At 41.3% G+C, this 144,179-nt stretch overlaps 1 protein-coding gene across 1 annotated transcript; it reads left to right on the plus strand.

Moving 5' to 3' along the window:
• Positions 1–5,828: 5,828 nt before the first annotated feature.
• Positions 5,829–97,533, plus strand: tafa5a (TAFA chemokine like family member 5a; the record flags this gene model as incomplete). Its single annotated transcript, XM_079294111.1, has 5 exons — positions 5,829–5,919; positions 42,072–42,221; positions 84,184–84,311; positions 91,370–91,583; positions 97,501–97,533. The coding sequence occupies 4 exons, from the start codon at positions 5,829–5,831 to the stop codon at positions 91,376–91,378; spliced, it is 378 nt and encodes a 125-aa protein (XP_079150237.1). The 3' UTR covers positions 91,379–91,583; positions 97,501–97,533.
• Between the last annotated feature and the right edge of the window lie 46,646 nt (positions 97,534–144,179).

Consider the following 144,179-nt stretch of genomic DNA (forward strand, 5'->3'; position numbering starts at 1 on the left):
TCAAGAGGATGAGTCCATCTCGTGTTTGTCAGCTCATGTATTGCATTTCCGATGACGAGACCTCATAAATGTTGTTGGGCTGGCCCGCAGCGGCCGGACTTTGGAAGTAGGAGGAGGACACAGAGAGTACGTGTGCCCAACCAGGTGTTTATTTCACCAACAAAAACAACACACAAATACATGGCATAACTTTTCCAGGGCCCACGGGCAGCATGTGGTCCTGGCAGCGACCGACCAGATGTAATCATGGCAGCCTTATATAGCCTGCCACTAACGAGGACCTCCACATCACTGCAAGATAGGCGACTCCGCCCCTCACTCTACCACACAATCCCCTAATCTACAACAATACATTCAAATAGATGCCTAACATTCTAAAAGGTCAAGTCTATCTGATCTCTATTGTGGTAAAACTTCACCATAGAGATCATCTCTAGCCCGAACAGAGGATTCAATTTTCCTACCACCCCTCTAGTGATTCCCACATGGTACATTCCCGGAACGATAAAATGGTGGGCTTGTACCCTGGGGACTCTTTTAGGATCAACACCCTGGAGAGGAAACACAGCAGAGTTAAGTAAGAACATGCATGTTATTTGACAGCACTATTCATATATTCAATCATTTAAGTTACAGATAAGCAAACTAATAATGTGTTTGTGTCTACAGGCCCGACCTTCAATAATTACTCCTGAGACTGTATCAGAACCTTACAATAAACATTCAACTCAGTGTGTGAGTCTCTTATTGTCTGGACAGTCCACAAATGTGTGCAATGGAGAGGGTCTTTGTCACAAATGTGCTCTGTGTGTGTGTGTACGCAGTTCATTACAAAACGTTGCTGAAGTCGACACTAAATCCACTGGAAAAAAAGCGAAGGATTTGTAAGCTTTTCAAAAGTCTTGATTGAAATGTATGAATATCTAATTAGAAAAAAAGAAATGTTCCCGTGGCTCCACAATCATATCAAACTCCGTAACAATTTGCTTTAAATTGTTGACGCATAGATTGTGGACATGGAAGGACTTTGTGAGTAAGGACCAACGACATGCAGCTGAACGCCACGGTTCTCACGCTGGTCACTCTCGGGACAAAAAGCCTTGATTGACACCTCCTTAATAATGTACATGTTCTTTCAACTTCTTAAACCTATTTTAAATTAGGTACAGTGCTCCCCAAAAATAGAATTAAGGTTAATAACAGTCATCTGTCATTTTTTTTTAGGCTATTAATAAGCCCTTCATATACATAAAAGAGCAATACATGACGCTGTGTATGTGATCTCTGTAGCGCAAATATTTCTATCTTAAGAGCCGCTCGTCACTTTGGATTATAATAATGTGTGAAATAAGACATTCACGGAAAACACACAAACAACTTTAACGATGTGGAAAATTAGCTGACGTTTTGCAAACATTTGCAAATATTTCCTAAATACAAAAGGCACGAACGTGACAGATGTCTAAGGTGACGTGTTTGTGATGGATTGTTTCCTGGCAGACACTTTGTTTCTGTCAGGTGATTGACAGCACGCAGAAAGAAACACAATGCCACTCAATTTAAGCACAAAGGAAGGACTGATTAAACAGCCTTGCCAAGCCAAATTGGTGCTTTGTGTTTACATGTGATGGATGACATCTCTCAGGTCATTTTTTTGCAGCTGTGGTGAAGCTGTGTTTGGCATTGAGACGCGTGACTGACCGCAGAAGGTTAAATCCTGAAGAAAGAGCCTATGTGTGCACATTATTCTGCAGATGATGTTTTTGTCTTTGTTATTGTTTTTTTGCTTAATATCAGGTAACTGCCATAGACACAGGCCAACAAATCTCGTTCCTGACACCTCGGGTGTCGCATTAAAAAAGACAAGCTCTTCAACTGGCTTACTTTTGTGTTGTAGCGGTAACTTGATGTTCCTATTATGGAGATTTTCAAGATGTTTAAAGCTGCTCGAGTCAATATTCTTACAGTAACAGTAGATCAAATGACAAAGTGTTATGGGGAAGGGATGCCTCAAAGTGATGAACCCACGGAGAATTATCACCCGACTCAGCAGTTTCCGTCAGGGCGTATCAGCGTCTTTGCTTTTTTGCAACCTGCAGCTTGAATGTTTTGCTTCGCTCTCTCCTTGTGCAGGTTATTACAATTTAGTGGCCCTAATATCAGCACAATGCAACACACTAAGGCACCATACAATACGTGATATTCACTAATCATATTAGAATATAAATATATACCGTGTATAAGTTTAGTTGCACAATAATACGGTGGGTCAGTTTTTTTTTTTATCTCTGCTTAAACTGTAAGAATCTTTGTGTTTGACACCCTGCTGGACACGAGCCGTATGTTCCAGCTCTTCCCTCTGATTAAGCCCTCCTTCAGATTTATCGGGCCATGGGAAATAATGGGAAACATAGCGAATGTAGAGGTTTTAGGCCATTACTCATGGCTTTTATTGGCATGGGCTCTGTCTGGCACACAGCCAGTGACCTGCACAGAGGACAAAGCAAGTATCACGCCGCTCCTGGCAAGGAAAAAGCAGTGGTGAGGGGGTGGCGTAGAGGAGGAGAAAGTGAGAGAGGAGACGTGGCAGCACTGTAGGTGGGTGGTGTGAGGATAGAGGGGTTAGGAACTGGTTTAATAATTTACAAAAATAAATAAATTCAAAAAAAAAGTTCCAGTGTTCCAAAACATCTCAAACCATTTTTTTTTCGTTATCCCCTTGTAATATAAAAAAGGGTTTCGGAAGAAATGCAAGCAACCATCTTACAGGGATTTATAATGGTGTCTAGACAGAACAGTTGGTCCCTACGACAGCAGTGCAGCAATGAGCCCACGTGCACTTTTAAAGCTACGATTCAGAGTTGAACGCGGGATGTAAAACACTAAAGTACAATTTAGTACAATTGAACCTGTCACATCATTTTACAAGTAACATAAAGGGTTTGATGGGCCTTCTTTAACGGCTGACAAAACATATTATTGAAGATGTTATTAGGCTGGATGATGGGAATAACATGGATCACACATTTTTTGTACTTTTTTCCATACTAGAGACTGTATGTAAGGTGCTAAAATGCAGCGTCAACGCAGAACTCCAGCAACATTCAGCCCCGTTTTCTCTCCACACTCGACTTCACAATCGTCCATGGGTGGACTGCTTGTGTGAGGTCGTTACGTGCCAAGTGAAGCGAAGGTTGATCCACAAATTTATACTTCATAAACAGGCCTAACTTAACAGAAACACCCTAATTACTGGCAGGTGTAGAAGCTGCAAAGCAGCATTCTTTTCATGTTGTAAATATTTCCACTGAGTTACAGAAATCGCTGTTGTCGCCTTAAAGTGGTGTGAAAAACAATTACGGTACAAACTTTGTACATATGGTTTGGGTGCTTTGGGACTATTTTACAGGTTCAGGTGCATCAGTCGATATGTCAGAAGAGCTTAAAGGTGGAAACCTTGTGAATCATTGTAATTGGTTCCACTGGCCAAACTGTATCATTCCTGTCTCGCTGTTTCCAACTGTTTCCTAATTAGGCTTCATGCACATGCACAGAGTAATATTTAGGTCGCTGCTCCTCCAGTGAATATTGAAGTATACATGCAGGCTCAGCAGATGATAATGTTAGATGTACACACACACACACACACGAGGTCAAGTCTCTGTTAATTGCTTTCCATGCAGTAAACGGATGGATCACAGCAATGGAGAGAGGAGGCAGGGAGGTGTCAGGAAAGAGATAAGAAAAAAAAGCCCTCTCCATCACACACACATGGTGGCATGCAAACAAACATAGACAGCCAAAGCGTGCACACAAAACACATACACAGTCTGGCACGCAACGGCAGCCAGCAGAGGCTGTTATCAGCTAATTAGTGCTCGTAGCTGCAGGGACAAACCTTATTGACACTGCAATGACAGTTTTTTTTCTTGTTTGAGTGGCACCGTCAGTCTTCAAAGCGTGCCGTTCTGATTCAATTATGAACACACAGGCGCCGGACAAAACTCACAAGTGGCACATGGAGGAAAACGCCGCTTTCACATGATGCTTAATCACTCGCGCGGCCGTATGGGTTATTGTGTGCAAACTGACCCGTCTCTTACTGACTGAATGAATATCCCATGTCATGTGAGACTTAACATAACAAGGAAACAATGGCTCCGTTAGGCACTCAGTTGGGGGGGGGGGGGGGGGGGGGATTACACAGGCTATTGTTTTGCCACTCAATATTGGTTCTCCTCCAGTGCTGTTGCTTTCACTTAGAATCAAGAGATATTTTTCTCAAACACAGATAACTGAGCAGAAGAGGCTTTCACAGAATTCGCAACGGCATCAATTCTTCACGTTTGTAATATGATGACATGTTAGGCTATGTGTAATAGGTTTGAGGGGGCGTTGAATATTCTTGGAAAATGAGCCTCAGGCTTGGCTACCCAAAGACGATTGTTTCAATAACCAGGAGGCCAAATGGAGGTGCAGCATTTCATCAGCACACTTTTCATTTTGTCTGCAACATTTAGGGATGAGGTGTTGGAAATCCACCTCAAAACAGACTTTTTATTGTAGATTTCTTGAAAGTTCAAGTTCATAAAATGGGATTTACACTTGCACATAAAGCACTCTCGCTAAGATTGACTTGATGATCACTTGCAGCCCGCTGTTGGCTCGCTTTTATTTATCAGTGGAACAATCCTTTCACAGCAGCACGATCTCGTGCTTTGTATCTGGAGGAGATTATTTGGGGGAGTTATGACGTAACCTGGAGCTAAACAGAGCTAAAAAAAACCCAGTGGATCTTTGTATGAGGAACACACACAGGGATAGAGGGAGGGGAAGAGATGGACCGGCATTCACGCCTGCAACTGTTTTGATCATCATAATCTGATGGGAGAACAAAACTAGAGAGAAAGAACCTGCGCAGCGAGGTCTTTGCTCAGGTTGATTTGATTTGCCTTCAAAGAAGAGTCAATTGGGGGATTGCCAAGCAGAGTATTTTGGAACAAAATGTTTTGAAGAGATATGACGCGCACATGAAGAAGAACAGGGATTATCCCGAAGACGCATACAACTGGAAGTTCTCGTGCGTAAATGGCAAGAGTTTCATTTGACTGAATCAAGGGGAAAAGAGAGAGGGGGGGGGGGACCGCGGCAGAGAGAGAGGGACACGGACGGAACAACGGAGCAATATAGTGGCGAACCGGGAGAGAGACAGCACGAGAGAGAGGGAGGGAAAGGGAGGGAATACGAGAGAGAGAGAGCGAGAGAGAGCGGCTGCAAGGCGACTTGGTTGACAGTGTTTGCCTCTGCCTCCCCAGCAGTGGGAGAGATGTTCGTAACATGCAGCGGAGAGCGGTGATCATCAACTGCGCGCCGCATCGCCGTGGACCGCCGTGCGCACTCGAAGACCGAGAAGCACCAAGGGGCGCAGCCCGCTCTGCCGAACCTGTCGTGCGCGAGGCGCCGTCGGAGCCGACGACCGATCATTGAAGAAACCGAAGGGGAAGAAGAAGGAGAAGTGGTGTGGGGGGGAAATGTCAGCCCGTCAGACCTCGATTGGAGGTTAATCGCCCTGGTGTTTGGAGCCACTCTGACGCACCGGCGCTGAATCAAGAGCGCATCTTTTTTGTTGTTGTTGTTGTTCTACGGAATCTCAGCCTTCTTTATCACATCCACACCGGACTATCAAGTGAGGATTTCGCATGAAAGGGACGAACCCCGAATTCCCTGGCCAACAGAATATGAGTCAGCGCGTGTCTGTGAGCTGAGGTGGAGTGTGTCTCTCCCGCTGCACGGCTGTCTCGGTCCGCCACAAACCTTCCTACGCCAGGATGCAGCTGCTCAGAGTTGCGTGGGCACTGACCGGAGCAGCGATCTGCTGCTTTCTCCTTCTCCTCATCCACTCCCGCCTGCTCAAAGAAGGTACTCACTCCGAACTCCAACCGAAATTGCATGTCACTTTTACACTGATCCAATGCGCCATCGCCTTCTAGTTTATATGAAGTTTTCCGCAACAGCAATTCCAATGCGGAGTGTGTCCGTGCGGCTCCGGTGCAATCGCAATAAAACGTCGGCTTTTTCTATTGGTCTCTGTCAAATAAAAATCAAATCCAAACAACACCGAACGCAGATTGATTTGCATGAGGCACATATGCTATCGGGATTTTCCTCACCGGCAATTTTCCTTATCAACAAGTCATCGGGCAGAGGATGATCGATTGATCAATTTTGATAAGTTGGAGAAATGAGTTCAAGCTGTGCAGGAGAAGAAGAAAAAAAACTATTACAAACACTGCTTGTATGGAATACTGATTTGCTGTAAACGTTTTCAATAGATGGCACTAGAGTCTAGCTTTAGGGCAACATTGAGGTCAAGCGCTTCTAATGTCGTTCCATGTACCTTCTATTGTGTTTTCTGTCCCGTTTATGTTGAAGTCGGCATAAATATCAATCATCATTCACACACACACACACACACACACACACACACACACACACACACACACACACACACACACACACACATCACAGCCAGGCTCGGGGCTTCACTGTCTGTCGCAATCGTGCCCATGCTGTATGTATGGATAACCACAGCCTGCGGACATGGCTGCATTGTGGCAAGTGGTTCCGCTGTTTTGGTGGGTGGGTGGGTGGGGGGGGGGGGGATTATTTGAGCTGCATTCACTGACATTCAGCTGAATGACTGACATGTGATTTATTGACTCTGACGATCACAACAAACCAAAATCCATCCTGATGCTTTGGTGTGCAACAAATCATGAATTCAACCAATCATTTTGCAGAGTAGATGTAGCATCATATACCTGCTGGGAGATCGTCACACTGCTCAAACTCCTTATGGAAGTCAAATGCTTTCACCCAGGGAACTGCTGTACTGTATGAACCTGGTAAAAAAAAAAAACCTGCACTTTAATATCCCCTTTGTACATGTATACCCGTGGGTGAATAGAGTGTGTTTGGCACTTAAGAACTGTCATGGGTTTTCTTTGTGCCGCGTTCCCAGAAGCATGGCTTGGAATGGCCTGCCATCCCCTCCGGCCCTGGGCAAATATTCAGGTCAAGCAGTGGCAAACACTCTCTCCTCACTGTGGTGAGTACTGCTGGGTAGGAGAATGTTCAGCCATACTGAAGGGGGGGGGGGGGGGAACCTTGTCTGTCAGCCAAAATGGGAGACAAGAGGGGAGTTCAGGATTTTCTGCTGGCACATGTCCTAAAGCCTTCCTTTGGAGTTTTAATTTACTCTGGCATGCTAGCCTTTTGCACAGAGGTCAAAAAGAGGATTGTGTGGCCAACTAACCAAAAAAAAAAAAGAAGTGCTGCTCATGGCTGTGTTAATGTGAGGGACTCTCATTAGATTCAGGCCATCAGCATTGTTGAGCTTGTTGACTGGCAAGGCAATATCTTTGACCTTGATTGCAGAGTTCTTGGTCCGTATCATGTTGTGCTTTTACGCTGAGCTGTTTTTTCCCCCCTAAGCCTGCATTTCCCCCCCGCTGTTCATATACTTGAGTCACAATAGCTGCTGGTCTTTCGGTGTGCGAGAAGATGCAATCAAAGTTCGTTATGGCTCATAAAGGTCCTTTTTTTTGGAAATCTACTAGAGAGAGATTGAGGGAGAGAGAGAGGCACAAAAGGGGGGGGGGGGGGTTTGAGAATATGCTCACTTCAGGCTACAAGAATGGCCAAGGTCAAAGCCAGCTGTGAGGGCTAATAATACGAACAGATAACATTCATTCAAAGACTGCATTAGCGACAATCTTTTGGGGATGAGAGTAATGAAAGGCATGCGCAAGGGGCCTTAAAGAGAACGGACCCCTTTAAATCCTCTCTTACACATTCCTTCATAAGAACACTGGGGTTATGCAACACAAAGCCTCTCCAATTGGAATCACATGTACAGAACAGAAGGGAGAGGAATGATGTATTTTTAGTCTCACCCTCTCATGCCACAGATTGATCGGCTGTATCTGTGTTTGCATGCCTGTGTGTTATTCTTGGTGGTGCAGATGTGTATGCAGGTGGTGTGTTACCCAAAGGTAGCCTGTAAACAGCGCCACATCCTTTTATTATTGTATTATACCAGTAAAAGTGGAAGTGCAAGCCAGCAACAGATGATGGGTGGCGATTTTGGCAAAGGGGGATGCTCCTGAAGAAACAATATATCACCCCCTCTGCCAGCCCGATAGATGGTAGATGCTCACCAAACGTTCTACTCTGCCCCTGATTGGCTCACCGTGATATACTTCTCGCGCTCATCATGCCTAAAACCTAACCACATTCGGTGGGTACATTCTAGCATCTACCCAGTTAGATAGCCGAACGCGCCAGCGGATGTATTTCTGGGAGTCGCACACCTCATTGTGTCAGCGCTCTTGGATAATGTGCCACGGGGAACTTGTGCAATGAGAAATGTGGATACGGAGAGGGTGGATTGGGAATGGAAAACATATTAAAACATTATGTATCGGGAATGTGGATGAATTTTGTGTCATGAATTTCTCAGACTGTCCACTTCAATAATTCAAGCAATGGAGCAAATCCCATTTTGCTCTTCATTGGCCGAGATATTTGTCACATGGCAATAGAGAGTCTTGACAGCTTCACGGAATCGTTTCTTGGTATGTGTGGAATTCTCTGCTGAATCCAGGGCAATCTTTTATTCGCACAGGATGAGGTAAAATAATGAAGTGTGTCCATTCCAAAAAAACAAGCTAACCATGAGTGACTCTTTGGCAAAGTTAGGACAAGCTGCTTCTTTCAAACGTCAGTATGTGAAAACCAGCATCAGGCAAGATTCAGAGATGTATTTCTTATGTAGTCAAAATATTAGAACCCTTTTCTCTCGATTATCTCCTTAAGTGCTGTAAATCATGAGGACATTTCAAGGCCCTCAGCTATAGAGCTATCAATTGAATCACTTTCAATGAATGATCTGTATCTGCTTCTTCACCGTGGGTTGAAGTAAGGCCAGTACCAATGGACATGTTGTGAGTAAAAAAAATTTGTTTCAGTAGCTTTCTGTTGGAAAATAAAGGCTTGAAAAGACACATTTTGATTTAAAGTGGATTTCAAATAAGCCTGCACTTTCAGACGTGGTATTATGAAGAGTCCCTGGTAAATCCTGCTACTGAACTACCTTTTTAACTGTACCCAATTTGCTAGTAGACACTATCGCTGTTTCACACTTCAAAGACAGGCACATTGCCTAAAACGTCTCTGTTGCAATGACGAGTCGAATTGGAGTACCGTTGCATATTTTCTTTTTATTCATTCTTAAAGGCTTGTGTCTGCACAGCCCGGTGGCCTCGTAACGTCCTCTGCCCCCCTGAACAGACCACCAGTCTGCCTGACGACTGCAGTGATTGTTCCACAGGTAGAACCGCATGCGGTGAGCCATAATGGGCCAAAGTGACAGAGATATGTGTGTTCATACACTGCGCCTGACATCAGGCGACCAAAAATCAGTTTCCTTTACCACAGACAGAAGGGTGGTCCGTGGGGGCGATCGTCTTTGAGAAGAAAAGATATGGATTAGAATAGAATCCTGTGGCGTGTGAGCTCTGCTCGGGGCAGCCGCAGGCAGATTTGGGTCAAGCAGCGGCAAACGCTTGGTGTCGTGCACGTACGTGGCCCGCGGAGAAAGGGAAGCCCCGTCACCTCTTTAGACAGAGTTTAGAAAGGAAGGCATGTCGTGTGTCTGCACTCCCTAGTAGCTGCTGTCTGTCATAGCGTCAGTGAGTTTTCCCGGAAAAACTGATATTCCTATTGTCCTTAGGTTGTGTAATTTCACAGAATGTTGTCAGATGGCTCTGTCCGGTGCAGCTCCTCAAGATGAGACCCCAATACCTCCCAGTGACCAGTCGTCTCTTCAAGCCTCCCTGTAGGACTGGGACGAGTTCCACAACTGCAAATTCATATAGTATGAGTTGCCAAACAGTCGATTGGTTATGTAAGATACGACCCAACTGTTGTTTAAACTAACAGTTGATATTGTTGTCCTCTTCATGCTGCACTGTGTTGTTTTCCTGTCTTTTTTTTTTTCTTACTGCAGAGATTTCGTTCCAACTATTCAATTCCATTGTGCCATCTGTGGAGGTTTCATTTTTCTGGCAGAATATTAATTGTGTCTGAAGCAGAATGCTGCGTACACATTGCGCACAGTTGTTAAAAGAATTTAGCCCCGAAGAACAGCTTTAGGCTCAAGTGACATAAAGATAATACGCATGTATTTAATGCCGCAGTAATGCTCCTTCAGCATACAGAAGCGATGTCACAATCACCGTGTTTCACGTGGCAAATCCTCAGCGATGTCGAATCCCTCGCAGCGATGGTACACACAGGTAAGCAGAGCGCTCCTCCGCGTGGTCATCGGCTGTAAACCGATTTGAATTGAGCACAATGGTATCTTTAATGGTCAGTATCAGCTGTTATCCATAAGGGCACTGCCCATTAGGGTAATGCACATTAATCAATTGCTAAATTGATTCATTACTTAAAGGGTTTGTCAATGAATTCACTTCGATGAATCAACCACGGTTGCAGCAGAAACCTGTGGTGTTTTTTTTCCAACCACACTCCAAACGACCCCCTCGGCTGAAAAGTGCCCCTGGACGCAGGCACGATTCATCTGTGTGTGTGTGTGTGTGTGTGAGTGAAATCTCCAATATTTACTCATTGCACTGTTTTCACAGTTCCTATTGATTGTGGGACAGTAAAAAGTGTACACTATTGCACCCAGTTTTCCTAAAGTCCTATTGATTGCGCTTTGGCAGTGCTGTGGGATAATAAAAAAAAAAGGCAGTAGTTGGAGTTTAATGGAAAGCTGGCTGTGAGGATCCTGTCTCCAGGTTCCAGTTTTCACTGGGGCGGGTGTCATTGGCCTTTTGGAAATAGTGATGTCAGAAAGACATCGACCTAACATACTTCATTCCTGCCCTCCCACCCATGAAGTGCCGTCTAAAACTCCCCGAGGCCCTACCAATCCACGCTTGAAGACGCAGAATTGAGCTACTCTGTAAAACCTTGAATCAGCAAGGACACTCGATGCTTCGCCTTTACATCCTCGGGCGCATTAACGTAATACAGATGCTGCTGATAAAATGTGTAACACGTGCGGTAAATGGTGGCACCAGACCAGCGAGCTGGCACAGATTGCTAGATCCTCCTGGATGAGGAAATGCGTTAAGAATTGAGTGATTTTAATAACTGCGGCTGTATCTTCAATTAAAGCCTTATGCATTAGCCAGGGAATGTGTTTTGGTCACTGCGATAGAGCTCTGGTCTATTAATTAGTCATGTACACATACATATACACAAGATTGGATGGAGGAGGAGGAATGTTTTGGCAGACGACACACACTGAGGAGTCGGACAAGAGAGGAGGGCCAGTAGTTTGAGATGTTCGAGACTTGCGAGACCATTTGTCTATCGCCTTGTCAGCTAGTGGGAGAAAGATCCTCTCAGATCAGCATTTTCCTCCTCTGGGCGGATTCCTCTGGGCCTATTCTTGCAACATTGGCAACATGTCCATCATGACCATCTCTCAACGAGATCGGCCCACGATGATCTAGCTTCATAGTGTATTCATCAAGCTCACAGAGTACTGATTTAAGGGATCTGAGCCTCTGTGCATTTTATTCATAAACTCACTCACCGTACTATTGATTCTGTGGCCCACTAGGGTGCTTGAGTGATACATCCACACATTCCCGAGGAAATGATGGGTGAGAAGTGTGCTTACCCTTCGGACGTTTCAATTTGTGATTTCCTGCTCTTGTCAAAGGTATAGGGAGAGGTCATCCCCACCGTTCGATCAATCGCTGTGTGTGTCAGTTCATCTGGCTGATCAATACCTACTTAAGAAGTTTGATCTTCTTTGTGCGTGAGCTCACAGTCATTTGAACGGATTTAGATGCAGGGACGTTTCTGCCTTGACAAAAGCTCGGCCCTGGGCATTGTGACGCAAATGTGGTACCTGCGATAACAGGCTTTGGTCATGCTTTATGGATCCGGTGCTTTCGGAGCATTTTTTTTCCATTTCCATCCGACAGAAATGTAGGTTTAATCTTACATTAGGTTGGCTATAGTGCATTAGCTTCTTGTGTCAAAGAGGCTGAATATTACCGATGCTATGCCTCTCCACCGAAACAAATTGCATGTTACTCTTTAGAAAACTAATGGAGGCTTTATCGATTCGAACAAGGCCAGCCACTTGCTTTGTTTCGGCTGTCAGATTGTGTCTAAAGCAATTTCATAAAGATCATTATTTTCTTTCTCAGGATGTCTTGCAGCGAAACAAGATCCCTCTTTGCTCGTCCCCGGCTTTTTGTACCGCTTTCAGCGGCAGCTCTTATGGCCCAATTGAAAATGAATTAGAATAGAATGACACATAATGAAAATCACTAGAAAACATTGGCACGTCACATCCCCTTAGCTCGTTGCACCCTTGAATAGATTGCTTGTGGGGTTCCAATTCCTAATCTCGTCCCGACGCAGTGAGAGAAAATGGGTTTAGCTCACTGTAAAAGACAAGCCATAACATTACGGGTCATAACGAGCGGTGCCACCCGTTTATCTTCTAATGCCATTACAGCGTGCAGAGGTGGAGAGGTGCTGACATGGATGTTAGTCATGCAACAAAGCGAGATAACCGGACGCGTTTGCTGCACTTATGGTGATCATCGTTGACAATAATTGACGTGGCTGGCGAGCATCACAGTGTCGGATTGTAATCCGACAGGTTGCTTGAATAACATTATTCAAATGATTGCATGTTTTATCTCGTCTACTCATTGGAACCTCCTCCTCCCCCTTTTGGTTTGTTATGAAGTTGTGAGGTATAGTTTGACAAGCAGAATCTGTGGCGCATGGAATTTAAAACACGGAACCTTTAATAGCCATTTTATTCCAGTTACATCATTGCTACATATCGTCTTATGCTTATGTTTACAGCTCTGTCGATACAACAGCGGGAGGGAGGGAGGGGGGCGGGGGGGGAACAGCCGGCGATTCTGCTTCATCATAATCATTACGGTCCATTCCACATGGGGGAGAGGAACTTCATTATTGTACCTGCAGGGACTGTTAGAAGCAAACTCATGAATACAGAAAGCTTTCTTCTGTAGGTGTTTCTTTACAATGCTGCCGCTAGGGGATTTTTAAAGCCACATTCGTCACTTAAAAGTAGCACAACTGTATAGAAACGGTGTACACAATAATTGACAAGTTATGCCAGATTCACTGCGACGGGTGCTAAGCAAGCTGTCTGTTTGAGGTTGAATAGAGTTACATATATTGGGGCATGTGGGTCACTGCATTTTCAAACCAGGTGTTTCATCATCTGCGAAGTAATGCAGTGAAGTGAGACTGTTTCTACATCTTGCATTGACTCTGCCGCACATTGTTTCCCGTTCATAACATTGACTTGGCGAGTCTTTTCTGCCCTTTCAGTGTGTTCCATATTTTAGAGGTTATTATCACCAAGAAATTCACAGTAAAAGGCATGAATCAGATGTACCCTTCGATAGTATTTCACCACGCAGTGTGAAACACACACAAAAAAGAAAGAATCACATTTTAATAATGATATGTATTCAGCAAATGAAATATGCCAGGCTTGCACATTTGCCTTGCTGAACAGACAATAAATTATACCTTCTGCACTGCCACATAAGCCCAAGGATAAGTTAACATGCGGAGCTGTTGCGACGTATACAAATACGTATGCGAAGACAACACACTCAAATATACACCGGAGCTTGACGGACTGTACGCACTGTCTGGTGTTTGCTTTTGTACATTGCAAAGCAAATTCCTGTAGCTCCTAGTTTGATTTGTCAAACAGATTACACGAGTGTGTGTAGGGGTGTGTGTGAAGTGTCAACATACATTCCGATCACACACTCTTGTTCATGAGAGTTAATAAATGCTGCGAACATGTGTAGATGTGCAGACGCAGGCACAGATACAAATGGATATACGGCCACAAAGGGTCACTGGTACACACACACACACACACACAGAGTGCGGTAGGTTCTTATGGGACTCTGGATTGGATGAAATGTTGCTGCAGAGGACACACACAGTCCACATCGGAGCACATGCCACAAAAATAACACACACACACACACACCGATGGTTTCACTGACGCAACCCTGTCAAAGATGGAGATGTGAGTGAATGGAAAAAGCATCTTCCACATGTCAGCGGCTTGATAACCTGACATGTAACAAGACCCACATCCACAACATGTTTTCATCGTCTTTCATTTGGTTGCCACACATTGACAGATACAGTACATTCCAGTTGTCCTCTGAGGACTTGACATAATTGCTTGGTCACACACACACACACACATATAATGCATATCAGGCAGAAGTAAAACCATGCAATGACATCTCACCCTTAATAGTGTCTGATAGGTAAACAGAGCACAGCCACCCACCTGCCTTTTGGCCCAGGTGGAACCACTTGAGCAAATTGCCTCCTTAATTGATGGACTTGAACTGGTTGCAGTGTGCTAGTTTGTGTGTGTGTGTGTGTGTGTGTGTGTGTGTGTGTGTGTGTGTGTGTGTGTGTGTGTGTGTGTGTGTGTGTGTTTACGCCGAGGCTTCTGCCGGTGCCTGTGGCTAGGGGAGCAGTAATAGTGGAAAGAGAAATCTGTCAGCTGGTAATGAAATAATTGGCACAAACGGTTACACATGCGGGCTCCCATGCGCGCGCACACACACACACACACACACACACACACAAGCACACAATTGCACTCTCTAATGCGGGTAAAATACACACACATGCATGGGCGCAGACCTTTCATATGTTTGCGCTCTCTTGTGTGCACCCCACACACACGCAGCTCCCACCATGAGTACAGATAACAGTGTGCTGAAGGCGCTTGATGCACCATTTGCTCTGGTTGTAGCTGCAAATGAACTAACCCAGTGGCTGAGTATGGACAGACTGTGATGAGACTAGGGAAAGGAGGAACAGAAACTGATCTATCTATTTAAATATATATATATATATATATATATATATATATATGTATGCTGACATGTAGAACAAGTAGCATATGCTTTTATACATAGTGGAAGGAGTAAAGAGGGCATGAGAGTAGAATGCTGACGGAGGAAGAGGCGAGAGAGAGCTAAACAGACAGAACGAGAGTCACAGGTTGTTGCCGATGGGTTGCTTCCTGAAATAAATTCTTTTTTTTGGGGGGAAGGGTTACCATGGCAACGCAGGTAACGTCAGACTGGGATCGCTTGTGCTAGTAACCTGCACCAGTGCTGAGAAAGAGAAGAGAGCATCCAAATAACATGTGTTCAGTTTCCATCCATGTAAGATTATGTTCAACTACACGTTTTTGGGATTATCCAGCGCTGTTCTTCATGAGAGGGATGAAGCACTGAGATTATCAGGAGCAGCAGTTTACAAAAATAAACAGTCCATGTGAACAATACTGCAATATAAGGAAACTCTTTTACAAATAAAAGTCCTGCGTTGAAAATGTCACTTGAGTAAAAGTACTGTTTCGCTATTATATATCATGATGCTTTAATGTATACTTTTATTTTACTGTTGTAGTTGATTAAGGTGGAGCTAATTTCTATTGTATAATGCATACTGTTACTGTTGCGTTTTAGGTAGTTTAACCTAAAATAGTGCATCGTATGTTTTGTCTATAAAAATGCATCGGTAAAGTAGCTGTACAAATACAATATTTCTCTCTGATGTGATGTCGTCATAGCACAACGTAGCATGAAATGCAATCTTTTAAATAAACTACAAGTGTCTCAGATGTGTACTCCGGAACAGTACTTGAGTCAGTGTACTTAGTTACATTCCACCACTGCAAAAACAAAGGAGTGTGCAGAGAAGTTTGATTGTTATTAATGTGTAGCTTTAATCACTTTGTGAATGCCTGTTTTTTGAATTGTCTGCAGATAACAACCCCTTAGAAATCCACAGAATTGAGGAGATCAAACAAAACAAAATATTTTATCTTTTTACAAACTTTTCTGTCAAATTTCAAAATAAAATATAAAATGTATATCAATATATAAGAAAATATAAAAGCAAAGAACAAAACTGTATTGTCTTGTATATATATTGTACATGTCAAACAATATATCCATTGTTCCTCAATCAGGGCTGTTGAATGTCCAGAGCTCCCATTAGGCGAAACGTCTTGCCTTTCTGGGGTCAAAGGTGCAACAGTTAATGATGCATTGGTCCTGGTGCCTGTCTGCTTTTCCATCAGTCGCTGCCTCATTATTTACCTAATCAGGAAAAAGTCAAGCCAAGTAACATGTAAATGTTCGATTTTTAGAATGCACTTGTGACATTGTGCGTCTTTAAAGTTGTCTTTTTTTTTATTAGTTTCGTCATTAATCTCTGGCAGTTTTGTCGTGATGCAGCAGTTTGAGTTTGGTGCCGGTCGCATTTTACTCAACGTCCTCAAAATAGCTCCATAATGGTGCTGCGCAAGTACATGTGTCTTGTAGTGTAGCCCTCTGGAACTGAGAGGAGATAGAGGAGAGGACACAGCGAGAGAGTGGTGTGTGTGTGTGTGGGTGTGTGTAATAAGTATGGTGGATGCAGATGTGTGGAAACTGCGCCAGTGAAAGCCTCCGTAGGGGGCTTTATACGGTTGTGTAATGTCTGTGGAGTTGTGTCTGTGTGCAGGCAGGTGTTCCTCCACGCTTCCTTGCATATATGTGTGCCTATATGCAGTTGTGTGTCATTACAGACTCCAGTAAATGTGAGCACTTCTAGTGTGTGTGTGTGTGTGTGTGTGTGTGTGTGTGTGTGTGTGTGTGTGTGTGTGTGTGTGTGTGTGTGTGTGTGTGTGTGTGTGTGTGTGTGTGTGTGTGTGTGTTGCGGGGGCTTAGAAGCCTGCAACACAGCCAGTCAATAATTAGCACAGACAGCAGGGGGAGGACGATGAGAGAAAACAAGAGGGGAAACAAGTAAGAAAAATAAAAAATAACAAGAGCAGCAAGTGTAGCTGAGCCCCCCCCCCCCCTCCTCCCTCCCCCCACCCCACACCAAATCCAGATAAGGATGTTTCCACTTTTATTCTGCTAACAGGGCTCTGCATCGGCTCTGACAGAGCCTGAATACCAATTACACTGCCCTGGCACCTCCTCCACTGGAGATAGAGACAGAAATAGGGGTTGTGGGAGCAAGACAGAGCGACTGTGGGGGGGGGGGGGGGGGGGGGGACAGAGTGAGAGATGGATTCAAGGAAAGAGGACGGAGTGAATTCTATAAACTATATAGAATAACGACAAGTGGGAGCAGGCGGGGAGGGGAGGGAAAGAGAAAACTGCATGAAAGGGACTTCATGTTTGGTGGGTGAGTAGAAAGGAAGAAACCTGGCGCTTAACTCTGTCAACACTCCATCTGTCCACAACCTTTCATTCTCTAAAGTGAGCATAACAAGGTCCCCCCTCGCCCAGGACCATTTTCTTTTACGTTTTTTCTTTCTTTTGCATCTTAAGGCGACGGCTGACCAGTGGTAATACGTCACCATAATAATAGCGGAGGCCTGATGATAGCTCTGGTGTTGAAGCCAATGAATAATTTATCATTCACGCCGCGCCGCAGTGAGTGCATAGTCTCCTTTAAAGCACATCGACTGTCTGTGCTCCAGCTCTAGCTCCTGGCTTTATTACGCACTCGAGCACAGACACATTTGAATGCAGGCACACACACACGTGTTAAAAGGAGAACTTCCTCTACTTGACATGTTTGCGTCTTCTTTTTCCTGCTTCCCCATTTGCTTCTCTCTTGTTCATGCGAAATGTTGTCGCTGTAGCGAGCAGCGCTGTTTCCTCTGTCGGCACCACACAGTGTGTGTTGCAAAAAAAGCTGATTGAGGGGATGAGAATTCAGGTTGTGACGAACTGTTAAAAAGAAGGAAAAGAAAATGGACGTGGATATGCTCAAGTCCTCCGAGACGAGCCGCAATGAAGGAGGCTGTGCACTCTTTAACTCGCAAAGCACAAACATTGTGTCACTATACTTGCTGTGATAAACGATGCCTTCCTGTATCCCTCTATCCTCTCCTGCTTCAGTCTCTCAATGGCAGCAGCAGTATTTCTTTTTTCTTTCTTTTATTTTTTCCAGGAGTCAATTTACCTTTGTGACTGGCACAAAGACTTTGTTAGCTTTGAAAAGGCAGCAACCGCGCCGAGCCATCGGGGCTCGCTTATCCAGTTATTGTGGAATGAGGTGTGTGTGTGTGTGTGTATGGGGCACATCGCTCTCTGCTGCTTTTGGAAATTATTGTCCTCCTGCCATGTATTTGACTGTGTTTTGTTGAATGAAATGATGTGTTTTTCTGCATTCAGCATGGTCGACATGGTGACTTAAATGTCGACATGTGGGATTAAGTTGTTCTGCTCAGCTAAATGATTGCCCCCATCACTCTGTACTCTTTTTATAGAGCCTAATGGAGTATATGGCGTCTATAGTTGCTGTAGAAACCGGCATGATGGCCGATTGGTTGTACGATATTCCTTGTACAATCATAATTCCTTTTGATTAATAGCACCATAACATATATTCACGATTTCATTTTCAGACAGGATCCTCATTTTCTTTTTAAAATAACAACCGTGCTAAATGATAAATGTCAGGATTTATCTCTCTAAGGGCTGTAGTTAGGACCACCTGAGTTTAGTCTGATCGTCCAAGGTTCTTAAATGGTCTTTTTTTGCTTCGGAAGGTACTAAACTGAATGAAATGACCTGGAAGAATTTAAGTGGCAGCCATGATAAGAGCTGGACTAATTCTTTAAATGCTATGGAAAGGTGCATCCATTTGAGCATATAGGTTAAACTGCACCATCCTTTATGAAAGGACAGGAGATGATGCTTACCCAAAATTCCTTGCGGCAGCAACATTTGAAGCGCCCAATCATTCAGCCGTCAATTACATTCCCTTGACAGAGACCTTAAGAACACCCTACTCAAGAGGGATTCTATTTTGGGCAACATTCCTTCATCTTTCTTTGATCTCATGACGTTTTCCATCGAGGTTAAGGAAAATTGGTTCGGAAAAGATATTTGGACCGGACCAGCCTGGACAACCCATAGATGGGGGGCCATTCCTAGGCAAGACCAGGGTGGGGCTGCAGCTACCATTGAGGCAACCAAAGTCACATGGCGTGTCAGCAGGTACTAGAGGCCTGAGCGCAGTACTGGCGGTTTTATAAGTCCGGAAACACTCGCTGCACCTTTTTGCTGTTGATCATTAAGCTCATGAGCGCATGGTGATAACTGACAGACATGAGATTTTAGAAAGACAATCCAACTTAACAAGGAAATGAAGTGAAAATGATGTCCTTTGTGTGTAATGGTGACGACTTTGAAACCATCGTGCTACAATGAAACACTTAAACGAATAAATAAGCATACGTTAATGTGTTGCTTACGTCAGGTCAGTCCCAACCACACGTCTATGAACTCGTCAATGTACGGAATGATAGCTAAGTAAGTACAATGAATTCACAGATGGTGCGAGTTTTAATGAGCTCTGTCAAATGTTTTGCAGTTTTTTGGTTTCCCTTTGGAGCATTAGCCACATGCGTAACCTTAATATTTAGCATGGGTGAAAGTGGATATCAAGGTAACAGCACATAATATTGCCAAAGCATCCTCTTCTTTTTAAAGTGACCCAACCTGCTCAGTTGTGACGCATTGCATGTATTCGTCAGTAACTGCAGGACTTTGGCTACCGGAAAATTACAACTGTACACAACAAAACCTTCCCTTTTAAAATGAAATTGTGTCCCGGAGGTTCCAGCATGGTGTCCATGCCAATCTGCACCATTTTTCCCCGCCGGGGAAATTCCAAACTGTTTCAGTATTTTCCTGTGTGTGTCTCTTCTTCTTCTTCCTCCTGGCTTTACTGCACCGGAGGCACCAGATTGCGATATCTCTGCAAACAGGGGGTGGGCAGTAAGGTGTGTTATCACTGTTGACACACTTTTAAAAGGGAGCCACACCTGCACAAATGACACACATAGAGGTACTGCAATGCACAGATACAAATAAATAAATACAAAGATTGTGACACTCCTCGGTGTATCTCAGGGGCAGAGGAGAAACAAACCACAGAGTCACACCCTGAAAATGACAGAAATACCATTTCATATTATATCCCGCTGACACTTCAGCTCTGTTTGCTTTGGTTTTGCTCAAATTGAATGTGTTCTTGACATATATATATATATATATATATATATATATATATATATATATATATATATATATATATATATATATATATATATGTTTGCTTCTGTTTCGCTGTGTGCAGTCTGTTCAGGTTATCTCCTCCTTTATCATTATCTTCTACACTAGCTCATAAATCTGTGTGCTGATGGCGCTTGCTCCAGCGTCCTAATGCATATTCATAACACCACCACCTAAATATTCATGAGCAAATGTCTGGCCAAACAGCCTCCCCTGCCAGAATAGTGAAATATAACACACAGTTTGCCTTTTTATGTGCTTGTTTTTCGCTGCTGTTTGTGGCAATGGGTGGGGAGTTTTTGGAGGAGATGATGTATTTGCATGTCTGAAGGAGAATTATGGGTGCGGACGTTTCCCTCCGACTATGCAGACGACTTCACCGAGGTAGTTCCCACTTGAAGCGCTTTTTCTTTTTTTTCTTCCAAAATTGTCCAGGGGCTGGTAGTTGAGGGTGAGAAATGAGCAGAGTAACAACTTTTGATAGGTATACTTTGCAGAGATGGCGCACATACATCATTGTTCCAACAATAAATGACATATAACCATGCAAATTAGTCCGTACAACTTTTCTTTTTTACAATCAAAACAAAACAGTAAACTTTATGTGTTTTCAATTGAAACGAAGTGCCGCTCTGATACCTTTCAGTTTTTATTGAACAGTGTTGTGTTGCTGTGAGTCAAATCTGCTCAGGAAATCGAACCTCTTTTTAAGGCTTTCTGTTACCACCCTTTCGTACTGTATGCACATTCCATATCGCATCTATTCTTGCAAAAACAATGCAATCAAATGTAACGTGAGTATTGACCCTGTGCTCTCTTATTCTCAGACAGTGGAAATTAGACGAAGGAGAACGCCACGTGTCAGAGATGTTATCGAATGAACAAAACACGACTAAGACGTGGGTGAAAGTGTTTCTTTTCTTTTGTTTCTTTTTAACTTGTATCTGTGCGCCTCGAACATGCGGAATAATGATCGGTGCAAGAGTTAGTGAGACAACTTAGAGCAATTCAAATTGACCTCCGGGTGTTGTAGTCCTGGAGACATCAAGAAATACAACACTATTGGTCATCCAACCTTCTAATTCGGCTCATCCTCTTGGGTACAACACAGAGGGCATCCATGGATATTGATAAATGAGTGCCTTTTAGCAAACCTGATGATTCAAGCTCAGCTAAACAACATGGCTGGGTTTATGAAATTGGGGTAACGGCTAAGTAACCCAATTATGTGTGCTGTGCAAAAAAAAAAAAAAAAAAACCGGCCTGGAGGGAATTCGTCTATTAATGGCCTCATCCCTACTGATGCTTAATATGCCGTGAGCTTTCTATTTCTTGCACTTTCATTTTACTTCAGCCTCCGACATCAAGCGTAATATATACTACACACTCATTTACCATTGTTTTCAATTCATTGGGCGTAATTACATCGCTGCAACAACTACTGTACGGTATCAATTAAGCTTTAATAAACAAGTGGCTGTAAATCCACAAGGAGTTCTGCCTGGAAAACTACATCGTCCTCGCAGCCTCATTGCAGGCTCGTGACACCACAGTGGGTGCAGTGCTGCAGTGTTGGCTGCTAAGGTGTGGGCACAGTAATCACTTCTCTCAGTAATATGTGGCGGGATGGAACACGATCCCTTTCTTACGTTATGTAACAAGCGTAAGAAAGTTATGTTCAGCAACATTACATACATCAACGTAAAACAACGTTCATAAAAACAACTTTATGTAACGCAACGTTGCGTAAAAAGCCTTTTCTTTTACGCAGCACACGGACATCAAACTCCTGGGGTGAAAGTCATGTGTTCTTTTTGTCTCATCCACCACAGTAGACGTTATTGCTTCTGATACTCGTTTTACATACATCTCAGACCACATACCACCTTCAATAAGGGTCGCTCGCTGTACTACGTAACTTGCTCTGATCAAATGCAAATGAGTCCGTGTTCACCGTATCCGTGGTTTGCCAAAACGTATGAGGCCAACATTTGTAATACCTGGTGACTGGGCTGAGAGTTTTCATATTCATGCGATGCACCTGTGCTCACATTAAATCTGACGTGTATCTACGAGTAGGATGTTGTTACATCACAACATAAATGCAATTTAGACAAGTGCGAGTATCCGGCAGTTAAAGCCTTGAACATGTATTTGCATATTCATCGGTTTCTTTGAAGCCTTTCCTTTCCATTATATTTCTTTATCAGCTCATATTGCGATAATCTCTAGAGAACCATCTGTGGGCTGGTAGGAGATCAGCAAATACTATAGCAGATACTGTGAATACTTTTAAGAACCAGCTCAAAACCCACCTTTTTAGGCTGGCGTTTGAGTAAAAACCCATGTCCTAGACCTGCTCTTAAAATATGTTTTACATTTTTATTTTATTTTTTATTATTTTATTTTTTTTATTAATTTTTATTATTTTATTTTTTTTATTTATTTTTTATTTTTTTCTCTGTGGATGTAATTTATTGACCCGAGGGTCAGATTGTGTTTTTTATGCTTTTAAATGTCTGCTCTGTTAAGCACTTGGTGATGTTATGTCTGTGAAAAGCGCTCTATGAATATCATTCATTCATTCATTCATTCATTCATTCATTCAAATGTACAGTAGTCATTGAGAGGATGAAATGTGACCTTCCTGTGAAAAACTTGCTTCACAGTCCCTCTCACCACTCGGCCCACATGGCTTCATTTTGTTTTTGCACCAAAAATGCAGCACTTCTTCCAGAATTAAGATATTGGATATTGTTGTGTCACTATGACAAAATACCTGACAGCTTGTCCCTTCGTCTGACATCCCAGCCCCCCCCCCCCCCCCCCCCCCAGCAGGCATCATACGGACTTAAATTATTCATCCGTGGAGCATTTTGAAATGGAGGGAAAAGCAGAGGAACACATGTCACTCTTCTTCTCTTTGGCATCTTTCAATAAGATGGCATTCCTGAGTACGGGTAATTCGGTTTCCAACAAGCCCAAATCTGTCGCAGTCACTGACACGCAGCTCTGAGGGAGCGTAGCATGCTCCAGTGTGTGTGTGTGTGTGTGTGTGTGTGTGTGTACATGAATGAAATCCACCCTGAACAATCGTCTGACACGAGATGAGCGATGCGCTTCACGCTCTGGGTAGTTGTCGCATCGTCAGTCAGTCAGCTGTCGGCGGCGTTATTTCCATTGATTAGGAAAAGGCCTTTTGTTCAGATGAGAGAATCGTCTCTGTTCAGCTCACCTGGAAGATAGGCGAGGTGGAGAGCAGAGGAGAAGTAAGGACTGATGAATCTGGTTGAATAACTTAGGTCATGGCCCAGACCCAGTTATTTCTTTACTGGTTTTCAGTCTCTCTTCTCTCTTCCCCTCTCACTTTGTCCCTTTCACCCTTTCTCTGCACAATCTCCCTTGTTTCCCCTTTGCTACACGTTTTTTTCCTTCCATCTCTCTCTCTGTCCATCATCTCTATTATTCTCCTCCTTTTTCTCTCAGCCACAGTGACATTCCACACATCGAAACACGAACAGCAAACTTTGAAGTCTGAAGGAAGTGACAGCTGCATGCTTTCTTCACTGTCCGGCCGGCTTTTCTTTGGCAGCCTAACTTCGCGCGACGGTAATTGGGTGAGCTAATAAGGCACGGCATAGAGTTGGGTTTTCTTGTAGTATGACTATTTTTCAGCATGAAGGCATCTGGTAATTCACTGTTCGCCAAAACCCCCCCTTAGTTAGTGTTCCTACGCCTGTGAAGCTTTCCATTCCCACATGTGCAGTTTACAATGATAACAGGCGGAAATCTATCACTCAAAATTCTCAGTAGCTTGATTCTAGAAGGCTAATCAAAAGCGAACTTCTCATTTCTAGCTAGTGATCGTAGAACGTCTAGAAAATCTATGAACACAAATGACTGTGGCTAAATTTGCCACAGCTAGCTAGCTAATTCCACTATTATTAGCTGTTGTGGAATATTTCTATGAAAAGTCGGGAGAAGAGTGTCAAAGTGTTATCAAATCAATGTCAAATGAAACAGAGTCTGGATGAACGATCAAGGTTGTAATAGTCAATTTATTTGCTTGCAAGCAAAGAGAACACTATCCCACAGACACATCACGTCATCTGCAGGAGGTGCTCTGAATAACACAGTCAGATGCATGTCTTGCAAGCAAAGAGAGCACAGTCTCACAGATACATCACCGTCATCTGCAGGAGGTGCTCTGAATAACACAGTCAGATGCATGTCTTGCAAGCAAAGAGAACACAGTCTCACAGATACATCGCCGTCATCTGTAAGAGGTGCTCTGACAACATAGTCAGATACATGGACCTTTATACTGCTTCCTTTGATTGGGTCACTGTGACCCAATCAAAGAGTTCAGTCACAAGAAATACAGAGTCTGAATAAGCCTGTTTTACCATCACACATCACATATACATACAGAGGGTCATGCTCTTCAGCTGATGCTGATCAGGAAGTACCGTAATCTAGACCTGTGTGTCGCCGTCTTTGAAGACAGAAACAATGCACAGGAAAACAGATAACAAGATAACAGATAACAAATAACAAGACACCTGGATGCAAAACTGATAGAATCATCTACTCAAATAGGTTTTGTGCCTGCACTTTTAAAGACTTACATTCTTCAATCCTAAAGCATAAGACGATGACATATTTTCCCATAACATTCCACTCTTTGATTACATAGTAATCACACAATATAGTAAAAATATGTTATAAGGACATTTCAATAACAACAGTAGTATTACCCAAAAGTATGATTTGAAAATACATCACTTGAAATATCTGAAGAAAAACAGTTCTTGTGAGATAAAAGATCCCATAAATGTAGCAGGCAATATAATTCAATTAACACAAAAGAATAAAAAGACAGAAATCTGTCTTTTAGACCTGCACATCAAAATCATCAAAGGAATCAGTGTCGCTGTCAAAGTCGTCCGCATAGTCAGTAATAGGAAACAGGTCAAGTTGTTGGTCGTTAGTTGCCACATGACAATACATAGTCAGCTGTTTGGTGAATAGCTGAGAGATCATGTTTCAAGTTTTTTTTTTTTTTCTTTTTTTTTTTGCGGTGCGTCTGGTACAGTTATGCGTCGTTGAGTTGTCATTGTCTGAGTCAAAAGTCGTGTTGTTGCGCTGGTCGTGGTTGCTCTTCATCTTTGTTGTGCGTTCTCCTTTTCTTGTGTTTGTTGGCATAAACACGTGTCGAGAGGGGCTCTTCATCTTTGTTTCTGCACATTACCAGGATCCTCTATATTGCTGAAGTCAGTGAATTGAGTCTGACTTGCTGCCAGTCAGACATGTCCTTCACACCAGTCCTGGGCTTGTACCATGTGGAAACATGTGGAAACATGTGGAATCCTCCCCCTTTACAAACTCAGATTGTGTGGGACACAGAGAAACAGACAGCAGCAGTACTTTTTTGTCCAACAGACTCTTATTATACCATTATATCATTTCCACTTCTCTAAATCATCTAAATTCTTCAATCTCATTCGAATACATATGTGGGTGTGAGTGGTGTTTGTCTAGTATCTAATGTGTGTATTAAATGTACAAGTTTGTCATCTAAAGAATCTAAAGTTAACTCACCCTCTGTGTTGTATTTGTGTGCACGTCGTTGGTCCAGCTCTGGTCTCACTCCGGTCCCTGCTGCACCCCCCTTTGATGGCTGATTGTCGAGCCCTCCCACCACTCCTTGTTCATGGAGCGTGAGCATCTGTTCCTCAATGTTCAAGCTGCCACATTTATGGCACACAAAGTCTTCAGTTGGTGTGTGTCAAAGTCTCAAAGTCTCTTTCAGCTTCCTCTCATGCCCTGATACATTATCAGTTGGGCATGCTTGCATCTGTGCTGACGAAACTTCTCTGTTGTCCGTTGTTGAACTGATCCTCATGTTCAGCATGCTGCATGTCACACAACTCTCTTGTGTGATGTTCTCCAGGCTTATGGATGGCGGAAAGCCTTCTGTAGATTTTGACGAGTCTCGTTCGTCTTCTTCATCCTCGACGTGTTGAGTGGTGGGTGTCGTTCAAGTTGTTTGTGGCTGGGGAGCATACAGCAGGAAGCGGAATCCCCAGATCAGGACCAAGGACTAAAAATCAACAAAACAAACAAAACAAAACAGCTGCCGAAAGTTCAGCAGTAAATGTTAGACGTTGTCTCATGCAGAGATACAATTCTTAGATCTCTGTGTTTCTGTGTGTGCGTGCCTCCGTGTGTGTGTGTGTGTGTGTCTGTGTGTCTGTGTGTGTGTGTGTGTGTGTGTCACCCCTGCATTCCTCTCTCTCTCTGCTCATATGCCTCTCTGTCTATTTTAAACAGTTACACCTATTTTCGTTTCCTCTTGGACATCAACTTATTTGTATCTGCTTCACCTTTTTATCTGCTCCAAGCACGTTTTGAGTTGATCAAATTTTAATCGTAGGCTAAAACTGCCTCTTTCAGGGAATCCCAATTTTGATCATTCTTTCAATTATTTGGCAGTGTGATTGTCCTTGTCCCACATTTATTTATTATCGGAGGTAAGACCTTGGCATCGGGCTGCTCAGACTCATTCTATGACTTTTATCATTCCCAAATGTTTCACTTTTATTTCTAAGTCTTTGACTCGGTCTTTCTTCGTACATTTAATCTGTTTCAATTTACCTTCTAAATCCCCTCTTAACATTTTGAGCTTCGCGGCGCTCAATCAGCCGTTTTCAGGAAAACCAAACTCCTTTAACCAGTACGTGAGGCATTCTAAACACCAGTTTCCATATTTCTGTCGCATCATATCAATTATTGGGCCCGAGGGCTCTGCGCTTTTACTACTTTTTCCACCCATCTTTCAGGCGTGGATACGTTAACGTTACCTTTACAGTACAGTCGTCACCATACAGCGTATGTTTATTCTCTCGAAGGAAAACTTTTTGCAAAAAACCTCGTTTGAAACTCACGTTATGTTGTGGAAAATCACGATTCTTATTTCAAACCTATTTGAAACTCACGTTATGTTGTGGAAAACCACGATTCTTATTTCAAATGTTATTTGAAGTTCACGTTAGTTATTTATCACGATCTTATTCTATCAGTATAGAATTCACGTATTGGCGCACGAATCTTATTCTATCAATTGCTTTAGTAGAATTCACGTATTTAGCGCATAACAACGGTCTTACAACAAACCTATATCTGTAGTCAAGCGATCTGTGTCTACGATCACCGTATAACACAATCCTGTCTTCTACGTAAAAGCGTGCAAATAGTGAGATGCCAGAAAATGAAAACAGGAGTTTACATGAACCACATTCGTAAAACGAAACCACGAACGTCAAAAACAATTGTTACCCAAATAATAAAAAAATAAAAAAATGACTACTTGACCATTCATCTGTGTCTGTTAAATCATATGACCTTAGTATAATTTTACCATTACTTTTACAATTGGAATTTTAACTTTCTTACCCGTTTGTAGAAATTAATTCTTTTTCGTTGGATTCGCGTGCCGTCAATCAGAAACTCCCTCAGGTCTGCCGGTTCTCTCTCTCTCGGCCAATGAGGTATAAGACAGGAACTTCAGTTTGTGGATTCCTGGGAGAGGCCTCTCCTCCGGTCAGTCCCTCTGGAGCTCTGACAGACAGACAGCGAATCCTGCCGACAACGCCAAATTGTTGTGGAATATTTCTATGAAAAGTCGGGAGAAGAGTGTCAAAGTGTTATCAAATCAATGTCAAATGAAACAGAGTCTGGATGAACGATCAAGGTTGTAATAGTCAATTTATTTGCTTGCAAGCAAAGAGAACACTGTCCCACAGACACATCACGTCATCTGCAGGAGGTGCTCTGAATAACACAGTCAGATGCATGTCTTGCAAGCAAAGAGAGCACAGTCTCACAGACACATCGCCGTCATCTGTTAGAGGTGCTCTGAATAACACAGTCAGATGCATGTCTTGCAAGCAAAGAGAACACAGTCTCACAGATACATCGCCGTCATCTGTAAGAGGTGCTCTGACAACATAGTCAGATACATGGACCTTTATACTGCTTCCTTTGATTGGGTCACTGTGACCCAATCAAAGAGTTCAGTCACAAGAAATACAGAGTCTGAATAAGCCTGTTTTACCATCACACATCACATATACATACAGAGGGTCATGCTCTTCAGCTGATGCTGATCAGGAAGTACCGTAATCTAGACCTGTGTGTCGCCGTCTTTGAAGACAGAAACAATGCACAGGAAAACAGATAACAAGATAACAGATAACAAATAACAAGACACCTGGATGCAAAACTGATAGAATCATCTACTCAAATAGGTTTTGTGCCTGCACTTTTAAAGACTTACATTCTTCAATCCTAAAGCATAAGACGATGACATATTTTCCCATAACATAGCTGCATTGGTTGGTTAAAAGCCCCGTCTTTGACTTTTTTTTTCCGGCTGACTTTTTAAAAACCAGAATCTTGTTAAATGTGCACTTGCATGAGACTGTGCTAAAAGACTGACACTGCATGTCCCAGGCAAAAAAAAGCAACCAGTTGTTGTATGAAGATCAAATCGCTGTATTTGGCGAACGCAGCTAAATGCCACCACAGGTAAAAGAAGTCACAACCACAAAGCCGGGTAAACAAGACGAGCTCTGTGTTTAAAGACGGGTCGGGTGGCTTGCCGACTTCACCGCCGACACCTCGCACTGAGGACAGTCATGCCCGCGGGGCGATTGGGTGCAAAAAGCACAACACCACAATGTGGATGCGGAAACAATTCATCGTGCAGCCCCAATACAGATGCAACATAGAATATTCAAAGCGTTTTGTTTTAAATAGCAGGCTCCTCTACATCTAATGCTTGCTATTAGCTTCATTGTTTATGAATGCAGGCCCACTGCTGGAATGGTTCACCTGAAAAGCAGCCAAGAGCCGAGACCCATCAGCAAGAGTGGAGGTTCTGATGGGTCCTCCTCTCGCTGTTTTCATCTCCAGTAGCCTGTCCCAAGTTGTGCTTACAGCCTCTTTCTCCCCCCCTGGGACACACAAATATAAACTTTGAACCCAGCGTGGCTGCCAATTCCCTGCACATAATGGCACATTCTGTCCATCACCGGGGCTGCTTTCGACGGGCATCTTGTGGGTTCTGGCAGCATTGCTACTTCTGTTTTTGTTTTTTGTTGAAGGTCAGTCACCTGATAGACTTCTTTTAAATGTGTTATGATGAACCTGTAGAATTTTCCAGTGTTTCCTCTGCTTGAACAAATGTGTTTTTTATTTTTCTTGGGGAAAAAAATGGGGGCCACTCTTCCATTCACTGTGTTATTGCACTATATCGTAGACCTCTGCTCCCCCTCTTTCTAAAACTGCAGTTCTATTAGAAATGCCTTTGCATCCACATTGCCTGCTGGAGCTGTTTTCATCTTTGTGGGAAAGAAGTACGCCGTTGCCTCCTCCATATATTGACTCTCTGCCTTTTAAATTCTTAAACGGATAACCGTTATCCCCTAACTCTGTCTGCTTGGGTCACCATCCTCAGCAGGCTGGGTTTTTACATACGGCCTTATATGCTCATTGAAAAGGCAATGCCACGGGAAATAGTCTTGGATACATTGACCTGACTATTTAAGCATTTGTGAACATTTGACAGGTACGTAATCTCAAGCTCAAATATACAAATAGAACTAAATAAAGCTCCAGCTGTTTTTTTCGCCGTCATCATCCGACCACAATGAATCAGGTTCAACAGTAAATGGAATCTGCAGATACAAAAAAAAAAAAGATGCCTTTTTTGTACTTGCTCCAAGGGCAGAATATGCGCCAAAACAGAATTTGCGCACCAGCTGTTTTGTTGATTTTAATTCGTTTTTTCAGGATCGTCGTGGTATAAAATCGACAGCTGTCTTGCAACAGCAATATTTAGAGGAAGTGACTGATCGGTGCAATTGTAACACACTTCTCCAACCTGCCTTATATCACCTCTAAAGTCGAAAGCAGAACCTGCCAGCGGGGCCGCACAGACACTTAAGTTCCAGGATGAAGAGTTCATTTCGAAACAATGAGATTTCAGGAGCGTGGCTACGGCAATAAGACGATCTCTAAATCCGATAAAAGATTGCCTTATTGCTGAAGATAACTGTAACTACAACTCAACCAAAACCACCCTCACTGATCTTATTATATGCAGTCTGCAATGTTCCCCTTTGGCATATAGAATAAAATGGATTGTGCTCTGCAGTTGACATTGACATGTACTGAAGCTACATCAGACCTTGAAGGAAAACCAAGGGCTTCATGACAGTTTGGTGTCTGTGTTCTTCCAGGTCAGGTGTAGTAAAGCAAGGCCTGTTGTTTATTTCTGGGGATATATTCCAGTTTGTTTGTGCAGAGGACAAACGGAAACATATGTAAAGAGAAGGAGACCAGAGATGGGGGGGGGGACACATGTTGACATAAAGACGGACAGATCAGAAGACAGATAGGACCGGGAGAGGCAGGCAGAAGCAGCGATGTGTGTGTGTGTGTGTGTGTGTGTGTGTGTGTGTGTGTGTCTTTATGCCCCAGCTGAGCCTCGGCAGAGCAGCAGCACAGAGGCCAAGTTAAATGGGGAGGGGAGATTAAAGGCAGTGCCGGGGCCTGTAGCCTCAGTATTCAATCACCGCTCTCCCACACACCTCAGCATGCATGCTGATCAAGCTGCAGTGAAAGGAGCCATGCACCCTGCCACCGCCATACACAAGTGCACAGACTTGTGCTGGCATGATATCAGATTTTTAACCGTGCAATTTAAGAGAGAATATCAGATTGCTGTCTTTAAGATCATGTTAATAATATGAACTATTCATCTTCAGCATTGTTTATAACACTCCTAGGTGTATGTGAACCTGCCCGGGTTGATGTCACCGTAGCTTCGCTCTTCACTGAAGTAGGATTTATGCTTCCCTGTCGAGGTTTTCCTGATGTAGATGCTTCTGGCGTAGCAACAGATTTATTGATAGTTCAGTGTAAGATTTTCACCTGTTGATTGCTGCAGCATCACAACGACAGCATGATGAATGTGTCATCGAGAGTCGAAGGTCTCCCTTGATTGGCAACCTATTACTTCCAATAGGAATAGGAACTGTCATCAATTAAGTTTGATTACAAAAACTAAAAATGCGGACAATCAATCGTTAAAAGAAGTCAACTTAAATTGTCTGACATTATTATTTAAGCGACAATTCTTCTTACTTCGTGCTCTCGCTGCTACAGTGACAGGGAACAAATATCTGTTGCATAATTACTTTGGTGGTCTGGTGATGTGGCGCATTGCTCATTGAAAGCGTTCTTTTCCAAGTTCTTGTTGAACCGTCGGCGATTGTTTGCATTTACAGCATTCGCACTCAAATTTGCACATTTAATCTAAACAACAGCTCGACAGACAACCATTAAACTGATGTTTTTGGCATGAAAGGTAATTGGCATGAACAGCTACAGGTGGATATTTTTCCAGTTATATTGCTGCAATTTTACTTGCAGCAGAGGTATTAATTAGTCCAGAAGAAGGCAATCCTCATTTTGATATTCTACAGTGTCTGCACACGCAGGCAAATACCTACTAAAAGAAGAAAAAGTGTTCCTGGGAAATGGTAGTAGAAGAAGAGAATTCACAGGAAATACTGGATCTCAATTTCAGGAATCAAACGTCATCTCTCTCTCTCTCACTGTCAGGTTGTGTCATGCATCAATTATATACCGAATGTAATTATGTCTACATAGTTTGTTTTTCACAGTAAGTGAAAATGTGCACTGGAAATCTCTTTGCAAGGTCACAAACGATGAATCTGTCGACCATGAAGGAAGAGAAAATGCAGAGCCTCTCTTCAAGTGTCTTGTCTCTCGGCTAACCACAATCTCTGGCAGCACGAGAAACCTTTCGGAGAAAACCTGAAACAGCTCAACCTGACCAGTCGCACAGTTATTGTGGACTCCATGTCTGCAGACCTCGTAGCCCCGAGCTGCAGTTCCATTTTTTTTGAAGAGTTGCACCTCAGCTCTGACGGTGCCTCCAGCAGAGCTACAGAGCCTCTGTGACACCAGGAACATAAGTCCATTCCTCTTTTTATTTGACTGTGACTTGTGAGGTTTGCTCTGTTTTCCTCTTGGCCATCACTGTAAGCTCTGCATTCTTCTTCACGTCACGTTTTACTCCGAATCCAACATTTCCCCACAACAATGAGTAAAACCTTTTTGAGGTTGGGATAAAGACTTTGCTTCACAAAAAAACAAAAAAGAAGCTTTGTACGACTGATATTTTGTTGGCAAAGAGCCTGAGAGGTTGTAAATTGCGAATGTCCCGCCCCCTGCTGTGTGTCTCTGTGAGTCTGAGAATAAATAGCAAGTTTTTGAGAAAAACAAAGCTCAAATGCAAAGAAAAAAACCGTAAAAGTGAAATGGCAACTACAGTTCAGCTAGTTATCTCCTACACATGCATGAAGGAATCTGTGCATAAGTTCACACACAACCATACACACACACTTGCAGTTGCTTCATTCTAGATTTGCACACAATACTGCAGGATACGGCCCTTATCAGGGGCCTACAACGCTGTTTGCCACACCTTGCCTCTGTCCCCCAAGGGTGCAGACGGGGAGAAATGATTAGGATTTCACGTGTTCACCCAGAGGTCTTTCGTCTGCGAAATCACAGCAACATTTAAGGGACTTCACCTTATCGTCATTGCCCTGTAGCATCCTCTGCGTGAGGGAAATGTGCTTAATTGCAGTGGCTGAAGAGTCACTGTACACATGTGTGTACGCACATATAAGCCCTTCGGTGAAACCAAGGGTTACCAGGGTCATTTGTTTTCCCTTCTCTGTCACCGTTATAATTGATGATCATTCATTGTTTCACGCCAAACACCCCGTATCATTGTTTTCATTCTTCTAAAACACTAACGCGGGGGAATAGAGGGCGTCTCATGGGAAAGCACCATTCTTTACCTCCTTTACACAAGGTCGCAGAAGGAAAAAGGGGCCATAACTTCATGATGAAAACCCTATTAAAACTACACAGAGACTCATTTGAATTTATTTGAATGAATCCATGCGGCTCAGACCCCTCTGTATTGTGAATGCAGTTGAATGAAAGCAAAGGCATCCTAGGTCCTTAGTGAGATGCTGAGGGCTCCCAGCTGGGGCTGATGTCATTGATTCATCTTTTGATTATCTTTGTAAGTAATCGATTGATTGCTTATACGAAGAAATCTTAAAAAGCAGCAAAAAGGTCATTTGCAAGCTCCTTAGAGCCCAGGGTTCTCAAACTGCTTGTTTTGTCCAAATAACAGTCCACGACTCTCATCTCTCATAATCCCTGTGTCTTACATCCACTGCTACCTAACGAAACTGACAAAAAATAGGTTGTATACAAATCAGAGTCTGAAGCCATCACTCTGTACAACTGTAGTCTACTTCGGCACAGCTTGGGTTGCGAACTTTCTCACTACCAGTGCTGGGCAAAAAAAGGAAACAAGAAAACATTTCAAGTGCGAAAGAGGGGCATGACTCACCAGATCTTCCTTTTCCATGCATATGTTTTTGCTGCAATTGACTGATTAAAGCGGTCCTTTGCCTTTTTGCACAGCCAGAGAGAAGTCCTTACATTAACATGTTTTGCTTTCCATTGTTTGCTGTAGCTGCACAGTTTCTTTCTTTTGTTGTTGCAGGTTTATACATATTTCCACATGCTAAACCAATCCGAATATTACGCAACTTTTTTTTGCAGGAATTGGTGCATTTGCTCAATACCTGCAACTGATGTGCATAGGGGGCCTGTAATTGGATGACAGTTGTCACTTGTTGCATGCTAAAATGTGCTAATTAGTATTTAACACACTGTAGCTAGTTGGTATTTGGCATGCACCACAAAGTAAAATCAAAACAGAAGCTCTGTGCCATCCGGTTGTGTTATGTGCTGACGTGCGTGCGTGTCAGGAAGGTGGACTGAGGTCTTCCTCGTGGTTATATTTGGCGTGTATATCCTGCATTTGTGCTGTCTATTCTTTTTTTAACTGCGTGTTTATGTTTTAGCGTGTGCATGTGTGTGATAGTGCTTCTCTGTGCTTGCCCAAGCATTTTAGGAAAAAAAAAAGGGGGCAGAAAAGGAAAATCAAATCACTTTTCAGAGCGGCTCCCCAAAGCAGAGCCGCAGACAAGCTTGCTTCACCCAAAATAGATCGTCCAGACCCCCAGTTCTCTCTCTCTCTCTCTCTCTCTCTCTCGCTCTCTCTCTCGCTCTCTCTCTCTCCCTCCTCATGATGAGACAGTGCTCCCAATGAGAATTTCTCTGATTCATGGCAGCATAGGCAGGGTATTAATATTTTCAAGGCTGTGCTTTGTGATGAGTTTCTGGTCACTCTATCAGCGTTGGTGGTTGGAAAACGAATGTCTACTTTAAGTCGAGGCAGTGTGAAGTTTCGTCCTTTCTAACGGCAATCTACTGCACGATTTAAGTCGGTGGAACATTATTTTTAGCGTTATTTTTCATTGAATCGTGATTTTTTTTTTGCCAGTGTAGGTATTGCCCTTGTTCAAATAGTATTGTGAGACGATCAATACCACTGTCGTACCTGCTCGTTTATTCAATATGAAGCCTGAACCATGCAGAAGCCGGTCTACCTAGCAGACTATTTCTTCCTGCTTAAAAGCACACAACTTGTTTTACAGTTTATGTTATGTATCCCTAAAACAAAATGAGTGAGGTCAAGAGTCGTTAGAAGGCAGATTTTGTAACCTTCAGACAGAACCAGGCTAGCTGTTCCCCCCTGTTTCCAGTCTGTGTGCTAGCTGGCTAAGCTACCTAGCTGCTGACTCGAGCTTAAACTTGAAAGAATAATACCACATTGACAATCTTCTCATCTAATTTGGAGTATTTCCCAGAATGATGGAACTGCCCCTTCAAAACTAAAAAAATGGATGTTGTAGGAAACACTAAGCAACTGTTCTCACTCATCATGATTCATCAAATGCAGCCTGTTCAGAATGTTTTCAAATCACTCTATTCATCCGGACTAATTAGGACGAATAGAAGACCTGAATCAAGGACATCTTCAAACTGTTTTTCAATCGCAGTCAAGGTCCAGTCCGTGTAAGTGGCCCCCTTCATTGTGTCTGGACCTCAATCAACTCCCGCTGCTCGTTTTTGGGAGATTTCATTCAGTCCCTACATCATCTGACCACTCTTTTACCTTAAACTGTAGTTGTGTCTGCTCTCCTCTCCGTTACACCGCATGCTGTTCAGCTGGCTCTTTCAGCCTCTGATTAGGGTTGTTTGAAGGATTCATTTAAAAACTAGCCTGTCAGGCCTCAGGGTAGAAGGATGACATCAAGGTTCTACTAATGCAGCGGTTGGATCCAAAATGCGATTTCAGACTCATAATCTTGGCGCCTGGACTCTCCTCTCTCATTCCGAACAGCTGTAGCGTGCTGGAGTGATATAGCATTTTAGTCTGGCAACGTCGAACATGTGCACACGTGCACACTCTGTCCTCTCCAGTAGAACAGATGTAATGCTGCTTTCCAGCTACATCTAGCTGCCATGTAGTGTTCTGGGTTAAGCGGAGAATATGTGGAAAATAACATCTTTGTTTGCAAGGCTTTAGCCATTACATACATCGTTTTTATGTTTCTAAAAAGGGTAGGCCTATGTCTTTAAGTTGGTATCCTTATAATTCATATTGCCTCACAGCCAAACACACACACGAGTCATTCAGCTCCACAGAGACACCACGACAACATTGTTTGCTTAATACACAAATCAATATGTTATGTTTCAGCATTTAATGTTCTTCACCTTACACTGCATATTTTCTGGTCCTGGCGGCGACATCACAGTGCTCTAAGCATAAGCAACGGTAAATGGACCAAATCTTGAAAATATTTGATTTAAAGTATTTGTAAAGTACGACTTGCGAGTATAGAATTCAGATGAAAATACCTGGATTTTCCTGGATTCATGTGTTCGTACAATGCAAGTTCATGGGAAAAAAGTATTTTTCGGCATCACGTGATGTGCCTGCAAATTGTTATCAATATGTTGTGTGTGGGGGGGGAGAAAGAGTGCTATCTTCCCCCTCAATGTTTGCTGAAGGAACAATTCGTCATTAATGGGATCAAATGTTTTTAGCATTTCAGTACTGTTAAGCTAATAACGGTTATCTCAAATTAAACCCTGTAGCTTCCTTTTGTATACTGAAAGACAAAAATGTATTTTCAGTCTAAATTTTTTGTTGACTAAAACCAAATGTCTAAAATGTTGTATTTTAATCAATAGACTGATCTGCAACGCACTCAAAACACTGTCTGGTATTTGAACTAGTATTTACTTTCACTTTAAGTACAATACATGTCATTTATTGCTTAGAACCCGCTGTGTGTTGATTTACCGTCAGCAATTATTTCCTTGCTATTTTTTGGATGTGAGCCCTCACACTTCATATGTATGCTGCTACAAGCATCACTGTAAAAATGAGGGTTTCATAAAAAGCCATTCGGCAGTGAGTTTCATGGCAGAATGCAGTTTGTGTCGAATTTAGAAGGACACTAAGAAATGATTTGGAAATAGCTGCTTTTCGTGCAGGACAGTATGCAATCCCAGTTTGACTACAGAACACTGCAGATTTCCAAAGGATAAAAAAACACCGAAAAAATACACCTACCCCCCCTACCAAGCCCAAACCACACATTTGATAAATATCCAAGCATTTAATTCAGCAGATTGAGTCTCTTCTGAAGCAGCCTTTAGTGGTATTGGGAAGTCTTGAGCAGCCAAAACAAGAATAATTTAAAAAAATGAATGAAAAAGTGCTCCTTAAACAACAAGCTCTCAACCTTTAAGGGTAAAAGATACGAAAGGAAAGAAGAAATGTCATATCTCTATCTGTGTTGTAGCTGTGCTGGACATTTGTCAAATGGCTGCATATATCAGAGCAATTGTAATGTGCTGAGGAGCGGGAGGAAGAATAATAAAGCACAGGAGCATGTCAATAACATTACGTTGTATTAAGCCATACGCTCTGCCACATGAATCCATCTTCTGCCGCAGTCAGAGCTTTCATTTCACTCTAGAGTGGCCACACATACATTTTAATCAGTCATTTGGCTGGCCAAGCTGTCAGCTGCTCGACAACAGAAGCTGATAAGGGTGATGATAAATCATAGCGCTACTGGTACTATTTGGGTATGTTTCTGCGAACACCTGCCGGTTTTTGATTTTTCCCACTATTCACGTGGGCTATTCCAGGAAACAGGATTATTGTTTCCTCTCTTTACAACCCAATTTCTTCACGAGATGACTGTGAAGAGATTGGTCCACATCTTCCATCTTTTGTGTAACATACTTTGCAATTTTTATTCCGTGCAAAAATACAGAAGTTCTTTTTTTTGGGGGCCAAATGCGTCTGCTGTCATGCTGTCTGGATACTGCTGCCTTGTTGGAGCTGTGACTCCTGAAATATTTTCTAACCCTTTCTGCAGATCCCTCTAGGCCAGGGATTCCCAAAGTGGGGTGCGCGCACCCCTGGGGGTGCGCGAGCTGCCTCTAGGGGGTGCGCGAGAGGAAAAGTGTAATGGCGGTCTGATGGTGTAATAATATTAAATATAAAAAAAAAATGTAATTTTAATTTTAAAACTGTCAGGTGGGACATCTGAAGCTATCAGTCGTAAAAGAGGAGAGGGACAGAGAGAGAGAGAGGAATCGGAGGCGAGGGGAACGGAGAGGTGCGTGGGGAGAGACCGGGAGAAGAAGTCGAACGGGAGTCAGAGGAAGATGAGACGGAGGAAGGAGGAAGGGATAGCACAGACAAATCGGGAGCACATCGGCCCATCGCGGAGTCAAGGTGAAAAAAGAGGAAACGAGAGTGAGCATCAGACTGGGAAAAAAAGAGGAAATATGATGAGTATCTGTGTCTGGGCTTCACTTGGATTGGCAACGCAGATTCCCCAAAGCCACAGTGCGTGGTGTGCAGTGAGGTTCTGGCTAACAGTCTGAAGCTCTTATTTACGTCGCCACCTGAACACCAAGCATGCCAGTGCAAGTCAAAAGCCCCTTACATTCTTTATATCGAAATTGGAGGAGTTACAAAACAGCCAAAACAACTGGAGTCTCATTCATGTGTTGGGTCTATAAATGACGCACTACGGGCTTCATATCTGGTTACAGAATAGCGAGAAAGGGGCTACCGCACACAATCGCCGAAGACGTGAGCTTGCCAGCTGCCAGAGAGATGGTGGAATGTATGATTGGGGGAGAAAGAAGCAAACAAGTTGGACATGATCCCGGTGTCCAACAACACTGTGTCGCGCCGCATCGATGCTTTGTCCGAAGACATCCTGGCTACATTAGTCGCTCATTAATTGTAAATGAAATGTGATCATCTGCCTCTGAGCCTGTGCGTGTGTCCTCGCATCCTGATTGCTCTTTAAAAGTGACGCCTTGTGTCACTGAAAGTTATTGAAACTTTGTTGCAGTGTTTCAGGGCGTTTTCACACCTTCAGTTCGTTTGCTTTGTTCCGATTCAGGGATTAATATGATACAATGTTGCAGTTGCTCCTTTGTTCGGTTTGTGTTCACACTGCAACATTTAACAGCGGACTAAATCTTGTAAACAAATGCCACGCGCGAGCAAACTGTTCTCTCATTGGTCCGATTCTTATGCGGCTATGAAGGCTTAAAAGGCTCTGTTGCTTCTTTTTTTTTTTTTTTTTTTTAAGGGGGGGGGGGGGTGCGCGAACCCGGTCGGGATGTAGAAGGGGGTGCGCGGCCTAAAAAGTTTGGGAACCGCTGCTCTAGGCCAACAGAAATAGGAATACTTTCTTGTGTTGTGGAGGTTCGGTTCAGTTCGTCTATTTTGCTTTGTTTAATGGCGGCAATGTACGTGGTATCCCTGGCAAGGTCGCTCTGAAGGGTGAGCCACGGGGACGCTTGGAGCAATTTGCTTTCGAAAAGAAGGAATCGACTCTCGCTTTATTGGGGGACTGAGCCCAGCATGTCCTCAAGTTCTCTCACATAATATTTGGTGAGACTGCAAAACACCTCGAATGCTTGCAGCTGAAACCAACTTGTTTAAAACTCTTAATTCTTTTCAGCGACTCTCTATGGATTTATTTCTCTCTCATCCCAAATACTCGATATTCACACCCTAAATATTGAGTATAAGAAGGGCACAATGCGTTCATCCTGTTTGGGGAACTTGAACTGAGAGTCAAAGTAGTTGAACAGTTTTAAATACAATTTGACAATTTAGATTTTAAGAATTGAGTTTCAACATTTGGAAGATGCAGTGATGTACAGCCGAGGTAGCATTAATAATACGCTAATTGTGGACGTCACCTGCTGAAATAATGAAATGCAACTTCCTCTCCTATGGACCTATGCACGCAATGCAGTGAGAGATGCAGCTGAAGTTTTTTTTATGAGGCATAGCACAAAATTAGAAAACATTTTCATCAGTCAGTGCAGCTGTATAAAAGACAACATACATTGCAAACAACGTGAAAATGAAATGAATTCAGTTGCTCTGCAGCTAGAGCTGTGCCAGTGTAAGCAAGGCCCCTGTTTGTTGTTCTTTCTTCACTCGATGGAGCTCATTAATTGCCAACATTTCATCAGAGAATCACAACGTCAAATCAGCTCAGTCTTTGAGCTTGTTGACTTCACACATGGTACCTCAGCGCCGCAGCCATCCGCGCGATTACACACGACAAATCCGAAAGAAAAGTCTTTTCAGCTTCTTGCAATGGAAGAGCTCCAAAGGAGAAGGAACTGACAAAGAGAGGAAGCAGGAAGAAGGGCAGCGAGGAGATGATCTGCAGAGATGGTGGGTGGGGCAGGATGCAGGAAGTAAACGCAGGCGCACATACACACGTGAACAGATTCGCATACGCACACGGGAGCTTACATGACAAGTCATTATCCGGCGTCAGCCAGAGAAGACGGAAGAGTTGCAAGAGGGAGTTGAGTGTGAAGGCATGAAGGAGAAAAGCGCAAGCAATGTAAAGGAAGAAAAGGGGGGGGGGGCGGAGGAAGAGGAGAGCAGTGGAAAAGGGGTGGTGAAGGTGGGGGATTTGGTCTTGAGCTCCCAAGTGGCAGATTGGATTTAGTAGCATGCGTTCCTGAGCAAAGGCATCACGTTATGACATCTTTCAGGACCCCACCCCCCCCCCAAACAGGATGGGCAGTTGGAGCAGGATATAGTACATTATGTGACTAGTTGCATTAAGTTTGTAAAAAAAGAGCGAGTTCTTATAAACATTCACCCCTTTCAAATGGGTACCTACTGTAAGCACACAGACTTCTTCTCCGTCAGTGGCCGTGGCCGCTGCAGTGTGCGGATGAATCCTGATAGATCCCCATTACCCCGGGTGTGACCCCTCACAGCTCAGTTCATTAAGCCAAACACCCGAGCGTTCGCGACTCAAGTCCAGATTTAATCACAACTTCCACCCTCTTGCCAATCACAATTAGATCCTGATAAGCCTCTCCAGGATGGCACCCGGGGGCCTCCACACACAGACAAAGGTTAATTTGCGAGCAGCAAGGGCCCGGCTAGAAGGCCGAAGGTCACCTGATTGAATACATGGAGCATGGTGTGTGTGTAAGATGGGGCAGCAATTACAAAGTTCATCAGTATTCATGTGTTTCATTCATGCCTAATGGGTTTGTTACCTTCAAAGAGGTGTGCTGAGAGGATGTGGCCCTTAATGAGAAATAGCTCGCGGGTAGTCTTTAGGTAGCTGAAATTAAAAAAAGCAATTTCCTCATTGTCTTTTAAAGTCCCTTCACACATGTAGTAACATCTGTGAGCTGCTCAATGCCTCTTTTGGCCTCTGAGCACTTCCACAGGAACTGGGTTACCCACTGGGTTAGGGATTGTGGGTTCATTAAACCCTGAAGAACCCCTCGTCTCTTCAGGTAATTTAACCACCGTCCCAAGACGGTGGTTAAATTATTAAGGAGATTAAATTCTGCCGCACTGAAGTCGGTGTGAACCATCAAAAGTTCAAAATACTATCCTTCTACTTTGTTATTGTCATCTTTAGTGGTGGTTAAAGATTCAATTCAAATAACAAGGAATCAAATGATTGTATTTTTGTTTAAACATGTGCTTTGATAGCAACAAAAAGATCTTGGCATTAGTCGTTTTAATGATGTATCATGAGCTGCTTAATGGTAGTGTAAGGAAGTTAAAGATAATTGCCTCCGTTATATCTATTCTGCACTGCTGTGAAAACGTATCGTTCAAACAACTGTATTCGCTCGATTTCCTTGGCAAAAAATAATTGCGATTACATCGGAACACATCATGATAGCGTTGTAATTTACCTTCGCCCATACATTTTTTTTGACCGTATAGCGCTTGAATTCTCATAATTAACTCAATGAATGAATACAAATGTCAATGGTTTTATCACAAAAGTGTAACTGACTCAAGATAATCAAGTGAATTTAGTGTGTAAATGTCACTTGTAGTTAAAATGGCATCCCTTCAGCAAAAGTGACATAGTCTTGCTTTAACAAGCATGCTGTGTTTATATGTTGAAAATAAGAATGAATGCTAAAGATGGTTGCAGAATACAACAATAGATAAAGTAGCTTACATCAACGTGTGCCAGAGAGCCCACATCTGGTAATGTTTCAGCTGTGCTGATCGAGCTTCAAAGGATTCAATGTGACAGAATACAAATTGAACAGAAGACGCAGTGTAGTTTATTTTGCCCTGTTTATGATTGCATCTCTCTGACCTCGCATCCTGTGGTGCAATGTCATTTCCAGGCCAGCTGGCAGCGGGGACATGTGAGATTGTGACGCTGGACAGGGACAGCAGCCAACCACGGCGGACCATCGCCAGGCAGACGGCCCGCTGCGCCTGTAAGAAGGGCCAGATCGCGGGAACTACAAGAGCCAGACCCGCCTGTGTGGACGGTAAGAGGAGGAGGGAGGGGCAGGGGGGATCCCGGATTAGGTGGCTCGCTTTAAGGGCCCACTGTCGTGAAAACTACTCAAACATGAGGATGTTTCCCCCCGAGGCATGTCTGACTTTTACATTGAATTATGTCGCTGTTGAAGCACATGAAGTAAGTTTCGTGTAAAATACGTTAACGGAATTGTTGCATCGAGTCATCAGGGCAGTTAGGGTTTGGCTGTTTTGTAAGAAGAGGCTTAAGGTGGATAGACCTACAATGTGGAGCAAAGTGGATCACAGGGCTGTCTTTGTGATGTTTGTAAAGCCTGCGACAAATCAATTTACACTTGAATCATTTTAAAAAAGTGGCTGGAGGGGGGGGGGGGGTTCCTGAATCCCTCACCAACAGATGGGCTCATATTTCATGGATTAGTCACACTATTTGTGTATTTTTCACTATTTTCTGACATTTTATAGACCAAACGATTTTGTTCTGATTATTTTCTTAATTAATTTGCAGATAATAAAGCCAAACTCGTAATGCAATTTAAATATGCAATGCAAATTTACACAAAGAAGCAATTTCATCATTCTCCTAATTGATCTTAATTACTTGTAGTTTCAAGTAGGTAAAGTAACACTTTTTTTGATATTGTTCCTTTGTGTCGAGTGGAAGGAAATAATTAATTGTATCCATGACTTCCGCACATATATCTAGTGAGTAAAAGGTGTTTCTTGAGCCTTTGAGTCATTTTTCTAGTCACCATTCTGCTCAAAGAATCTTCAGAAGGGGTTGAACGATGCTGCGACTTCCTACATTTCTTCATGTCATCTTCATTGCGGTCCCACTGCCTCTTCGCGGTGCTTGTCACCGAGTCTATCGCTCACAAGATGCAACCTCTATCTTTGGGTGGGAGGGGAGGTTATTTGCACAGGTGAAGGCAGAATAAACAGCTAAGATCGGCAGTGAACTGTACCTTTTGGATGTCTTGTTTTGCCTGTGGTTCAACTGTGCCTTCACAGTTGTTTTTCCGAGCTTCCCATCCTCAGTGCGCTGTTTGACTGGTTTTGCCTGCTGATCATATGAGGAGGAAGTCATTGTGAATGTGGACTTGTACCGTTTTGTGTGGCAGGCATAGATGAACACGACATTTGAGAGGTTTTCTCCAAATTCAATTTCTTCCTTTGGCCAAACTGCTTCACACCGAGATCCGTGCGCTCGGCCTTAGCCCTTTAAAGAACAATCTGATCTTGTAGACATGGCTCCATGCCCACCTGCACTGTGGAGTCCTTACAGTGAGTAAGTTGTATTAGTGCTGCATACATCCACAGTATCCGGATGATATCAGGAGGTATTTGTCACAACGTGGGCTCCATGGAGAACTGTGACATTTTGTGTGGGCTTGATACTCTTTTTTTCTGAAGAGAGCTTATTACTGTAGGCTTTAGCTACACAGGTGGACGGCAGTTGTTGACATTTGCAGTGCATTCAAGTACCACGACAAAAAAGAAAATATATAGAAATTGAATAAACTTGATAATTATAGCAGTATAGTCTCAATATATAGATGTACCATACAGAATAATGTGAACAACATATACTAGTACTGTCATGAACTTGGGGCAAGGTGAGGCGAGTTTATTTGTGCACATTTCATTATGAAAAGCTGTTCCAAGTGCTCGACATAACGCATTCAAAACACAGAACAAATGCAGCATCAAACATTAAAATGCAAATAAAACCATTTCCAAGAAATTGAAAAGATAAAACAGAGAAAAAGAGAACAGACAGGTTATAATGATAGTGTTCATTTGGACTCTGGGAAGAGTTAGCAGACCACCAGATGACCTGAGAGGCCAAGAGGGTTTAAATGGTAGGAGACGGAGAATGGTCCGATAATTTAGACTTTTTTTTTTTTTTTTTTAATGACTCAACTAAAAAACACAACCTTTTTATTGAACGTACATTTTTTCAAATCTGAGAAAATAAGGAACTCTAAATCTCATATTATGCAAGTTTATTTCACGAACAGTTGCTCACACAGTCATTTAAATGTATTTTATTTTGAAGTATCTGGCATAAGTGGCTTAGTGGTTGTTTGCACAGCTGCCTTCAGCAGGGAGGCACTTGAATTGAATTTCGACCTGTGTAGGGTCTGCTGGGTTTACCCGGAGTGTTCGTGATTACTCCCACAGCTCAAAGACATGCGAGTCGATTGGAGACTGTACAGTAGATCACTCACAGGATTAATTAATTAGCACAACTAATTGACACTGGGTGCGTGTGGGTGTAGTGGTGCATATATGCAATGCAGTTATACAGTGACTAACAACCTCTTTAAAAGGAGAATTTACAATATATTGTAAAAAATAATACATTTCATATCATGTCACAATCTGTCATGGAATTTGTGTCTTTTGTCTCAACTGCAAATGTGTACATGCATAGACACGACTGTGTTATTGCATATTTTATGTCAGATAGTCATTTCCTCCCTTATAGTCACATTGTTCCCATAAAAAAAAAAAAGACAGACCCTCACACTGTTATTGCTGCTCATATTACAATATCCCACAGCTTGATATTATTGCCATGCAAATCTGAAATGCTTGTTTCCACAAATGCAATCATATTTGTTTATTCAGACTCCAGCTCTGCTCACTTTGGGGGACATAATAAGGCCAGAGCCAGAGAGAAAGCTGACATAAAAGACCCCCAAACGCCACAAATGGGATTTCAATCAGTTTTAATCAGCTTGAGTCCTTGAAGGTATGGCTCTCTCTTGTTGTAATATGCCTTTGCCTTGGCCGACACGATCTGTGTCCTTCATGCTTCAGACTCTGCGTCCCGTGCATGCGGGATAATCGGCGGACTCACCTGGCTTCCAGGACAGTATGTGGTCATGAAAACAGAGAGAGAGACCTGTAGTGACATTGATCCTGAAGTAGTCCCCGTTTGTTGTCGTGCATTTCCCGTCTTCCCGTTGCCCTTTGTGTGTTTACTGCTTTGAGGAGGTAAACATGGGAGATAAGCTGTCTACATGATAAGCTTTCTGTAGCTGCGCTGTTTGATGCGCGTGTCCGTAAAGGAGAGTAGCTCGGAAAATAGACAAGAAAACCTTCACCCATCACATCTCTGTAGCATGAAATGCTGTCTTTTTCTGACCCTTTATTTGATTTATGTTTTTCTTTCTCTTTCACTCACACACACACTCATTTGTTTCTCTCTGTTTTAACTGTATGTCTTCGATGGCTTTACACATTTGAGACCTACATGTCAGCCTAGTGTTGCATAAGTACACCCTCTCATTTGAAATGTCATGCTCTTGGGCCTTTTTTTACCTCTGTGCTTGACTTTTAAGAGAGCTGATATTGATTCGTATTCGGAGGATAAGTGGCTACTAGAGAAACGGAGAGTAGCCTACTTCTGCTGGCTGCAGGGAAGAGGGACGGATCTGCAGAAGGGGATATCTCCAGAGACATGTAGGAGCTGGTTGAGGGCCAGTGGTGATAGCTCAGCGCGGAGCCCCCCCGCCTGAGGTGAAGGTGTTTGCGTTTGGTCTCCTTTTCCTGGGATGCTGACATTGATGAAAGCCTCAAAGGCGACCATTTTTTGAGGGGCTTAAGCCCATGGATAAAACATTTAAAAAAGAATGATACACGAACACACATTGGTGGAAGACGACTAAGGACATGAGAGTACTGGAGTCAAAGGGAGGCTTAAAGGCTTAAACGCATCCAGTGCTCCCTTCTCGCCCACCGGCAAAAGAGTTCATAAAAAACATCTGCTACTAAAATAAATTTGAGTCTGCAAATTGATTTTTAAACTTGAAATAACTGAACTTTTTGGCCACTTGGGGGCAGCGGAAACATGTGACATATAATCTTGTCAGCATACAGTTATTATTTACACATTCAGCAGTTAAGTAGCAACATTATCATTCATTTGAAGTCATGTTTCTGGCCACCTGGCTAATGTAATCCAATATTCACTCTCGATTAGCTCGATTTTTGGTCTCCACCAACTCCTGAGGGAAATATCTGGCTTTAAATGCACCACTATGTTCAGCCGCTTTAGTCCCGAAGCTCAGCAGGTAGTGCACAGCGGGGTTTTCTGGGAACTTTTTCAGCTTTTGAAAACGACGCTATCAGAGCAGAGTGAGTGAGCCAAAACAGTAAAACTGTTGGCTAGAAAACAAAAGCAATGAGCTGAGACACCCGACAGATTCAGAGTGTTATTTTCATAAATATCACCCTTTTCACATCGTTTTTACATTGTCATTTGACACATTGCTGTCATGAAAATAGCAATCATAGCAGCTTTCAATTAAAAAATTCTAACATTGTGGAAATAAAGGTTTTACCTGTTTTCAATGCGGTCTCAAGTGCAGTTCAATTTTTCATAATTCTTGAGCGGCAACCTACCTCAATTTTTCTCCTTCCACAGACTCCTATTTACAGCTTTTTATTTACAAATAATTGATGTTTAAATAAATACTTTAATATGTGTTACAGAGTAACTTTGTAAGCTTTTGTATGCAGGACTTTTGCTTGAAGTGGAGTATTTTTCACAGCAAGGTTTTGTTACTTTTACTTAAATCGAGCGGTACTTCTACCACCTCATGCTTACACATAACTCACATTGTCATATCTGTAAAGCTGCATTGCGAGCTATGAAAATGTCCCTCACCCTAGATGGACATCCCTGGGTAGCTTGCATGTGAGGAATTGTTCCAGTGGATCAGGCAGTGATAGAGACAACAGTATGCATCAGGCGCAGTCTCTGGGCGATTAGACACCAGAGCTCCAATCATACTGCATCAGCCCACTGGTTTGATTTGATCCAGGGAGGAGCGGAGGGGGCTGCGGTCCGTTGGTGAAACATGTCATGTCAGCTCCGGGCAGCCAGTTAGCAGGCAGATGCGGGGCCGCAGCCCAGAGGTGGGTTGCTTCTCCTTGGGTGTGCTGGTTTGGAGGCTGTAGCCTCTAAACTGGAGCGGGACACAAATCACATGGTGCTTTTTATATACAGGTCACACCCGAGGATACACAACCCCTGTTTGTTTTGCATCCTGTTTTTTTGTCATTCACACTGGCGCGATCCACAGAATACCATTTTTCCACTTGAGAAATCTCCAATTTATGTTTCAATATTGATTAAATATCCAACCTGAAATAATAATTATTTATTTCAGCTGCAGTTTGATTGCTTTTCTTGTGTTAGAAAACTTTAAACCTTTAGTGTACAACTTATTCTAGCTGAACTCTTTATTTGTTAAATTCTGCCCTCATCAAAAATAATTTAGCAGAATGTGGAATTGTGTCAACATTTGTTTTTGTTTTGGCATCAGTCTGTGTTTTTTCTACAGAGTGTAAAATCATCTGTCAGCATCCTGTCTCCTGTGATGTTGGGATATGATTTGAACAAATAACATGAATTGAAATAACTGCAGTTATCAGGTGATAGAGAAAGATAAGAAGAAATGAAAGATGATATGTGACATAGAAGGCAAAATAACTAAAAGGAAACCATTTTGGCTGCAAGTGACTGATTTTAGTGTCACTGTATATACTGAAGTATAAATGTTGTCTACGCCTGCAACAGCTCAGATCTGATGGGACACTGCGACACTAAACATGATGGTATAGGTTCAAAATAAAAGAAATTCTAAAGGGAAGAACTCTTTTTTTCATATTTCCTTTGTGAATTAGGTCAGAGAATAAAGTGTCGGAGTGAGATGAAGAAAAGTGTAGCCGTACTTCAAGGCAGTGCTTTTTAAAGATTACATTACATTTTTTTTTCTTTTTCTTTTTCTTTTTCAGTTGATGTTACACTGAACACAAAATGCGACAAAACATCGTTAATGACAAAAAACAAAAACAAACAAACAAATAGACATAAAAGTGAAAACAAAGGGAAAAGAAAAGTAAGAAAAAATAAAATAAAATAGAGGGGAGTCACCATTCATTCTTAACAGACATTGATCTCATCTTTTCAGATCACCTGATAACACTACTCATCTTTAAACAGTCCATTTTCTCCAGCATTGTTCATGGGTCCCTGCTTTGATCCTTAGAGAAAAAGTCAATTTCTCCATACAGCATCTTTCCTCCACTATGTCCAGCCACTGTCCTGGGCTTGGAGGGCCACTTTTCAACCAGCTCCTTGTGATGGCCTTTTTACAGGCGAGTGTCAGGATTTTAAAGAGGTAGGAGTCCTTTTTTTGAATTATGTTGCAGGTATCAATCCCAAGATTACATTTTTACTGCTGGGTTTTCAATTTAAGAACTTTAGGAACTCCAACAACTCAATATATGTTGCATTGGTCGAAAGCCCAAATTTGTTTCACTTCATTTTATGATCAGCAACTTTTTACATGCAAGTTTTTTCCCCCCCATTCCCAGCGGTGGGCATTTCATTTAAATAATGAAGGGAGGTTAAATGATATTTTTAGCAAAAAAACGAATTGTGTTTAATTGCAGTTCAGTTATGTTGCTTCATTTTTAGGTGGATTCTTCTTTTTTTACATCATAGGACACAAGCAAGTCATTTGGCATCATCCCCTAACACTGTTGTCTGTTTTAATGCAGCAGGAGCTCTTTGAAACTGCTCTTCTTCCCCTTACACTCCCTGAACATCATTGAGGCAGATTGCTCCAACTGCCATCGTCTTCATACGGTGTTAGATAGAACACAAACCAAAGTTCCAAAAGAGTTCCTGTGTGTGTGTGTGTGTGTGTGTGTGTGTGTGTGTGTGTTTTAAATTTATTTTCACTCCTTCCCACTTTTTTTGGGCACACTGAATCTTTGGAAATATGAATGCGGGTGCTCTCCCTCCAGAGTGACTGATATCAAAGCAGCTTCTTTGTGGGTTTACATCGCACAGAAATACTGAGCCGGTTTATGTTCTGCAGTATGACAAGCAGAGATATAATACAAAGAAAGCCTGTGTTTTTCCCCCGCAGGGTGAAATGGCTGACGAGCATTAGCATAAAACTATTGCAAAGTGCTCTGGCTTTCATTCGGTGGCAGAGTTACAGTAAGTTTTCCATCCATTAACTTTGCATTATGTCTCTTTATACACCTCCTCCCTGTTGAATTCCTCACCAATAAAAATCGACGCCACAAAATTACCTGTTTTTTAAAACGCATCATTAAATTATAAATGATAACAATACATATGTATACACTGAATGTATATTACTACAGACTTTCAGTCAAACACGCAAGTCAAAGACATTGAGGTTACATTTATTTTGAAATTCTCTTTCATATACATCAACACACATAAAATAGAAGTTATGCAATCCTCGAAAACTGTTGCCGCTCTGCCAGCGCAGACTTTAAATGAGCGAACATATCTCATCATGTCTCACTTAGATGCACGCAAATATTTTCTCAAAAACAGATTGCTGCCTCTCCTTTATCTTTCAACTGATGGATGTTAATGCAGTCAAAGATGAACAAGTTGTCTGCAGGAGTAATTCCATATGCATACATTGACTGTAAATATTTAATAATCCCAGATGATATCGTTCACACAGATGCCATAACGCATTCAGCGCGAGCCGTTATGCTCTTTCTTCATGAAGCGGCATTATCCACACATCCCTTCTGCCCCTGGAACCCATTGCACTCTGCCTTCATAAATCTACAGTCGCGAGGTGATGAAGTGGACCCAGGTGTTCCAAGGTTCCTGAGTTGATGATAACGTCAGAGGTTATTGATGCCCCATTGTTGTGCATCTTGCTCTCTGTGTTTTATTAGAATTATTCCGGGTTGAATTAAAAAGAGGGCCGGTCATCTTGAAAAGTGCTTGATAAGCACATGTTAAGACAATAAAAAGCAGTTAAAGATGCTACCTGCTTCTTTCGTGCATTTGTTCTGAAGCAGAAAGCTGGTTTCACCTAAGCAGTTGTGAGTCACTGGCGATTTTGTTCTGTAGATGGTGGGTGGGTGGGTGGGGGGTAATTTATGTAATTCTTGCTGCATTCTGTGCTGATTTAATGCCAAATCATTCAGCTGAAGATCAACTCTGCACTAAGTGTTCATGAAGAGGGATGCTGGCTTGGTAGATTGACTTCATGTGCTGCGTCTGGCTTTCAAACGAGCCTTCAGGCCCTTGTGTTGAAGTATTACGGAGCTCTTCATAGAGTGGGTTTCTTAGCAAGGCCAGCGCACCAATCACTCGGTAAGCCCATCAGAGTCATCCCAACATCTCGGCCGCATAAATCCTCGAGCTAATATGTCTCAGCGCAACCGTCATTCACACCTGTCTTGTCTTTTACATCCTCTCGGAACACACACAAACACACTTAAACACACACACATGCACTTATACTTGAAGAGGACAGAAAAAATATATGTGATGAATCCATTAAAAAGGCAGGTTCTCTCTTACTTGCTTAAGTCCATTTTCTGTCTTTATATCTGCATCATTGACACCTCTTCAGCAGTCTAGGGCAGCGAGGAGACAGGCACAACCTTTTGGTTCTGCACACCGCAGTGCGCCTTCCTGAATGCCTGCCCCCCACCTCCACCCACCCACCCACCCCCCCTGTTTCCCACAGGTCCGCTCGCAGGCGCTGCCGTGGTTGATGGTCCGTGCTCTCAGCCGCTCCACCTCGCCGGTCTAATTGGAAGAGAAAAGTTCCTCCGCCGTGAACGCATGTCCTACTGGCTATGTCTGCTCGCAGAAGCTACCGGCTATGAACAATTCATTAATAATTACTGCTTCTACAGACCCCCTCAGGGCAGAGGCTACAATTTAGAGCAGGAGGAGGGCATCAAGTAAATCTGTAGTCTGACTGTTGCCAAAGCATTGTGATTGCATAACGCTGCATAAATCTCTTTTTTTTATCTTTGTGACCAGTTGCTGGCATTGCCTGTAAATCCAACATTGCGGATACAAATGGTGTTCTGGCTTATTTAGGTTTCACTCTTTTCTCATATCAACGTGGCTGTTGTTGCTAATGCTAACATCCCAGTAGGCTACTTCTTTTCTTTCTTACAACTTGCTGTGGCTGTTGCGTCACATATATATATTTATCAATTGAATGCCTGTTGTTTTTTCCATCCGCACTGGTTTTGACTGAAAAAGAAGAGCATGAATGAAGAAAAAATGAAGGTCCAATAATAAGGAAAAATAATTTGAGAAAGTTGAACAAAAAATCTGGGAATATTTTATGAAATTAATTATGCAGTTGTAGTAGCATCTGTCATGCAGGTAATGACAGATGCTCGTTACAGAGCAATGATAAAATGATGGTTACTTTGGCCATTTTCTAGCAAACCAAATTCAGCTGTTTTTAGTAGGTCAGTCTTCAAAAAAAATGCAGGAATCTTTTTGCAATGGTGTTTGATAAAAGAAAAAAAGATTGACAATGTCAATATACTTGAGGCTAGCTCAAAGATCAAACTGAAAATAAACAGGACAAAAAAAAAAGGTGCCATCTTCAGTTTTTCAATCATTTCCTTGAATTCACCTCAGGGAAAAATGAAGTCACTTTGTGATCTACAAGCATTTCAGACATCGTCGAGGATGCCTGCAAATGCTAGAATCTATCAGTGCAACACAGATGTAAATATTTCCCCTTATGGCAAACATCAAGTTGTGACATGTAAAAAGGCAGCTTGTTCTTCGGTAATTCCCTGTATTTGTCTGAATGTCGGTCTGTGACAAGTTCCTTGGAACATACCAACGCTGGTATCGTAAAGCGTCTTTTATTGCCAGTTCTTGATGGAAGCTCGGGCGAGGTGGGCCAATCATCACTTGAGTCCTCTTACCATTTGATTTCTGCTGTCGACGGAGTGGCTGCCAAGGAGGGCTGCGAATGTTCACTCATTCACTCACTCTTTCACAGCTCTGATCCAACCCACACAAGCCCATCTGGCGCTGAGAGAGAAAGTGCTTTCCCTTTTTCACCCCCATCTCTCATGAGGTGCTCATTTCATATGATGAGTGTCGGAGCCCCGCAGTGTACATCTCCTTCACTCTTCTGTACCCACTTATCTTCCTTTCGTCTCTTCCTTTTGATTACAGATACTTTACTTTTTACTTTTTACTTTGTTTACGAGCTCAAAGGAATCAGATGGTCTGGGCCCTGTTTTTCTTCGATGCGTATGTGGACGAACGAACGTATGGATGCAGGGGACACAACGTGACAGACCGGCAACATGATATTACAGCTTAGCTGGGAGTCAAGGATCTATGCTAGCTTTGACTGCCAGGGACGTGAGGGGAAAGTCAATAGGAGAGGGAACAGGGGAGGTGATGTGCACTGGTCTTTATTTGTACCGTGTCAAAACACAAGCAATAACACAGGCAAATACAAAAAAAAATGTACCTGTTGCCTTATAGCTTATCAAGCTATTCAAGCCGTGCGTAAAACAATTGCGATTCCGACATTGGCAACAATTGCCTACACTGCGAAGCAGCCCCAAAAAAAGGAAGAGGGACATATCAAAGAGACAGTCTGACAATATCGATGATGCGTTTCAGAGAGTGAGAGAAAATGCTGCTAATAGTTTAGCCTTCTGCTAATAGTTTAGCCTTCTGCTAAACGTAGCCGTCTGTGGCTAGCTGATGGCAGCTCACGTCTGTGGCAGGAAGCTTAACTGTTAGCGACATTTTCTCTCCATCCCTGAAATACTTTTTTCCGACATTGTAGACATACAATATTGACATCGAATCACAGTATGTCAACTCAAAGAGCTTCACAGGGCCACATTTTGCAAAGAAAATATGACGAATAGCCACTATCTAACATATCTTGGATCACAACCACAATTAGGATGATGTTTGAAATGAATGACTCGGAGTATACTCATCCAGGCTACTGTGTGAAGTGCGTGCATATGCCCAGCTTTACGCTCATGCTGGCTAATTTTCAGCACACTTGGAAAAAAGTGGGAAGGAGTGAAAATAAATGCCCTTTAACAATGGCAACAAACAAGCTCAACTGCATTGTTTTTACATCTTTTTCTATGTCGTTGCTTGAAACATGAAGGGATTTGTGTGTGTGTGTTTGATGCCTAGTAGGATGCAGTTTGGTGGTCTGTAGATGTAAATATAACACGGTTGTGATTATTCTTTATCTTTCCTCATTAAAGCAGCAGAGGAACAGCTGCACCAGTACACTGGGCAACTAAAGAAGGGAGGCACTCTATTGTGACTGCAATGATAAAATGCATAATTAGGTAGTCAATGTTGTGCTCCATCTCTCTCTCTTCCCCTCGCTCTGTCTTGGGCTGATAGGTGCGACTCTGTGTTTCCGCTCCATTTTCAGAAATGATGTTGTTCATTAATGCATTGAAATTTCAGGGGCAGGGCCCTCTCTCTTTCTTGCTGCCGCATTTTGTCTTCGGTAATTCACCTTTATTGGCTGGCTTAGCAATTCCATCTGAACATGGGTTCATATAATAATGTATGCGTCTTGTACCGTCCCAAAGTCCACCTGTAATTGCCGTGCGGCTGGGTACACTCGGCCGGATGGATGCACCGGCTGAATGCGAGGACTCGGGTGTGTAGACAATGGAGAAAAAGGGAATAAAAGTAGAAGAGCGAAAGGTTCTTCTACTTTTGTCTTCATCTGAAGACGTCTGAAAAAATGGCTGTCTATCAAATTAGAATCAATTCAATGTGTTGTTGTTGCACAATGTGTAAAATGTCGAGTACATTCATCACAATGTGTACAAACGATTGTTTTCAGACGGAAAGTATTGTAGACGATAGCAGGCTACATTGGTGGTCTTTACTGTATGCACACCTGCTGCAGTTCAACTGGACTGCCATGATGGCTGCAGGTGGCTAGCTTGCGCTTACCATCTCATAGTGATTATTACAGTCATATCTAGAGGGACATACTGATGAAAGACTCTGCAGAATGATCTGAGTTCTTGGTTTATTGACTGCTAGCACTTGTCATCAGAGGTGAAGCCGCAGGGGGCCACTGAATATTCTACTTTTGTCCCTGCCATGTAGATAAGCTCAGGCTTGTCTGTTCTGAGACAGACAGCCGGGCTGGATGAATTCGTGTGTGGACTTCTTTTGCTCTCTCTCTACTGAAACTGATTATTTAACCGTGCTCGACTCAGTTGAAGCATCCACTTGACGGTTTTCAGTTGAAGAGACAAACAGTGGAGACTCTAGGAAGTTACTGCTAATTTGCATTTTTATACTTCTCTACGGATTACACAAACAAAATGTATGTTAACTGGTGAGCGTCACAGGTACTGGTGGCTATATTTTGTCACCATTGGATGGTGCCAGTCTGCTTACAATCTTTATGCTAAGCTAAGCTCATCGACTGGTGGCTCCAGCTGCGTATGTAATGTACAGACATGAGAGTGGTCTCAAACTTCTCACTTAACTCTTGGCAAAAAAGACGACGAAGATCCCTTTGACATGCATTTGTGTGTTCTGTGAGTGTGTGTGTGTGTGTGTGTGTGTGTGTGTACTGTCCTGAAACCCAACTGCCGTCACCCTCTGCTCTCATCTAATTGTTCTGCAAAGCCCCGCGAGGCGGATTGTGGTCACAGTTGTCTTTGTCCTTGGGTTGGAGCACCATTGGCTCACCTTGCCAGTAATAAAAAAAAAAAAAAAAAGGAAGGAAAAAAGAGCCATGCCTTCTGTTAAGTGCGCACGCACATAAAACAAAACGTGTGTGTGCACATGCATGAGTGTGTCCCTCAGTAGGACGGACATCATCGTCCCCACCCTTCACACTACCTTTTAATCTCCCTGTAAAAAAAATAGAATAAAATCTGATGAATGACGTAAAATAGAACCCCCTCCCCCTGCTCCCTGTGCACCATCCTCGCCTGTCGCGCTTGGGCAATTTTCATAAGAGCTGGTTATGGGACATCACATGGCCAAATTAATATTAGTATGGTGGTGACAGGCATGTGAAGCCAAGATGAATCTCCGATAAAAATAAAGGCAAATGAATACAAATGGTGTCTCCTTCACCTCGAGGGGGGAATAAATCATATGTCGACTAATGTGGTGTGTTCTCTCTATGCCTACGTCTCTCTCTCTCTCTCTCTCTCTCTTCCTCTGTTTTTTGTTGCCTCTCATGCTCCAGCTCACTTTATTTGATTAAGTTAGCTACAAAGTGTCCTTCTGTATTAATAGAGCGCTCAGAGAGGTGAGAGGGAGAGCAGAGCTATATACTGTATGTCGCTATCAGAATGTCACTGTGGAGAAAGTAGGATGCCTGTATGTGATGCTTCAAGGGTGTTTGTTTCCACGATTTATTGTGCCTTTATGTTTACTGACGTGGTCCACTGGTAACCACAGAGCACACATGCACAAATAGACGACTCAAATGGTGCTGAAGTGCTCTCCTGCTGTGGTGCTATGTGTGAGTAATTGAGTGCTTTTTAAAATAATTGAAAACGCAGTTTCCATTTTAGCAACAGAGCTGCCATCTTAACCTGGCTATCTACTGAAAGCTGTTTTCACTCATAGTGTGTATATTTTAGGGGGGATATTATCATTGTGCAGGTATATTCTTCAAAGCATCCATGGATTGAGTTCGCTGAATAAACCCTTTAACCTCTATAGAGCTAGAGTGCAGAACTTTTGTCAGAAAATCTTCTTGCCCAAAGTCAGTTTTTACTTGCATGTTTACAAATTTAGTTTCAAATTGATCAAATAGCAAGAAAACAACAAAGTTAATCGGCATGTTTGATCTCTATTTAAGGAAATTAATCTGGAGTATCACATCCTCGAAAGCCAGCCAACTAAACTCCTGTTTCAAAGACAATTTAAATATTTACTCGCGCTTCAGATCATAAAATGAGTCTTTCCCTCAACGCCATTTCCAAGCAAGTTCCCCATCGGTATTGCACATGTATAAATATAAGTAACTGGTTCGAATGGACAACAAAGGTTACATTTATAGATTATATGATTTCCTCTGAAGATTGACCGAAGGCAGAGTGCCGTATCAGCATTTTTGTAGATATTATGTAAGTTCTTAATCAGCCTAAACATGAATATAAAAAATAAAGTAAAACATTTTTCCCATTCTCACTCCTCCTGTATTTACCGCTCTTTGCGTTTATAGTATGAACACAACTTTCCTTCACTCGCTGGCACGTGCTTGCCAATTTGATGCCAATTTGTTCCCTTTTGTCACAAGTAATCCATGCAGTAATCCACACGATTCCCCATGTCCATCTGCGTGTGTTTCATTAATTCCATCAACTCCTCTCAGTTGTCCAACTTGATGTTATTGTGGATTAAAGATCTCCCGACACCACTTTGAACATGCAAACATGGAGATAAGCCACCACATGCAAACTAGAGAGGAAACAGCTGTGAGGCGATGCAAGGGACAGGCTTGACACTCGGTCCGCTGACAGGTAAAAGGAGAAGCTACTGCAAAGAAGGGGGGAGTGGAAAATGTGAAGTTTTATGAATGGATGCTTCTTAAGAATGCATAACTGGTGTGGGTGTGTATTTGTCATGGCAATTGCGTGGATGCCACAAGGTTATGACTTGTAATGAATGGGACAATGTGGGCTATAAGTGGGGCCCATGTGAGCAACAATGTTTAGGCCCCTTTGTCTCCTATTTTGTCTCCACTTACAAACGTAGGCTAATGACCCTAAGTTAAGTTACCTCGAGGGCTAAAGTCTCAGGACAATTGTTTTTACCACCAAATCCCATCAAAACCAGTTTGCTGCAGCAGCGAGCTCATGGTTGTGTGCCGTCTGTTTGCATTTTAAATCTTCCAACACAGTACAAATTTTGTTGTCATCAAGCACTCTGAGCAAAAGTCTTTTGGGACGCACGCAATTGACAATTTCAGGTCCTGCCCCAGTTGTTAACCACATTCGATCCATGTAGACATGTCAACACATGGAGATATTGGCTGGGTTTGAACACAAACGTCCCCGGAGAAGAACCTGTGCACAATTCTAAAAAGAGGTGACCATAACAGCTAGAACCAGTGTGTTACCCCCACTGGTTGGCGTATACATTTAAACTGTCATGAGTCGGAAATATTGATCACCCAATTTATAACAGTCAACCTCTTGTTGCTTGATCACATCCAAGGTTACAAACTGTGAACCAAAGTTTTTCTCTGAACCCATAAAATGCTGCAACTGCTACCCTTTTTCCCTCACTGACGAGTGGATAAACTGTGGTGTAATGGGACTAGGCGAGACTGATTTGAGGGTGCAGAGGCCACGTCCCGATTGATAGATGGAAGAGGAAGAGGTAAAGCCTCACACCAGGTGATTGTGTGTTGCATGCACACCCGCGGGCAAGCAAACCTTGCTCCCCGCAAATCTCTCTGAGTCTTAACTGAGGCCAGAGGTTTGGTCCCAAAGGGAACAACACTTTGTGTGAGCACTTACCGTGGATACGGCACTTTAAAGGCCAGGGCAGTTGAAAACGTGTTGTGTACCCAAATGGATTTTTGTCAAATTCTGATTTTATACTCTCTATTCACAGAAAATGTTGATACTACATATGATTCATTTAAACATATGAACCCATGGTTTGTATCAGGACGTCCATAGTCCTACTGTTTGACGGATTCAAGAATAATTTTTTTGTCATGATGCAACCCCGTGTTGTAGCTCATTTGCTTCACAAGAAAAGAAAAAAAATGACAAACAAAACATAAACAGTAGAGGTCCATTCCTGTAGTGCATTTTTGATATTTCATCAGGAGAAACAGCAACAACAAAACAATTATTTGCAATGATGGAGCCAGGTCTCTGTAAATATGTGGGCACAACAGTCAACCTCTTGTTGCTAAGTTAGCCTGAATGTTCTAGCCAGGAGCAGATTGGGTGGTTGAATAGCCGTAGGTCCTTGTTGGGTTAGCTTAGCTTCCATCTCGGCTCCATTTCCTCCTGGGGGCAGTCTACTCAGCTCTCCGTGGTCGGCCATGGACTCAAGATCCGCTCCTGACTAATTCATCCAATCCCCACGCTTCCATGCGTCATATGCCATTAGAAAAAAATCATTGAAAATGAATTTACATTATCCTCTGCAGCCATTAACATTTTCTATTTCGTGGTATGGAGGAAAGCAGGAGCTCACGACACAGTCCTGTTGGTTTTCATTCTGCTATTAGGGATCATTTTACAACTGGGATGTCAGTTTTCTAAGTGTTTTCCAACTTTAACTTTTTGCATAGGGTAAAAATAAGCAGTATTCTTCTGTCCATAATCGCCATAAAATTGAGCCAATTTCCCTTGAAATTGGAGCTGGTGCCACTCAATATAAAAACAGTGTGGGGAAGGCTGCCAATGTTCTAGGCAATGGTCGTTGTAACGATTACTTTCCAGTTGTATGTGGTAATGATTAATTGGTGTCAATCACTGACATTTAGGCTTACAAAATAATCTAGATAAGGCAATTTCTGAAGAGTATTTCATGGATGTAAAAGCAGGTTAGAAAACTGGAACTGCAGAAACTTCTGGTCTCAGTTTATATCGGAGTGAATTGAAAGATCCTTGGCACTCCTGCCACTTTCAGGCACACAGGGCCAAATGCTTCCACAGCTACGACATTATATGAAAGAGCACACACTTTCCTACATTTTGATGCTACAATTATACATGAAAAGTATAAATTGAGGGAATGAGAGCAAGTTAAATATACATTTTTTTCAGAAATATTTTAAAGCTCCTCTCCACTCTAGCTTTGATGTCACTTACTCTGGCTCTGAACACTTCACACACACACAAACGTGAAAATAAAAGATGATTATAACTAAGCTTCACAGAAGGTTAAATATATTTTTTTAAGTTTTAATGGGATATAAAAGGTGTGCGACATTTGACATCAATGGAGTTTCTAGCTGAAAGTATGAATGAGTAGAAAACATGTAATATTTCTGAATGTATGAATGACAAAAGTATATTGAAAATTGTTCTTGAGTGCCCAAAGCAAATGCAACGTAGAAATAATAAAGAGCGGAAGAACATAATGTGCTTCCAGGATTCACACTCAATCATTGCCAAAAATAAAATCCCAAGTTGCTTTGGGAACAAAAAATATGTCGTTCCTGCTATTTGTTGAGCAAGTATTTATTTTTTCGTCAAATAAAAGTATGGCAGCAACAGCATTCCAATAAGCTCTTAAAAAGGAGCAGCATCTAGATCGGTCTTTAGTCTGTAAATGGTTGAAAAGTAAATCCCACTCACAAATCAGCTGTCAACCTCAACAGCTACAAGACAGCACCGACAAAGTATTCACCCAATTAGAAAATGGATCAATAACTCTTGCATCTCCTCTTATCTAACCATGCCTACCAGCTACAAGTAGCATTACCCATAGAGAATGTTAATGCAGTACACACACACACATATTCGTGTACTTCTATCCTCGTGAGGACCCACTATTGATGATATTCATTTTATTTATCCTTGCCATACCCTTTTATCACCACTACATGCTTAATTTATGCTAAAAAGTCCAGCTGTGTAGGATGGAGCAAATGAGCCAGCCCAATTGCCCTACCCCTTCATCATTGGCACTAATTACACTCATTAATATTAACAAGTGTATTTGCATACTGACAGAATGTACCCTATTAGTGAGCCACGTGTGCATGTTGGCGGCGGCAGAGAGGACAAGGGACGAGGGTCCCTGAAACTAAAAACAAAAGAAGTTTATTCACGCAGGTGTGTGTTTATACACTCTGTCCATCCAATGTCCATCCCTTCAGTGTTTTATATAACAATTGTAATGTTATTTAAATGTTGCATTATGCTCCTAGAAAATGATTCGGAAAAACTACAGAGGCACACTGAACTAATGATCAGGGATCCACTCTTGGACGCAAAATCAACCCACTCAAATGTTCCGTGTTGAGTTAGACTTCGGTGAAGTTTGACACGCTGACTTGACCAACGGCAAACTGTCTTGACACTGCGGATCTATGAGGGGACAGAGAGCCTGAGGGTCCAAAATAGAAGAACAGCTTTGCTGTGTTGCACCATTCACTTTTATTTAACCTCCTCTGTCTGACTAAAAGCTATTTGCGGATGGTTACGAGATAGGAGACGATGGTACGAATGCATTGCTTCAGTAAACTGTTATGGCTAAAGCTAATGAGTTTAGCTTGGGGAGCTATATGTTTCGAAACAAAATGGTATGTGACGGTGAACAAAAAACTTGAGGGGGAAGTAAACAGAATATATATACAGTAGAAAAGCAAGTTACGGGTTCACTCACCAGTTCATAAACTAGCCCTGCGAGTAATAACTATGTCACCAGGCTTCCAGCTCTAACTATGCCGCATGGCTAGAAGAATGCCACTTTGTAACCAGAGCTTGATCATTTGTCAAACTAGTGCGGACAACACTTTACGAGACTAAACTAAAAGTGAACGCCGACCTATTTTAAGTTACTTCATGTAAAATGACTCCGTTGCTTACATAATCTAGCCTACTTAACTGTTACAAACCTACTTATTGTTACCCAAACCACACTCGTTTCCTGAACCTAATCAAGTACTGTTGCCAAAACCCAACCATTTAAAAATGTAAGTTTATTTGAAAATAAATTGACATGTGCAAAACTGACGAGAGGGGTACACCTAGAGGAGCAGTTTAAAGCATCGGACCACCGACCAAGCTGTGGAGATGTATTGAGACCGCACAGTGTGGTTTTAAAAAAAGAGTGCGATCAAACATGAAAATAGCGTAATGTTTTGAAAAACATACTGAAACGTGTTGATATTGAATCCACCAGGAATTGTTCATGGGTGCATGTGGATGTGCATAGAAAGGTGTGACTCCTGTGGGAGACGAGATCATCTCCAGAGACGAGACAAAGTCAATATGGAGAGTAACACAGAGCCCACAGGGAGCAGGCCACCAGAGGCCGGACGTATACCAGCGGATAAAGATAGAGAGGGAAGGAGAAGAGATTTGTGTGTGTGTGTGTGGGTGTGAGAGAGAGAGAGAGAGAGAGAGAGAGAGAGAGAGCGCCAGGACGAGCAGCACTACATTTGTTTTGTTCCAGTGCACACAGCTGTTAGTTTGTACAAAACCCAGCACATAGACAGGTATGGGAGTGATACAATATTATTTGCCGTTGAGCTGCTTTGCATTTAATCAAGCATTTTACCCAAAAAACTTCTGTTACGTGTTGGGAACCGACTTTTTGGAAGGATATCATTACAGTGTTTGTGTGTACCCCTCTATGTGTGTATGCGCAAATGAATAGGGAACACGAGCAGCAGGGAAAGTGCAGCTATGAGCCTTTCATAGAGCAATGTGAATACCTTTTTCAAATAGTAAAGTATTGACAACGACCATTATCTCCTTGCCTTTGTAGTCATGTTACAGTTTACAACCATGTCTGTTAAACGTGTCATCACTTCATCAATCTATGAGATATTTCTGTGAAATTGTCATTATTAGCAGAGTTATGGCCTAAACGTGTTTTGCGAGGTCACAGTGACCCAAATTCCAATCGGTTCATCCGTGAGTCCAAGTGGACGTTTGTGCCAAAAGATTTGCTCAAGGTGTTCTTGACATATCGCGTTTCAAGAGAATGGGCCGTACGTACACAGACGACCCCATGACACAGCACCCCCGCACATGCACGGCGTAACAAAAAGCACCAGTTATTTGAAAGTTTTCTTTTTAAATGCATGTAATATTCAGTCGATTTGTAGATTTTCAGAAATAGTAATTAGTTTACATTACATTACATGTACATGCACTTAAAGCAACCTCTTTGTAGCGTAACAGCACTGTTACCCATTTTTGTGAGACAATTTGAATTCAGTTAATTTAATCAATAAATAAACCATTGTGTTCTTTTTTTATGGTTTTACATTATGAAATACAGCTTTCGAGGGTTGTATATTATAAGTGACAGTAATTTGTATCTGTGTGTCAATCTCTAAACACTACTGTCCAAATGCCAGTGTGTCTTTGTACAATGTGTCTCACTGAGTTTTACAGATGTGTTACAAGTACATTTTACTTGCAATAATCTTGCACTTAAAAGCCTCTTGTTTAGGCGATTCTCTCTGTGTTTCATTGTCTTTGCCTCGTCATGATTCATCTAGAATGCTAACTGCACTTGCCCTTCTATACATAGGTATACTTTTTTAATGGGACTCTACATAATTCAAAAATAATGCTACAATTATCACCTTTTTCTTAAATGTTTATATAGACATCTTGACATTGCTTAAATAATGACTAAACCCTGATTATATTTGCATTAGGTGCGTATTAAAGTTGTATCCTTAGTTCTGGTTGATTTTGGCCATACCTGTCATTACCAGAGTGTGGTTCATACTAAAGCAAAAACGTTTTGAGCAGCTAATTTGTCAGAATTGCAACAGAAGAACTCGTGTATCTGTTTACACCGCAGCCAAACAAACTCACATTGATTCAATAAAGACATTAGTGATATCTAATTCAAATCCCAAGCGGGGATGGCAGACGCCGCCATTAACCAGGGAAACTAACATGTAGAGAGGTAATGACAGAAGATAAATACACTGAATGACTGTTGTAGAAAAATGATGACCACAATTGGGGTTTGGTTTCATAGAATTATTAACAATTATAATTAAACAGAACAGTTTCACCAAAGTAGTCCTAGGGTGAGGAAATACATAAAGCTCTTAAATCACAGGGATTGTTTCAGCTCACTATAATGGCCAAAATTGCTCAGTCTCTTTTTCATATTTAACACTTGATGCACAGTGCTTGTGTTTGAAGAGCACTTCAAATATTTTGGCTTGTTTTTGCACGTCACTATCATGTTCATATGATGCGACTTGACCGCCGCCCCAACAAGCTCTTATGACAGCTAAGCAGGTGCTCACGACAGAGTAAAGAGTGGAGTCTCATTTATTTGTACACGTAGGTGACATTTCCCACCTGGATAGAGAGTTTATGCAGGAAGTGAAATTGCACAAGTGAAAAAAAGCAAACGAATGAGAGAGAAAAGATATCCAAACCCAGAAGTTGTGATGAGTTTCACGGCCTTAGGAAAAGGAGGATTGAAAAGAGGGAGTGAAGAGAGAGACACACCAAGCCTCCCTTGTACCTACATTCTCCCAGGGTGCCGAGTTGTTGGGCTGCCTTTAAATTTGTCCAGGGACAAAGCGGTGCAAGGTATAATCCACCTGCCAGTCCCGTTCAGCATCCGCAGCACTCTGGCAGGAACATTCTGCCCCCCCACTTTAACACAAAATACCATCAGTGCGGAACAGTAGAACCCATTCTCCTCTCCACTCTTTCTCCTCCTCGTCATCCACCTCCTCTCCGGATTACAAATGCATCACAGGAAAGCAACGTGGGTAGTGTTGTAGAGAGACAGGAGAAGGAGACAAACTCGGAGACGGAAAACGGATAGAGAGATGCTTCCGAGGCAAAGCGAATATTACTGACAGCGGAAAAGAGATGAGCAAGGAAAGGAGATAAGACGTAGGGAAAGAAATGAGGGAAAAAAAAGGGTGAAGGAGTGTTTTTTTTTTCTCCAAACCTTCTCCACCCTGCTTCCATGCAGGGAGGCCCCAGGAGAGAGTTGAGATTGATCGGTTCATTTGGTTTGGAAAAGTGGATCTCTCCCCCCAAAAAACTTGTTTCCTTCCAAACCAAATGACAAATGAGCCTATCCATTTGTTGTTTACAATCCGGGTTGCACATTGCCCCCAAATGATGGACCTCATAATGGCTGGGTCTCCTAGGTTTACCACTGGCCTTTAGGCGCTAACTGACAGCTCTCCGGGCCTCAGAACGCCCACCACAGTACTCTATGTGGAGCCCTGTTGTTATGTCAAGCACTCAGACACTCTGCTCCGCGTAAAGTGACAGACAAAGGGGATTCTGAAAGAAACTTCTCTTTTGAAAAATAGGTTTAGAAGAGAGGCACAAACACTTGTGGCTACTGTAGGTAATAGCCCCTCTTCTTCTTTGTCTCTCAGAAACCAAATAGACCGAGCTTTTAACATTTCCAGTGACCACAAGAAAGATGTCAGGATCACAACATCCTCGATGTCCAAACACGGCAGAGTTTTTGATCGACGCACAGCGCGGATGTACTGTAAAGGTGTCAGGCAATCAACAGTGTAGCCACAGGCAGACTTCCTGTGCAGAGCCTCGCAACAAGCCCGAGGTTATTGTTTCCCTGACCTTTGCTATTGATCCCCACTGATCCTTGGAAATGCCAAGATTAAAAACTCCGAGCCTCAGCCACACTTCCTAAATACAGTGCCCACGCACAAACATGCAAGACCAGAACATACACGCATACAGAGAGAGGGAACAAGAGAGGGATATTTTTTTTTGTAATTAAAGGACAACATTATTCAAGTACATCTAATTACTATAATTATTGGTGTATTGCACGATGTCTGAGGGTATGAAATAATTCATAAGCCTCGTAATCATCAGTCTATTCTTCCGTGTCTTCATAACACTGTTCATTACCATCAATGGGCGCCCTGCAAAGGAGATTACTTTATTGCCTGTTTTACACAGCACTGTGTGAAATAGTCCTGTTTTGTGTTCCCACACACACACACAAAGCCTCATTTGTATCTTGGCCTCTCAATAGGGAGTGATGAGCTGAGCCAAAGGTACTTTGTCAGTAGTCGCTAATCAGTGAATGGATGTGAATGAATGGACGAAAACTGATGAAATAATCTTGATTTCATTTGGACAATCGCAGCAATATGTGGTGGTGTCAGAAGTGTTCCGGTTTTTTACTTAAGTAAAAGTACAACAATGTAGAAACTACTCCATTGCAAGGCGTGCATTGGAACCACTTCAAAACTTTCAAACCAAAATACATTCAAGAATAAATTTGAGAAATAACTGATTACTCTTCAATACATATGCCTCAACATTTTACTTTAACACAGTACTTGAGTAAATGTTCTTAGTTACTTCTAACTAGGGCCCAACGACATGGAGGAAATCGAATACAACAATTATTTTTCACCAAATACCTCAATATCGATATTGCGACGATAGGATTGACCATTGGTGCTTTGGCACGATGAGATTTTTGATGAATAATCTTCATAAAATGGATATAATGACTTAGTGGTTAAAGGCAAATAATAGAACAGCTAGAAAAGTCTGGTAAGTTTAGAACATCACATCACTTCACTGTCATGCAGCCTTTATAACCAGGAAAACACTCCATATTACCTAAGACGATATCTCGTCTCATATCACGATATTAATGTAGTATATATACATATTGCCCAGCCTTACTTTTAACGACTGCCAAATCCTTTTAGCTCGACACCACACAAGCATCGTTACTGTTCATTACCTGCAGCACAAAGACAGTGACGTGCCGTATGAGGTAACAATGCATCAAAATCGGGAGAGGGGAAAGTTCCCAAGTTCATCTAAACTTTGCAGTTTGATACAGAAACAACAGGAAGAACAAAAGATGGAATCAACAGTAAAGGCAGATTGGCCAGATTTTGATCTGTAACTCAGCACTTTTCTGGCAAGGAGTGTGGCTGTGGGTGTGGGGGTGCAGGAATTGTGTAGGAGTGAGAACTAGATTGCTTCCCGATGCGGCTGCCATGCCAGGATGGGAGGAAATGACATCAGACATCACTGGAGAGGTGCGGCGATTAGGCAGCGAAGAAGAGAGGAGCGAGGGATAGCAAGGAAAGGGACAAGTTGGGGGGGGGGGGGGGGGGGGTATACAGAGCTCAGCCAAGCAGTACTCTAAATACATAACTAATGTTCCTTGCGGTGCAACTAGAGTCCCGGCTCATTTATCGTCTCAATAAAGCTTGTCTGACGGCCTCTGCATCGGTTATCAGTCACCGAACCATCTTAACTGGGTCAAGACCGCTGGGGTGGGGGTAGAGTGGGTGGTGGGTGGGGGGGTCCAGCTCAACCTCTCTCTCGCCCTCTCTTTCTCTCTCTCTCTCTGTCTTCGGAGCAGCGGTGGTGGCAGAAAGCACAGCTGGGGCCCTGTTATCGCTCACACTTACTGGAGAGAGGTCTTGGAAATTCAGAGTACCAGGACAGATATCTTTGGGCTGGTTTACCCTTTGAAATGCACACATGCATCCGAATGCAGGACACCTGGCGCATAACTGGTGCGAGAGTCTTTTTGAGTTGCTACGTTGTGTGAAACTTTAACAGATGACTCAATATTCGATTCATTGTATGTTCAGCGTGAAATGTTACGAGTGACTTGAGTTACATGAGAATGAAATTACCTTCCTCACAAGTCCTTAAATGCTGCGGTTTCTCAAATAGGAAACAAGTATCAGATTTTGTTTTTCTTTGACCTTTTCAATGCATCTTTCGAAAGAAAGAAATAACAGGGAAGAGGGAGGAGAGAAAAAAGGTGCAATTTTGAAAATACTTGAAATACTTGAGAATGACGAAGCCTGAGGGCCCTTAAAAATGAATAATCAAAAGAAGTACACTCAGAGGCAGCATTAAATCAAACAACAGCTAGAGTGCTATGGAAATGTCTTCTTTTTAAAAACAATCAGTTAGGGATAATGAAAGATAATACGTGGTCCTTTTGGAAATACAAAAGAAATACAGACTACCAATTGTACTGTTTAACTACCAGTAGATGCACTCAAAGGAGCACGCATTTCTCAACAATAAGCAATATTTCAGCAAAATAAATGGAAAATGTTCTCTGTAAAAAAAAAAAACAATATCCAAACAGTGGTTTATGATGTAAACATTACTTTAATACCAAAATTCGATCAATAAAGCTCAAGAGGAGCAAACTACCGACAGTACAGCAACAACTTGTTTCAATACTCACTGCATTACTTTTGTATGATGAGCTTATGTTCAGCCATTTTCCTGATGCCATTTAGATTAAAAAATCAAAGTTTCAGATTATTATGTGCCTGTACTTCTTTAAAAAGAAAAAAATTCAGATGTTTAAAGTTCTAAACCTATGCAGGAACAATTGTAGACACAACATTCAAAGTTGACCCCTCCTCCACCCGGCTCAACAACAAGAGAAGCACACATTCATCCTCGTTTTTTGGATCGAGCTTTTGTCTGCCTGGCATTTTGCCTGGCCATATTTGCATTTCTTCGACACTGTGTCCGCACATGTTCGGAGGTTCACTCTTGGATGCGTGCTTGCGCATGCATGAAGGCTACACACCCGTTGCCCAAAGGCTGACGGCCAGAAACTCCCCGCACATAATGAACTCAGAAGCAAATAAGAAAACACAGACAGAGGGTATAGCGTCTCTGCAGATACAGCCACCGCCCCACACAATCGTGATGATTGAGAGGGATTATTTCTGTTGGTTGTGAGTCTATACATTGTCTTTTAGGAAAATCCTGCACAATGTACCGTGTGTCGTTCATTGCCAATATGCCGAAGACCACAATTATGATTCAGGGGTTTATTTGTCCCATTACAGTAAATTAGGGAATATAACCAACATTTCATTTTTGTGAATACACTTGGATCTTTATGTATATTAGGTCTACCAAAAGAAGAAAAACAACATACAAGATGAAGGGCGTTTGAATATTCAGACATTTTTTTTAAAGGTTTTAATTAGATTACACCATCTGCAGTTGTAATTTTCTCCTTGCCTCTTTGAGTTATTAATTGTGTCACAAGTTGTACCAACTCAGTGCAATAGATATAAGGGGGGAGTGTTACTTTTCTTTCAAGGTGTAAGAGGAGGCTCTAAAGACCATTGTTTATCATGCTTGGGAGGGCTTTGCTTTTTTAACAACTTGAAATAAACTGAAATATGAGAATGAACCCCCCTCCTCCTCACCCCCAATAATGAGCGATATTGTATCGATACACAGACGCCAAGTATCGATCTTTTATTATATAAACTATAAAAAAAACAAAAAAATGATTTTTTTTTCTTTTTTTTTAGAAAGATCAAATAAATTACTTTTTCAGTCCACCAGATGGTGCTGAGTTGTTTTCTGGTGAGGTCAGCAAAGGTCCCGGGTCAGCGTGATTGGTAGGAAGTGAGATGATAAAACAAGTTGACACAGTTTTCCTTTGGGGACATAATTTGAAGTTGGCCGATGTTATCGCAATACTCAGAATATCGCAGCATCGTGATAATATCGCAGCGTCGTGATAATACCGCAGTATCGTGATAATATCGTATCGTGACCTAAGTAGCGTGATAATATCGTATCGCGGGAACTCTGGTGATTCCCACCCCTATCCTACAGTCCCTAAGATTTTGGTGAAATAGTTTTATTTTTCTATTTGTGTGATTATTATTTTTTCTGCAATAGCTGTTCAGTGTATTTACATTCTGTATTTACCTGTCTATACAGAGTTTTCTTTTTTTTTTGTAAATAGCACAGTCCGCCATGTGTTTGTCCATATGCTCAAACAATAGTCACGCATGGACGTGGATACATAAACAGGGGACACATGCACACGCATCCACTGCAGAGTACTCACAAGAACCAAATAACCTGAAAATAAGAAGAGCGAACCAGATTTGAGTGAAGCCGAATATTCCCTTTTATAAGCTGCCTTACGCATAACAGCAATAATTATGCTCTTATCTGCTTTGGGAACTCTACTGAGTTGAATTATCATTCATGCTGTACTGCTGTTTTGCTTAATGGAATTTGTTTAGCAGGCGTTGTAAGCGAGCAAGCAGGGAATGAACAGATTTATGGGGAGCTCTGCCAAGTAAAAGGTTATGCATAATTTAAAGCGGATTAGTTTGGATGTAGAGGTCAATAAGGCTAAATAGACAAGAATCATCAACATCCAGGAAGGAAAAAGGGGCGTCTTGAGGGTCCGGGCCTCCACCAGCTGTACAAACTCTTTATTAACAGACGCTAAGGCTCGCTCGCATTAGCTTACATTAACACACTCACACACACCTTATTCATACATGAGCAGTTAACAGAAGGCATACTATAGAAACTAATTATAGCAGTGTGTTTATTTCTGTTTGCAACCTGAAGGCATTGTTCTACTTTAATCCAAGTATGCCACTGTGCCATTTGTCATCAGCTTCAACGTAGTCGCCTTCATTACCGTCGGCCACATCACGATCGCGACTGTCATCACAACCCATCATTGCAGCGCCACGCTATCGTGCTGCCGTGCGCGTCCATTTGTCAAATTCCCTCGCTCCTTGCGTTGTTTACGACTTGTTCACTCAGCTGCTGATAATGGCAGTATAAGCTAACGGTGTTTTTGTTGTTGTCGTTGTTGCGTTTTCTTGCTTATTTTAAGTTGCCTCCGTCAGATAGCAGTTCAGTCTTGGCACATCACGCAAAGCAGTAAGTCTCCAAGAGGTTGAGATAGAACAAAGAAGTGAAGATACAATTGGTATGGTGATGGGCTGTCGTTTTCACTGTAGTTTTGCAATCCATTTTGCACATTGTGTGTTAAAATGAAGCAACTTTTTTGTAATATCAAGATTTAAAGAGCAACATAACTCCCCGTTTTGGCTTGAAACACCTCTACCTGCAACGTATCTGCCTTTTTCAGCGAATTTAATATCCAGGTAAAAATAAATCGATCTATTCATAAAACCCTTGCCGTTACCGGTAGATATGTAACCTCCGTTTTATACCGTCTGCTGTATACTGGCTCCCATTTCGCACGCATTACGTATTTCTTTTACCGACCGAATCGGAAAGCAGTAACTTCAGTCCCCCTGTGTCTCCTCCTTCCAACGGTGGTAAAGAGCTGTTTAAACTGTTAGCTTAGCATGTCTTCAGCAGAGGCAACAGAGAGTGACGTAAGGGATGTTTTTTTGCAGATTTTGGATTAGAGTTTCTCTGTAAAAAGGAAAATATCCTCTGTTGAAAAGAACACAGAACAATAGTATCGGTTGATAGTCTGCACATCATTTTAGAGCTGCACAGATCGATTGGCAGCCAATCAAAATTGGCCGGTTTTCAGCTGATCAGCCACACTCGTGTTTCTGTTTTACCTCCTAACACAAGCTCGAAGCAGCTTATAATATATCATTAAAACTACTAATGCCAGTATTTATCTGTCTTATTTAAAGCAAGTTTTACAATTTAAAAACAATCATTTAATTCCCAACCATTTGAATTGTGTGTGGATGGAAATAACAAAGTAACAGTTATAACATTTAGGATTTTTTTACGAGTTCACACTGACTTCGGTGCGTTTGAAATAAGTCCCAGGACCGTGGTGGAAAAAAAGTCAGTCATGGAGCCTTGCTGTTAATTACAGTTCTTAAAAGGTAAATCGTAGTCGGCAGGTCAGATTTCGGAATCGGCCGAGAAAATAGCAATTGGTGCATCTCTACGCAATTTACTAACTCACAAAGAGGATTTGGTTACTCGTGAATTGCATTGTCCATAACATCAATTTTGTGCCTAAGAGTGCGAGTGATGTTTGCCTGTTTGTGTCATATCAGTTATAAGAGTAACTCAGTATGCATGAATGTCTGCTGCATATCTGTTGTGTGGGTGTGTATTCATGGCCTTGTGACAGACTATGTGACTGAATGCTTTGCTTCACATGAGGGCAGTTTTTCGAATTAATGTTTTTTAATGAACCACAATCACGTGGTTTAAAATATCAAATGTAATGCATAAACCTTTACTGAGTTGTGAGCAGGCGGGCTTCTAGGTCTCATGGGTTTACCATTCACTGCTGATGTGCTGGTGTCTCTGTAGACTCTGGCGGAAAATGATCTCTTTCCCACAGACTCGCGTTGACATTTCCTCCTCTGGCTCACAGTGCCTTTGGGCACTGTGAGGTGCTTTGTGTGGTGTGTCTGGTGGACACACGTGCATGCCTGTGCGTACGTCCACAAATCAGGGGTTGCTGTTGGCGTTTAGCTGTGAGGAAATGTCAGAGCACATCTGCGAATGAACGATATCAGCAGTACCTAGTGGCCTGTACACACACACACACACACACACACAGAGAAGAAAAGCAAACCCAGAGCAATGGCACGCAACAAAACCTGACAGTTATGCACCACGAAAACACCGAGCATACATTGTGTGCAGAAATAAGGGCATTGAGACTGGAAGCAGCAATGTGGCAAATGGACTTCCGTGTAGAGTTGTGGACATGTGGGAGAGCAAAGGGAGACTGGTTGTGGAAATAGTCTCAGGTTTTTCATACTAAAATGATCAATATATTCATAAAACTGTATATATCAAAATATTAGAATTGGACGGAAAAAAACACACTGAAAAGTCTGAAAAAACTGGCATGGCAATTTTCAAACGGGTCACTTTTCACTTCAAAGTATGTGAACGAAGATGCATTGGGTACCTAGGAGTCTCCCTTTGCAGTCGTGCCCACTTTATGCTAATCCTATGCAGTGTGGGGCAAAAACCTGATGCTGATTTTTGCATCTGCAGTATAAATTCATATTTTTGCCTGTTTTAAAATGGTGCATTTGAATATGTCTGCATACTGGAGTCCCTGAACAGTCTTGGGATTGCATAAATTGGATGTGACTGGAAGGCTGAGACTCGTGTGGATCTAATGAGCCCGATTGTTTCACATGTGATGATGTTCGTCCCAATAGTAGCCATTTCATTGAAGTGGCACCATTCTAGTACAAATCGCAGCCTCATTAACATGTTAGTCATAAGAACAAGAGACCTAGACAAATAGGGGGTATCAACAGAAGTGCTCAATTAAAGAAATCTGCAAAAGTCAATATTTTGGTGCCAAATCAAAGAATGGCTTGTTCTCGAGTGTTGCTCAAGGTATTTGTGTCTTAGTGTGGTATTTGGAGCGATCTTAGATATTGTTTTCATAAATTGAGCACCAGATTATAAATGATATCAAATGAAAAATCGCTGAAACAACATATGAGACACTTTAGAGCAGGGGTGTCCAAACCTTTTTCACTGAGGGCCACATACAGAAAAATATACCAAGGGCTGGGCCACTCAGGTCCGATCGCCTCACCCCTAGTGTGTTAAAGTGAGCAAAATCAATCAAATTTGGTTCTCAATGTGCTTTTGTTCAGATTTAACAGAGATGTTTGCTCACGTATGTTGAGCCGAACAGACTCATTATTCAAATAGAAGGGAGTTGAGAACAGCTCGATGTCTCTCTCAATGAAAGAAAAATATTGAAAGCCATGGCAGCTGGTGGAACATGTTCTAGGTAGGGCTGTGCCACATCCAATCAATTTCAGCAAACATCCCAGTATGATTTAATGCTAAATAAATTAAGGTATCAAACACGTATTGCTACTTTGCAGTTAAATATTTAACATTTATTCCAACATGAAAAAAAGCAGAAAATAACACTTTGACAAACACGTCAGGACATCTTATTTACAGCTAGTAGCTTCGCATGTACTGCTTCCCTTTCCTGCTAGTCTGCTGTCTGATTGTGAGGTCAGGCTGATCTGATATCAGCACTGCACTTTCTCCTCAAAGTTCTCCTCTCAAACGGGTCTTGGAGGAGTAGTGCTCGCGCTGGAGCTCGCGCCCGCCTGTAGAGACTCGTCCGGACGGGAACGCGCAGCTTGGGGCAGAACCGATTCTGCTCCAAGCTGAATCTATTTGAGGGCGCTGATTGGCTAAATTGTATGTCACACATTTATATCTTTAATCAGCAATTGGCTAAACTGCTTCACTGCTCTTTTGGGCAGTTTCTCCAGCGCCCCAGAGCTGCTGAGACGTGCACACGCAGAGAGGACATGCAGGAAAAGCATATATTTACCGCAGATATCATATTTTACACATATTACTGGGTGATTCCATATTTCAAAAACACGAATATTGACAATTTGTATAGTTTATGATTATTATTCATTTTATTTTATTTGTTGTGGCTCAAGGTGGGGCGGCGCCCTATCGCCCTCTATTGACCAGCCGCCACGTAAGCACTGACTGAGTTCTGTCACGAGAGACGTTATCACGGACACGTATTTCCCCCTTTTAGCAGAAAGGTTGGCCTTTGGAAAAGCACATTTGACTTCGGACTGCGTGGGGAAGTGCGCAACATTGAAGTTGCGTAGAGTGCCCTCGTGCTCGAATTATGTTGACAGTTTTCACAACCGTGTTCATCACATCGCCAAGCTGGACTGTCTTAGCACAGAGGGCTTCTTGGTGGGTGATACGCTGCATTTGAAGAGCCTCACCTCCGCTCTCTTGCGCTCGCCTTTCATAGCTGGAACCCTATCTGTTATAACGCCACACAGCTTGTCCCATCTTGTCAATTGCATCTGACACAGCTTCAAACATGTCCTTTCCTGTTGTTGTGCTCTTTAGACTCCTAAAATCAAGCAGCTCCGAATGCAGAAATGATCGTCAACTCCCCGCAAACAAATGAACAGCTGTCCGGTGTCTGTGGCATCTGTGCTCTCATCATATGCAATGGAGTAAAAAGCAAAAGCACAAGCTTTATCTGACACTTGATGGTTTAGGTTAGCTGACAAGTCTTCGATTCGCCGCACAACTGTGTTTCTGGACACGCTAACGTTGTTGAATTCCTGAATTTATTCTGGGCACTTGCGACTTTAGTGAGGCACTGTTTTATGAAGTCACCATCTGAGAAAGGTTTCCTGTGGCGGGCAATGAGTTGAGCTACCTCGTGGCTGCTATTGTGACTTTTTCTTGTGTTTTGTTTGCACGGAAAAAAATACTCTTATTGAGCTAACTGCCATTTAACTTTCTGTTCTCGCTCGGCACCAGTGTAGGACGTGTCATCATCCGGGGCTAAACGTTTCTTTGATTGCTCTTATTTTGTGGAGAAGCTGCCTTGTTCAACACAGTATCTCCACCTAGTGGTGAAACTAAGAAGTACAATACAGTCAAGCGCAAGTTTCAAGTGTGGGCCATATTACATTATATTTTTAGAAGTTGCTGCGGGCCAATTAAAAATGGACCGCGGGCCGTACTTGGCCCGCGGGCCGTAGTTTGGACACCCCTGCTTTAGAGCATGGTATTTTACCATTATATACTTAATTATAAGTTATAATTGTCTAAGCCCTCATACACGTTCACTATTTATTTTAATCAATTCATTCATTCATTTTAATTTCTGGTTCATGACTAACTTGGCACACAGTGCTGAGCTTCATCTCAAGCTTCAGCTTAAGTCTACAACTTATACTGCTGACCTGTTAAATACCGGTGAAAGTCCCCTATTTGCGAGCCATAACCCTTCAAATAAGGGGTTAACTATTAAGATATAACTTGTTAATTAGCGAGCTTTAGAGGTGCTTATGTGTCTGATTTTCTACCTTTGCACAGAGCCAGGCAAGCTTTTTTTTTCCTGTTCCCAGTGTTTATGCTAAGATAGACTTAGTGTCTCCTGTGTCTAGCTCGGGACAAAACGGTAATAATCTTATCAATTAATTCTTAGCAAGAATGTTAACTGTATTCCTGAAAGTAATTGTATTCAGTGGCACCATCAGTAGTAATGGCCCCATACTGAAACATTAGTCTTGATGGAAGAAGGCAAACTTTTTGCATTTTTATTTAACAAGGACGAAGTAAGGAAGTAAGGAACAGAGAGAGGGAACTCAAGAGAGGCAGAGAGGGAGCTATAATGTGTTGCAGACTTTAACTTTAATTTGACAACAGAACTCTAATTTCAGTCTTGTCTATAAAGTGAACCCAGTTGTAAAGCATTGCCGTCTTTTCCTATTAAATATCATTGAGCGCATCAAACAGTTTCGAGGAAGCAGTTGTCTTTTTTTCCGGAAGATTTGAGCAGCGACAATCAAATTAAAGCACCTGTTTCCTTTTTCTTTTATTCATCAAAAATGTTTGCAATAGCATAGATGCATGAAGGAAGCAATACTGCATGTACACTCATGTGTTCATACCATAGATGTTATATTCACACCAAGCATACATGCACAGACACCGGGCTGGGGTCTGGAAATGTCAGTCAGCATGCTATCTCATTATTTCTGCCTCCTAAAAATTGCATGAGTGCAGAGGAGCTATTTGGGACACAAATTCGCTTCACCAAAAAAAAACCTCAGGCTTTTTAAAAAGGGGCTTGACAGCTTTTAGTGTGCAGATACTCATCAAGTCCGCCAAACGGGTGGAATAATCTTACGAAAAGCAGGCGACGCAATAGACTGGAAAGGAACAAGAGAGGTAAGGAAAGTGTGGAAGGAGAACATAGTGGTGGTGAGATAGGGGAAAACAAGACAAGTGGAAATTAGCTGAGCTGAGAGGAAAGAGGACGGAGAGCTGGTGGCTAATTACAAAGCACAGGGATTTATTTCTTTGCATTCGGGTTTTTCCCTGAGCCTCCTCCTAATTCCTGCCAGGCGTGATTCAGGTTTAGGGGAAACGTCTGCCTAACCACGGCCAGATAGTACAGTTAATTATCCAGATAGATCCGCTGTAAAAGGAAACATGGGGAGGGGGGATTTCCGTGATGAAAGAAAAATCTTTGATTGTTAATGGCACTCAGTTGGGCTTTTTCAAGCTGCCTTTTGTTTGACTTGGTTGCCTGACATGCCCTGCAAAAGAGATTACTCTGTGTGCCTGTAGCTCTGTGGGTTGTGTTTTCATATGTAGAGTGCAAATGCTGGTTTGCACGTGTGTGTGTGTGTGTGTGTGTGTGTTGAATGTATTTGTGGTACTTAGCTGGCAACCTTATTCCCACCATTTTAAATGAGGTGTCATACAGAATATAAGCAGCCACAAATAGAGGGCATGAGTGCTTTTTTTGTGTGCGTGTGCTTCCGGGAAATGTGCACACTTATTGTAAGAAGAACTACATGGGGAGAGCATTCTGACACATTCATAGTACTTCATTTTGCGAAACAAAGACACAGTGATTTTGTTAAAAGGCTATTTTACTCGCCATTACTGGGGCGGTAGGGAGGCCTGAGAAGCACGGCGATACATTAGAGAGGCAAAGGTGGGCTGAAGTGCCAGCGCATTGACAAAACAGTGGAAGGAAAATGCATATGAATGCTAATGAGTTTGAGTTTTGTGCGTCTGTAAGAGCTCTGTTTTGCATCGGGAGCGATGTTTGATTTGCTTCTGTCAGACAGCAGCTCAGTCCTTGCACAGAATCACTCAGGCACACGGTAATAGTAACAGTTTGCACACATTTGTATTCACTTAAATGTGTTAAAATGTCTTAAAAGTATCTTTTTTTATATATATATATATAAATGTGTGGTCCTACCATATGTGATCTCCGACATAAGCAGCCCTTCATACAGACTCGGCTGTACAGATCAGGCCATATCTGATCTGTACAGTTTGTAATTGTCTTAGCACATCTTCTTATCTTAGCACCAGTTGAAGAGCGCTGTACTGCATTTATTACACCAGATGTGATCTGTCTTGAGGTCTACTTTCTCTCGTTCTCGTCTTATGTTCTTTACTACCTTCCTGCCTGCAACTTCTTTCTCTCACACGCGCACATCTTTCTCCCGCCATCCCAGGCTTGGCATGGCATAAGACAGAATTTATGAGGCCAAGATGCTGGCTGTTGACACGAGTGTGATCTACCATTTGCTGGGGAGATAAGTTGTCCCATGGAGGGTGTAATAATGTTCTCTCCTCTCTGCTCCTTATCTCCTGCTGATGAAACCACGACTGATACCTTCCCATACACATAGCATCAAACCTGTATGTGTGTTTATTTGTGTCCACGCCTGCCTGTGCTCACTGGTGTGTTAGCGGTTGGCTGCCTGCATGTGTGGGTGCGTATTTAAGGGATGTTTTTCTTCCACACTGACCTTGAATCTTATAAGTTTCAGCACAAGCCACTGCCCTCACATCAGCACCGCAGTGACATGGTCGAATGGTAACAGATAGTGTCACTGTGCGAAGATGTTGCTGGGAGATGAGTTTAGCTAGTGACGCAAATCCAAATGTTACCGTATGGATGTTTTCCTCACACGGTAAATCACAGTAATCGGACCAGTCGCCTGTTCGCAAAAAAAAGTCCACCATTTTTGTTGCCTTTTCACGAACAATATCTGGCTATAAATATGGGAAAACAAACATATTGTTGACACAGTGTACAGAAAAATGGTGAGAATCAATTTGTTTGTAATCTTGCAACAACTAGTGTCTTTACAATTTCTTGAAGCTTATAACCATTATTTTTAGCATTGGTCATCAACTTTATCGAAGAACCAATATAACTGAATATTAAACCACAACTATACCAAAATAGTGTATATAAATACATGGCTTTTATTTTGCCACTCGAGCAGTTGTTACAGCCATATTCGGCCATGTAATTTAGCCATGATTTGTTTGAAATTAGTTTTAGGAAATACTGAGCATTGGATGGATCACAAAAAAAGGTGGATTTTGCTGCAGAAGTAGTTGGAGAAGTTTCTTTGGATTTTGATACTTGACCTGGAATGTGGGTCCTTGGAATCCGTTTCAACGCAATGGAGCATGCTACAAAGATGTTGAAGCCAACCTGCAAGTCCTCAGGTGTTAGTGTTTCATTCGTAAAAGGTGGGGTTCCTTTTAAAATCATTCAAATCAAGTGTTATGTTTTACAATGGCCAAATCATGATAGGCTGCTAATAATAGCTTTAGATTAGAAGAGTAGGAAACTGTATTCATCTTTTGGCCTCTTGTAAGCATCGGAACAAGCTGTCAATAGCAAATCATCAACTTACGTATGTTATGGCTAACATTTCCAATTAACGTGTCTTGCAGATACGGCGCAACATTAGCATTCACATGGAGCTGTGTTTCTGGACGCCCGACAAATGTAGTAATTAGTCCGATACCCACTCTCTTTCGGCTCTGTTTTGGTCTTCACCAACTCCTGAGGAAACTATGTGGCTCTTAAGCTTCTAAAGGCTCCACTAAGTTCGCCAGCTGTTATCACTAACTTCATGGACTGCTGTTTAGTGCACAGTGTGTTTATCGGAGCCTTGTTGATGAAAGCAACTGCGCAGTTGGATGATCATCATTTGTGAACATCCTTCACACTACCCAAATTCATTGAATCCATCATTGTTATAAAAGTGTATTGATATGAGTTGGCATTTTTAGTGACACAAATCTGTTTTGCAAATCTGTGATGTCTGTGCAGTTACATTTTAAACCATTCATCCGACATACCTTTGACCATTAGGGTCTCCACCACAGCAACCTGATGCTTCTTTTATCATGGACTTGTGGATGATACAGTAGATGATATACAAATGTAGAAATAGTTGTTATTATTGTAGAACTGTGAATCAGTTCACGGTAAAGCAGACAGACAGTAAAAGATGAACACCTGAGTCATCACCGATATCGCCATTGTACTGTTATTTCAGTCATAAATGACATGTCTAACACACACGCAGAGTGGAGCGCACACGCATGACAGCATTCATTCCCTCATTAGCATTATTTACCTGACGCCGCAGACATCTTCATCAGCTGAGGGTCACCCCGCTGGATGGTAATTTAGAAGCGAAACAAAACCGGTTGGTGAAGAGTGAAGCGACCTTCGCTGACAATGTGATAAATTCACAGAAATGGATTAAATAAGAAAAGGAAGGAACAGAAAAAAAATCTTGACAAACCGCGTGCTATTGCAGCTGACAGGTTTTTTTCCCTTTCACCTCGACGGATGGCGTGTTTTCAATATGTCCTCTAATTTTCTCTTCTGCTCACTTGCTTCCCCTTTTCCTTTTGCAAAGCCGGTTTTACATCATCTTCCCGACGCAACACTTACTGTTGCCGAGGCACAGCTGGCATGTAGATGCAGATTCAGAAACACTTTCTTGTCCTTCACATTTACATAAAATGGAAATTGTTGTCTTTGGCACTGGCATATTTCACACACACACAACACATCAGGGTAAACCACACAAAAGATCGATTTCAAATAATCAATAAACATGTGATCAAATGTTGAAAAGAGAATGGGTTGGTAACGTGCATGGGTGAGACGCTTGTTGAAGGAAAGTTACAGTGAATGGAATAAATGATGTCTTGAACTTGACTTGGGACCCTGGAAGGCTAAATCTGGTTTGCTAATTCAGAGGACTATGGTGGTGTCACCAAAATACTCAACAGATTTTTTGGATCATAGATTGGTACTGCAGTCACAGCTTGTCTTAGACTTGTCTTGTTTTTTTTTCTTTTCTTGATTACCATATCATGAAATGATGAGATAAGATTGGTCAATATGGTGAAATTTGAAAATTTGATCAACATTGATCAACCCGGAAGGTGGATTTTGTTTTAATTCACTGTTGCCAGTGACCAGCTCCTTTCCCCTGCCCTTTGATGTTAATTGGCTTGTGCTGTAGGTAGAACCTGTTCTACCTACATTCATTCTGTATTCTTGACACAGCTCTTTGTGACCTTTGGGGTGACGATGTCTTGCCAGAAGGAAGCTCTGTTTGTGTCCTGCTGGCAACAGTATAATGTCATCAGCATGCATTATGAGGGAGAGATCACTGCTTTTATAATGCACAGCATACAGTGCCTTGCATAAGTATTCACCCCCCTTGGATGTTTTCCCCTTTTGTTGCTTTTATACATGAAATCATGGTCAGTATAATTTGGCTTTTTTGTCAAGAATTTGCAAAAAAAAGCTTCTTTCATGTCAAAGTGAAAACTGATTTTTATAAACTAATGTCAAGTAATTAAAAATATATAGTGTAAAATAAGTGTTTGCATAAGTATTCACCCCCTTCATAGTGACTGACCTAATTCAACAGAGGTCTAGCTAGTTGATGCCAGCAGTGTCACAAGTAGTGAGATGGAGATCACCTGAGTGCAGTTGATGTGTGTCAAGTGAATTTAGTATAAAAACACGTGTGTCTGGGAGGTCCAGTCTCTGGTTCATCAGTATTCCTGCTACAATTGGAACATGAAGACAAAAGAACACTCCAAGCAACTCAGAGAAAAGATCATTGAGAAGTACAAGTCCGGAGATGGCTACACAAATATTTCCAACTCACTGGACCTCCCACAGAGTTCAGTTCAGTCCATCATGAAGACATGGAAGGAGTGTGACACTTGTTTAAATCTCCTAGAGCTGGCCGTCCTCACAAACTGAGTGACCGGGCAAGAAGAGGACTGATGAGGGAGAACACCAAGACACCTAGGACCACTCTGAAGGAGTTCAAAGCTTCAGTGACTCAGATGGGAGAGACTGTTCATACAGCAAATGTTGCCCGGGTTCTTCACCAGTCGAAGCTGTATGGGAGAGTGGCAAAGAGAAAGACACTGTAGAAAGAATCCGCCCAAAGGCATGTGGGAGACTCCAATGTCAATTGGAAGAAGGTTCTTTGGTCTGATGAGACAGAAATTTAGCTTTTTGGCCATCAGACTAGACGCTATGTTTGGTGAACACCAAACACTGCACATCACCACAAACGCACCATGTCCACCGTGAAGCATGGTGGTGGCAGCATCATGCTCTAGGGATGCTTCCCAGCAGCAGGCCCTGGAAGGCTTGTAAAGGTAGACGGGAACATGAATGCAGAAAGACATCGCCAAATCCTGGAGGATACTCTGACTCAGTCTGCAAGAGAACTACGACTTGGGAGAAGATTTATTCTCCAGCAAGACAATGAGCCCAAGCATACAGCAAAAGCTCCACAGAATGGTTCAAAGACCACAAGGTGAATGTTCTGGAGTGACCAAGTCAAAGCCCAGACCTCAATCCAATCGAACATTTGTGGCTGGACTTGAGAAGAGCTGTTCACGCCCGATCCCTGAGTAACCTGACAGAGCTTCAGCTGTTTTAAAGAAGAATCGAGAAAAATCTTAGTGTCCAGATGTGCCAGTCAGATGTACACATCCACACACACACTCAGTGCTGTGATTGCAGCCAAAGGTGCATCTACTAAATACTGACCTGAAGGGGGTGAATACTTATGCAATCTTTACCTTATATATTTTTAATTAGTTGACATTATTTTGTAAAAATCAGTTTTTACTTTGATATTAAAGAGTTTTTTTTTGCAAATTCTTGTCAAAAAAGCCAAATTATATTGACCATGATTTCATGTATAAAAGCAACAAAAGGATGAAACATCTAAGGGGGGTGAATACTTATGCAAGGCACTGTATACTGTATGTGTATGTAGGAAAGCATGAGAGAGAGAACGGATCCCTGAGAAATGCCTGTAAGGACAAGCTAGTCAGAGTATGCTTTAAACAAACACGTTTGTAAGAAATGTTGCTGAACCATATCTGATGGCCAAAGCTTTTCATAGTTGTCTCAAATGGCCACACTTGAAGGTAGGGTGAGAGAGGGTTTGTTGCAATCGGTTGTACACATGAAAACTGACGGAAGTTGTGTTATAAATGAAATAAGAAAGCTTGGGGGAGCCTATTCTTTTTCGCACCTGCCCTTTTGGGCTATAGCTCCATGCAGTCGGTGCACCTTTCAAACTGTTGGTTTGGGAGTTAACTCTCCGATTCCAATTGAAAGGTTGCGAGGGGAGGGGGTGTTAAAGCACTGTTCGTCTTGAAGCATACCGAACTCTTTAGGGATGCAAACTCGGGGGCATAACAGACACCTTAATCCAAAGGACCAGATAAGGGCTGACATTCATGCAGGATAAATGCTGAGCATCTCTGGATACCCAGATATGGACAGCCAACGATTGGTTTCACCGGTAAACTTAATGGAGTTCACAGCAATAACTTTTGATGTCTTATCTGGTAAGAACTGCCAGGGGAATGAGGTTATATACGCTAAACAGAGTGCTTTGTCTAACCTGTGGAGCGGGGCTGATCTAGAAGAAGAAAAAATACTGCTGACAACACTTAATAGTTTTCAGATTTCTTTATCTATTTGAAATTGCATTGTTCCGCAAGTGTAACTTTGTCCCTGAAGTGAAAATATTGAAGTCACACGTGTTTGATTGTTATTTTGCAGCTAGCCTTGAGGCGAACTATAGTAGCGTCAAGTAATGTCAGCAAAATGCATTCAACAATAATAATGCTTCACATCGGTGTCAATTTCAAACTCACTCTTAACTGTGCTGACAGCGTTCATAGAACTTTCTATGTTTAATAAAGTAGAGCTTGAGAAGGTATACATATTCCATGGATTGATTGATATTTAGATGTTGTTTATGTTCAACAGATATTAGCATTCGGTACGACGCTCGCTGACGATCTACATTTGAGGTTATGACAGCTACTTGCCCTGAGAGCAAAATTTATAGATATGGAACCGAGCACAATTCCTACGTGCTTTATAAGAGAGCCAGCATCCCATGGACGTCATGGCAAAGACAATATGATGTATGTATGCCCTGTAATTCATTCTGAGTTTCACTGTTATCCATGAGAGAATGCAATTTCCCATCCATAAATGCATACGAATATGAGCATGAATGTATGTGTCCGTCTTCCTTTATCTCGCCCATATTCTGTGATGGTCAAGAATGTTATCTCGATGTGCTTGTTCTTTACTTTGTCTTCATCCTTCCTCTCTTTCTCTATCTGACTTCATCTCTTCACCGTTTCCGTCGTTCTGATATATCTTTCAGGTGGTTTTATTCGTGTGATTGGGAACCAGCCCCAGACACAAGGCATCGATTAGACACCTTTTCCATTTGGGGGTTTCTCATTACACCAAAAAGCACTGGAAGGATTGTTTTTCAAATTTGACTTTGTGCCTTTATTCTGGCTGTTCATCTAGTGCTGATATGTCATTATAGAGGCACACATTTAGTGTAAATGCGTGACGTCTTTTTTTCATCGATGATTCATTCTGCCCCTCACATTTCCTCTCACTGCAGAAACAGGTAACTGCATAAATTATGTCAGATTTTCTTCCAGTAGTTGGCTGCTGTTTCTATCGAAGATACTGAAACTACTGCTAATATACATATCTTAGTATATGATTAGACCAACAGCATGTCAGGTGTTGATCTCATGTTCAGCAGAATCAAAGAGCTTACTGTTTTGGTCCTCTGTGTAACAATCACAAAGAACAAATGTATAAAAGACAGATATGTTTAGCATTCACAAGTGGCAGTAAGATGTATGTCATTGTACCTACTGATTTGTTTGAATGCTTTTTCAGTGGGGCAAGGATCTATATGAACAGAGCAAAGCTCAGTGCGTTGCTGTTAGGTTAGAAGAAGCTCTTGATGCAAAATAGGAATTGCATGACAGTGTCAATCCTTCACACACCAACAACAGAGGTTGGTAATGATGCTCACACCCACAACGAGGTACAGACTATTCAATTCCAGAACCCAAAATACATTTGTTGTATTGAAAGATTGCATTGCAGCTGCGACATCACTTTTCTCAAACTGAAAGACTCCGATTGCACTATATTTATCATTGTTACCGTTGTGTCTCAGTCTGTGAGTGAAGACGCCTACAGTACAAATAATGCAATACCATTGAGCCTGGGCCTGTTTTAGGAAGTGTAGAAACTGAACTACAGCAGTGCAGACTGAGACAAGGTCCGTACGAGAAAAAGTACAAATTACAACATGTTACGACAAAGCCTTTTGGAATGCATTAAATGTCAGATCTTTAAATCTGTACATGAAAGAGGAGTATTTTTTGTTCCTTGTGGGAGAAGCAAGGAAATATTTCATCCTGTTTAAAATGTTGCTGAATGCAAGAGAGGCTGTAAACTTGGTAAATATCATTTGTGATGTTTGATTTTCTTTACCTGACTGATCGCAGCTCTCCAGCTCTCTCCATCTCTCTCCATCTGCCTGATTCTCTCCATCTTTCCCTCATCGCTCCCTGTCATCCCGTGCTCCCATACCTCTCAATTGTCTCTTTACTCCATTGCTCTTCATCTACCCGCATTCCTCATCTCTCTTCCAATCAACCCCTCTACATCGCTCCATCTTTGTCGCTCCATTTAAATATATTTCAACATTTCTTTTCTCAAATCGCCCCCTTTTCCATCATTTTCCATCATGTTAAATCTTTACCCGTATCTGTCTTACTCCATCTGTCGTCCCTCAACCCACTTCCCTCTATTTTAATCGTTACATCTCTGCATCAACCTCTCTCACTTCTCTTAATCTGTTTATTCCTGCTCTTTTGTTCTCGCCCCTCTCTAATCGCTCTTTCGCTCTTTTCCTGTGTTCTCTGCAGCTGGTATTGTTTGGAAAAAGCAGTGGTGTGAGATGGTGCCATGTTTGGAGGACGAAGGCTGTGACCTGTTAGTCAATAAATCTGGCTGGACTTGTACGCAGCCCGGAGGCCGAGTCAAAACCACCACGGTGAGTTCTCTTTTCGCCCCCCCCCCCCAGGTTACACAAACCACTCTCAAACCAGGTGTGTGCAAAATGTGTGGACTCACTGCACCAGTGGCTCTGAGAACAACATGACCGTGAGAGTTGAAAATAACGCGTTTGCATAGAAAATCAATTGTGGTGTTAATCAACAACTAAGGACACATTTAATGCTGTTTCTTGTACTGATTGAACAGTTCTGCTTGCCAAACATTGCTGTTTAGAGGCCATTTTCACAAAATGAATCATTTTACAGGATATTAAACACTCTTGAGTATTGGCTCCCATAAAAAGCTCTTACCTAAAGCCCACTTTAATTAATGTGCTGTTTCCGGCTACAGATTTTGTGGATAATTGTGTGGTGATTTTTGGGTTGTGATTATTTTATTTACAATATTTGTATTCTCAAACTGCCTGCCATTACAATGTGTCCTTTGAAACAGCAACATGTTGGGGAATGGAAGAAGTTTCAATGTACAAATGCTAAAATATTACACATTCTACATTTGCTGACAATTGTTTATTCTTTTTTCAAACTGGCAAGATTATGTAACTTTTGATAGATGCATTTTACAATCAAACATATAAAATTGCAAGCAAAAAATAGGCACCTTTACGGGCTTTTGCTGCTACAGCCTCACTTGGTCATGTATGGTGGCTTATGCTAGCTAATGCTATACATATTTAAATAGATATTGTTGTCATGACATCACTAAGTAACGTTCGTGACTGCTGATTATTACCTTTTTCGGTTGATTTGTCCTCGTCTGTTTACACATAGCAGAGACGACACAGAGCAAATTAGCATTCATTTTGGATTAATGTTCCTGACCACTCAATGGCTGTACGTCCAATATTCCCTTCTCTTTTTGGCTGTTTTGGTCCAGTACCCCAGGGAAAAAGGTGGCTCTTTAGCTGCTTAATGCTTTGCTGCGATCACTTGCAGCAAACGTTTCTGTCTGCTGTTTTTTTCACTGAAATGTCATGGGTCGTAAACCTGAAAACACTCAAACTCTGAGGGGAACCAGAGAATCACTAAGTGCAACACCTTACACATAGTCATTCGACCCATTTGGTCATTTGAAAGTATTGCAGCTCAAAACAACCTCCTCTGGAGATTCTTGGATAATATAAGAAAATTGAATATTCATTATTTTTGATTGCACACTTTGAGCCTCATCTCCAACTGTTGCCATATCACCGCATATTGGAACAGCTTGCACATTGTCGGGTCACAGCTCCATTGATAATAGCCTAAAAATCAGCTGAGAATTCACTTCAAAATGTCCTCTCCCACCCTCCCCGTCTTCAGCTCGTCTCCACAAATTGTGCGCGGTTTGTTTACTTCCTCGTCACCCGCAATTAGCTTGAATTAGTGACGTTCTTAATGTTAATGATGGCAGCAGATGGGGAACCACCACTTGAATTCGCTAAGATGCCGCCCATTCATTCAACCGCCCGTCCTTCAAACCCTGTCTCCAGCTCTCCAAGCCTCCTCCTCTCCACTTCACCCCCAGCTCAAAGTCACACACACACACACACACACACACACACACACACACACACACACACACACACACACCTTCCCACATCCCAGGCCTTAACATCCTCCCCCTTTACAAGAGATGTAAAACCCTGTTGCTCTTCAGCCTGTATGCACAGTCTTTACTCTGGCAATTCAAGAGGTCTCCATTAAGAAACATGTTACAAAACACAGCTGCCCTATCTGTGAATGTCAATGGGTGATGCAAACACGTAGCAGATACACACCTTGAATACTGAGCCCAGATGATATGGTTTGTTATCAGCTGCTGCCTCTGCTCTCTTACCATTTTGTGAGTCTCTCAGCGGACACCAACCTGAATATAACTGGTTGTGGAGACTGAGGTGACAGCCATGACATGTTCCACCTACAATGTAATTTGTTATCTGTGCAGGCAGACACACACACACACTAACACCCATAGGCAACATATAACTGGATCCATGTGTTAGTTTGACAGATTTAAGAGCTAGTGTGTGTGTGTGTGTTGGAGGGGGGGTGAGTATTTATTTAGAGGCTAATAGATGTGCATTCTTATGTGTATGTTAACATGCTCCTACTGATGTTTTCAACTGTTTGTATACTCCGAGTTATGAATATGTGTCCCTGCTTTTCAAAGGGTGGCCCTGTAAGCCTATAGGCCTGGAGCACATTTCATATCCTGCTCAGGACGCCAGTCAATGTGCCTCTCATCGGCTTATGCTGACAATATGTGAGACGTGACAGGTATTCCTTGCTTGCTTCATTGGCTACTTTAAGCCTGGTGACAGCTAGTCAAATGGCTGGACAGCTATGTGCACTCATCTGTGCCTGTCCGTGCGTGTGTGTGTGTGTGTGTGTGTGTGTGTGTGTGTGTGTGTGTGTGTGTGTGTGTGTGTGTGTGTGTGTGTTTTAAAGCAGCTTTCACTGTCAAGGATTCTAATAACTTGCAACAAGCAGACTCGGGGTCATTGTTTAAAATTCTTCAAAAAATATGAATGTATGTGATGGATGAACTGGCCTAATGTAACGCTCCCTTTCATCTCGGGGTTGGGGAAAGTCTTGAAGATTTTACTTCACCACCATGCGTGTATAACCTAAAATTGCTTGAAATGCATTAAAGGTTAAGGCTGATTCTCCAAAGCAAAAATCACATAAACCTCTTGTTATCTGCTGACCCAAGGGAGAATGACGGGCAAAAACAAAATGAACAATTTGCTCCTCAGCCTCCCTCTGGTTAACGTTGAACAAATGGCCCCTTCCCTCAGGCTTTCCAAGGTTAAACCCAAACTGCAGCCGCCCCGATCTCGCCTAAGAATGACTGCCGGCTGTGCACAGTCCAGTAAGCATGTCCGACCTGTCTGTCAGGTGTTTGTGGGGAAACATCAATGCAGACAAACAGACATGTCCCGCGGGGCATTTGACTAAGCCAAGTCAGTCTGACTCAGCCCCATAAAGGGCTATTTTGGACAAATGTCAGGACGCGGTTTGCGTGTATTGGTCAAATGTTTGAGAATTTGTGTTTTCTCTGTCAAACAGAAGGAGATTGTTGGTCGGGATGACGCCGCTGACCTCTTCTCTCCCTTCAGTCTGCTCGTATGAGTTGCAAGGCAGATTGATGTATGCTGTGCGTTGTCCTGCAACCTCTCAGAGGCCACCATTTGCTTCTGTTTAAAAATAACTTCCTCGCACACTTGTTTTCCCTGTGCTTGACTCCATCGAGTCTTTTTTTCCACATCTCTTTTTTACATTGTCTCCCTCCCCGTCTCTCACTTTTTCCTCTCTTCCGCCTTGTCCCTGTGTCCATGCATTTATCTTCGTCTGACCCTGCTTTACAGGGTACATGTTGTTCCTGTCAATAAAAAACACAATATGGATTTTTTATTTTTTTTTCTGGGCCAGCTCCAGAAGAAACATATGAAGATTGATATGCACATTGCTTGTTGTTGACAGTGACGTTTTGAGCGAGGCTACTTGTATTTGGCAGTGCACACACTACACTGCAGTTGAGAAGGACACATATCAAACAGAGGTGCACTTGTGAAGCCATTGCACATCATTTATTTCAGTGTCAAGAGTCCTGCCAATACAGTGACAAGTTTCTCCTCTAAATGATTGACCTAACAGAAAATTGAATTCCTCAGATGAACCATATCAAGCTCTACGACTATAAATGAGCTCCTTGGGTTCACTTAACCGTATTAATGAAACAATAAAATGCACATGGACACTCAACTGCATGTCCATCACTGACCACTTTACTTTCTTTTCTTGTTTTACCTCAGTACATAAAAGCAAATGTCTGCCAAGAAGCTTGCTTTATAGCAGCCCTTATGGGCATAAAGATAATAATAATTAGTGGCCGGAGAGATCTGTCAAAACATAACAAACCTTCAAATGTTCGGCCAATTTTCACTAAAACCCCGCCCCTGAACAGCGATTATCCAACCAGAGCCTATGGTGTATAAGCTGCAAAAGAATTTGTAGTGCAAACAAAATAGTGTACTGTTTTATAACCTGTTTTGACAATATTCACATGTTGAATAAACTTAGGGTGTTTGGGTAATAGTCACAGTGTCCTTGCAACACAATATGCCATGTTCCCTGGAAAGCTCCGCTACAATAAATCCCCAGATAGGGAAACTCCTTTACGCAGCAACCAGGGGTTAATTCCCACTGCCAATACACTTCCCTCCCTCCATGACACGAAATGATTTGAATTTACATTTTATCACACAGTCACCACAGTCAAATGTGGCCTTTGCTGCCTTGTCCAAGCGCTCTCTTTTGGCAAAGCGATACGTAGTCTCAGCAGTCATCTCCTATACCTCCTTCTCTCAGTGAAAGGCTTACCGCCGTCTATCTCTCCCGAGAGGAGGGACGCTCTGCATTTTGCCCTCCACCATTTTAGACTGGCAGATGAAACAGCGGAGGGAGAGCTATCTCTCGCTCTCTCTGCATGTGTCGACGCGGGGAGCTCGGCGAAAAATAGGCAGACTGAGTGCGCCATTAGAGGGGGGAAAAAACGAAATCACCTCGGGTTATCTGGCGGCTTTTGTTACAGCCCGATAAGACGAACAATTTAAAAGAGACAGAAAAAAAAGAAGCAGTTTGAGGGAAGAAGAAAGCAGCGTGAGTGAAAGACATAGAAATAGATGTGGGCCAGTCAGACGTACAGCGTCGTAAAACATTATTTAAGTCGGTTGGTGTGCATCAAGCAGTGGCTCTTGTTGTTAAGCCTTTCAGTGCTTGTAAAGTCTGTTCAAAAGTTAGTTTCTCAATTCTCAAGATCATTTTTTCACTACTGCCATGCTGTATACACATGCTATCGTCAATGTTTTCAATTGGTTTAACACTCAGCAAAAAGAAGTGTGCACTTGTCTTTAAATGCAGTCTTGTGTACTGTACTTTTCACATGTACTTGAAACAACACACAATCATTTTCAGACATTGTCGGAAACAGTGGTTCAAAATGTAGAAACCGGGACTGTTTAAATGACTAAAGAGCCTTTAATGTGCGACTAGGTCTTAATCATACGTTCTATTAGGTCAGCCCTGATTGGGGTATTTAGGCTGTGAACAGAATTGGCACCTCGTGAGAGAACGGCTGTGATTACTGTGATCAAGCAGAACAGAGGAGAAAGATATAAGGAATTGGAAACAATGTTTGAGCGCGAGTATAATGTTTGATACTGTGATCTCACGTGTCATGTACATTTTATACACTCCGGAGGTACTCTGTAAGTGAGAGGGGGCAAGATTCAACATGCAGACTCTTCGTGCCTTGATGTGAATTTGCGTGGAAATAAAAGCTCTTTTTATCCTCCCGCAAACAGAATCTTTCTAGAAAGGGTGCCTTTCACACATGAATCCCTGTGAGATTCTAGAGCAGGGATTGTCAACGTGCTTTGCCTGGGGGCCACTTTTGCAACAAAAAAAAAGGCCAGTGGCCAGTTAGTAAACAAGTAACAGATATTCAGAGCTTAGCCTGTACCTCTGTGGGGGGTCCGGGGGATCCCTCCCTGGCACTTCATTTTCATTAATAAACTAGCTCTATGTAGATGGATTTTTTGCAATCTAGCCCGTTATTTACAATCAAAGTACAAAAAAAAATCCCATTGTGATTCAATTTACCTTCACTGTTCATATTGTAAACCTGCCTTTACCCAATGTTAGCTGGGATTGCACCAACCACCCGCACCCCCCCCCCCCCCACCTCCAGGCACATCAAACAGTGGTTTGAACAGATTCACCGTGAAGAAGAAAGCTGCTTGGCCACCCCAGACAGGCCAAGGGAGAAAGAAAAAGAGACCCTGTGGTGCTGCTAACCATTAGCTGTATCTGCCAGCTTCTTTCTTGAGGGGAGCCAAGTCAGCACATTGTCTCGGTTTGGAAAATACCAAATCCTCCATTTTGGAAAGCTGGGCCTGTTAGTAAGAAAGGCAGAAAGACAACAAAGACAATAGAGTCTGGCTTTTTAGTTTCTTAACAACAGCCTATCGAGCTTGTGGGATTACTCTTCTAAGAAGGCAGCGTTTCCAAAACCCTAAATGTCTGCTAGCCAATGAAAGCACACGGCCCAGTTTCACAATTTCAGCCATTTCCATGTGGCCAAAAAAGGTAATTGAGTTCACAAAGCAGAAAGTTATTACTGGCTTGTGCACTGCAAGTAGCGCCCTGTTAACAGAGCTGTAGCTTTCTTCTAACAAACAGGCTACAACAAATGCACATGTGCACACTCACACACAAGTAAATACAGATTTTTCTTTTGCTGCTGAAAACCATGTATCTCCAAAATGTTTACTTGTGCGTTGTGTTTACCATGTTGCCCTTGTTAGTTTAGCATGTTAGCATGCTAAAAATGGCTAATTGGCACTAAACACAGTACAATTGAGGTTGATGAGAATGCCATTTTGCACGAGTATTAGACAAATGTAACATTCTATCATATGATAACGGCTAGGAGAAGCCAGGGGCTCACCAAAGTTGATAAGATTCATCATCTGGAAATCATGAATGTGCCAATCCATCCAATAGTTGAGATATAGTTGAGTGTGGACCAAAGGAGAACATTACTCTTAAATGAGGCATTCTCATAAAGGGTCAATGTTCTTAACTAGTAGCAGTATGAGAACATGACAATTGACTTTAAAATAAGGAATTATGAATGAATTAATGTTCTATTTTGTTGACATATTGTTTCATTGTGTTGCTTAACAAATAATTGATCGAACAATATACGGTGGAAAAACAAAAGGACTCTTTGTTTTTTGCTTCCATGTGGGCTATACAGACTCAGACTCTGGTTTACTCCCACACGTTTATGTTTAATATGCACAGAACAGCACACCAGCAACGAACAGCTTATCGGGTTTGAACAAAGACCATTTTAGCGATACAAATTGATGTTGATGACGGTGCCGTGACCGTGTCTAAAACCCGGAAAAAACAAAATCAAATATATAACACTGCATCCTCATTCTGAGCTTGATAACCACCTTCCCCTCTCCCTCTCTCCTCCTAGGCTCTATGACGCGACAAGAGTCCCCCTCGACACTCTTGCACTATGGAGAGCATTGATGACCCCTTGACAGACAGCCAAAAACCATCTGCCAACAGCACCCTACCACCACCACCACCACCAACATCACAACAACTCCACCCGAACCCTGGTCCAGCAAAGGCAGGAAGCAACACAAGCAGCACCAGAGCACCAAGAGCCACATGGAGGCAGCAAGGTAACAACTGAAAAGCCCCTTGCCCTCTAATTCTTTGATGTGTTCCTCAAGTTCTTGTAGTGAAGCTGGTTTTGAAAAGGGAGATTAGTTGTATCATATTTTTGTTATGCATAGCCAAATGTCTCTCTTAAAATGAACTTATTTGATTTAAAAAATACAGAAAAGCAACCATGTGCCCGAATGGTCATCTTATTTACTGCACATACACGATTTATCCAAAATGTTCCAAATGTGTGGGTGTTGATTCATGGGGTAGAGGCAGAGAAAGACATACAAATTGATATAATGAAGATTGTACTACAGAACACCAGCATTTTACAGATATAGTGGGTTCATTTAAGTAGCAAAAAGTATCTTTAATTAGAATAAAGGATTTAAAACATGGGAGGTTCACTAAATCCAAAAAAAACATAAATATGTTTCAGAGAGAAGTTAGGATTGTAGGAGTTTTTGAGTTGGCAGCTGTAGTATCTTGGAGTTATATAACAACAAGAAAAATGTAATGAAGATGAGACACGACAGCACCTGTTGATTGGACTTCTGGACCACTTTACAGGGTCTTGGTCTCAAGTTCCAGACAAATTCTAACTCAGTCATGCGCGGACTTTTGAACTGGCCTGCCGCACACTTTACCAACTAATAATCCGCATAGTTTGCATAATTTGCATGTGATGGCGACATGTTGGTTGAATACATATTAGCTGATCAGAACTTATGCCGAATGTCAGAGTCTCCCCTGGCACACACTGGACATTTGATAAGGACCGTAAAGTTCTTTCTCCGCGATAACATCCAGGGGATCACCCAACCTGACAAAAACAGAATCATAACTTTGTCCCTCTGGTACTTTTTTTATTTTTTCAAAATCATTACATCTAATCTACTTTTCTAGATATATTAGTCCACAAACACATCACCCTCCCGCTTTAGCAGAAAATGCAAACAAGAATCACAGACACACATAAACCCCGATGGAATATAAACAACCGTAATGTCTTCATTTGGATTACAAATCTTTCCATAAACTCGCCTGATCCCAAGTGTGTGTTTAACCACAGAAAATCCATGAGTTTCTTTTCAGCTTGTTTTGCTCTGCTTTATTGCTGTGCCTTGTATATTGTCCTTAAAGTATTGTGTCAGATGGCGTCTGTGCGCTAAAATAAAACAAGGCGCCAGACAGATATTAATGCATGTGATTGGGAAACAGTGAGTAGCCATGTAGTAAATTTAGCAGACAGTGCAATAAAAGGGTTGAGGCCAAAGTCATAAAAATGCCCGGTCTCATAGAGTTTCTAAAAACCAGGCTCTTCTCTCGGTCAATATTGCCAGCATTTATGATTCGTTTTCTTGAAATAAATCTGATCCGGCTGCTTTATAGGCCAGACAGCAAGTCTTCAGTAGATTTGAAAGCATAAACAGACACAGAGTGGAATGCATGCTGTGATGGCGGATCCTCTCACAGCGCATCGTATAGAACAGTGGTTCTCAACTGGTCTGGCTGCGGGACCCACCATCACCCCTTAATGACAAGTCGAGGAAAATGTTCAACTTCTCAAATGTATGTCATGAAAAGATGGTGCAGTTTGAACCTGAGCTGAAAATCTCCTCTGCAGTAGGGAGCGCTCGTTTGTTCCTGTAAGTCCCCGGCCCACACATGTTTCACATGTTTCTGCTTTGTTTGTTTATGTCTGTAGATTCGTCCATTTGTAATGCAAAATGACAACTTGCCTAAATTCGAGCTGTGGTCTGTTGTTTGTTGTCATCCGACATGTCTTCAATTCCTCTACTTATAGTGTCATTTGACAGAGGTATAGTTTTCAGTTTATCCCCTGCTGATATTAGCATTACAAGGCATTAACGCCAAATATTGTTGAGGAGTGTGAAGAGGCGGCACTCCGCTGCATAAAAAATCCCCTTCAAAATAAAAGCACACCATTTTCTTTTTATCAGTGGGTCACAGGCAAAGGCCCGCGACCCACTGAAAATGGGTCCCACCAGTTGAGAATCACAGGTATAGAAGATCATTGTCTGTTTACTAACGGAGAAGGCTATCTAAGATTAGATTTAAATATTTGGTCCCATAATGTGTTGTGTAAAGGGCAACAATATCATATTGTCTGCAATCATCTGTTCCCATCCAATGGCATGCAATACAGTAGCTTATTGCATGAACAGATATAATCTATACATTACAGTGCATTCAGGGAAATGGTGGAACATTTCCAGTTGTTTGAATCTAAAACAAATCAGTGACATTTTGTAATTCCTTTCTGGTAGGAGTGCGACGTTAAATCTGTTCTAATGTTACCTCTTGAGAATTGAAGTTCTGGTCACATTGTAGAATCCAGACAGTAAAATGTGTTTACTTTGATGTTCTGAAATGCAGTATGAAAGGGTTGATGATGACGTAACACCTCAGATAGCTTTGGACTCTCTCTTAATGTGTGATGGGGCCTAGTGTCTAGAGGTCTGTGCATACATGTTCATGTGTTTTGATCTCAGCGTCTGCTTCAGTCATTATCCGACTTCACAGAATGTAATGAGCGATTTCCCTTCCCTGATTAACCTGTGGATCATTCCTAACCTACAAGTTCACTTATGAATATTCATCTAGTGGGCTATTGTGCAGCCTGCATGCTCCAATCCAAAAGGAAGCGTGCTTGGCTGCACAAGGCTGAACATTAAACAGCGACGGCAAGAACAAGTGTTAGAAACAGGTAGTAGATGCAAAAAACACAGCACGGGCACTTTAGAATGACAGATGAGCAGAAAAGGCTTTATTCCATTAGCTGATGTTTCGGCACCGCCTCGCCCTCTTCGGAGTGTAACAAAACAAGCTTCCAGCGAATTAACAAATCAGCCGATCAATCAAACATCAATTCATCAACCACATTCTCCTGAGATTCTGCATTATTCACACCATCAAGAGTCTCAATAAAGAGTTTGGAGAGGCAAAAGCAGATCAATTTTTGCTCATGCGTGCCCATTCACACGTTCACCGTGGGTCACAGCGCTGCTGTGACATTTTGAAGTCAGCGAGAGTTCATCCAAAGAGGAAATGTCAGGCCGTTGCTTTAACTGGAGAGAGATTCATATGACATGCACCTTCACGTGATTGCACATGCAATATGCATATGAAAGCCAGCAGAAATGCATGCTTATTTATAGATCAAAGCATTTCAGCTTTGCCCGGAGACAAGACGCTCTAAGTAACGCCCCTGGAATCCAATGTTTAAAGTGTTCCTTATCTGCGATTGAATGCTGCTGGGTACATATCAATATGTATTGAGTGGATTTGCTGCTAGCTTCATAACAACAGGAATCCTGCACAAATTGGACATCAACACAGATGGATTCTTTCCCCTTCTGTAACTATGACACTTGCAGCACTTATCAGTCTCACTCGAATTGTCAAATTCATGGTCTAATTCTCTTTCTGGTCTTGTTTAGAGAGCCAGACCCCACTGTACTAACAGCTGGTCCGTGTGTTCAATAGCCAGAAGGGCTCTTCATCACATTTCCCTCTACCTGCATTCCTCTGCCGCAAGAATGTAAAATATTCTGTTGCTGTTATAAGATATAAAATACAGTAATATGGTCGTTTTCTGATAAACCCGAGGTAATAATCACTGAGGGCCTGTGAATTTTATTCATAGGGCAATTTCATCTCATATTCATCTGACATTCGCTCCTCTTTTTAATAAAAGGCTTGCATTTCCCTGAGATAAGATTTGTGTGTGAGATTTATAGAGAGCCATTCGCCACAGTGTGGGTGTGAGAAAAAAAAGGAGGGGAACATGGAGAGAATATAAGAAAGTTACCTTGTACTGCCTATGCCTGGCCTTCCATTTAAATGCATTCCAGTCCTCTTTAGATGTGTCGATGCAGTGATTCTGTCTTGCTTCTGTTTTATCTGTGACTGCTTGACCATTCAAAGCCATTGTAATCTCAGTGTGGCCACAAGGAGGCATTGAGAGAAGGAAGTGTGCTTACACTGGGAATAAACACCTGTTTGGGCAGCGGTTCACAGTCAAGGGATGGCACAGTCATGTCCCTGCTTTAAGCTGTTATGCCTCTGGGTCATTTAATGCCGAAACAAAACCATGACAGAATCTCTATTAAGCGCCGAGCTCAGTGATATGTTTATTATTTCACCAGAGCATCAGAAATTGTCATCCGTGATACATGCGAGTACTCCATCCAACACCTGCCCCTTTCATGGCAATTTTCCCCCTGTTCAAATCAAAAATAGTTCATAATCATGAATTAAACCTCAGAATTCCTGAAAGACATCAGCGCCTCTATCAAGTTGGCTGCGTGGCTGGCAGGGGCCAGATGGTGAGGAGGCTTCCAAATTTGTCTTTCTTTTGGTAGATTGTTCTGCACGCGAGACTCGCTTTGTTATTTGGTTACACCCGCTGACGAATTATACAAATTTCACTCGTAAAACACTTACTTTGGCAGAGAGTTTTTATTTTTACAATTCTACCACAGTGCTGTAATAAGCACCTCTGTTTGGTAAGGAGCAATGGGTATACACAAGGCTTTCAGTGTCACACAATGTATGCAATGATTCTCCCCTTAAAATACATATTTCTATGTTAAATTACTCAACATTTTGCTTTTAGATTTGCTTTCTTGCTGAGAGTTGGATGAGCAGATTGATGATATCATAAATATGTTAAATATGAAGCTGCAGCTTAGCTTAGCTTAGCATAAGGAGGAATCAGTTAAAGGCTGCACTTTTTGTTTTCAAGATATAACCTGTAAGCTTCAGAGGTATTAGTTGGCAGATTACTCATACACAACCATTGTGTTTATGATTGAATTGTTTTCTGGATGACAGTGGTGAAGGAAGAAGTAGCCGACTTAGATATTTTACTTACACAAGTACTACCAGTGTAAACATACAGGCTACAAGTATAAGTCCTTTAATCAAACTGTTGTACAAATAATAGTACAAAACTATTTGCATTCAAAAAAATAATGACCAAAAGTGAAAGTAATGGTCATGCTGAATGGCCCAATTAGGAATGATGTATTTAACTGACAGTTAACGATTACATTACAGCCTGTGTAGCGTCTGCTGTTAGCAGCGCACTCACTCAACACTGGACCAATTTATAGATTGTTGTCCTCATTAGTCGCTTAGACACAAAAACTTGGGAAAATAGGGTTGAAAAGGTTACCAAACAGACCAAAGTTACCCTTTAATTAGAGTGTTTGAATGCCATCAATTTACTTGGCAACATGCCAGCACAGAATAGTTTACAAGATCATCAAGACAAAAGAATGCAAAGTGCACTAGATTGATACATTTGACTTTTAAATGTACAATATTGTCTTAGGAGGGCCATGCCCCCCACACCCCCCAGAGGGTCCGAGGTCCACCCAACACATTGAGGTTAATGCACTTTGCATGTTTACATTTTTTTGTGCGAATTTAAAAGAACAAGCTTTAACATCAGCAAGCTTTAGAGGTGTTGACAGGAAGATGTTATTACATGTGGCCAGAGCCAGACTAGCTGCTTCCCCCTGTTTCCAATCAGACATGATTCTGGTGGTATCAATCCTTTCATAAACTCTCTTGCAAGAAAGTGAACAAGCATTTTCCTCAAAATGTTGAACAAATAATGTTTTACTTTGAAAGGAAGACAGGGTACGAGAGTAGTAAAAGAGAGCATATGCATGTATTCTGCAAAGACAAACTTTAGTTCCAAAGGTAAATGTCAAATTCCTGAATTGTTTGTAACAATTACAGAACATGATCGTGTTTTCACTTTTATTTTGAAACACAAAGTGCTGAATATACAGGCAGTACAAAGGCAATGTGTGCTGCCTGTAAGACGGTAGAGTGTGACGATGACAGTGTGCTAAACAATCACCTGATGTTTGTTCTGTTCTTGTTGATTCACAGGTCTCATAACGCAGCTAGAGATGGTAAAACCAGGGATTGACTGTTTGAGGGAGCGAGCTTTCCCCTGGACACTGAACAGACTACTTGCTGTAAAACCCTTTCCGTTTCCTGTGGCAAGCCCCTCCGGGTTTCTGACTGCTCCCACCTGCTATCTGTCATTGAGTCAAAATGTTGTGTCCACCTCCTCTCCACTCTATCTGCCTGCTCTGTGAAATTAGCAGTGCCTGCTTGTACCACGGCGGATCGGACACTTTGAATCCTACGAATGGTTTTTGCCTCATTGGAAGTACTTTGTTTGAAACTGCTAACTGCTTTGAAAAGGGGATTTCTCCACAACTTTCTCCTAGCCTCTAGAGCAGCAGTTCCAGAGCAAAGACACGGGACTCATTACAGACCGGACCCTGTTGCTTCTCGGACCACCTCACGTGGCCGTCAAAAAAACGAACTGAGCGCTCTTTGCTGTGAATAGGCCTTCTGCTGGAGTAAACCTCCCATATTTTTATAGACCAAAGAGCAAAACAACAAATACCATCATTATGACAAAGTGGACCATGTGGCAAGGATACGCAGAGACTTTGTGAACTTGCTTTTACTGTCACCACCGACCAACGACTGCCCCCACAGAGACACGGCGCACAAATGGGCCAACGCAACTGGCGTCCGGTGGCACATGTATTGGACACGATCAAAGAAGTACTTTTAAAAACTTTCCAGACATTTTTTCTCAGACTAAGTCCACCACTGTATTTCGGAACTGGAGATATAGGTACTACATACGTATAACTGTGTATCAAAAAAAAAAATTCTGATTTGCATTTTTCAGGAGCTACGGTTGGGACAGCTTGAAGGAAGCATTGTCGAGTTGGTCATGGATCAGGAGCGCAAATCATATTAAAGAGATGATGAATATTTACAGAGCGTATAAATGCTGTTGAGTCTGAAGAGAAAGAGTAAAGAAATGTCATTAAATGTATTTTGAAAGGCCCTAAAAAGTTATATATTTAACAGTTTTATATGTTGTACCTTTGTAGAGAAGCTTCTTGGACTTAAAATGTGGTCACAATGGCAGTTTAGTAGGATGTGAACAAATGCTGTTGTTCTCATTACTGCTAGCTCGTAGTCCCAGGTTTTCTGTTCACACCTCAGTAGCCGCTTTCTTTTCATGGTCATCTACAAGTCACTGTCTATCAGAACCATTACTGGAAAAAAAAGGAAAGTGACAATTTATTGAGGACTGATCTGCAGCCAACTGAACATTGTAAATCTATGGTAGTCAGTGGAAGCCATTGAAATCTGCTAATTTGCTATGATATTGTATTGTACACGGTGTGGAATACTGACTCATTTCCTCTCTATGGCTTTTGATCTCTTCATTTATTTTTTTGCTTGTGTTTGTTCTTGCACAAATCTGCCGTCTTTTTGACGGCGATGAATACTACAAGGAGAGAACGAGAGAAAGAGAAAGCATTGCAGAAGTATGAGTCATTTACATCCATTTTTTATCATGAAATATTTTAAGAATAAATTAAATATATGAAAAGAAACGGTCCCTGCAAATTTAGATGGTCTTGGTGTTCAAGTTCATCAAAGGAAAATTTTAATTGTCTTAGTTTTACTATAAATAACTATGTATTCTGAAAGTGGCGAAAAGTTAAGGATCCTTTCCTTTCCCGGGTGTTCAGATGGATGTATGACTGGATCTGGTTTAAAGTCCTTTAAAGTTCAGTGGTAAAATATGTTCAAAAAGGCTGTCCCAGTGACTAACTGGGGGTTGTACTGGGCAATAATACGCCCATAACCGAGTAAAAATGTGAAAGTTTTTGTTCAATCCTGCCTCCATCAAATCATCAGAGAAAAGGTCAACCATGTGCATAACTTTGTCTTCAGTAAAGTGAAATAAAATGCACATCTTCATATGAACAGCAGCAATGTGTTGGCCCCAATAACCCAACATTTTACAGAAGAAACTTTTTTCAAATATAAATATATGTACAGCCCAAAATCACAAATTACAAATTTGCCTAAGAGGACTTTACAATCTGTGCACATACGACATCCTCTGTCCCGGAGCCCTCACATCGGAACAGGAAAAACTGTGGGAGAGCAACAGAGGAGGGATCCCTCTCCCAGGATGGACAGAAGTGTGTACAGAATGAACAGCATAACAGAGTTATAACACATTCAATGCATATGACAGAACCACGACAGGAGGCAAGACCAGGGTCCAGGTATAACTAGGATCCACGGAAACCTGCGAGGTGAGAAAGCACAGAGATTCTGGTGAAGAAGCAAAGTCAGTAATGTGCATTAATGGTATAGGTAATATAAAACAGTAATGTGAGTAACAATAAAAACGATATTAGCAGTGGGAGTCAGCAGGGCCATGGCGGGAGGAAGGACCAGGGTCCAGATATACCCACGATCCATGGGAGCCAGTGAGGCGAGAAAGCACAACGACTCCGGGGGAAAAGCTAAATGGTACTATAACATATGATGGTGCCTGACCAATTCGGGCTTTGTAGGTAAGTAAAAGGATTTTAAATTCTATTCTAGATTTTACAGGAAGCCAGTGCAGAGAAGCTCATACAGGAGTAATATGATCTCTTTTCTCAGTTTTTGTTAGTACACAAGCTGCAGCATTCAGAATCAGCTGGAGAGATTTAAGAGACTTATTAGAGCAGCCTGATAATAAGGAATTGCAGTAATCTCGTCTAGATGTAAGAAATGCATGAACTATTTTCTCTGCATCGCTTTGAGACAGGATGTGCCTGATTTTTGAACTATTACGTAGGTTAAAAAAGGCAATCCTGGAAAGTTGTCATATGTGTCCAAAATGTTTTGTTTTATTTATATATTGTAAATGGGGGTTACACCCAAAAAACATAACAAAAAGGCATACAACATGCAGTGTGATACTTATAACACAAGCTTGGACTTTTTCGGGCAATGGATTCCCTTTTGGGGGGTTTTCTACAAAGCATTGCGGACTTCTTTTCAAACACAAGAAAACTGAATATTTCCTGTTCACTTCAGTCTGCACACACTCTAACTCAAACTGTTTTTGTGCCAACATTTTGCATTGTTGAAACATTTTTACCACCATCAGCAGTATCACCCTGGATTCACCTAATTAGCTATCGTTTTTGTCAGAAAAGTTTGAAAAACTTTACCGATATAATAAAGCCAAATATACAATGGAATATGATGATTGCATTTATAGCATGGGCATCAAATAAGAGACCATGTTTTCTAAAAATTCAAAGTCAACTGGCTTTTTGAGGAGGATACATAATTCTTCACCTAAAACCGACGATGACCTTTTTTAATGCATTTCTATCATCCTGTAAGGAAGCCACATGAAGAGGTCTGTTTCTTGTTTTGGGCCGAACATAGTTCTAAAACAAGTGAACAATTTTACAACAAATTTTACAACAAACTCAAAATGTGCCTCACAAAACAGCAGAAAAGCCCTTCGGAGGGTCAACCAGCTCATCCTTTTGTGAGTCACTGGGTACTTCAGCCAATCCCAGTCTGCACTGAGAGAGACACCTGGACAAGAAGAGTATACACCCACATTAAATAATAAATTCACTTTTTGAATGTTTTACAGGTCTTCATCAGCAGTGGTTCCTGACCAGGCACAATAAAACAAATAGAAAATGTTTAAAGACAGATTGTGACTGTTTTGGTGACAAAGGTAAGAAATGTCAATTGTAAAAACAAGATAAAGGTGGAAGTAAATTATTCAATTGCTGTCCTATTAATATAAATGGAAACCGGACTGCAATTATATAGCTACCTTACTGGACAAAAAATTCAACATTTGCACAATAAAAAGTAATTTACACATAAACACGAAGGTGGTGGAACCTTGGCAAGGCCTGCCCAGTGGGAGTGACTTGGGTTCAGTGTCCTGCTGAAGGACACTTCGAAATGTGTTGTTTTGTTTTTTCGACATACTATAAGCGTTTTTTTCGACATACTATACTATGAGCGTTTTTAGTTTTTTCGACATACTACACAAATACTGTTTTTGACTTTTTCGACTTGCTATACTATGACTGTTTTTGACTTCTTTGACAGGCTATACTTTGACTGTTTTTGACTTTTTTCCACATGCTATACTCATACTGTTTTTGGATTTTTACGACTTGCTATACTAATACTGTTTTTGACTTCTTCGACATGCTATACTATGACTCTGACTTTTTTCGACATACTATACTATCAGCGTTTTTTCGATATACTATACTATGAGCGTTTTTAGTTTTTTTCGACATACTATACTAATACTGTTTTTGACTTTTTCGACATGCAATACTATGACTGTTTTTGACTTTTTACGACTTGCTATACTATGACTGTTTTTGACTTGCTATACTTTGACTGTTTTTGACTTTTTTCGACATGCTATACTACTACTGTTTTTGAGTTTTTCGACATGCTATACTATGACTGTTTTTGACTTTTTCGACATGCTATACTTTGACTGTTTTTTGACTTTTTCGACATGCTATACTATGACTGTGTTTGACTTTTTCGACATGCTATACTATGACTGTCTTTGAATTTTTTCAACATACTATACTATGAGCATTTTATCGACATACTATACTATGAGCGTTTTTAGTTTTTTCGACATACTATACTATGAGCGTTTTTTCGACATACTATACTATGAGCGTTTTTAATTTTTTCGACATACTACACAAATACTGTTTTTGACTTTTTCGACTTGCTATACTATGACTGTTTTTGACTTCTTTGACAGGCTATACTTTGACTGTTTTTGACTTTTTTCCACATGCTATACTCATACTGTTTTTGGATTTTTACGACTTGCTATACTAATACTGTTTTTGACTTCTTCGACATGCTATACTATGACTCTGACTTTTTTCGACATACTATACTATCAGCGTTTTTTCGATATACTATACTATGAGCGTTTTTAGTTTTTTTCGACATACTATACTAATACTGTTTTTGACTTTTTCGACATGCAATACTATGACTGTTTTTGACTTTTTACGACTTGCTATACTATGACTGTTTTTGACTTGCTATACTTTGACTGTTTTTGACTTTTTTCGACATGCTATACTACTACTGTTTTTGAGTTTTTCGACATGCTATACTATGACTGTTTTTGACTTTTTCGACATGCTATACTTTGACTGTTTTTTGACTTTTTCGACATGCTATACTATGACTGTGTTTGACTTTTTCGACATGCTATACTATGACTGTCTTTGAATTTTTTCAACATACTATACTATGAGCATTTTATCGACATACTATACTATGAGCGTTTTTAGTTTTTTCGACATACTATACTATGAGCGTTTTTTCGACATACTATACTATGAGCGTTTTTAATTTTTTTCGACATAATATACTATGAGCGTTTTTTCGACATTTCTACATACTATACTATGAGTGTTTTTAGTTTTTTTCGACATACTATACTAATACCTTTGTTGACTTTTTCGACATGCTATACTATGACTGTTTTTGACTTTTTATGACTTGCTATACTATGACTGTTTTTGACTTTTTCGACATGCTATACTGTGACTGTTTTTGACTTTTTCGACATGCTATACTAATGCTGTTTTTGAATTTTTTCGACATACGATACTATGAGCATTTTTTGACGTACTATACTATGAACTTTTTTACTTTTTTCGACATACTATACTATGAGTGGTTTTAGTATTTTCGATATACTATATTATCAGCGTTTTTTCGATATACTATACTATGAGCGTTTTTAGTTTTTTCGACATACTATACTATGAGCGTTTTTAGTTTTTTCGACATACTATACTATGAGCGTTTTTAGTTTTTTCGACATACTATACTATGAGCGTTTTTAATTTTTTTCGACATAATATACTATGAGCGTTTTTTCGACATTTCTACATACTATACTATGAGTGGTTTTAGTTTTTTTCGACATACTATACTAATACCTTTGTTGACTTTTTCGACATGCTATACTATGACTGTTTTTGACTTTTTATGACTTGCTATACTATGACTGTTTTTGACTTCTTCGACATGCTATAATTTGACTGTTTTTGGATTTTTACGACTTGCTATACTATGACTGTCTTTGACTTCTTCGACATGCTATACTATGAGCGTTTTTTTCGACATACTACACTATGACAGTTTTTTGTTTTTTCGACATACTGTACTATGAGCGTTTTTGTTAATTGGACATACCATACTATGACTCTATCGACACAGCATAATATAATGGCGGCCGTGGCTCATTGGGTAGAGCGGCTCGTCCGATAACCACAAGATTGGTGGTTCGATCCTCGTCTAATACATGTCTCTGAGAAAGCCATTAAACTATTCCATGGGTGCTTCAATGCTCCCAATAAACTGTTCTATAAGTAATATTAATGTGCTATACTCGACTTTTTTCAACATATACTGACTTTTTTCGACATGCTATACTATGACCTATTCATGACTTTTTCGACATACTGTACTGTGACTTTTTCAACACAAGATAGTATAATAGCGGCTGTGGCTCATTGGGTAGAGAGGGTCATCTGATAACCACAAGGTTGGTGGTTCGATCCTCGGCTGCAACGAGTCCCTGAAAAAGCCAATGAACCTCTAACTGTTCCATGGGTGCTTCTCAGCAGCCCAATCCTCCCAATAATCTATTCTATAACTAATAAATCACATGCTATACGATGCCTTTTTATGACTTGCTATACCGTGACTGTTTTTGACTTTTTTCGACATGCTATACTAATACTGTTTTTGACTTCTTCGACATGCGATACTATGACTCTGACTTTTTTCGACCTACTATACTATGAGCTTTTTTACTTTTTTCGACATACTATACTATGAGCGGTTTTAGTATTTTCGATATACTATACTATGAGCGTTTTTTCGATATACTATACTATGAGCGTTTTTAGTTTTTTCGACATACTATATGATGAGCGTTTTTAGTTTTTTTCGACATACTATACTAATACTGTTTTTGACTTTTTCGACATGCAATACTATGAGTGTTTTTGACTTTTTACGACATGCTATACTATGACTGTTTTTGACTTTTTCGACATGCTATACTGTGACTGTTTTTGACTTTTTCGACATGCTATACTAATGCTGTTTTTGAATTTTTTCGACATACGATACTATGAGCATTTTTTGACGTACTATACTATGAGCTTTTTTACTTTTTTCGATATACTATACTATGAGCGTTTTTAGTTTTTTCGACATACTATACTAATACTGTTTTTGACTTTTTCGACATGCAATACTATGAGTGTTTTTGACTTTTTACGACATGCTATACTATGACTGTTTTTGACTTTTTCGACATGCTATACTGTGACTGTTTTTGACTTTTTTGACATGCTATACTAATGCTGTTTTTGACTTCTTCGACATGCTATACTATGACTGACTTTTTTCGACATACTATACTATGAGCGGTTTTAGTATTTTCGATATACTATACTATCAGCGTTTTTTCGATATACTATACTATGAGCGTTTTTAGTTTTTTCGACATACTATACTATGAGCGTTTTTAGTTTTTTTCGACATACTATACTAATACTGTTTTTGACTTTTTCGACATGCAATACTATGAGTGTTTTTGACTTTTTACGACATGCTATACTATGACTGTTTTTGACTTTTTCGACATGCTATACTGTGACTGTTTTTGACTTTTTCGACATGCTATACTAATGCTGTTTTTGAATTTTTTCGACATACGATACTATGAGCATTTTTTGACGTACTATACTATGAGCTTTTTTACTTTTTTCGATATACTATACTATGAGCGTTTTTAGTTTTTTCGACATACTATACTATGAGCGTTTTTAGTTTTTTCAACATACTATACTATGAGCGTTTTTAGTTTTTTTCGACATACTATACTAATACTGTTTTTGACTTTTTCGACATGCAATACTATGAGTGTTTTTGACTTTTTACGACATGCTATACTATGACTGTTTTTGACTTTTTCGACATGCTATACTGTGACTGTTTTTGACTTTTTCGACATGCTATACTAATGCTGTTTTTGACTTCTTCGACATGCTATACTATGACTCTGACTTTTTTCAACATACTATACTATGAGCGGTTTTAGTATTTTCGATATACTATACTATCAGCGTTTTTTCGATATACTATACTATGAGCGTTTTTAGTTTTTTCGACATACTATACTATGAGCGTTTTTAGTTTTCTTCGACATACTATACTAATACTGTTTTTGACTTTTTCGACATGCAATACTATGATTGTTTTTGACTTTTTACGACATGCTATACTATGACTGTTTTTGACTTTTTCGACATGCTATACTGTGACTGTTTTTGACTTTTTCGACATGCTATACTAATGCTGTTTTTGAATTTTTTCGACATACTATACTATGAGCGTTTTTAGTAATTTCTACATACTATACTATGAGCGTTTTTTCAACACACTATACTATGAGTATTTTTTTGACGTACTATACTATGAGCGTTTTAAATTCTTTCGACAGACTATACTATGAGTGTTTTTTAGTTTTTTCGACATACTATACTATGAGCTTTTTTACTTTTTTCGACATACTTATACTATGAGCGTTTTTTCGACATACTATACTATGAGGGTTTTTAGTTATTTCGACATACTATACTATGAGCATTTTTTTGACGTACTGTACTATGAGCGTTTTTTTCGACATACTACACTATGACAGTTTTTTGTTTTTTCGACATACTGTACTATGAGCGTTTTTTTGTTAATTGGACATACCATACTATGACTCTATCGACACAGCATAATATAATGGCGGCCGTGGCTCATTGGGTAGAGCGGCTCGTCCGATAACCACAAGATTGGTGGTTTGATCCTCGTCTAATACATGTCTCTGAGAAAGCCATTAAACTATTCCATGGGTGCTTCAATGCTCCCAATAAACTGTTCTATAAGTAATATTAATGTGCTATACTCGACTTTTTCAACATATACTGACTTTTTCCGACATGCTATACTATGACCTATTCATGACTTTTTCGACATACTGTACTGTGACTTTTTCGACACAAGATAGTATAATAGCGGCCGTGGCTCATTGGGTAGAGAGGGTCATCTGATAACCACAAGGTTGGTCGTTCGATCCTCGGCTGCAACGAGTCCATGAACCTCTAACTGTTCCATGGGTGCTTCTCAGCAGCCCAATCCTCCCAATAATCTATTCTATAACTAATAAATCACATGCTATACGATGCCTTTTTATGACTTGCTATACCGTGACTGTTTTTGACTTTTTTCGACATGCTATACTAATACTGTTTTTGACTTCTTCGACATGCGATACTATGACTCTGACTTTTTTCGACATACTATACTATGAGCTTTTTTACTTTTTTCGACATACTATACTATGAGCGGTTTTAGTATTTTCGATATACTATACTATCAGCGTTTTTTCGATATACTATACTATGAGCGTTTTTAGTTTTTTCGACATACTATACTATGAGCGTTTTTAGTTTTTTCGACATGCAATACTATGAGTGTTTTGACTTTTTACGACATGCTATACTATGACTGTTTTTGACTTTTTCGACATGCTATACTGTGACTGTTTTTGACTTTTTCGACATGCTATACTAATGCTGTTTTTGACTTCTTCGACATGCTATACTATGACTCTGACTTTTTTCGACATACTATACTATGAGCGGTTTTAGTATTTTCGATATACTATACTATCAGCGTTTTTTCGATATACTATACTATGAGCGTTTTTAGTTTTTTCGACATACTATACTATGAGCGTTTTTAGTTTTTTCGACATACTATACTATGAGCGTTTTTAGTATTTTTCGACATACTATACTAATACTGTTTTTGACTTTTTCGACATGCAATACTATGAGTGTTTTTGACTTTTTACGACATGCTATACTATGACTGTTTTTGACTTTTTCGACATGCTATACTGTGACTGTTTTTGACTTTTTCGACATGCTATACTAATGCTGTTTTTGAATTTTTTCGACATACGATACTATGAGAATGTTTTGACGTACTATACTATGAGCGTTTTTAGTTTTTTCGACATACTATACTATGAGCGTTTTTAGTAATTTCTACATACTATACTATGAGCGTTTTTTCAACACACTATACTATGAGTATTTTTTGACGTACTATACTATGAGCGTTTTAAATTTTTTCGACAGACTATACTATGAGTGTTTTTTAGTTTTTTCGACATACTATACTATGAGCTTTTTTACTTTTTTCGACATATTTATACTATGAGCGTTTTTTCGACATTTCTACATACTATACTATGAGTGGTTTTAGTTTTTTTCGACATACTATACTAATACCTTTGTTGACTTTTTCGACATGCTATACTATGAGTGTTTTTTAGTTTTTTCGACATACTATACTATGAGCTTTTTTACTTTTTTCGACATACTTATACTATGAGCGTTTTTTCGACATACTATACTATGAGGGTTTTTAGTTATTTCGACATACTATACTATGAGCATTTTTTTGACGTACTGTACTATGAGCGTTTTTTTCGACATACTACACTATGACAGTTTTTTGTTTTTTCGACATACTGTACTATGAGCGTTTTTTTGTTAATTGGACATACCATACTATGACTCTATCGACACAGCATAATATAATGGCGGCCGTGGCTCATTGGGTAGAGCGGCTCGTCCGATAACCACAAGATTGGTGGTTTGATCCTCGTCTAATACATGTCTCTGAGAAAGCCATTAAACTATTCCATGGGTGCTTCAATGCTCCCAATAAACTGTTCTATAAGTAATATTAATGTGCTATAATCGACTTTTTTCAACATATACTGACTTTTTTCGACATGCTATACTATGACCTATTCATGACTTTTTCGACATACTGTACTGTGACTTTTTCGACACAAGATAGTATAATAGCGGCCGTGGCTCATTGGGTAGAGAGGGTCATCTGATAACCACAAGGTTGGTCGTTCGATCCTCGGCTGCAACGAGTCCATGAAAAAGCCAATGAACCTCTAACTGTTCCATGGGTGCTTCTCAGCAGCCCAATCCTCCCAATAATCTATTCTATAACTAATAAATCACATGCTATACGATGCCTTTTTATGACTTGCTATACCGTGACTGTTTTTGACTTTTTTCGACATGCTATACTAATACTGTTTTTGACTTCTTCGACATGCGATACTATGACTCTGACTTTTTTCGACATACTATACTATGAGCTTTTTTACTTTTTTCGACATACTATACTATGAGCGTTTTTAGTTTTTTCGACATACTATACTATGAGCGTTTTTAGTTTTTTCGACATACTATATTATGAGCGGTTTTAGTTTTTTTCGACATACTATACTAATACTGTTTTTGACTTTTTCGACATGCAATACTATGAGTGTTTTTGACTTTTTACGACATGCTATACTATGACTGTTTTTGACTTTTTCGACATGCTATACTGTGACTGTTTTTGACTTTTTCGACATACTATATTAATGCTGTTTTTGAATTTTTTCGACATACGATACTATGAGCATTTTTTGACGTACTATACTATGAGCTTTTTTACTTTTTTCGATATACTATACTATGAGCGTTTTTAGTTTTTTCGACATACTATACTATGAGCGTTTTTAGTTTTTTCGACATACTATACTATGAGCGTTTTTAGTTTTTTTCGACATACTATACTAATACTGTTTTTGACTTTTTACGACATGCTATACTATGACTGTTATTGACTTTTTCGACATACTATACTGTGACTGTTTTTGACTTTTTCGACATGCTATACTAATGCTGTTTTTGACTTCTTCGATATGCTATACTATGACTCTGACTTTTTTCGACATACTATACTATGAGCGGTTTTAGTATTTTCGATATACTATACTATCAGCGTTTTTTCGATATACTATACTATGAGCGTTTTTAGTTTTTTCGACATACTATACTATGAGCGTTTTTAGTTTTTTTCGACATACTATACTAATACTGTTTTTGACTTTTTCGACATGCAATACTATGAGTGTTTTTGACTTTTTACGACATGCTATACTATGACTGTTTTTGACTTTTCGACATGCTATACTGTGACTGTTTTTGACTTTTTCGACATGCTATACTAATGCTGTTTTTGAATTTTTTCGACATACGATACTATGAGAATTTTTTGACGTACTATACTATGAGCGTTTTTAGTTTTTTCGACATACTATACTATGAGCGTTTTTAGTAATTTCTACATACTATACTATGAGCGTTTTTTCAACACACTATACTATGAGTATTTTTTTGACGTACTATACTATGAGCGTTTTAAATTTTTTCGACAGACTATACTATGAGTGTTTTTTAGTTTTTTCGACATACTATACTATGAGCTTTTTTACTTTTTTCGACATACTTATACTATTAGCGTTTTTTCGACATACTATACTATGAGGGTTTTTAGTTATTTCGACATACTATACTATGAGCATTTTTTTGACGTACTATACTATGAGTGTTTTTTAGTTTTTTCGACATACTATACTATGAGCTTTTTTACTTTTTTCGACATACTTATACTATTAGCGTTTTTTCGACATACTATACTATGAGGGTTTTTAGTTATTTCGACATACTATACTATGAGCATTTTTTTGACGTACTGTACTATGAGCGTTTTTAGTTTTTTCGACATACTATACTATGAGCGTTTTTTCGACACACTATACTATGAGTATTTTTTTGGACGTACTATACTATGAGCTTTTTTACTTTTTTCAACATACTATACTATGAGCGGTTTTAGTATTTTCGATATACTATACTATGAGTGTTTTTTTGTTTTTTCAACATACTATACGAATACTGTTTTTGACTTTTTCGACATGCAATACTATGACAGTTTTTGACTTTTTACGACTTGCTATACTATGACTGTTTTTGACTTGCTATACTTTGACTGTTTTTGACTTTTTTCGACATGCTATACTAATACTGTTTTTGACTTTTTCGACATGCCATACTTTGACTGTTTTTTTACTTTTTGTTTTGTGTTTGACTTTTCGACATGCTATACTATGAGCATTTTATCAACATACTATACTATGAGCGTTTTTTCGACATACTATACTATGAGCGTTTTTAATTTTTTCGACATACTATACTATGAGCGTTTTTTCGACATTTCTACATACTATACTATGAGTGTCTTTAGTTTTTTCCGACATATTATACTAATACCTTTGTTGACTTTTTCGACATGCCTGAGCATGACTGTTTTTGACTTTTGATGACTTGCTATACTATGACTGTTTTTGACTTCTTCGACATGCTATAATTTGACTGTTTTTGACTTTTTTCCACATGCTACTGTTTTTGGATTTTTTCCACATGCTACTGCTTTTTGACTTCTTCGACATGCTATACTATGAGCGTTTTTTTCGACATACTACACTATGACAGTTTTTAGTTTTTTCGACATACTGTACTATGAGCGTTTTTTTGTTAATTGGACATACCATACTATGACTCTATCGACACAGCATAATATAATGGCGGCCGTGGCTCATTGGGTAGAGCGGCTCTTCCGATAACCACAAGATTGGTGGTTCGATCCTTGTCTAATACATGTCGCTGAGAAAGCCATTAAACTATTCCATGCGTGCTTCAATGCTCCCAATAAACTGTTTATGCCTTTTTATGACTTGCTATACCGTGACTGTTTTTGACTTTTTTCGACATACTATACTAATACTGTTTTTGACTTCTTCGACATGCTATATTATGACCGTTTTTTACTTTTTTCGACATACTATACTATGAGCTTTTTTACTTTTTTCGACATACTATACTATGACCGTTTTTAGTTTTTTCGACATATTATACTATGAGCGTTTTTTTGTTTTTTCGATATATAAAATAATTGTACAGTATGTTGAAAAAGTTATTCTGTAGCAAACCAAAAAAAACTACAAACGTAATTTAGTATGTTGAAAAAATTCATCCAAAAGTCAGAGTATGGCAGTAAGAAATATATTGTCTAATGAAGTCACAGTATAGCATGTTGAAAAAAAAGTAATAACAAGTGCCAATATCATAAATATGATGAAACCATCACAGTAAAGTGTGTCATGAAAAATCATAATATAGTAACTCGTAAAAATATCATAGTATAGTACGGCATATAGATGTCATAGTATAGTATATCTTAATAACTATGCAATATAAAGGTGCTAGTACAGTACGACTTCAATATTTCACAGCTTAGAATGCCATACAAAATATGACATGACATTTGATTCGGTTCAACTTTATTGTCATTGCACGGAGTACAGGTCCTGAGACAACAAAAAGCAGTTTAGCATCTTACCAGAAGTGGAAAAGTGCAAAGAAAAAGCACAGACTATGTACAGATTAAAATGTGAAATAAATAGAATGTGGAATAAACAGTAAGGGGTATGAATACACCAAATATACTTAGATGAACAGTATTATTATAATAATTATACACAGTATGAACATATTAAGCAGCACAGGTATAAGTATAACATATATAGTACAGGGTGTAATTGAAGGACATACTGAATGTAGGCCATAAAATCATGGTATAATATTTCATAAAAAGTCATTATATGGTAAGTCCTAAAAAACTAATGGCAAAGTGTGTCATAAAAAGTCATAATATGGCGTGTCATGAAATTGTCATTAAAAGGTCATAGTGTAGTATGTCGTAAAAAATCCTTAAAGGTCATACCATAGCATGATTTATAATAGCCATGGTATAATATGTTATTTAAATGTCATAGAAAAATATCATAAAAAACATATCATAATAAACCTGTTAAAACCTTAACTTGTTGTCTAGGATAACACAAGGAGTACCATTAAAAGTTTACCCAACCTTTCAGGGCTGCAAATTTGTCATTGTTTTCTTGAATCTGATCAATAGATAACCCTCACCAACCAATCATTTATCATTTACCGACAAGATCAATGCCTAACAAGCTGCCTAGTGCAACAACAACTCAATGCACAAACAGGTTGTGTTCCAGAAGTGGATATGCATCTCCACTGATTATCGATGCGATTCAGGTGTGGGGGTTCTGGCATTCAGGTGGAGGCGAACCAGGCACTGAGAAGATGGGCGTGGCAGACCTGAAACACACAGAGAGAGACAGCTCCCTTCCAACAACAGTGGAGGTGCCATAAAAACATCACAGAATAGTAAAGTAGCACGGCATGCTATAACAAGTCACAGTATAGTTTGGCTTATTGCTAATGTAATTCTTATTACTATATTTTTTTTTCCCCAATTTTCTCAATAAATAAAGTTATTGTTAGTATTATTAGTGTTATTATATATAATGGTTGCATTTATAACAACATGGAATATTTTATAAGCTCTTCCTACATGTTCTTTTGAAAACTTTCAATTTGTTAAGTATTTAGTATCTAAGATATCAAATATTTGTAGTGCAGTAAAAAGTACAATATTTCCCTCTGAACTATAGTGGAGTAGAAGTAGAAAGTGACATTAAAAGAAAAGACTCAAGGAACTTATGTATAGTATTTGAGTAAATGGAGTTAATTACATTCCACCACTGCAGAGGACACAGGGTCTGAGTCGGGTTAACCAACATTAACAGTAACAGTTTGAGTACGCAGATGCACAATGCATAAAACTTCCTTTTCTCAGTCTACTTCGTGATGTTTTCCAGGTCATGCAACTTTTACTGTAACACCGAGAACTACTGTGTGCACAATAACTCCATTGATGTTGGAGCAGATCTACACATCAGTGGTTCTTCAGAAGGAATTATACACAGCAGATATATAAAGAGAAAAGACAGAGAAAAATATGCAACTATTTGCCAAAGGTATTTGTTACATCCCACATTGTACCGGTGGGAGTACGTGTAAATCTCTACAAACAAGATGCAGAAAACCATCTGAATCCTTTCTGACTTCACGCAGGAAACAAAGTCTTATGACATTATAAACACGGAGAAGCAAAGGTCTCAACCCCGGCTTCTCTCACTAAACCCTAGTCTGAAGCATTCCACTCACCCTCACTTGACTTTTACCCTGAGAGCGAACAGCCATCTCGCTGGATCATCCTGCACATACCAACTGAAACTCTACATCCAGAGGGAAAATGTGACATCAAAGTAACCCAGGCTTGTTGTTTCTCTTCTCTCCGTAGAAGACTGATTGTTGGGCGGGGGAGCAGGGAGGAGTGTTTAATTACATCGGATTGAATTTCAATAATCTGTTCTATATCCTTGAGGTTTTCTGACAGCGTTTGGTGTCACGCCTCCACATGTTTTAATTTGATTAGGGCAGGACAATGTGGAGTATCCTGGAGCCATGACGATAAGCAGGTACAGTCAAAAGGGAGCCCTGCAGAGTAATGACAACACGATTGGGGAGTCAGATTGGGGCAACTATTACGGAGTAAGTAGATCGGTGCCTTTAGGTGGGTTTTTACCTCCTCTTTTCACACCTCGAAGCCTCATGTATCTGCATACTTTTTCTTTTCCAGGGAAAAGAGGGGAGAGCACGCCTGTGTGTTTGCGTTCCAGTATGTTTCCGTTCATTTGGTTCGGTCGACGTGTCAGTCAAAGAGCACCGTCTGCAGAGAGTACACAGACTGCATGCAGCTCTACAGCCTGCAGTAAAGCCTACGGGTGAAAGAGTCTCCCCATGTTTACAGCCCAGATAAATCTCAGAAATACCAATACTGCATCACGCTGCAGACAATATTATTATTTGCTTTGATGGATAGCATTTATCTGCTAATTCAAATTTCATACTGTGAGTCTTTGTTTACAATATAAATCTAATTAAGTGCAGCCATCACGGCACAATGTGGATCGATACACAATATGGCCAGCGCAGCTGCTTACCTCACAAGGATGCCTTCCCCTGCCAATATTTTCAACCTGTAAAACGGTTCAGGTTTTCTCAGCGTGGCCAATAATCTGTCAAGGTTAGGGCAATGAGAGACAAAACATTACCTCAGTGGCTACATAAGAACAAATGACTAAACCAGTCGTGTGGTTTTCAGACGGGGTTCATCCATCATTTATTTCCCTTTAATGGAGGTTTTACTGGTGTTTTTATTCGTGATTTTACCAATTAACAGAAACATTTAATGCTTTAAAGCTGCTATAATCAATATTTTTTATTGCCAAATTACTGCAAGTATGTGAATGGGGTCACTTCGTAGAGACAATGCCACAGATAACCATCACCAAACTCTCAGTTCTCAGCTTTAACGAGTATTCTAGCCCTTTTCAGTTTATTACTTTGCTCGGCTTTTGCAACCAACGACTTCACCGTCTTGGTCTATTCTCACCGCTCCCATCCACAAAAGCAGCTGTTTTCAGCGTAAATGCTCTGACGAAACCTGCTGTATGGCACAACATCAAACAGCAGACGGAACAAAGAAAACACTCACAATTTTCTGACGCTAAAATTATGAAATTTGAGATATTGAGGTTAAACGTTTTCCCATCCTTGATAGCAAAACTGACATGCAGTAAAAATAAAGCTCTAGCGTATGTTCAGACAGTAAGTGCTCCCTCACTGGCAGCACATACTCTATTCCGGTTGTCACTGTCAGAGGCTTCATAGACTCGATCAGCTGTTTATCTGATGGGCGGCCCCAGCCAATAGCGCAGAGTCACACCCTCTTCGTTAGCCTATCAGCTGCTGGCTCCTTTAAATGTGCTGTAATTATATGTTGTTGCCGCTCAGGGAAATCACAACACGATCACAAATCTCCTCGTTTGAGTTCAAGCGCCAAATCATTTCTATGTAGCTCACGAACGCATCATCTGTCATAATACATGTTAACTACTAATCACTCACTTGTCTCTCCTGATTGAAATGTGTTATTGATCCAAATAACAGTCACATTATATGTATTCAATCAAAGTTGGAAAATGACACATTTTCACACATAGGGTTTTCGAGAAAATCAAGATCAATAATGATTTTAAAAGCTTTACAAGCGGTATGTCTAAATTATAGTTTGATGCATCAAACTAAATATGAACCCACAGTAGGTGACATGTTAACTTGACAAAGACTAGTGTGTGATAACTAATACTGAGAATAAAAAGTCACCTTGTAAAAAGACAATTTGCCTTCAGATGCCTTCGGATTAAGAACATCACGTATGCTGCAAAAATGATCATAGTCATCTAAATACCCTTTATCATACATAAAATGCATATACCATAAATTGGTTGTTCAACATCAAGAACATTTCGAATCAAGCCTACCAAGGCATACCATAATTAGTGTATATACCCGGCAGTAGTGCTGTCCTCAGCCTTTGCTCCATTGAGCGCCTCGCTGGTGTGGAGTTTGACACGTGAAGTCTCAGGTTAAGCTCCAGAGCTCCAGGCCTGAGCGCTGCCTTTACTCCCCCCGATCAACCTCTCTGTGGCCGACGGTTCATTGTCAGCTGGGTGTTCAAGCTCCATTTAACTCTAACTAACTGCCTTTAGTCATTATCGCTGCTCATTAATGCTGCACTGGTACTGCTGAGCAGCCCCGAGAGCATCTGGGTGAGGTGACTGCACCATGTAGAACTGTTAAGACCGTGCAAGGGTTTGTGTATTTGCTTTTTATGACATTTTTAAGACGTCTATAATATGTTATGACATTTTGTTATGATGTATGTCATACATGTAAAGGAGAAACAGTTTGTATGTATATATAGCTAAAAGTAAAGATTATACAGTTGGAGTGTTTCAGTAAAAGAAATGGATACATGGTTGTAAGAACACATTGTAACAAAATTCCCTTTTACATAATTATTGTGTTCAAGAATATCCATACAATTCATTCATAAGAACATGTTTTAGTGGTGGCGCAGGAGAACTTGAGTTAATATGTTAGTATGAAACCACTGCTTTATGCTACTTTACACTCAATACCGAAGAAAAAGAAAGAGAATAAAAAAACGAATGGCCAAAAAAAGACATAAGGTGTGAAATGCATCCTCCCCCCCTACATGGCATTAGTAATCAAGGTCTGCGAGTGTACTGTGCCCCCTCCGTATCCCCAGAAAGGCCGGGATGCAGGGTGACAGCTGGGGAACGGGCCAACACACTGGACCACTAAATGAGAAAAATGACCAGCTTTCACCAGCTCCTTTAAAAACTCATTTACATCCTGTCAGATTCCATTATGGCCGGGGGACCGGCACCGGAGTTGCAGGACAGGACTGAGAGCCTGAGTGCACCAAACCGTGCCGGCCAAGCTCCTATCAGCCTGACCCGGCTCACCGGTCCAGTAGACGGCTGATTCTCCCATGTCAAGGTTTTTTTGGCTTTTCTCCTACTATTTTTTTTTCTCCCGCTCTATTTTCCACAATACCTTTGGTGTGCTCTTGGCAAAGAGTAGGTGATTATCTGAGTGCCTGAAAACCCCACTTCTGCTCTTTTATACAATTACTGTACGGCATGTGCACCTAAAAGCATCAGCAGAAAGGATTAGGCCTGCTAAATGCTGAGCCTTGAATAAATTACCTGCTGGGGGGGGGGGGGGGGGTTTAGCATTAAAGGAAGGAAGGGAAGGGAGGGAAGGAACGAAAAAAGCAACTGGATTCAGCTTCTCAAAATAAAAACAGTTAAACTTCAATTCCAGCTCATTTTACTTCGCACAAGCGAAGGTGTTTCCCATTCTCGTGTGCATGACTTGTTTCAGCATCAATTTGTGTTTAAAAAAATTCAAATCTGACACTATAGCACATAATCCATATTGACCATCTATTGACCATTAACAATACACACAACACAGTGTGGCACAACATTGGCACATAAGTCATGCAAAAATGATGGCTACTCAAACATTCAAGTGCACTTTGGGTGCAAGAGCTTTAACAGCAGTTCAACTCGCAGCGGTCACAGTCTGTGGTCCATGCATTGAGCTACTTGTGTGTCTCATTCCAACTCCAAGCATGCATGTTGAAAGTGTGATCTTATACTTCAAAGCCATGGAGAGAGTACCTCAGCACACAGTAGGAGCTCCATCAATCCCCTCCGGCCTGCGGAAGCTGCCTCTTCGCTACACAGTCGGCCATCAAGGGTGACATCCTCGAGGAGGCGATACAAACAGTGTCTAATGAATTTTTAACGACGAGCGTTGCGAGGCGGCAAAGAGAAGGAGAGCGGGGGGGGGGGGAAACAGAGGCAGCGAGAGAGACCCCTGCTGAATGCATTACAGTGATTTGTGGGCTCACCTTTGAGCGGGGAGTAAGAGGCCACCCGCCTCAGATCATCGGGGTGTTAAGTGTGCTCGGTGGGGGGGCCTCTCGGCACCGCATCGAGGGCCAAATGATGTTTGAAATGTTTTAATCAAATCCTGTCTGTTCATTAGACTAACAACAGGCTTCATGGGGTGAGCACTCAGCGGTTCAGCTTCTTATTGTCCCCGGGGGAACCCTCCTGATAGAGTATCTTCCCTAACCTCCAGGCGACAAATTCCAACATGACGCCCCTCTATACATTTAAATGGGCCTTTATCAGCGGTGGCTGCTTGTCATGCAGGGTCATTTATGTGAAAAAAAAACGTCTTGGGTTCCAGTCTCAATCTGTCTTCTTGAGCGGCACTTACATCGATGTGAGATTACATGTCAATGTAATGTCGCCTGGAATGTATATGTTGAATTGATCAAGTATAGACATAGGTGACAGACAGCTTGACGCTAGTAGCAGCAGACTACCTCCTCCGATAATCTCCGTGGCTTCCTGTCACAGAGGAAAGGCTTTCTCAAAGTGTCACGCTCGAGAATGTTGTTTGTGGGATTGTTCAGGATTAAGATCGAATACGTCAGTGTCGAAAACCATAACTGTCGGAGAAGCGTTGGGTGGTATACAAGTACAAATACAGTTTTTATTTCCCGTAAAATATACTTTTTTTACCATGGCACCCAACAATTTATGACATAAACAATTTGTAAACTAACACACCGGCAAAATGCATGCGAGGTAACGTTACAGCTGCTATAGCTGGCAGCATAACAGTCTGTTCACAGCTGGGATAGGCCCTGTTGCTATACTGTGCATTCAAGGAACAGAAAAGAGAGATGGAGGGTGAAGAAAGAGAGACTGGATATGCACTTGAAAAACTTTTTTTCCTTTGTCCAAGAGAGCAGCTGTGTCGGTTGTTTGGAAGTGTATTGGTGTTAAAAAGTCAGACAAAGCCACTGTTGTTGCCAGTGGTTGGCCAATGACTAAAACACTGGATTTGAGGTCTGTCTTGCAGGGGTGAAAATACTGCTATCCCAACATCGTACCATTTCTTTTTTACCATGTTGCAGTTTGCACAAGAAGAATTGTTTACATTCTGCAACTGTTTCATGCATTCTGATACCGTCAAATATTGTATAATTGTGTGGGGCCAAGCAAACCATACAGTAATTAAAGCCTTCACTATATACAGTACATGACATTAAAATGCTTTTTACATTCTATATATAACCTGACTGTACAATAAACCATAAAGTTAGGTCCAGTCAAACAAAAACCCTCTTAAGCTTTTTCTTCCCCCGTTTATATCATAGGTCAACCGTTTTCTGAATATCTACACAGCTGGACGATAGATTATCAATAATGCTGTATGTGCACAATAGCATGCACCCCTGTGTGTAAACAAATGGTCCTCAATAAGTTATTCCTTTCACTTCACAACTGAGAATCTTCTGACTGACTATGAAAATGTATATTTAAAAAAAAAAAGGATGTTTTTTCCCCTTCATGTCTTTTGGGGAAAAATACGCTGAAATAATATGTTTGGTTTTGCTGGGAAAAAGCTGGACGGACGTGGTGGATCATGTAAAACCGAGCACCAATAGGACTTTTTTGGGGAGAAAATGAAGGACAAACCACTAAAATGTCTGTACCCAAATAGGATACTTCGGTGCCACTTGAATGGGGGACAAAGGCTCTTTAGGGAGACAATGCACTCTGCACACAAAAGAGGCGCCTTTACCGATGATCACCCCTTACATGATCACCCCCACTATAGTTCTAATTTAGGAGAGGAAGAGATTCTCATCTTGCTTATTGTTCTTGAGAAATTCCTACACAAACGTATAGATAAATCCAGTTTTAAATTAAATGTGCCAGCATTAGTCACCTTAAGTACGCAATTACAATCCATATGAAATAAATCTCAAACAGATGTATTCATTAGCACTGTCCCCATAATAATGACCGTCACAAAGACATTTGTAATGCAAATGAGCCATGTAGCAAGACGTTGAAGGAACACCTTCTCTGCAAATATATAATTACAGTCGACCGCTCAAGACAAATGGGGAAGTTTTATTGAAACAATGAGGTTGTGTGGGATCCCATTATCCCATCTTCGCTGGATCACATATTGACTAGCAATCGCTTCAAGACATTAAGGTGAGTCGTGTTGAGAAAATTAGCTTATTTGCAGTTTAAATAGCCACTAGGTTATGCAGATTTAATAATCATTAGGTTATGCAGATTTAATAATCATTAGTTTATGCAGATTTAATAATCATTAGTTTATGCAGATTTAATAATCACTCACGCAATACACACAGTACACGCTAGGGCAAGGGAGAAGCCAGTGGGAGATTGATAACTTTAACTGCGTCACAAAGGGATAGGCTGCCATTTTTAGATAAGGTAGAATAATAGAGGAGTGAGACAGGAAAGAGACAGCGCCCTAGCAGTGCCCATTCTCCTTGCCCCCACAGCCGACAACATCTCATACGCACTGACAGATGACTACACCTTCTGGGACGGGCCAGTGTGGGCGGATATGCTCAGGTCCCAACCAGGTTGAATACATGTAAAAACATGCTCAGCCTGCAACTTTGACTTGAACCAATGGGCCTCTAGAGGAGGGACCCTATATAAATGATTACGCTGCTATGTTGAAGCGTGTCTTATGGTGGACCTCTGAGAGGGAAATCATTAGAGCCCATGCATGTTTAATTGTGTTGGCTGAATAACTCTGTTGATAAATAAATCTATTGCGTTGATATTACTATACGCCTCTGAGAGCTTCTGTTTCATTCTTAAACCTGCTCTAAGTGTGAAAGATAGCTTTATTTTCACAACAAATTGGTGGAGGATGCGGGCAAGACTTGATACAGAGCATATCGGGTTGGAATGTTAACAGACCTCTCTATCTGTGATTTCAGAAATAATTGGCGAATCCTCCCCGAGGCTGGGAGCCCCAGTATCTGCCACTGGGTCCGTGCCAGCAGTTTCGGGAGGTCTGATATTGCCGGCATAACAAACAGGTGAGCAGGTCCTATTTAACTGAATCCTGCATATTGTATTCATAGCTTTAATTCTAAATTTGATATCAGACTGACCGAACTGTGGGTAAGGAATAGTTATAAAGTATTGTAAAGAATAAACACACAGCAACAGAGTTGTTATACAGCCATTTGGGGGGTCTGTGCACAGGAATGAATGAGTCCAGCAGAAGACGTTAGATAAAAGGCGAAAAATGATGTTTTTGTGGCAGCGTAGAGTGAAGGAATGTGAGCCGTGCCACGCGCCTTCTCTGTCGCTGTCACGCGCCTCGCGCCTCGCACTCAAATTCCTGCCACAAATAAAGCGTAATCTTTAACGTAATTATAAGACGTTTTGGACTACGAAGAAACTGTATAACATGACGGGGATATATGTGTGTTAAAGGTCATTGATAAACTGTAAACTGACAGTGAATGGACCGTGAAATATTACCGTATCAAGTGTGTTACGTGTGGTGTAAAACCAAGTTAACTCTGCGTAGAGTAACCTTCAGATAGTTTCTGCACGGGAGCACAGGTTTTAAATTAACTGATTGATAGCGGACGAAGAGAAAATTACCTTATCAAGACATCAAGTCTCAGGACACCAGGATTGTGCGTAGCGTTTAGTGGAAAAACATGATATCTCTGCTTAGAGTATCCTCGACGGAGTTTCTGGGCGAGAGCGCAAATCTTGAGTTAACCGGTGAATCGTTGATAACGGTCGGAGTTTAAAAGAAAAGTCGCCAGGAGACAGGCCAGAGCAGAGGCCTTGGCTATTTAAGTGTGCTAAATTGTGTTGTGGATATACAGGGCCAGTAGCATAGGGGTTAGCATTGCGGCCTTCCACGCGGAGGCAAGCCGTGTATAGTTGGCATACGCTGACAGCCAATGAAATTGCAGCATTTCATATCGCTGGTTTCAGCTCCTGGACGCAGGTTCGAGTCTAACTGGGGCAAAGCCACTCATCAATGACAAAGAGCTATTCATAAATCAAGAAATGTTTATCCAGCTTTACCTTTTACTGATTGTCACTAGATTGTAGTGGCAGATAGATTATCAAGTACTTGACTTATTTTTGGCTATAAACCTATTATATTGTAGTTTTTACTGTTGACTATAATGATTCACGTATTAATGAGACATGTGAACATTAGTGAATGAAATATATTTATTAAACACAACAGGGACAGTGAATATTGAACACAGAGCCAATAATGCAAGGTCACAAATACACAACACAAATATGTTAAACAAATATAATAATGACAAAACACTCCCCTTTTCTCTTACTTTCCCTTTTCAACCTCCCATCTCTTTTTTTCTGTCTCATAAAAAGCAGGTTGTCTGCTTCTCATGCCCTGGTCTTTGTAAAAGGAAAAGACTTTACCAGGGCCGTAAATGTACTTCCCTGTTAGTCCAGGGAACCCCGTGTGAATGTGAGGACTGTTTGGATCCTGCTTCAGATCCATCTGACAGAATCGACACTTGCGACCTGTGGGCTGGGATTCAGTCCTCTTCCTCTTCGGCTGTCTTCTGCCCTCCACCCTTTTCCTTGTAGCATCCAGTTCCAGCTGAAAGAACGTTGGAGGAGGAAGATCAGAGATGCTGTGGATTCATTCTGGCTGGGGAGGGAGACGCCACAATGACACCATCTTCATGAGGTTGCGCACAGGAAAGGAGCCTGGCCAGAGAGCCGTGGATTCCAGCTCTGTCTTCATCCAGATCCTCTGCTGCTGTGAACAGGTCCACTGGCTGACTTCATGCTCGTAGCCAGGGAGCTGTGGAGGAGGACGGGTGGGGACAGCTAACGGCCTGGGTGATGGCTCACCTAGTCAGACAAGAATAAACGGAGCAAATGAGTACGATTCTGGTTGCGTCTTGATTTAATCTTTTGACATGAAAAACATTCTCACACTAACTTTTATCTCTCTGTGCTGGTGACAGTTGAGCGTCTCAGGAGAAATCAGGGGGGCCTCTGACACTACAGAGAATATTAAACATGTTGTCATTATTATTGACAGTAAGATGAAGCAAGGATGTAACATGACATCTACACTGTAGTCTGTGAAACTCAGCAAGCTGGACACTGGAGTGCTGCCTACCTATTGTCTGAATACAGTGCAGCAGCAACTGTATAGAATTAACAACAGTTTTGATGAACACTACATGAAGTATATTTTTAAGATGCAAATACAGGTCAAATAACACACACCAGGGACTGTGACAGTCGCCTCTGTTGCTGGACGACCCGCTCCTTCTGGCAGCAGACACGTGAGCTCCTGAGGAACAGGCACTGGTCTCCTTACAGTTACAGCTGCAAGGAGAGAAGGATCACAAAACACAATCAATGGTTTATAACAGATATGAGCACAGTGAATATGACAGATGTGTTTAAATGTTGGATGTATTTACCATCTACTTGTGAACCCTTCAGATGAGTTGGTGCAGCCAGTGTAGCAGATGGTTCTACAATGGAAAACACCTTGTCAGTCATTTATATTTTGACAATATACAAACACAACTGTTAGTATCGTTACGTCACCTTTCTCAGCCGTATCCAATGACAGACTGTTTCTCACATTAATATATAAAGAATATACTTCATTCATACACGTGTGTTTGTCTTTCAATGGGTTAATATTCAGTGTGTGTCATTGTGACGTAACCTAGGCAGGTGAAGCAACATGGCACACTTCAAACACATGCATTCAGGTGTTAGTAACACAGCAGTTTCATACATACATATTGTTTCCTTTTATCCATATAAGAAAACAAAGAGTGATACGTACCCTCATCATGACTGGTATCAATTCATAGTCACGAGGACAACAAGCAGAACACCTAAACATGAGACAGAACGGTTCAATGCTTCATGTGGGATAAGAAGTCATGGTCCCATGCTTGTCTGTTGATGGCAGAACGTTTTTGGTGAAAAACCTCTTTCTGTTCCCGGAGCCTGTTGTTGTCTGGCTGTTTGATGATGCAGAAACAGCTGGTAAACAAACAAAAAACATATCATATACACTGAATAGAATACACGATTAATAGCAAACCGGCTGAACTGTAACTGATTTTAAATCTTCAGGTGGTAGAAATGAAAGACATCAAATGTTTACTCTCAGCTCTGCACGTGTGGCTTTGAAGGAGAGATACTCAGCATCCCTCTCTCCAGCTCTTCATCTTCACCATCACTGAGATGCAAACAGACGAGAATTAGAACTTCATTAAATTAATATCTTCTTGCACTTCTTGTACATAAACATTATTTTAACAGTGATGGAGAAAGTCTACACATCTTGTACTTCAGTAAAAAAATATGTATTAATACCACCACATGGTGTAAATACTCTTTAAGTGAAAGTCCTGCATTCAAATCTTACTTACTCAAAGTCTGACTTCAGTAAAAGTACAAAAAAGCATGTGTTCATCACTTTAATGACTTTATATACTGCTGGTAGTTTAATCTGTAATAACACATCATTTATTAGTTGAGTATATTTTGTCTGATATCCTGAATCTGCCAAGTAACTAACGTTAGTAACTAATGCTGTCAAACACACGTGGAGCAGTTAATGTACATAACTATGAACTACATGCATTAATGACGATACGTGACGTGATACAACGGAGACGTGCATGTTTATTTAACGTTAACGTGATTCACATGAACCACCGGGTCCGGTCACAGCTTGTTGTTCTTTTGTTACGTGTCCGTAAAGTAACAGAGTATATCTTACGTTCACCACAACCTCAACCGGCCGCTGCTCAGCCTCTGTGTTCACTGACATACGTAGTAAACGCAAACTCATTTTATTTGAATGCACGTTCGTGTTAACTTGTGATACTTTTGGTCACAAAAACGCATCAAAGTCGGACATGAATTAACCGGTATGAACCGTTAACGGCTCCAGATTACGTTACGTTGTAAGGTAACGAACTCATACAGTCAGAAGTCCGACTTCGACACAATATAACACAAAAAAAACACAACTAACTTTATCTTTGAAGCTTTCAAGTGAATGTCAGACAGCCCAGACTAATTGTCATGACATTTTAATTCATTGTTATTCATCTTAATGACTTACCGTTCAACGTAGTGTCCACCCAGCGAATAGATCCGGAAAATGCGGGCTGTCGATGCTCTTTCCAGGCTCCGACTGACTGACAAACACCGGAGAAAATCTTTCTCTCGCAAAACGGCACCACAGCGCTGCTGGTGCTGGTGGCCAAAGATATATTACATCCGTACTGGTTTAGGACTACCATTGAAAATGAATGGGAAACGGTTTAGGGAGTTTTAGCTAAAGAATCCCCGGGTGCCGCGCGGTAGGGCCGTGTTCGAACCCCAGCCAAAGCAGATATTATACTTGTGTATATGATACGCAGCGGCCGCTGTGATGCATTAAAGTAACGTTGTTTGTTTTGTGTGTTGGTTAGGGAAAGAATTTTTATGATTTGACTGTATTTGTTTGCTGAAAAAGCAGTTTGTCATTTGTATCGTGATCAAGAGGTCATCGATACACAGTCGGTTTGCTGAGGGTGAGAAAGTGGATTAACTGTTCAGTTAATCCGAGTGTTCAGAGACGGGAGCGTGTGTGATTTTGATTATTTGGTATGAATGCGTGTGACTATTTGCGTTTTAACTTTTGTTTATTTGTTTGACTGTATTTGTAAAGATATTCCTTTACCGTATTTGTGATTTGTGCGCATTCCAAAGACGGCAGTGTGCTTGGTTTCAATTTTGTTTAAAGGAGTGTTTGGAGCGTGCATATGAGAGAAAAAGCTGAGGGCTGCGGCTGCTGCAAATGTGTGTGTGTGACTTTCAAAGTTTGAGGGACAGTGGAAACGCATATGAGACACACCCGTTGCTATCAAACACAAACATAAAACATTAGAATAGATCGATACGTGATTTGTGCATATTTCAGAGGGGTTGGTTTTAATGGTTTTAATGGTTTTAATTTGGTATGTGTGCTAAGGGTTAATACTTCAGTTTACTGGGAGACTAAACAAAGTTAGGAGCGAAAACATAGCAAGGCCAAGGTTGGAGATAAGCTGGCAGTCTGTGTTCCACCACAGTCCCCGACGCTGGTCTCATGATTCATTTTGTTTCTAAAGATAGATTTGATTTTGTAGCGAGTAACGAAGGTTTCAGGGGAAATGTATCGGAGTAAAAGTATCAGTTTTCTTTGCAAAATGTAGTGAAGTAAAAGTAAAAAGTAAACAAAATTGGGATTCCCTGAAAGAGGCAGTTTTAGCCTATGATTAAAATTTGATTAACTCAGAACGTGCTGGGAGCAGAGAAAAGGGTGAAGCAGATACAAATAAGTTGATGTCCAAGAGGAAACGAAAATAGGTGTAACTGTTTAAAATAGACAGAGAGGCATGTGAGCAGAGAGAGAGAGAGGAATGCAGGGGTGAGACACACACACACACACACACACACACACACACAGAGGCACGCACACACAGAAACACAGGGATCTAAGAATTGTATCTCTACATGTCTAACATTTGCTGCTGAACTTTTGGCAGCTGTTTTGTTTTGTTTGTTTTGTTGATTTTTAGTCCTTGGTCCTGATCTGGGGATTCCGCTTCCTGCTGTATGCTCCCCAGCCACAAACAACTTGAACGACACCCACCACTCAACACGTTGAGGATGAAGAAGACGAATGAGACTCGTCAAAATCTACAGGTACCATGTCAATGCTACAGAAAATATCTGCGGCATTCAAACCTGCAGTGAGTTGCATACGACAATGGTGAAAACTGGCCGTATAAACATGCGGTGACAGCCCTGACTGAACTTTGTAAGAAGGCTTTCTGCCATCCATAAGCCTGGAGAACATCACACAAGAGAGTTGTGTGACATGCAGCATGCTGAACATGAGGATCAGTTCAACAACGGACAACAGAGAAGTTTCGTCAGCACAGATGCAAGCATGCCCAGCTGATAATGTATCAGGGCATGAGAGGAAGCTGAAAGACACTTTGAGACTTTGACACACACCAACTGAAGACTTTGTGTGCCATACATGTGGCAGCTTGAACATTGAGGAACAGATGCTCACGCTCCATGAACAAGGAGTGGTGGGAGGGCTCGACAATCAGCCATCAAAGGGGGGTGCAGCAGGGACCGGAGTGAGACCAGAGCTGGACCAACGACGCGCACACAAATACAACACCGAGGGTGAGTTAACTTCAGATTCTTTAGATGACAAACTTGTATATTTAATACACACATTAGGAACTAGACAAACACCACTCACACCCACATATGTATTCGAATGAGATTGAAGGATTTAGAAAGTCACAGCAAGTCACGTTAACTAAAAAGAGAAAATGTTTAGACTGTCACATGCAGGCTGATTCACTTCACTGCACAGCACATGGGTTACGTGAACGAGATGCAAGGTTAGAGGAAGTATGATTTAGAGAGGTGGAAATTATATAATGGTATAATAACAGTTTGTTGGACAAAAAAGTACTGCTGCTGTCTGTTTCTCTGTGTCCCACACAATCTGAGTTTGTAAAGGGGGAGGATTCCACATGTTTCCACATGTTTCCACATGGTACAAGCCCAGGACTGGTGTGAAGGACATGTCTGACTGGCAGCAAGTCAGACTCAATTCACTGACTTCAGCAATATAGAGGATCCTGGTAATGTACAGAAACAAAGGTGACTTACACAAATCAATTGTATCAGTAAAAAGAGTCATTCAACTTATGTTTGATAAAACACACACACACATCCGTCAACATGGCTGAGCTGTCTCAAATGAGAGGCTATTGAAAGTATTACACCTGTTTTTGAGTTTTTATTGAAGGCTATATAATAATGGACCCAGGTGTCCTTAGGGTTATTTAGATTAGATTAGATTAGGACAACTTTATTAATCCCCAGAGAGGACAGACTTTTGCCACCCAAAAGCCCTGGTGTATTTCACAAAGCCTTGTGAAACAATCTGGTTGATTTACACTTACCAAGTGGTTCAGCCTTTTTTACAATATGTTGAATGATATCATGATTTGCAGGAAGTGGAAGCCAGACTAGGAATCAGACATAGGTATGGATCAGTGTATCATCCACAGTCACAAGGACTGGTAGAGAGGGCAAATCAGACGCTAAAATCGAAAAATAGCAAAAACATGTGCAGCATCAAAGCTGACAGGGGTTGAAGCTTTACCACTAGCTCTAATGGCAATTTTCAGTGGCACAAGGAAATGAGACGCGTCTTTCACCACATGAGTTAATAGTCATATTCCTGCCCTAGAGGTGCAGCAGGTAGACATGAAGGTGTATATGACTGCATTAATCATTCTCACGGAGGCTCTCTCCAAACAGGTCCAGCGAACCAGTGCAGCTGACCAGGAAGAGGTAAAAAATCTCATCCGAGTGGGTGACTGGGTCAGGGTCAAAGTTCATAAGAGAAAGTGGACTGACCCCAGGTGGATAGGGCCGTACGAAGTGAAGGAGGTTACTTCACACTCGGTCCAGGTCATAGGTAAATCAGGAGCACCTTGGCACCACCTGTCACATTGTGCCCCAGCACCTGAGCGTTCCAGACCCTTAGCAGAGGTCAGAGGTGATCTGGCGCAAAATGGAGTGTAATTGTAATTTGTTGGGAAGAACGGACATCCAGTCACTGGGGATTCATCCCTCAGTTACCTGGAAAGATATGGGTATAGGTAAAAGAACCAGATGGATCCTAATGGGTGTGGGTGTGGCATTTGTGATACTTTTGACTTGGGGATTGGAGGTGAGGTACGAAAAAGTAAACAAACCAACCAGCGGAAACTATGGCTGTCTGCCAGAAGCAGTGCAAAATCTGACAGGGTTTGAGAGTCATCCAAGCTGCAATCTGACAACAAGCGGCAAGGATGTGAACAAAACTCAAAACAACCTCGAGAGAGGGAAGAGTAGGCAAAAAAGAGATGCCTCAGAACCGGCATACAAGCGACCACCAAAAGCGTGTCGTGCATATCTGACCTTAAACTACACCAAGGGGAGCAAGACCGTTTTTACTTTTGATTTGTGTGATGTGATTAACTGTGGAGGAAGACCAAAAGCATGGAGAGGTTATGCTGTGTATTTGTGTGCTGACCATTCCGTAGTCAAGAGATGTGAGAATTACGTGAACGTCGCGTCCAAGGCGTTTTGTTATTCCTGGGGCGCGGTAACAAAATACACAGGGCGGTGGAAGCCACAGACGAGAAAGACCTTATGGGACAAAATAGAATTCCAACGAGACTTTTCGCCAACAACCAATCCCTTATCTCTGTCTCTAAACAACGTCACCAAAAGCAGCACAGGGAAAAACATAATATGGTTCGCCCTATTAGTGGACGTCCCCGGCAAAGACCCGAGAGTAGGAATTCAGATAAACATAATTCTGTACAGACCACCACCACCACCGGACCCACCAATTGTCTTGTCAGAAGACTTTTCTAAATGGACTCCCCAACAGGTGATCCAATTAGCTACAGGACATGGAAGCAACAATGTTTGGTTAAATTGGATAGTTGATAATGCTATAAACAAAATGGGTGGCTGTGTAGCTTGTGCTGCAGCAAGAGCAGCTATGTTCACTGAACCAGCACCACTATATCCTGAATCTGACCCAACAGGATACGCGTGCATGACAAATATGACTAAAATAGCTACTCCACCAAATTGCACAACTCTGGCATCCATATTTCCACCAATTGATAACGCAACTGCAGTAGGATATTTCAAAGCTTACAAAGCCTGACCCAATGCAGACGCAGACATATCTTAGCAAAAAGAGCAGCTGGAACTGAGTTCAGTCTGGACAAAGGTCCAACCTACATGGATGAAATCGGAGTGCCCAGAGGAGTGCCTAATGAATACAAATTGGTAGACCAGCAGGTTTTGAGAGTATCGTATGTATCATTCCATGGATAACAGTAAATAAAAATGTTGATCGTATTAATAATGTGCATTACAATGTTCTTCGCTTGGCTAATCATACTAGGGATGCAATAGAGGGCCTGGCTGAGCAGCTGGCCCCAACTTCTTTGATTTCTATGCAGAACAGAATGCTGTAGACATGTTGCTTGCTGAAAAAGGGGGTGTTTGCTCAATGTTTGGAGATCTGTGTTGCACTGTCATCCCCAACAACACTGCGCCGGACGGTTCAGTCATAAAAGCACTGAATAGTCTGAGGGCACTGTCAAAAGAAATGCAGGAAGCATCAGGTGTAAACAATCCATTTGGCGATTGGATGGAAAACATGTTTGGAAAATGGAAGAACCTGATCTTGTCAATAGCAGTGTCAGCGGGAGTGTTCATTGCAATACTGGTGTCATGTGGATGTTGTATAATACCCTGTATTCGTTCTTAGGTTAGCCGTCTCATCACAACTGCCCTCTCCAAGGAACCCCCACCACCCCCTCCTTATGGAGCTTACCCAGTATGGGAGGAGCAGACCAGCCTGTTAGGGTCAGATGAGGCAGAGCCAGACACAGGCGTGTAACAGGGTAGGAAGGTAAAGAAAGTGACGTCTTTCAGACGTCAAGAGAGGGATTTGTTGAGAAAATTAGCTTATTTGCAGTTTAAATAGCCACTAGGTTATGCAGATTTAATAATCATTAGGTTATGCAGATTTAATAATCATTAGTTTATGCAGATTTAATAATCATTAGTTTATGCAGATTTAATAATCACTCACGCAATACACACAGTACACGCTAGGGCAAGGGAGAAGCCAGTGGGAGATTGATAACTTTAACTGCGTCACAAAGGGATAGGCTGCCATTTTTAGATAAGGTAGAATAATAGAGGAGTGAGACAGGAAAGAGACAGCGCCCTAGCAGTGCCCATTCTCCTTGCCCCCACAGCCGACAACATCTCATACGCACTGACAGATGACTACACCTTCTGGGACGGGCCAGTGTGGGCGGATATGCTCAGGTCCCAACCAGGTTGAATACATGTAAAAACATGCTCAGCCTGCAACTTTGACTTGAACCAATGGGCCTCTAGAGGAGGGACCCTATATAAATGATTACGCTGCTATGTTGAAGCGTGTCTTATGGTGGACCTCTGAGAGGGAAATCATTAGAGCCCATGCATGTTTAATTGTGTTGGCTGAATAACTCTGTTGATAAATAAATCTATTGCGTTGATATTACTATACGCCTCTGAGAGCTTCTGTTTCATTCTTAAACCTGCTCTAAGTGTGAAAGATAGCTTTATTTTCACAACAGTCGTAACATAATATATGTAGTAATACAAACAAAAAGCTTTTTTTTTTACGTTTACATCCACTTTTCTTCTTCCTTTAATGACAGTCTATGAATCATTTTGCTAAAGGACATCCTGTATCATATTTTCAAAGGGTGGACATCTGAGCCGGTCTATTTCAGGATGTTCCCGATAGCAGTGACAGTGTTTTACCTCTTCTTTCAGAACACAATGCACCAGCCTTTAATCTGAAGTATGAAATGTCCCCACATCGCTAGACCCACTAAATCTACTTTATTGTGTTAGTTCAACCTGTCAGACCTATCGATCAGTGGATTAAGACAAAGATGATGCTTTAAAGCTTTGACTGAGAGTTTCATGGCTGTCTTGAAATCCAATACCAATAGGGGTTCATAGATCCTGGGCCAGGATTTACTGCTATAGGCAGGATTGATGACATGGAGCCCGGGCATAATAGTGGAGGTACATAAGCCCCATCCTTCAACATAACACAAGATAAAAGCCCGCTTTTTATTTGGTTATTAGAGTCATTCAGTTGTCCGGTTCATTTAAAACATCTAGCATGGCACATTGCAGTGTTGTCTCTGTGGTAAATACTGTTGTGGTGTCTGCTCTTCTTGTGGAATGGATTGCATCTAAAACTTCTGTATTAGCCTACTGATGACTGCAAACCTGCAACCAGCATAAGCCGTATTACTCAAAGTCAGTGATGTAATCAAATTCGATTTGATTTTATCGGCTGAAGACAACGTTTGTCAGTGGCACCTGCGCAGGATTGATCACCGCTGTACACTCGGTAAAGCCACCTACAGTTTTTCAATATGCACAAAAATAAATTTCAAGATAAGTGTGGCTTCTTGATTTGGTCTTTCAACTGAAATCAATTGTTGCTGTAATATATAGTTATTTACCGATGTAAGATAGAAATGCAACATTCACTAACGGTAGGATATTGTTGGACTTTAACTTTCATTCAACAAATACCAACTATCAAAGGAGTATTGGGGAAACAAAAACAATACAAAAATAAAATGAAGACAGTAAGAGCTGCCAGACGAATCTCTTGCTGCAGATGTGCATAAACACTTAAAAGCCCAAACTCTGCTTGATGTTAGGTTAAAGCAGCCATATTCTACTCTCTTATCTTTCATTGTGTCAGTCATATAGAGACTTGGCAATGGACAACATCAACATACATATTACCCAACAGTGATCATTGCATATCTGTATGACAAAAATAATAAACAAAATAATACATTTTTTACACTTTTTATTTTTTTATAAATTATGTAGAATAAGCATATCATGTTGTTATAGCTCGCTAATGAATATTTTACCAAAAAAGTTAAAGATATTAAAAAAATGTTTTTAATTTTTTTCATTAAAATGTGAGTTATTTTAAACACAGGCATATTTCTAAGATGGCAAACTGAGTTAGTCATAAGGACCTCTTCTATGCCCAATAAAACACATTGTTGGCTGGCCTACTCTCTCTATGGAACCCTCCAACCATGCAATTGCACTGCACTGCACTATTTACACCCCTGCTCACAAGATAGCATCTTCATTGAAGGTGCTGGCTGCTATTCCTTTGAGTTGTTTATTAGTGCTGATTCACACACCTGCTGGAAATGCTGCATGTTAGAATAAGGTGTACAGGCTGAAACTACAATCTATACCACCAGACTGTTTAAATGGTCTGAGGTGTGGCTTTGGTCCGTGCTGTAAACAATCTAAATTTCCCTTACCTGCCAAAAAATGGAAAGGTGTTGGAAAGATGAAAAAGTATTTACTTGTATGACCAGATATATCTAGCGTCAGTAATCAGTCACACGGCTGAAGCAGCTCTTTTCCCTCCATTTATTCACATATTAATTTGTTGTTATATTGTTTGAAAGGGCTCCATCCATGTTCCATGTTATTCAATTTAATTCAATTTATTTTTGGATCGCCCAAAATCACAAATTACAAATTTGCCTCAGAGGGCTTTACAATATGTACACGTTTGACATCCTCTTGTCCCGGAACCCTCACATCGGAACAGGAAAAACTCCCCAAAAACCTCTTTAACGGGGAGGAAAGAGGAAGAAACCTGTGGGAGAGCAATAGAGGAGGGATCCCTCTCCCAGGATGGACAGAAGTGCAATGATGTCATGTGTAGAACAGGATAGTGAATTACAACACATTCAATGTAATTACAGCACATTCAATGTATGACACAACCACGACAGGAGGCAACACCTGGTCCAGGTAAACCCGGATACACAGGAACCTGTGAGGCGAGAAAGCACAGAGACTCTGGTGAAGAAGCAGGTCAATAATGTGCATTAATGGTATCGGCAGTATGAAATAGTAATGTGAGTAATAATAAAAGTGATTTAGCAGTTGGAGTCAGCAGGGCCATGGTAGGAGGAAGGACCAGGGTCCAGATGAAACCATGCTCCATGGAAACCTGTGAGGAGAGGAAGCACAAGGACTCCGGGGAAGAGACAAAATCAGTACTGTGCATTAATGGTATCGGTAATAGGATTAATAATGTTAACAATGAAGATCGTAGTAGGTGTCAGCAGGGTCATGGCTGGTTGAAGAACCAGTGTCCAGATAAAACTGCGGTCATCCTGTGAGGCGAGAAAGCACAAATACTCCGGGGAAGAAGTAAAGTTAGTGATGAGCATTAATGGGACATCAATGCATACAGACGGAGGTGAAGAAGAGGAGGAGAGAGGTGCTCAGTGTAGGAAGTCCCCCTGTAGTTTTTGCCTGTACCAGTTTGTCCATGGGCCGGTCCAAGGCAAGCCAGAGCCAGCCCTAACTATAAGCACTATCAAAGAGGAAAGTCTTAAGCCTACTCTTAAATGTGGTGAGTGTGTCTGCCCCCCGGACTGAAACGGGAAGCTGGTTCCACAGAAGAGGAGCTTGATAACTGAAGGCTCTGGCTCCCATCCTACTTTTTAAGACTCTAGGAACCAGCTGGCCCCCTCCCCCAGGGAGGGGGCCAGAGAAAACTACGGAGTCCGACATGGCTTTTGCGTATGTACACACAGATTCCACATTTACTTTAGTGATCTCAGAGAGCCGTAGCCGGCTGTCATTCCCGCCGACGTGAATAACAATCTTACTGTATTTACGGTTATCTTTAGCCAGTACTTTCAGGTAGGACTCAATGTCGCCTGCTCTGGCCACGGGTATACATGTAACTGTAGCCTCTGGTTTAGCTAACTTCACGTTTCTCAGAATAGAGCTACCTATGACCAGAACTCTGCTGGGTGCAGAAGACCCGTTTGTAATGCGAGGCGGCGGTTATGAGCTATTAACAGTTCTAGAATCCACCTGATGTCCACAGTACAAGAAAACAGAAGCAGAATATGCAAACATTCAACCTACGTGGACACACTAGAGACAGCTCTTGAAAAACCTTAAAAACCTGTTTATCTGAATTATCAGAGGTTTGAACAAACATGTCTGGAAGTGACCAGACCAACTCAAGTGGCAGCAAGGCAAGTTGGTTCATTTGGTTTAAAAAAAAAAAGAAAGTATTTTTATAGATTGCAGAAGTTATTAATTCAACACATTTAGTCTCACTGTAGGGTTTTGCTAGGTTTTCTAAATTTCATTTTACTTTTATTTCGTTCTTTAAGATGGAATGACTTCATTTCTAACCCTCCTCTCTTTGTAGAATTGTCACCATGATAAAAGTGATCCTGTTAAAGAATGTGTGGCTGCCTTGGCTGGACCGTCCATTAGTGGAGAGCGGCATCCACCTCTACTTGCAGCCCGCAGGATGGATTCTCAAGTAACCACAGATGCGCTGACTAAGAGCATTGAGTACACTGATGCCCGGGTGAAGCCTACAGAATGTCGATGGGACGGTGTCTTGTCAGAGGAGGGCATCGGGTAGGTGTCTCGTCATTTCCCTTTACAGACGATTCTAGATTGAGATTCAAGAGATGTAACTATTTCAACTTTTGCCTTTTGAACAAAAAAGGCAATTTGAGTTTTTTTAGCATCAACAAAGAAGAGCATGAGCCCAACACCCAACAATAGGTAGAGAAGCTAAAGCCCAGGTGGGGTGGAGTGATGCACAGGTAGGTTCTCTAACAGCAACAATCATATTTAGCGCCAATTCTTTTTGAATAACGCTCCCGAGAAGACGTCTTTATTGAGCGAATTCCAGCTTAAGCTTTTACTTTTGACCAACTGACCAACAGAATTGAGAACAATTGCTGCCCTGTCCTGCCATCAAATCCCCCTCTACCACCGAGCCACAGACGCATGGAGATGGAGGACATCCGGGATCTTGGGCGCACCCTCTGCCCAAGATCCTATTGAATATGAGGCTCAAGCCACCAATGCAGAAAATGAATTGTGCCAAATAAATTACCAATAATCAATATCACTGATGTTATTGCCACTGCTGTTGACAATTGCTCCCATTGAATGTCTTTAGTGTGTCTTTAGCGATGGTTTACAGGAGCATGTATGATGAATTCATGACACGTCATTGATTTAACCTGCAAAGAGTGTGAATGCATAATTCTGCCCGTTGCATATATTGTACAGAGGTATATACACAGAACCGATCCCAGAACTGCAGGCAGATTGGAAGATCAATAGAGCAGCAAAAACACATTTCTGTTCGATTTATGCCTTTAAATAGCATTTAATCGAGAATGTAATTATATTTAAAAAACAAAATGTACAATCCCCCCTTCCCCTGTTTCAGGTGTTTTTTGGTTTCATCTGTCAGGCGACTGCACACATATTAATAACAAATCTATTGAGGATCATAAAAAAAACGTCCTGCTCAGGAAAGCGCTCAAAAATTGCTGCATAGCTCCACTGAAACCCTTAATCAAGTCTGTTATCATGGGTGCAGTCATTTAATAACAGATACTTTTTTTTATTGGTGACCTGATTAGGCTATTGCTTCTAATTGGATCTCATTATGTGACAACCTTTCATGAATAGGTTAAATGTCTCACTGTAGCTGATTTTGATTGTTTCTTTCAGATAACTGCAACATGTGTTTTGTTTTTGCTCCTGTATAATGGAATTGGCCATGGTAGGAGGATGCGTTATTTATATATTTGCAGGTAGAGAAAGTGAGGATCGCATACATGGACTGTACATTACAATCCAACATCTTATACTTAATTTAAAGGTTCATACCTTTTTTTTCTCCAAAGTTCCTAATTTCCCCGCAACCATTATCATGAAAATCATCTTGCAGTGTCTTGCAGGGCAGACAATCCTACAAGAAGAAGAAACCATTTTTATTGTCATATATATTTTTACACATACACGAAATGTATCTCTGCATTTGACCCATCCCTGTATATAGGGAGCAGTGGGCTGCCATTGATCAGCGCCCGGGGAGCCGGGGGTTCAGTGTATTGCTCAGGTACACGTCGACACGTGACACGTCCCAGTCGGGGATCGAACCGTTGACCTTCCGGTTCCCAGACGACCCTCTTAACCCAGTGAGCCACGGTCGCCCCCTACAAACACACACACAAACGCTCGGTTTAAATGACCTAATGTTACACAAGAGAGCAACACAAATGTGAAAATGGACGGAGTAGCTCAATAAAAGCAGACCTGGAGCTACAGCATGAGCTCTTTACTTCAATAGATGTCTGTAAATTCAAGCTTCAACCACTGTCCCATTGAGCAAGGGCAAAGCGTTTCAAATCACATTGTCATTCTTCAGTGTTTCAAAAGGATTAATGTTTGTTTCAAAAAAATGTCAAGCCATAATGGGGTCAGGAGCTTGACAACTCTATTTCAGCATTGTCAAAACCATCTTAATTTTATAAAAAGCACGGCCTCACATCAACACTCATCGTTTCCACGGCATGTGTCACCGCGCTGAAGGGAACCTCTGCATTTTGTCTTTGTGATGGCTTATATGGAAAAGAACGGCCCCATCAGCCCCGGCTGTTTTCTGTCTTCGGCGACATTGACAGGCGGTCTGTGTTCCACTTTGCCTCTGCAATCTCAGTAATTCTATCCACGTTTCTTTACATTGTTTTGCCATGCAGGAAATTTCTTATCGGACTTTAATTCACTCAGTTTGTTTGGAGAGTTTATTTCTGAAGCATCGTGACTCTCCGACCTCTGGACGTTTGTTAATGAAATGCTCATTCAATGCGATGTATGTTTTTCAGCTTAATTTGATAAGAGAAAACCATTTGACAAAATGACAGATCACAGAGATCCAATATCATTATTGTCATAATCATCATCACATCCCTCTCTACTGGAGACTGGCAGCAATATGGAAAAACATGGGCCTATATGTTAAACAATTTCATGCCTTTCCTGAAGTGTACTTTTCAATCCATTTCACTTCTGATTGCTTTCTCCTGGTTATGTGACTGCAATTCCATTTGGTAAAATGATTATGCAGAGTTGAGCTCCATACTCTTTAAATGTAAGTTATGGTATTTTCATGCAAGCAGAGGAAGGGGAGCGTGGGGCAGGTCAGCTGGGCTCTTTTTATCTGAAGTGTTGGAAGTTAAGCTGTCCACTTCCTCCTTTTTGAATAATCTTCCCTGGCATGCAAAAGAGAGTGAAAGGATAGGGTCACATTTTTAAAACAGTACACACACACGTACATCTGTACATTCACACAGCTTTTGCTAGCTGTCATCATTAATCATATCTGCAAATTAATGTCTTTTTTTCCTAATCTGCTGCCAATGAACGAGATGAGGGACGGAGGTCACAGTCCTCATTCCGTAATACAGTAAATATATTGAAAAGTTGATGTGAAGTCAATGATAATGGCTTTTGCAGTCTGAGGTGGTCAAATAAAGTGTGTGTCTTCCAATGTTCGTCATTTTAGTATAGTTTGTGCATCCTTTGACAGTGTTTCTGTGTTGAGCTGTGAAGGAGAGATACTAACACAAAGAGGGCACGACTAAAACACTTCTCTTGATCCCAGCTCTCAACAGGAGTTAAATGAACTGGTTCTTGATTGACGTACAGCCGTGCTAGTGGCTAGTTAGCATGCTGGCAACTAACGCCAGCATGCTAACATGCTGAGAGATACTGTTTACAATGTTCATTATTTTAGTTTAGCTTAGTTTACTTTAGCTTACCATGCTAACATGTAGTGCTACATAGCACTAAGCACAGCTAATGCACAGCTAATGCTGATCATTTGTTTTAAAAGGTATTCGTTGAGAAATCGCTGTCTTGACCAAATTGTTGCCACACAGACCAACACTGCTTTCCATAGAGCTACACCACTAGAATGTGTTTAAAAAGACTGTAGTGAATATGGACACCCGACTATTGTTCTATAACCGCCTTAAACGTTTGTGAATTTATCCTTTAATATGATGCACAAAGCAAACCGCTGCTACATTATCTTAATTCCACTGAGACGTATACATATTGTTCCTTTTAAAATGATTAGCAGGCTGCTGCTGGATATATATGCGGTGCGTGGGTGATTCTGCAGGTTGTGTTATGACAGTCACAACTCCACTATACTGTCCAGCAGCCCTCATCGACTTATTAAAACTGTTCCCCAAAGACCAGGTAAGAAGTGAGGGACTGCACTTACCCCAGGCACACTGCACCTTGATAATGGAGTGGCTGAAGCGATTAGCCCACTAACAGCTTCACACAGGAAGGAGGGGAACTCTCTTTGGGAGCAGACGGAGATACTGAAAGGAGGAGGACGTGAACACACACACACACGGACACAATTCACAGCAGGACTGCTGGTGGTGCCATGGTACCCTGACACCTTTTGAAGGACTCAGTGTTCCTCGAACAAGAGGTGAAGGTGCCTCTAAAGAGTCTGACCTGTTTTTTGTTTTTTAAGAACAGCGGGCTGTATTTTAATTGCAACAACCAGAGTAATTGCCGCATCCAAGTTATAATTCATAATGTACGTGCAGCAGGCATTCAAGCATAAAAGGTCAAGTCAAGTGGAATATAAACACATGGGTTGGGTGTTTAATCAGCATGTCAGTCATATTAGCGCTGTCTTACCTTTATTTAGTAGCAACTTAATCACAGTGGCACATGGTGAAAAATGGCTCCGCGAATGAAGGGAAAAAGGACACAAATATTTCATCATAAATTCAGGTGAGAGGCCATGTTTTTAAAATCTGATGATGTGTGCTTTGCAGCTCAATAAAATAAGTATATTACAACCATTACATTACATTATTTTGTCCTATTATTAGTTTTACTGGGTGGTTTTCAGTGTTTCATTCAATTCGATTTCTTATTGTTGTGAAACTATGCCTTCGCTGCCAAAACTGTGTGGAGAAAAAAATCAACTTTAACAACTTGAAATTATTTTTCAATTAAGACGACCAAGTAAAACAACTCATTTGACGAATTATTGCCTGTGCTTTAATTGAAGAACACACATCCCTGTCGAGCAACTTCCAGATGTATAGCGAGTGTAGCTGAGTGGCCTTCACACACCCAACAAGCATTTGTGGATAACAGCTATGTACAATGACAATACTTATAGATGGCATTGAGGGTCGCCTGTTTCACTGACTTTTCCTTTAGCGCCACTGTGAGGTTCGCATTTGTGATTTTTGGTAAAATGTCTCAAAAAACGATTGAAAACTACATTGAAATAACTTTGGTGATTCTCCTGACATTTCATCCAGCGCCATCATTAAAATGAAGTCCAATCCCTCGTTTTATCACTTGAAAAACACGATGAAAAAGGATGTAGACCTAAAGAAAAATCGGTCTCAGCTGCAGTCTGTGCTAATTAGCTAATGTTAACATGCTAAACTAAGATGGTGAAAATGGTAACATTCCTACTGAACATCAACATGTTAGCATGGACATTTTGAGCCTGCTGATGTTAGTGTTTACGTTTGTTTGCCCCATCATTAGAAAAATATCTGCTGCTAAATGCTCCATTGTGTTCACCAGTTCGTTCCTAACTTTGTCGGTCTGTCACTTGCTGGCCAGGTCATGTACGGGCGGTTTATCAGAGCTGTTTTGCTCTCGTTATGAGGAAAGTTGTGGCCCGTAAAAACCCAAAACACGAGCGGAAAGACACTAAAACCCTCCGTATAGCTGAGGGGAATTGCAGAGTTGGAGAGCATTATTAAATCAGCTGCATTTGAAATAATTGCTCATCAATCCACTCAATTATTTGCCTCTTCACTTCAGCCAAAGAGATGATTCGACCTCACCCACAGTTTAGGGTTGCTGCAATGAGCATTTTAATATCATAACCCAGCATGTTGATCAGATTAAAATCCTAAAAAAAAATGATGCACACAGGCTGCTAATGTCAGCTAACTCAGAGCCACATTTATTTTTAAGTCATTCATAAATCTTATTCCTGGACACTCCTTTCACTTCACTCTGGGACCTTTTCAATTGTCACCACATTCCCAAACTCTCTGCCTCTCTTCCATACTCATTCTGCTGCTGTCAGCCATGAATAATTGATCATCCAATGAGATCTCTGGCATTAAGAGTTTGAGTGCTCTGTATCTGTCCCATAATGATTAGTGAAAGGGTCACACTGCTCAAACCCCTCGGTCACCAGCATCCTCCCTTAATCCTCCTTAATCCCCAAAACAATGGGCTCCTCGATGCAGGGGGACTGTGGCAGATTTGTATCATCCTGCTCAAAGGGATCAGTGCGCCTTCCCACTGCCAACACAACAATGATAGCAGGTGCCTGCATGTATAAGTGCTAACCTTAACCTTACACATGGCACAAAGCACAGAGAGGGCATAGGTAAGGAAAATAAGACAAAAAGCCAGTGAGATGTGTTTAATAAGGACTCTTGTATTGCTCACTTCTTGGTGTGATTTGTGTTTCAGGGTTAACATTTTGACCCCATCCCACCCCTCTATTGCTAGCCTCCTCTCATCCAGTTTCAAATGGAAGGATCAAGGCTGGCTTGCTGTCTGTATAGCCAGAGGGGCTTGCTTTGGTCTTGGCTTTGGGATTATGAGCAAAGAGCTGAGGTGGTTTAGCGAGAGGGAGAAACCCGGAAAAGACGACCTGTCCTGACTGAGACTCAGACCGACAATAGCGCTGCTTCAAAAAAAAAAAACACATTCATTCCTGGACGATCCCTTCTCAGGGCTGCAGCACGGTGAATATCATGGACAACCTCCAGAGCAGTGATTCTTAACCATAGGGCCGCGGCCCATGATTGGGCAGCGAGCGCCACCTAGAGGGCCGCGAAAAACTTTCAGTTTTGCACCTGTGGGCCGCGAGGGCCGCGGGACCGCATAGGTTATCAATTGAAGACACCAGAGATATTACTGTTATCCATGAGACGCTCAGTTACAATATAGCTTCCCACCACCTTGGGCCGGTAATGCGTCAGTCAGTTGTTTAACAAGCTGCAATAAGCAGAAGAAGACACTCAGCTAGCCGCTAGCGAAAGTTATGGATAAGTTATTAAAAAGAAAAAATGAAGACGACAGTGGTGCTATACCCCCCCCCCAAAAGTCTAAATGTGTGTGCAAGTACAAACCTGACTTTCTTAAGTACGGCTTTGTGAACGGAGGCAACGAGGCAGAGCCGAGGGCTCAGTGTGTGGAATGTGAGCTAATGCTATCAAACGAAGCACTGAAGCCTTCAAAAATAAAGCGACACCAAGCGACGAAACATCCAACGCTCGTGGGAAAGCCTGTTGGGCTTCTTGTTGTGTATGCAGGTTTACATACATGATAATAAATGTCTTTGTGATCATCACATTGTATCATCTCATTTATTTAACAAGGGTTTTGCCTGTTCAACACCGGCATCCTCGATCCCCTCCCCTTCCGTTCCTACGGCTTGTTTGCGCAAATACGTCACAAAACATGTCAGTGTTTGGTATCCCAGCATGCCCAAAATCCTCATCTTTGCAAAGAAATCATCGATTTTCTTTCATTTATTATGGTTTCTCCACAAAAGGAGCCCACACACACACACTGTCCATAGTCGCCATAACCGCTGCAAGTCGTATCTTGCAGCATTTCGACGGAAAAAGACACATTACAGACCCGACAACGTGCTCGCGGATGTTACCATGGAGCTACTGCCTTCAGAAAACGCTAGTACTTATAGTACAAACCGTATCTTCCTCTTCCATAAGCCGTCAACCAACGTTTGCGTAACTGAGCTATTCTCATTCTCGTTCGTGCGCTCGGTCGCAGCCATTAAGCACAGCAAGTCCGCTACACACACACCATGTCTTCAACCATATATACGTAGTTTTTGCAATTTGCAAAGGCTAAAAATAAAATAATATAATATCAAAATATAAAGGGAGAAACACCTTTAGTGTGTCAGAATATCATGTGGTTACCATGTGTCCATTTGGGTCTCCAAATGTCCTTTTCGAGCTCCGCCTGGATCTCTTCATGGAAGAAACACTGTAGAATGGTCATACTTTGTCCAATCTTCTTCAAATTTGAGGCAGTTGTTCACTGATAGTGTAGTTACAGCCCTATACTGTCCTTTACCTGTACAGATACAGCCACCGGCAGTTATTTATACTGAAAGATACTTTTTTATTTTATGCGGACAAAAATATTACATTTTTACTGACTCCAAAGGCCCACTGCTCTGTTTCTGTATGACCTACAGGTTGTCTGACACTTTTGATGCATATAGTCAGAGTGGGCCCCGGGACACTTTCTACTTGAAAAGTTGGGCCCCGAGGTCAAAAAGGTTAAGAACCCCTGCTCCAGAGTATTCTAGAAACTGATCAAATCTCTTTTCCGAACACCCAACTAAAGATGGAACTCACGTGAGATGAACGAGGTGGTACAGATGGAAATTGAATCAGTAGAAAAACCTTAAATCGACCGCATTCATACGTTCTCCACAATTATCATGCTTCGTAAAAATAATTCACCAAACCTGGGGTTACTCAGACGTGTCAGGGGGTTCATTCATGCAGAGTTTACTAAGTCAGTACGACTACTTTTCATATGCCTAAATTATACAGCACCTATTGCCAGGCCTTTTGACCTGCCTGAAGACATACTGTGAATACTCTTACACCGTGTTTCACATTCAGAACAGCTCCCACCCTTGAGCATTATGATAATCTTCCCAACCAGCCATATCACTGAAAATGGTCTATCACACGCACACACAAATCACCCATTATGTCTGTATCTGAAAGTACACAAACACGCACACATCCATAAGGACGGCGCAGCATCGAGACATACAATAACAGCCGTTATTACTTGGCATTTTGGCAATGACATCAATCAGAGACCTTCTAAGCACTGTGATGGTACAGAACTGCTCAGCCAGAGAGCTGATTTAATAGAGCATGGTCGGATAAAGTCCCTGCAGAGATCACTTCATGGCCAATAAGTTGTCCAGTCAGCTAATTGGTCAAAAAATAAAAGCCTCTCCCAGGAATTGGATCCAATGTTATCGCGGGGTGTCTGGCACACTATTAATGAGTTGCATTGGCTCCCTTTAGGCCCCTAACTATATTTCTGCTCATGCTGTGCATGGGGACTTGTACTTGGTCATAATTATGGTGATGATGACCAAATGTTTACCTTATAAGTAGAGTCTGCACTCGGGAGGATTTCTGCAGACTCTGTCGAGTTGCATTAACGGTGAGAGTAATGATGCAGCCACAGCCTCAGCTGCTCGCTTGTTTCGCAGCAGAACATCCAACACTTTCATGGATCCACATTCACCCATACCTATAAAGATATTTGAGGAACTTTTAAAGGGGACAAAATGTTCTCATCCCATTGTTTCTCAGTTCAGCAGGGCAACCAATATTTAGTGTTTGCTGGACGTGATGGTGTTGGAGAGGATCAAAGCCTTAACCCTGTCGATGATGCTTTTCATATTGAGCTACAGCGCCAGAATATTACGTTGATATGCAGGCGCCATTTTTGTGGCATCGCTTGCATCAAACCAAGTGCTCCCAATGTATCCCTATACGCTGTATTGACAAATGGCAAGGGCAGGTGGGATGGGTGGCAGGTGGGTCAAACCAACAGGACTTCAGCCAGGAGACCATTGTTGGTGTGCTGTGTGAAAACAAACGTAAACATAGACTTTATGCTTATTATGTTACTTTGTTGCGCTTGTTACGTGCTGCTCTGT

Source organism: Melanostigma gelatinosum (assembly GCF_949748355.1).
Source record: "Melanostigma gelatinosum genome assembly, chromosome: 22".
Lineage (NCBI taxonomy): Eukaryota > Metazoa > Chordata > Actinopteri > Perciformes > Zoarcidae > Melanostigma > Melanostigma gelatinosum.